The 140,398-nt window shown below is 36.1% G+C and overlaps 16 protein-coding genes across 29 annotated transcripts in view; 7 read left to right on the forward strand and 9 right to left on the reverse strand.

Moving 5' to 3' along the window:
• The first annotated feature begins 2,217 nt into the window (after window positions 1–2,217).
• LOC103950944 (probable LRR receptor-like serine/threonine-protein kinase At3g47570) lies at window positions 2,218–3,297 on the forward strand. Its single transcript, XM_018648332.2, has 2 exons — window positions 2,218–2,755; window positions 2,873–3,297. Exons 1-2 carry the CDS (start codon window positions 2,218–2,220, stop codon window positions 3,238–3,240), a joined length of 906 nt encoding a protein of 301 aa, XP_018503848.2. The 3' UTR covers window positions 3,241–3,297.
• A 3,870-nt stretch (window positions 3,298–7,167) lies between these two features.
• On the reverse strand, window positions 7,168–10,516 carry LOC103953544 (WAT1-related protein At5g40240-like). 6 transcript variants are annotated; one of them, XR_007253711.1, is made up of 9 exons: window positions 10,123–10,516; window positions 9,898–9,960; window positions 9,644–9,757; window positions 8,961–9,204; window positions 8,709–8,867; window positions 8,465–8,616; window positions 8,122–8,328; window positions 7,889–7,986; window positions 7,168–7,432 (listed from the first exon to the last, which is right to left on the reverse strand). XR_007253711.1 is itself a non-coding variant. In XM_048572168.1 (7 exons), the coding sequence occupies exons 1-7, from the start codon at window positions 10,299–10,301 to the stop codon at window positions 8,175–8,177; spliced, it is 1,065 nt and encodes a 354-aa protein (XP_048428125.1). In that variant the 5' UTR covers window positions 10,302–10,516; the 3' UTR covers window positions 7,168–8,174. The 6 variants fall into 6 exon arrangements, 1 of the variants encoding a protein (XP_048428125.1); XR_007253710.1 differs by having other exon boundaries at window positions 7,168–7,986; XR_007253709.1 differs by having other exon boundaries at window positions 7,168–8,025.
• A 1,470-nt stretch (window positions 10,517–11,986) lies between these two features.
• On the reverse strand, window positions 11,987–14,854 carry LOC108867676 (WAT1-related protein At3g28050-like). 4 transcript variants are annotated; one of them, XM_048571555.1, is made up of 7 exons: window positions 14,526–14,854; window positions 14,180–14,245; window positions 13,980–14,093; window positions 13,158–13,395; window positions 12,881–13,039; window positions 12,566–12,717; window positions 11,987–12,347 (listed from the first exon to the last, which is right to left on the reverse strand). In XM_048571555.1, the coding sequence occupies exons 1-7, from the start codon at window positions 14,708–14,710 to the stop codon at window positions 12,260–12,262; spliced, it is 1,002 nt and encodes a 333-aa protein (XP_048427512.1). In that variant the 5' UTR covers window positions 14,711–14,854; the 3' UTR covers window positions 11,987–12,259. The 4 variants fall into 4 exon arrangements, with proteins under 4 accessions (XP_048427512.1, XP_048427511.1, XP_048427510.1 ...); XM_048571554.1 differs by having other exon boundaries at window positions 11,987–12,374; XM_048571553.1 differs by having other exon boundaries at window positions 11,987–12,361; window positions 14,526–14,847.
• A 22,728-nt stretch (window positions 14,855–37,582) lies between these two features.
• Window positions 37,583–39,951, forward strand: LOC103953490 (protein RICE SALT SENSITIVE 3). The gene is made up of 7 exons (XM_048571969.1): window positions 37,583–37,792; window positions 37,931–37,981; window positions 38,068–38,268; window positions 38,440–38,545; window positions 38,757–38,798; window positions 38,907–38,963; window positions 39,164–39,951. Exons 1-7 carry the CDS (start codon window positions 37,656–37,658, stop codon window positions 39,755–39,757), a joined length of 1,188 nt encoding a protein of 395 aa, XP_048427926.1. The 5' UTR covers window positions 37,583–37,655; the 3' UTR covers window positions 39,758–39,951.
• A 260-nt stretch (window positions 39,952–40,211) lies between these two features.
• LOC103953500 (threonine--tRNA ligase, mitochondrial 1-like) lies at window positions 40,212–48,140 on the reverse strand. The gene is made up of 20 exons (XM_009365236.2): window positions 47,854–48,140; window positions 47,538–47,775; window positions 47,397–47,456; window positions 46,833–46,922; window positions 46,549–46,623; window positions 46,297–46,425; window positions 46,110–46,199; window positions 45,763–45,851; window positions 45,578–45,674; window positions 45,414–45,500; window positions 44,963–45,047; window positions 43,393–43,487; window positions 43,083–43,115; window positions 42,882–42,968; window positions 42,680–42,772; window positions 42,013–42,105; window positions 41,682–41,906; window positions 40,975–41,046; window positions 40,691–40,762; window positions 40,212–40,483 (listed from the first exon to the last, which is right to left on the reverse strand). The coding sequence occupies exons 1-20, from the start codon at window positions 48,120–48,122 to the stop codon at window positions 40,388–40,390; spliced, it is 2,175 nt and encodes a 724-aa protein (XP_009363511.2). The 5' UTR covers window positions 48,123–48,140; the 3' UTR covers window positions 40,212–40,387.
• A 10,598-nt stretch (window positions 48,141–58,738) lies between these two features.
• On the forward strand, window positions 58,739–59,461 carry LOC103953501 (transcription factor PAR2). Its single transcript, XM_009365237.3, has 2 exons — window positions 58,739–58,904; window positions 58,997–59,461. Exon 2 carries the CDS (start codon window positions 58,997–58,999, stop codon window positions 59,216–59,218), a length of 222 nt encoding a protein of 73 aa, XP_009363512.3. The 5' UTR covers window positions 58,739–58,904; the 3' UTR covers window positions 59,219–59,461.
• Window positions 59,462–63,372: 3,911 nt separating this feature from the next.
• On the forward strand, window positions 63,373–65,085 carry LOC125467866 (RING-H2 finger protein ATL47-like). Of its 2 annotated transcripts, XM_048571492.1 has the most exons (2): window positions 63,373–63,543; window positions 64,156–65,085. In XM_048571492.1, the coding sequence occupies exon 2, from the start codon at window positions 64,166–64,168 to the stop codon at window positions 65,021–65,023; it is 858 nt and encodes a 285-aa protein (XP_048427449.1). In that variant the 5' UTR covers window positions 63,373–63,543; window positions 64,156–64,165; the 3' UTR covers window positions 65,024–65,085. The 2 variants fall into 2 exon arrangements, with proteins under 2 accessions (XP_048427449.1, XP_048427448.1); XM_048571491.1 differs by having other exon boundaries at window positions 63,375–65,085.
• A 4,555-nt stretch (window positions 65,086–69,640) lies between these two features.
• On the reverse strand, window positions 69,641–80,546 carry LOC103953504 (AP-1 complex subunit gamma-2). The gene is made up of 18 exons (XM_009365239.2): window positions 80,237–80,546; window positions 78,277–78,579; window positions 77,965–78,106; window positions 76,872–77,045; window positions 76,168–76,347; window positions 75,497–75,651; window positions 75,042–75,132; window positions 74,740–74,903; window positions 74,445–74,499; window positions 74,118–74,240; window positions 73,912–74,007; window positions 73,056–73,183; window positions 72,813–72,917; window positions 72,423–72,682; window positions 71,550–71,795; window positions 71,290–71,465; window positions 70,766–70,870; window positions 69,641–70,216 (listed from the first exon to the last, which is right to left on the reverse strand). Exons 1-18 carry the CDS (start codon window positions 80,266–80,268, stop codon window positions 70,121–70,123), a joined length of 2,631 nt encoding a protein of 876 aa, XP_009363514.2. The 5' UTR covers window positions 80,269–80,546; the 3' UTR covers window positions 69,641–70,120.
• A 929-nt stretch (window positions 80,547–81,475) lies between these two features.
• Window positions 81,476–83,400, forward strand: LOC125471509. 2 transcript variants are annotated; one of them, XM_048571962.1, is made up of 6 exons: window positions 81,476–81,635; window positions 81,733–81,909; window positions 82,000–82,161; window positions 82,264–82,461; window positions 82,546–82,643; window positions 82,740–83,400. In XM_048571962.1, the coding sequence occupies exons 1-6, from the start codon at window positions 81,566–81,568 to the stop codon at window positions 83,262–83,264; spliced, it is 1,230 nt and encodes a 409-aa protein (XP_048427919.1). In that variant the 5' UTR covers window positions 81,476–81,565; the 3' UTR covers window positions 83,265–83,400. The 2 variants fall into 2 exon arrangements, with proteins under 2 accessions (XP_048427919.1, XP_048427920.1); XM_048571963.1 differs by having other exon boundaries at window positions 82,736–82,903.
• Window positions 83,401–83,730: 330 nt separating this feature from the next.
• On the reverse strand, window positions 83,731–87,232 carry LOC103953506. Its single transcript, XM_009365243.3, has 7 exons — window positions 86,836–87,232; window positions 86,616–86,696; window positions 86,328–86,504; window positions 85,675–85,845; window positions 85,131–85,343; window positions 84,963–85,051; window positions 83,731–84,616 (listed from the first exon to the last, which is right to left on the reverse strand). Exons 1-7 carry the CDS (start codon window positions 86,966–86,968, stop codon window positions 83,948–83,950), a joined length of 1,533 nt encoding a protein of 510 aa, XP_009363518.2. The 5' UTR covers window positions 86,969–87,232; the 3' UTR covers window positions 83,731–83,947.
• A 3,053-nt stretch (window positions 87,233–90,285) lies between these two features.
• LOC125467872 (probable alpha,alpha-trehalose-phosphate synthase [UDP-forming] 9) lies at window positions 90,286–95,183 on the reverse strand. Of its 2 annotated transcripts, none has more exons than XM_048571955.1 (5): window positions 95,026–95,183; window positions 94,612–94,685; window positions 91,424–93,496; window positions 91,055–91,328; window positions 90,286–90,948 (listed from the first exon to the last, which is right to left on the reverse strand). In XM_048571955.1, exons 3-5 carry the CDS (start codon window positions 93,406–93,408, stop codon window positions 90,625–90,627), a joined length of 2,583 nt encoding a protein of 860 aa, XP_048427912.1. In that variant the 5' UTR covers window positions 93,409–93,496; window positions 94,612–94,685; window positions 95,026–95,183; the 3' UTR covers window positions 90,286–90,624. The 2 variants fall into 2 exon arrangements, with proteins under 2 accessions (XP_048427912.1, XP_048427911.1); XM_048571954.1 differs by having other exon boundaries at window positions 94,777–95,146.
• Window positions 95,184–106,355: 11,172 nt separating this feature from the next.
• LOC103953508 (potassium transporter 6) lies at window positions 106,356–110,907 on the reverse strand. Of its 2 annotated transcripts, XM_048571604.1 has the most exons (9): window positions 110,580–110,907; window positions 110,120–110,196; window positions 109,536–110,025; window positions 109,194–109,247; window positions 108,459–108,719; window positions 108,312–108,364; window positions 108,004–108,127; window positions 107,659–107,913; window positions 106,356–107,490 (listed from the first exon to the last, which is right to left on the reverse strand). In XM_048571604.1, the coding sequence occupies exons 2-9, from the start codon at window positions 110,156–110,158 to the stop codon at window positions 106,439–106,441; spliced, it is 2,328 nt and encodes a 775-aa protein (XP_048427561.1). In that variant the 5' UTR covers window positions 110,159–110,196; window positions 110,580–110,907; the 3' UTR covers window positions 106,356–106,438. The 2 variants fall into 2 exon arrangements, with proteins under 2 accessions (XP_048427561.1, XP_009363523.2); XM_009365248.3 differs by lacking the exon at window positions 110,580–110,907 and having other exon boundaries at window positions 110,120–110,544.
• Window positions 110,908–121,422: 10,515 nt separating this feature from the next.
• LOC103953509 (putative potassium transporter 12) lies at window positions 121,423–126,001 on the reverse strand. Its single transcript, XM_009365249.3, has 9 exons — window positions 125,473–126,001; window positions 124,780–125,008; window positions 124,426–124,674; window positions 124,071–124,121; window positions 123,655–123,915; window positions 123,476–123,528; window positions 123,270–123,384; window positions 122,887–123,141; window positions 121,423–122,613 (listed from the first exon to the last, which is right to left on the reverse strand). The coding sequence occupies exons 1-9, from the start codon at window positions 125,740–125,742 to the stop codon at window positions 121,553–121,555; spliced, it is 2,544 nt and encodes an 847-aa protein (XP_009363524.2). The 5' UTR covers window positions 125,743–126,001; the 3' UTR covers window positions 121,423–121,552.
• A 1,447-nt stretch (window positions 126,002–127,448) lies between these two features.
• LOC103953511 (serine/arginine-rich splicing factor RSZ21) lies at window positions 127,449–129,384 on the forward strand. Of its 2 annotated transcripts, XM_009365250.3 has the most exons (6): window positions 127,449–127,610; window positions 127,769–127,878; window positions 127,993–128,081; window positions 128,248–128,485; window positions 128,799–128,927; window positions 129,103–129,384. In XM_009365250.3, exons 2-6 carry the CDS (start codon window positions 127,790–127,792, stop codon window positions 129,107–129,109), a joined length of 552 nt encoding a protein of 183 aa, XP_009363525.2. In that variant the 5' UTR covers window positions 127,449–127,610; window positions 127,769–127,789; the 3' UTR covers window positions 129,110–129,384. The 2 variants fall into 2 exon arrangements, with proteins under 2 accessions (XP_009363525.2, XP_009363527.2); XM_009365252.3 differs by lacking the exon at window positions 129,103–129,384 and having other exon boundaries at window positions 128,799–128,931.
• Window positions 129,385–130,857: 1,473 nt separating this feature from the next.
• On the forward strand, window positions 130,858–131,847 carry LOC125471371. The gene has a single exon (XM_048571699.1). The coding sequence runs from the start codon at window positions 130,858–130,860 to the stop codon at window positions 131,845–131,847; it is 990 nt and encodes a 329-aa protein (XP_048427656.1).
• A 4,577-nt stretch (window positions 131,848–136,424) lies between these two features.
• Window positions 136,425–140,398, reverse strand: part of LOC103953513 (probable carotenoid cleavage dioxygenase 4, chloroplastic) — a 4,795-nt gene continuing 821 nt past the window's right edge. The window contains exon 2 of the mRNA XM_009365255.3: window positions 136,425–137,572. Coding sequence (XP_009363530.2) covers window positions 136,473–137,572 — 1,100 coding nt within the window. The 3' untranslated portion in view covers window positions 136,425–136,472. The remainder of the gene's footprint in view (window positions 137,573–140,398) is intronic.

Below are 140,398 nucleotides of genomic sequence, written 5' to 3' on the forward strand. Positions count from 1 at the left end.
AAAAAATCGTCAAACAAGTTGGAGATCTTCAAATCATTGTATGTGATGATCGTTATGAAAGTATGACCTTTCGTTGTATTCCATGGTAGTGTAAATGAAAAATTGCCACATTCTCAAGTACAAATGATTGACAGAAGATATCTAATTGTGAGACTTCATATATATTGATGAAGATAAAAGTAAAAGGAGAATGGATATTTTTGGATTTTGATTCACACCTTTTGGATTGAATGATTTGATTCAAACAGGAAGAGATCCCATTCGGATATGTCCCATCAAATTCTAAGGATTCTGAGATCCGGACTCTTGAAATTTGATCAAACAACTACAATTATTATAATTTTTAGAGGGACCTCCTATTTGTAGCCATTGTATTAAATTTTAAGGGCCCGGATCTCTTGATACTTAGGATTTGGTGGGAGAGATCCGGATGGGATCTCTTCTTGATTCAAACAAAGGAGGTGTCTCAACAGCCTTTTTGGCGTCCTTGAAAATTTGACACTTCACTCTATAAGAGGTATGTGTAGATATTCATGAATTGTTAATTGACTTGGCATGTATATACACAGGCCACGAGGATCATGCATTATAATCTAGGCTTATAAAGTTATAATTTATGCATTAATCTAGGATTATAATCCATAATTACAATCATTAAAATAAAAAAAACACTACTAGTATAAATATTGCAACTTTGACGCTACGAAAGGTTCTAATTTGCTCCTTCACGTGTAGAGATATTGATAACACACATTAAGTTAATGGTATTTCATAACTAATCGATTGAGCACCAGCTCGTAGACCACCTAAAAAGGAATATTTATTATTTGACCTGTATCCCAACATAAGAAGTCCAATTGGAACAATACTGGAAATGGCAATCCATAGAAGAAAACACCGATATTGAGATTCGCTAAAACAAGGTGATACCCAAAAGGAACTACTGAATAGCTTATTAAAATTGCCCGATACTGAATAAACGAGTATCCCCTAGATGGAAAAAGATTTTCTTTGAAAAGTAGTTTTATTCCATCTGCTAGAGCTTGAAAAACTCCCAAAGGGCCCGCGTATTCAGGTCCAATACGTTATTGTATCCCTACCGATATTTCTCTTTCTAACCATACAATTACTAGTACACCTATTGTGATTCTCACTACAAGAGTCAAAATAGGAATAAGAACCCTTAAAATTCCATAAACCTATTTCTGTAAAAACATTTGTAATTACATTTGAACATAATTACATTTGACAAGTTGAACATAATTACATTTTGTAATTATGTAATCAGATGTCACAATCGAATCTCTCCATGTAGACTTTAATTTCCAGCCATAATGATATGTTCATAGACTTTGAATTTTCTTTCAAGATGACTTGGCCTTTGTCCACGACATCCTTCACAACGACAAAATTTTCGATGGTGGAGAAGCTACTAGGAAAGTTACTCAGTGTAGGTTGTGGATATGATATTTCTCTACAACTCCTTTGTATTACAGGTTCAAATCTTTTCATGTCTCCTTAGCGTTGAGTGGTAATTTGGGTTGTAATAAAAATAATAATGCATTTACCATACCCGTAAAATTACTTATGATCGGAGACTTTTCATGAGATACCGCATAAAATTCCCACCCCCCATGTATTTGTATTTGTAAGGTTTTTTTCTAGATTTTTTTTGTCAATTTTCTAGAAAAGAAAAGAAACAGGAAGTGAGTCATCGTCGGCGATTATATCCGACTTCTTCATGCCTTGCAGTTCTATAAATATCAAACTGAAACCTTAGGTGAAATGCATACCTACCAATTTCTCAGTCTCTTCATGCACACATACCCAATTCAAACATGGGGGTTTTGGCTGTGAGATTGGTTTTTTTACACACACTTTTTAACCTACTCTGCTGCTTTAGCTCCTCCCTGCATCCGAGACTAGACGGGAGCGAAACAGACAGGATGGCATTGCTAGCCATCAAAGCCCAGATAAAGGAGGATCCCAACCAGTTCATGAGTTCGTGGAACGAATCACATCAGTTCTGCCTATGGCAAGGTGTCACATGCAGCAGGCGACATCGTCAGAGGGTCACTGTGTTAAACCTAGGTAACCAAAGCTCCAAGAAAGAAAGAAAGGGAAAGGAGCAGGTCCAAGTGCTTTGGGGAACTCTACAAGTGTCATATAACACTCTTGAAGGCTACTGACGGGTTCTCCTCAACTAATCTGATTGGCATGGGCAACTTTGGGTCCGTGTATAAAGGAGTTCTTGATGTTGACAATGGAACTCGTCAGCTTGTTGCAGTCAAGGTGTTTAACATGTTACGCCAGGGAGCCTCTAAGAGTTTCATAGCCGAATGTGAGACGATGAGAAATATCAGACATCGGAATCTTGTCAAGGTTGTAACGTCTTGTTCAAGTGTGGACTTTTCTGGTAATGATTTCAAGGCTTTAGTTTATGAGCTCATGGACAATGGGAGCTTAGAGGAGTGGTTGCATCCAACTGCCGGAACACCCAAAAATTTAAGTTTTCTTCAGAGGCTAGACATTGCCATTGATGTTGCTTGTGCATTGGATTATCTTCATAATCATTGCGAGGCACCAATTGTTCATTGTGATCTCAAGCCTAGCAATGTTCTTTTGGCAAACGACTTGACTGGACTTGTTTCTGATTTTGGACTGGCAAGATTTCTCTCAAACCTGACCAGTAACGTTGTGGGAAGTCAAACAAGTTCCATTGGAATACGAGGAACGGTTGGTTATGCTGCTCCAGGTAAACATTTTCATGTGATTCTCTGTTTTCATTTTGATCATTCATTTACTTGGCCGGAAAAATAAAGTTAATTAACTAACGAGTTCATGTTGCTCTTTTGTGATGTTTGAATTGTAGAGTATGGCATGGGAAGCAAGATTGCAACATGTGGGGACATCTACAGCTTTGGTATTCTCTTGTTAGAGATGTTTACAGTGAAGAGACCCACCGACCCTATGTTTAGTGACGGCTTGAGCCTTCACAATTTTGTCAAGATGGATTTGCCACATCGAGTTGCAGAAATTGCAGATTCACTATTCGACCCTATTACTTCCAACCAAAGCAGCATCATGAGTGCTGAAAAAATCCAAGTGTGTTTGAGTTCAATATTCAAAATCGGAATCTCGTGTTTTGATGAATCCCCGAGAGACCGAAAGGATATGAGTGATGTTGCAACTGAGTTGCAATCCATCAGGGACCTTATCCTTGGCCAGAAGCTTTTGTGATGACCCCAAATGATATCAATGATGTTGTAATTGACAGTTGAAGTGTGTTTGAGTAAATGAAGGTATTTTTTACATTTCAATTTGTTCATTTGTGCATTAATGTGCATCTTGGCATCCAAGTTTGTCTCACTTTTTTTTTTTCCCTAACTTTGTGGTGTTTCCCAACTTGTTTTGCAGGTGTAGACCTTTAGGTTTGGTTTTAGAGGGGTTAGGTTTCATGTCCCCCCACTTTTCTTTGTATCTCTCTTATTTTCGTTTCTAGAAGGGTACGGTTTATGTTCTCCCTTCTTTTTTGTGTATTGTTTTTGAATCTCTATTTTATGCGGGGTAAGGTTTATGTCCGCCCTAATTATGTGTAACTTCTTTTTTCGTTATCAATATGTTCTTTCCCCTATAAACCAAACTGCTACGTATGAAATTAAAAGCGTCTTCGAAAAATTCTTTGACACCATAAAACATATACAGTTGATCTTGAATCCCTGCACATCATGCATCAAACGTGAGGAATTTGCTGCGTATCCACGACTGGCCATAGCAGATCCGGCAATTCTAATGTGTAGGAGCCTTCTTTTGTCTCAAGCTTTCTGGTCTTTTCGAGGAGAAGTCCCATGTCACAAGGTGTATACCATTTTGCTCTTTCTCTCTCCTCCAGTAACTTGAGAAGAAAGACACAGAGAAAGAGGTATACATACCTTCTCACATGAGAGGAGAGACATAGAAAAGGATACACCCGGTGCTAGGTAAATTTTCCCGTTTAAGAATAAATATTAATCTATGCATTTTCGAGAGGGACCTTCCTCTCAGAACTAGATTCCAGATTCTCATCAACACATTGTTGATCTTGATCAAGTATTTCATCTTCTCTGATTTATCCCCAGATTATAATAAAGTACCCCATTCCAGTTATCACTGCTCCCATCACACTGCAAGATTACTCCTCTGTTAATTCATAGAATACCAAAACAAAAAAGGAAATTCAAAAGCAACAAAGATTAATTAATTACCTTCCATAACTAAGGCTATTTGCAGATAAACTGACACCAAAAATGGTTGCAAAAACAATCCCAAGTGGCTTAAACAAGGGCACATAATATGGGCCCTTCATGTTCATACACCAATGTTGAACACGGCTTCGAACTAGACCCCCAAAAATTGCCTACCACAAAGAGCCCGAACGATGAAGTTCACGGGGATGATTAATTACAATTTAACTACATATTTTCAGTGCTAATTACTTAATGTTAAAACAATGAGAAGGAGCTCCCTGTTGAGTTTTAATTTCCAAGCACTTGGGTTTCTTTCTAGGAACAAAGATAGTATTGCAGATTGGGTTGTCCCAAGCAAGCTATAAAAAGATACCACTTCCATTACTTCCACTTGTGGATATAGTTTCATAGTCCCCATCTAATCACAACAGAGTAAAAGTAGAACAAGTACTTCAATTGCCAATTCAAAACAAGAATTAAACAGTAAAAAATGAGATTAATATGAAACATATCATGCACTCCTCGCTTTATTTTTTTTTCACGTAAGATGATTTTTTAAAGTTTCAGTAACATCACTTAATTGCCTGAATGATGTTCCATACGGAGACAGATAAAGTCGATGCTGCCAGTAAGAGGCCACCCACAACCCAATGCTCTTTCTCTGAGGAGAAGATTAAGCCTACTTTCTCTACCAGGATGAAGAATATTCCAATGTGAAGAGGAAACTGAAGATTTTCTTATATATTCGCCCCTGTAGAGTTCAACCACTATTGCCCCGATTATTGATATTAATGTGCCACTTACTTTGGCCTGGAAGCTTGAGCTTCTCCAATTTAGCTTTGTCGTCCTGTAATTAGGATAACTGAGTTAATTTTAAAGAGGTGTTATCAACACGTCAACAAGTTTATCAAACATATTTTTTTTATAAAAAATATAAACAAAAAAAAATACGCATGAAGAAGCAAATGAGAACCTTTCGCAGCGTACTCAAAGTTGCAATATTTATACTAGTAGTGTTTTTTCGATTTTAATGATTGTAATTATGGATTAATTACGAGCCTGAGTATGATACAGAGCTGGAAGGAAAAAGATGGGATCATTAGGCCCATGGCAAACACAAGAATTGGAGAGCTGTAACTGAGGCCAAGGAATCCAAGATTCTGAGATAAACAAAATCAAGGATTTTTATTCTTCTTGAAGGTCGGATGGTTCCATAAGAAAGAATTAATTATTGCACATAACTTATATAGACTTTATTTATACAATTATTTTATTTCACGACTTAAATAACAAATATAAGACAACTATATATATGAAGGTTGAGAATGGATGAATATTTATTTTAAAAAGTATCGTATCGCACTAAGATATAGTTATACGGCATAAATAATTTACAAAATAAGAAAAGTTTAAAGTTAAGTGCAAAGGAGAGCACATCGACCTGATCGACTGACTTGATATATCTCTAGATTCACGTTACAGTGTGGTAGATGTTCAAGGTATAATATATAACCACTGTATGTGTTTTGCAACATGTTTGAATTGATTATATATACGTGTCATAGTAATATTTATTCTAAGGCTTGCTGAGGTCAACTGGAGAATCTATGGATTCATGCGTTGAAGAGATGGAAGAATATGAAGTGCATACCCTGTAAGACCCAAGAGGAAGCATCGAACGAAGAGAGCCCAGATGAAGACTGATTGTTGTGTTGAATCTCTTCTGCTCATGCAATAATATAAAGAACATATTGTCAATTAATCTGTCATCGATAATATATCATAACGAACAAGTACTGCCAGATATTACTTGATAGTATGTGTTTGAGAGAGAGAGAGAGAGAGAGAGAGAGAGAGAGAGAGAGAGAGAGAGAGAGAGTTACCGGCATCAGCGAAAGAGGATAGAAGAGAGGAGGAGGAAGAGAGAGGAAAGGGAGTGAGTGTAGACGACAAAAACAAAAGGGCTCATGCCATCATTTGTCATGACAGTTTTTGCCCAAATAGTTAATATTATGGTACAACCTCGGCACAGTTTCCTGCAGTTTGAGGTTACTCATCATCCACATCACTGCTTCTATTACTCCCACTCTCTCTTAATTTTGCACGACCTTAGAAAGCTAGCAAGAAAAAAAGAGGTCTCTCTCTCTCTCTCTCTCTCTCTCTCTCTTTATGTATATGACGACTGGGGGCAACCCTTAATGAAAAGTTGAAGCTACTTGAAAAGGAGAAATAGCTACTCGGATATATACTTATTATCACTATTATTATTAATGCAAGGGAAGCTGACCTATTTTGGACAAAGGATTCCTATAAATATTGACCTATTTTAAGTGCAAACAGGTGAAGTTAATAATTTACTCATATTGTCACATATATATTTATTTTGATTATGACGAGTATACTAACACATGATATTCACGCAATGTCACTAATCTACGTACTATAATATGAGTAGATAACATGATTAATGTTTCTTTTCTTTTTCACTGCTAGCAAAATAGTCCTGGCCTGCACTCCTCCTGGAGATTTTCCTTACAACATTTCAAACAGCCTTGCCAAGAAATGTTGTTAAACTAAAGCTAATAAGTCCACCCAATTACTCAGCTATAAGTTCATAACAAGGATCAATGGTGGTACTTTGTTTTTTCTGATAATATTTTGGATGTGATTTTATGTCAACCTTTAAAGCTCAGCTCAGGCTTCAGGAGGAGTTACTGTGAAAATAGCAGTAACTCTTCCTTGATTCTTTTCTCCTGCATTTTTGTTCTTAAAAGAAAATGGCAGATTCTTGAGCTGAATCCCACACCCCCATTTCAACAGATTAGCAAATTTCCACAACCGAATTCCCGACTGCACGAATACGTTTTTATGTCCAGATAACCCTGCGTTTCAATTTGAACTCACCTAGCAGGCTATCATATTTGAAAGTACAAAAAGTCTATGCACACACTACTAGTCATTAATCAGAGTAATGGTATAAGATTATACAATCTTCATATTTTATTTGATTAACGAGTGTAAACAATCAAATATAGAACTTCAATAACTTTGGCCTTTGCCATACATCCATTCATTTCCAAATAAGGAGCTCCCTTTCACATGCACGTTATGTTGTGGTTATCTTAAGACAGCTTTGACCCTGCAAACTCAATGTTCAACTCCTGCTGCTGATATCTGTGATCATGCTCCCCATGTCCATGATGACCCTACATTATCCATGGAAAATCAACTGTTATTTCCTGTTTAATATCCTCTTCGCAAACCTTTTCCGTCAGATCAGCGCATGTTATGAAGAAGACTTAACAAAACTAACAAGCAAACTTTCTTAAGAATATCTATGCAGGAAAACATCAAACATATCTGCAACTCATTGGAAAATTGTCAAAGTTTAAGTACGATACCAGTGCGTTGACAATAGAAAATACATAGAAACTCTACAAATTATTCACAAACGCTTTAGTAGCTCAAAAGGTTGATCAACGGCCAGGCAAGAAAACTGGCTCCTCATTGCAGGAGGAGACAGCTAATGTAAGATACATGAGTTTGCATTGTCTTTTGAGATTTCTACTCTCTTGGGCAATATATAAACTGAAACAGGGGAGTCATAATATTTCGTTAGTATCAGTGCCAATGGGCATGGCATGCTTCTCATGGCAACTCACCTTTGCAGCGAATTTGCAGCTATGCTCAGTTTACACCAACACACTGTGTTTGAATCAATGCATATATGATTCCAATAACAAATGGATCTTCATTGCACCTGCATTACGTAGGGTGACTTATGCTCACTAGTCACAGCCTGAGCAAACCAATTCCCACAATAACATATCCCAGTTTTCGGGGATCAAGGAAAGGGTAACATTCTAAAAGAACTGACAAAAGCAACAGAGATTACCATTTTGTTTGGCAAGAGAGACCTCACAGGGTGATCAACTGAAAAAAAAACTTCTATATTTCTTCAATGTGGCTTTGCAATAGAGGGACCTGCTGTTTGATTGATGCCAGGCTCTCTTCCCCTGCATCCTCATCCATCTTCTCTTCGTTGGCTTTGCCCCACATCACAGAATAAAATCCAATGACAATAACAATTGCTCCTATCAAACTGCAGCATTTAGTAAATGTAAATTGAGAAGCTAAATTATGTCCTTTTTGCAATTTTCAACACGAACAAAATTGGTGCCTCTCAATCGATGACATATTGATAAGGTAGTTACAGGGAATAAGGATTGAAACCCTACCTCCCAAGGTAGAAAGTATCCCCTAAGAAGGTAACACCAATGAAAACTGTAACGATAATCCCCAAAGGCTTGAACATAGCTACAAAAACAGGCCCTGTCCTTCTAAGGCACCAAGTAGATACACCAACCTGGAATGCAGAGCCAAACACTGCCTGCAATAGTATAACTTAGCAACTTAGGTTCATGTGTTGGAAAATATTACATCCGATAGGTATATCAAGGCTGGGTTTAGTTATCTAATTACCGAGTATAGAACAGCGATCCACCTGATTTTAGGAGTTAATTCCCACGAACGCAGGTCTCTTTCTAAAATTGAAGAGACTACTACAGATTGAATAGCAACAAAGAAGCAATAATAAAAGACCATGATCAGCTCGGCGCGGTATTTCTTTAGGACTGATGCCTGAAACACAGAAAAACGAAATAGGAAGCAGTCTTAGTTTCTAACCAAATTCCACCCTTTCATGAGCGTTTATGTAAATTTTACAGATTTCACCTGTACGATAATCCAAGCTGAGGCCAACACGCAATTAGCCGCTACACACACTCCTCCAAGTACCCAGTTTGACCGTTCTGAGATAAGTTGTTTATGAGACAACACATCAGTCATAACAGTTGAGGATGTCTTCAGAATTGGGGGTCCCTTGTAAAGAGTCACAATGAAAGCCCCTGAAATTGAAACTATTGTTCCCAATGTTTTAGCTAGGCTACTGAAGCTTCTCATGTCAATTCTTTCCATTCTGAAATCACCCAGTTCAACGAATTTAGAAATCAGTGACAGTGTAAGATTACCAGTCTACCACTGTCTTAGAATTTTATTGTATCTTTAATGAGAGAAAGCTCATCAGCTGAAATTCTCATTGGAAACAAACAAGATAATCAAATATTTACACTGGTTCTTCTACAAATACCTCTAAGAACAGAAGATCTACACATTGCTAAGATAAGGACTATTAACAAAATACGACAATTGTGATAAATCAGACTTCAGAATAAAGAAAAGAAAAACAAGGATTCTAAGGTCAGCTGGCCAAAGCAGCGTGCCCTTCCCACTTGCACCCGAGCTCGAATTCCCCTCCCCATGGATTATCATTAGAGTAGTTTAAAATATTGTCTTGTCTAAAGAAAAAACCAGGGTGATCACAATTTGCAGTATGAGTAAAAAGAGGAGGACATAACCTGAAGATAACTGCAAGTACAAAGGTAAAAGCTGGAATGAGGTTGAGCATAGCTGTACTCAGAGTAGGAGAACTATAATTAATCCCAGCATACCCAAGAAACTGCGCCATGAATCTGCAAAACCCCAATATCAAATTATCAATCAAACCCACTAAACAAAATCCCACTATTCACACTCACAAACAAAATAAAAATGCAACCTTCAGTAATTTCTAACATGGGATTTTATCAAACAGATGAAATTATTAACTTACCCAATTAGACCAAGCAAGAAGAACCATCCGATTATCGAGATAGTGAGAGGAGGACGCTCAGATCTAACAAACACACCACAGTGAAAAATCAAATCTTTGGTTTCTGGGTAGTTGAGAAACAGTGAGATTATTTGATTACCTTTGTGATCATAGTAAAAAACCCGACTGAAAAACTACATCTTTGGCTTCTGGGTAGTTGAGTAAGAGTGAAATTTAAGTAATTACCTGTGGAAGACTAGAGAAATTGGGAGGAGGATGAGGGCGGCGAGGGCGTTGGAGTAGCAGAGGAAGATGAGGTTGCTCATGCCATTCGACATGGCTATTTTGCTTATTATAATTAGCCCAGCTTGTGCACACTCAGCCAACACCATCCCAACAATGGGCAGTGCTGCGATCCTCCCCATAACTCTGTTTTTTTCTTCAATTTCAGAACCAAAATTTCTTACAGGAAGTTGCAGACATGGAGTTCGTAGAAGACGAGTCCAGTGGGGGTCAATCAAATCATGTGGAGGGTGAAGACAAACTCAAATTAGAATTTGATTGTTTAAGCACCCAATTGCATGGTCTTGGTGGCGTAGTCAAGTGGGTGGGAAGCCGTCGAAAATGTGAAACGATTCTTTTATTCATTATCTGGTTAGGTTCATTATGAATCTAGCCGAAACATCGTTTGTTTTTTCGTTTAGATTAAAGAAATTATTTATTTTTTAACAAACAATATTATTTACACAATAGGTTAATAATAATATGATTCAAATTAGTATTTGACGAGAATCGAGCCTCTTACTTACAAATGAAAAGGAATATCACTAGATCATAGTATTAAATGACAGAAAAAAGAAATTATTTTAAATGGGAAGAATCAAATTTACGAGCTTCCGAGATATTTTTTTAGGGCTGGTACTATCTACATACCATTTTATCTTTCACATATCTTTTGAAGTTTTAACTGTTGGATCGAATGGATAAAGATGATCAAATGACAAAAACTAACAGAATATGTGAAAAATAAAAAAAATTGTGCGAACACCCTTACTATTTTTATGTAATCACTTTGTCACGTGGATAGGATATTATTTGAACATGTGATGTGATAAACGACATTGACACTGTAACAAAATCTTAATTGTACGAGAGAATCACTTGGTGACACATCGTTATTTGTCTAACTGCGCTCTTTTACTTTGTTACAAAAAATATTCAAATTTTATGTACCTTTTTGAGATTTTCACTGAATTTCATACCTTTTTGAGATTTTCACTGAATTTCATACCTTTTCTTTGATGTCACAATTGTAGAGCCAAAAATATTCATTAGGCGATACGTGGATCTTTGGATAAAGAAGATAAAAATAACCTTGAGGTGTATCAGGATTCCTACGTGCGAGTAGCGGGCGATCATCCTCAACCAAGTCAGAAATACCCAAAAAAGGTAACAATTCAAAAATTCATCTCATCAAATCCTTCTACAAGGTAATTCCTAAAATTTATTTCACCCCATATATCTTTTACCTAATTTCCCTTTTTTAGCTAAATCAATTAGCTAATTATTACATAACCTAATTATCTATTTATTCTAAATATTCTGTAACCACCAAAACATTCCCCTTTTCTTTAATTAGCCAATTAATACCTATTAAAATTGGCTAATTAAACCAAAATTAAACCCAAAAACCCACCTAATGGTCAGCCACTCTTTCTCCAAAAAGGACCGGCCTATCCCTATAAGTAGGCTCCCATTTTCACCAAAAGATGATTCCAACACACTTAAAAAATCTCAAATACTCTTTAAACATTTTTCTCTCTAAATTTTAACTTTGACATCGGATGTTCTTCGGGCAAAGCCCCCCTATTCATCGTGGGCGCGTGAGGCTCTTGGCCTTGACCCTAAGGTGTTAATTGTTTTGTAGGTGCAATTTTGTCCAAGATCAAGGAGGAAGAAATTTGAATCCACAACATGTTGAATTGATAAATGCATCTCATTTCCAATTTTTTATGAGCCATAAAATGCATCCAACTAGAAATTCACACATATTCCTTCATGTTACAATTTTTTAATTAGTTTTCATGTTGCAGATGTAATGGGCTCGATATAGCATAAGTCACAATGTGTAAGTCTTTGATTAAAAGAGCGAGATAATAATTTACACTTTACAAAATAATTTTCACTTGACAAGTTGAAAGTTTATGTCCTAATTGCACAGAAGTTTTATATGATGAAAAGTTCGTTAGACTTTTTACCTAGATGGTTAAGGTGGAGATAATTCCCTGTGAACCAGGAGTTGAGATGTGTGTTTACATAGGACAGTTACGCACCAATACTACTGCTTCTCTTGTCTTGTATCCCGTTTTGTAGCAAAGGGAGCTTATTTTGGTCCAATGATTCTATTTCGATCAGCTTCTCTTCTGTGGCCTTCCCCCACATCATGGCATAAAATCCAGTAACGATTATGGCTGCACCAACCAAACTGCGAAGTTGTTCTATAATCATCATTAATTTGCTAATAAGAATGTATTATTTCTTAATCATAACTCGTGAGCTAGATTTTCTAACAAGCCAAAGATGTTGTCAACAAGCTGTAGCTTTCACCAACTTTCAATGATTAAATATCAAACAAAATCAAACACAAGAGGTTGAAACAAATGATATGAACAACAATATTAATTTATACCTTCCGATGTAGACTGAATCTCCCAAAAATATGGCACCCATGATCAGACCAAAAATGATGCCAATAGGCTTAAACATAGAACAATAAAAAGCTCCAACCTTCTCTACGCACCAGACAATTACACAGAAATAAAGAACCGTCGCAACAATTCCCTGTATGATAATAAAATATATATTTTAACATAATAATCAATCCATATACTCAAATACGCTAGAATATGTGCATACAACTCAAAAAATAATAATTCTAATTAAGGGGTTATGCTAGATCACTTCCAAATATTGAGTAAATGCTACAGCGTAAAAAATTGCTTACAGTGTATAAAGCAGCAATCAACCCCACATCCAGCCTTTTTTCCCAGGCACTTGCATCTCTAACTGCAATTAAAGCAAATATTGCAGACTGAATGGTTGCGAATAAGCATTGGAAAAAGACTGAGAGCAAAATTGCGGGGTACTTCTTAACGACCGTTGCCTGCAATGCAAACATTTGGAATTTTGAAAGAAAAACGAATAGAAGGAAAACTTGTTATAATTATCTTGTTCTTTACTTTCAGCTTTATAAAAGGTAACTGAATATTAGGGGTAGTTACCTGCAGAATGTACCATAAAGAAATTGAGAAGGCGTGAACTGCAAGAAAAAGCCCTCCGAGGATCCAGTTTGATCTCGATGAGGAATTGATTTGATAGAGTGAATTAGGAAGTGATGAAGATAGCCGTATGATCGGTAGACCTTTGTAAAATGTTACAACAAATGCTCCTCCGATTGACATTACGGTTCCAAAAACTTTTGCCTGGCTGCTTGAGCTTCTCCAGTTTACAGTTTCCATCCTAAATACTCATTTGAAGCAATGCATGCTAATTACTTCTACGTAACATAAATGTTAATCTAATTCCATCACTTTCATCTTCTCTTCCAATCAGTATAACAATGGAGCATGCATACCCATACAGTCAGCTGACCCTTCGAAGTTTCAACTAAAATGAAGTAATAAAAACCCTATTTATATAGGAAAAGCTTATAATATAGATGCACATACACATTTTTGAAAAATACTTTACTAACTACTATAAAAGCTGTAGTAATAAGTCTTTTTCCACACTCTACTTTTGAATATGAAATCTATTATAAATTTTTCAAATATAGCCAATTGGAGTCGAGAAGGAGGTACTTAAGCAGTATTTCTCATCACCAACTCCTGTGTTTAGATGGATACACCCGTTCTAATTGGATTTTATAAGAAATCAACTTTGAAGAGAGTTTAATATCTTTAGTCATAGTCGTACAGTAACAGTACTTTCCATCAGTTCAAAAGAACTTAATTACATATTTACTGAGAAGCACTATATATATAGTGCTGGTCCCCCCAAATTCAAACAAATATTATTACTCTCTCACTAAAGAAAATTAGTACCTAAAAATGATGGCAAGTATGAAAGTAAAAGCTGGGATGAGGTTAAGCATGGCCGTGCTAAGCGTGGGAGAGCTGTATTCTATGCCAATATTTCCAAATATTTGCGCTGAACAACTGCATATACGATGATCTCTGATTAAATTTCTAAAAAATTGTAATTAAATTATAATTCACATGTAATTAATTAGAATGTTACCTACCAAAACAGGCCAAGCAAGAAGATTCTGCAAAGTATGGAGAATGTAAGGGGAGGGCGCTCCGATCTGCTAGTAACCAGAACATCAAAGTGAGAAGAAAAAAGAAAAGAAAAGGATGGATGGTTAAAGAAAGTTGGGATTCCTTCATAAAATCAATTGACAATATGAGGAGTATTCCAATTTACTAATTAGCACATGCAAAGTCCCTCAGATTTGGGATTCGTTCTGAACAATAATACTGTCAAGACTTTAGAGAGAGACGGAGCAGAAGTACAGTAAAATAATAAATCAGCTGATTTGATCAAATAATTTGTATGCACGAAAGAAGGAAGGATTATCCACAATTAACCTGTGGAAGATGAGAGCAGAAGGGAGAAGAATGAGGGCGGCGATGGCGTTGCCGTAGACGACGATGATGTATGCATCGGTCCCTGTGGACATCGCTGCTTTGTTTACTACCACACTCCCAGTCTGAGCCATAATCGCCATCACCATTCCAATAAAGGGAAGTAAAATCTTCATGCTCATGTTCATCCTCCCTCTCTCTCTGAGAAACACAGTCACAAACACTGGTACACATGCATATTCTCACATCCCTGTTAATTATTTTGCGATAATCTACTTTATAGTTTTCTTTTTTAGCCCAATTTTATTACTTGTAAATTTGTTCTAGTGGAGGAATGCATGGTTGACATGCAAGGGCATTTTGGCAAAAATCTCTTTCTTTGTCGAACGTGTACGATTGGATAAGAGGTAGATATTCTACGAGCATAACTATTTTTACGATATTTTTGTGACCATAATTATTAAAAATACAAGAGTTTATTGTCACAATGACATCTCGATCATTGTAAGTCTTTTAACTAGCTGATGAAGAGTAAAGTTTTCTTAGACCCATACTTTAAGAAAATTGTGATCACCCCATTTTGATCTTAATTCTACGGCAAAAGAAAAAATACGAAAAAATAAAATAAAATTAAATGACCACTTATTATAAAGTTAAATTTAAATTATGAATAATGTCTGATAATGTGGGGAGAACATATCTGAAAGCTGCTTTGTTCCCACTACATTGTTTATTCTTGAAAAGAAGCTTTGTTGTTTGTTCACCAATTAAAATTTAAAACCAGCCACATACATTTATACTTTTCCAACAAGAAGGGGAACAATCATCCGACTTCATTTCTTATTTTCCAGTTTCCCCATTCAATTTTCTTGTTAGAGAGAAATGGAAATGAAATGTGCCGAACCATAATATAAGGGGAATCTTATTCTTGTACCACGTAGGTTTCTCCCCACGTAAAATAAAAGCTGGACTTGTAAGCATGCAAGTTATTTTGACAACTAATAAGTTGTGTTTTTAGCGTAACTACTATACCACTATTGATGATGATGCACCGACTGAGACATCTCTCCCTCCATAAATGATAGGTTATGGTTCAATCTTGGAGTTATAGATAAATGGAAAAGGAGAGACTTAGAAGTGAACAATTATTAGTATTTTAAAAAGATTACTTTGTACTCTAATTTTAAAGAAAATGATTTTTACACATTTTTTAAAATTTTTTATACACTTTTTTATTTGTAACTATCAGATTAAATAAATTTCACAAAAAACCAATCAATAATGTTGTTACCCATGCTACGGGGAGATTTTTTTAGGGTTGTTTAAATATAAGCCCATACAGCTCATATACCTTGAATAAAAACCCACATATGAATAAACATCTAATAAAAATCCAAAATTTAAATAAATTTCCACATAAGAAAATAAGTAACCTATTAATATAAGTTATTTACAATTTATGCCACAACTTTCTATAACTATTCTCATACAACCATTATTAGCCAACCATTATGGCTAACGTTTTTAACAATTTCCTTTACCAGTCTAATAATGAATTAATATAATGCATTACCATATCTCTTAACTATATAACTTTAGATAAATTATCTTGCGAACACAGAAAACATATATATAATAGTAAAACATAAAATAGAAGATACATTTTTTTTTTAAAAGTTAAATTGTAGGTAAATTATAAGGAAAACTAATGAAAACGGCTTGAAAACTTTGAGTTTTAATGATAAGGACAAAATAAAGGATAAAGTGAATAGTATCATGATTGACTTTTTAGTGAAAAATTGTGGTTTTTCGTTAAAGTGAACAGTACCGTGGGCTTTTCGTTAAAACTCCCTAAATTATATCCATGCAAAAAAAAAATTGTAGATACTGTCACATTCCAGCCCGGGCCCCCACCACATCCTGGGCTTGACTCCGCCGTAGCACGATATTGTCCGCTTTCACATCCTGGGCTTGACTCCGCCGTAGCACGATATTGTCCGCTTTGGGCCCCTACCACACCCTCACGATTTTGTTTCTGGGAACTCACACGATAACTTCCCAGTGGGTCACTCATCCTGGGAATGCTCTCACTCATTTCTCGCTTAACTTCGGAGTTCCGATAGAACCCAAAGCCAGTGAGCTCTCAAAACGCCTCATGCTAGGTAGAGATGAGAGTATACATATAAGGCTTACATGATCCATTCCCCTGGGCGATGTGGGATGTTACAGATACACTATTGTTGTAAAAAAAAAGTAGGTAAATTATATTCATACAAAAATAAAATTGTGGATACATTATTGTTAAATAAGAATAGGTAAATTTTTATCCCAAAATTTAAACAGTAGGTACATCATTAGCTTCGCAAATTATACACAGTAGGTAAATTTTTTTTGCTAAAACTAAACAATAAGTAAATTATTTTTGAAGATACATTAGTTTTGTAAAAATTAAATAATAGGTACATTATTACTCCACAAATTTGATACGATGGATAAATTATGGTATAAATTTATAGTTGGCAATATATATATATATATATATATATATATATATATATATATATAGGTACATTATTTTATTAATAAATATTTTAAAAGATAGACTATTTCACTAAAAAGTTATATTTAAATTGAAAATTGTTGTTAAGATTAAGAAAACTTTCCAAATGAATTCCTACATCAAATTAGAAGCAAATTTTATGGAGTGAGAGAAAAATGAATCAGCCAAATTATTACAAAACGTGAAAATCTTGAATTCTCACATAACATGCATTGCATTTAGAATATTAGTGCTTTTTTTATTTTTTATTTTTGTAAACTCATTAATCCTCCTAAAAATGTGCATATGTTTAATTGTGCACATTAAACATGCAAAAAGGGGTATTTTAGACATTCGAAAATTTTAAAATGTTTAAAGTCAAACATAATTAATGAATTTACTTATGTAGAGTCTAATCATTGGGTTTTATTCGAATAAAAAGGTTATGTCGGGTTTTATATGAAAGAGAGGGGTTAAAGTTATATTTTACCTTATTTATATAATAATTTGTGAGCGTAATTATTAAAGAATACAAGAGTTTATTGTTATGATTATGTCCGGTCATTGTAAGTTTTTTTTCTACTAGTGAATGAGGAGTTTCTTTTTTAAACTCTAAAGTTTAGAAAATTGTGACCACCCCATTTGATATTAATTTTACAACAAAATATAAAATTACAACAACAGAATTAAATAGCCTCCTACTGTAAATTAAAATTAAATAATAAATAATCACGATTTTCTTGAACACTAAATTTAGGAGAACATATATGGGCTGGTGAATAATGTGTGATAATTTCACTTTTTAATGCTAAAAGCTGCTTTGTTCCCACTACATTGTTTGCTCGTGATAAGAATAAGAAGCTTTATATTTTTTTTAATTATTATTAAAAAAAAAAAAAAAGAGGAAGAGGGTTTAAAATTATCACAATAATTTACTGAATGAAAGAGTGTTTCAAATCTAGAACGCATAGATGAAGACCCAACATCCTAATAATGTACTTATTCAACAAATGAAAAGGATACATAAGGACCAATTAATCTTTTGGTTACCTCTTTGATACAGAACCAATTAAAATTTAAAACCAAACATATAGAAGAGGAACAATCATCTGACTTCATTTCTTATTTTCCAGTGTCTTTTTTTTTGGTCCCGTCCAATTTTCTTGTTCGAGAGAGAGGGAAATGAAATATGCCAAAACCATAATAGAAAGGGAATCTTATTCTTGTACCACGTAGCTAGGTTGCTCCCCACTTGAAATAAAGTTGGACTTATTCCAATTTTCATGTTACTTGTAAAGCATACAAATTATTTGACAACTAATAAGATATGTTTTTACTCTTTAGCACAAGCACTATACTACTATTGATGAAGAAGCACCTATAATCACATCTCTCCCTCCATAAATGAAAGGTTATGGTTCAATCTATTTTGGAGTTATAGATAAATGAAAAAAATAGAGAGTTTAGAAGGAAATAATTATTGCTACTTCAAAAAGATTTTTTTGTACTCTAATTTTATAACGGAAAGTGATTTTCATCACTTTTTAGCTTCTCACACACTTCTTTATTTATGTCTATTATTGGATTGAATAAATCCCACGGAATCAACGGCCAAATTAAACAAGGATGTGTAAGAGCCTAAAAAAATATGTAGTTATTTTCCTTCTATAGAACTTCTTTTGTTGGTGTGGGATTCATATTCTCAACATACCCCCTCACAAGTGTGGCGAATTTTCAAGTTTAACACATGGAATAATAAAAAAACGAGTGACGTGGATGACGTGTGGCCGTTGAACTTCACACCTAAGACACCATGCTCTCATAATATGGAGAAATATGACTCATTGTACTAATGTGAGTAAAATATTACAATATATATAATAATATAAATGTCTATTTAGGTAGAAATCATACCAATTACAATCGAAAAATTACATTTTTATAATACACGCAATAATTACGAAGATAACTCCGAATTACTTTCATTTAATCTAACAATCATTATCACTCTTACTGATTCTGAACCCAACATTCTCTTCCTCAAGAACAAAAATGAATTATAAAAATAAAAATAAACTTTCTAAGTACAATAATTCAATTCTATTATTCTGCATTTGTATGTGGCTAACACATATGATAATATCGCTTTGTAGAATAAAAAAGGGTAAATCTCAGTTTAATACCCTCAAGTTTCGTGGTTTTCAATATTTAGTACATCAAGTTTTTTTCGTCCCAGAGTCATACCTAAAGTGTTAATTTTGGGACAGTCTCATACATCTGTTAGTCAAACTGTTAAGTCTGCCATTAACTGATGACGTGGCGCCCATGTGAACAATGATTGGGCGCCACGTGTCATTAAAAAAATTAATTAAATAAAAGTACTTAAAATAAAATAAATAAATAACAGAACCCCCTTTTTTCCTTCCCCCTTCATCTTCCCCACTGGAAAAAGGGAGAGATTCTTTCCCCATTTTTTCCTTCCCCCTTCTTCTTCCCCATTGGTGCGACGGTAAGCCCCTTGCCTTCTTCGCCCGCGCCAGCTTCCATCTCCATTGCTCCCTCCACTTTGTCCTCTTTCATCTCCTCTTTCCTCTTTCCTCTCTCTATCTCATAAGTTTCTCTCTCTCTCTTTCTCTCTATCTCTCAGGTTCTCTCTCCTCTTTCTCTTTCTCGCTAGAAGGGCAAAACCCTAAAGAGTCGTTTACACCCAACTTAGTAAGTTTTCTCTCTCCTTTCTCCTTTCTTCTCTCTCCTCTCTCACTATCTCTCTTTCTCTATCTAAAATTTGAATATATGGGTCCTTGTAGTATTAACCTGCCATTTACATTCTTGTGCATATTTGTATATTTAAAAGCTTTAAACTTTATTATGAATTTGTTATTTTTCTCCTTGTTATACCCAAATCTCAGATCCCAATTTCTCAGATTACGAAACCCTAATTTGTTGTATTTGATTTTGGATGGAAATTCAGATCTGGGTGTTGTCTGTTTACTTGGTTGGGACATATTGACCGGGAAACTTGTAGAGCTTGAAAGAGTGGTCGACGGAGATGGAGGCGAGGTAGGTGGAGTTAGGGCTGAGAATGAGAGCCGTGACTCCGTCATGGTGGTGGCGGAGGAGCTTGGGAGGGTTGGACAGGATAAGAGAGTTGTGGATGGCGATTATGGGGTCGGAGGAGGAGGCCGTCACGACATGGTAGGCCTGCTGGTCCTACAGCACCGAGCAGTACGACGGCCCCCCGCTACTGCTCGTGGGCTTATGGGCCTCTCAGAGCTTCAAAGTTCGGATCTTCATGACTTTACGTGTGGATCAACGAAAACTTGGATTTGGGTTTTGTTGGATTTTCCAGATTTCTTTGTTGTTTGATTTATTTATTTTTCATGGTTTAGGGGGTATTTGGGGCTGAGATTTGATCTGGGTTTTGAAAGTTTTAGCTCAATTTTTGTAGGGTTGTTGATTTTTCTGGATTTTGGAGATGAAGATTGAGATGGGCTTAGGAGAAAGGGTTTGGGATGATGAAGATTAAGCCATGGTTGCTGTAGTTTTAGGAACCACTTTTTTTTTTTTTGAACCCCTTCTAAAAATAAAAAAAAATCCACGTGGACCCCTTAATGACACGTGGCGGCCAGTCATTGTCCACATGGGTGCCACGTCATCAGTTAATGACATATTTAACTGTTTGACTAACGGATGTATGTGACTGTTCCAAAATTAACACTTTAGGTATGACTCTGAGAAGAAAAAAATTTGATGTACTAAATATTCAAAACCACGAAATATAAAGGTAGTAAACTGTGATTTACCTAACCAAAAAAAAATAAGAAGAAGTTGGGGTCCTTTAAAATTGGCCCGTTCAACTCAGAGTGACTTACGAGACAAAGTCCACGAACTTCTTTAACCTTCTTCTTTATCCTAAGCCCACAGATTTACTGCTACTAACAAGGTCACCTATGGACTGAGAGTCCAAGGAAATAAAATTTTTAAACCCCAAGGCCCAAGCCCATAGGCCATAGGTATCTAGCAGCATGCCAGCATATATCATGGCATAGGATGAATGGTGATCAACCTTTCAAGCAGATCAGTTGTTTTATAAGGTTGTCTAATATTATGAATGAGAATTGACCAAGTTTGGGCATCATTGGGCACTTCTGCAACTTTGGGCTGGTTTAGTATCTAGGGTTGGATTAGAATGAATAACTTTCTAATTTTAAGGCATGTTGAGAGAAGAAATAAAAAAAAGGGTAAAGTACAAAAAACTACCTCAACTATTGGTGTCACGACACTTTCATACCTCATCTTTTAAAATTGACAATGTCATACCTCATCTTTAGAATTTGGTCCAATGTTATACCTTCTGTTACTTAGCCATTTACTTTTCAGTTAAATGCTGACGTGGTCGTTTACTTTTCTGTTAAATGCTGACATGACTTGATTCGGGGTCCACTTACTATTAAAAAATCATTAAAATATTATTAAAAACTAAAAAAAATTATTTAATATTATTTAAATATTAAAATAATAATAATAATAATAATAAACCATTAGTTCGTCCCTCCCCTCCCCCTCCCCCCTCCTCTCTCTTCTTCCCATCTTCATTTTCTTCCGCCCACCTGCAAACCCAAAAAAAAAAAAAAAAAAAAAAATATTGAAAACCCAACACCCCCCCATGCGGAAGAACAAGAAAGAGAAGGAGGAGGAGGAGGAAGAAGAAGAAGAAGAAGAAGAAGAGGAAAAAAAGGAGGAAGGAAAAAAAAAATTCCCCCCCCCCCCCGGTTGGCGCGGAAGAAGAATAAGGGAGAAGGAGAAGGAGAAAGAAGAAGAAGAGGAATAAAAGGAGGAGGAATAAGAAGAAGAGGAAGAAAAAAAAATTTAAAAAACCATCAACACCCCCTGCAGAAGAAGGAGAAGGAGAAGGAGAAGAGGAAAAAAAGGAGGAAGGAAAAAAAAAAAAAAAATTTTGAAAACCATCAACTCCCATGCGGAAGAAGAAGAAGGAGAAGGAGAAGGAGGAAGAAGAAGAAGAGGAAAAAAAAAAATTTTGAAAACCCATCAAACCTCAAATCCACCAGTCTTATCCATTCTCCACATCCTCTTCCGCACCCATCCTCCACCTTCTCTGCGCACCCAAGATCGCACCGACGGGATCTGGGTTTTTTTTGTTTTTTGGGATTTGTAGGTGGGGGAAGAAGATGAAGATGGGGGAGAGGAGAGAGGAGGGAGGAGGGGGGAGGGGAGGGACGAAATGAGTGTTTTTTTTTTCCCTACTTTTTATTATTATTTTAATATTTAAAAAATATTAAATAATTATTTTTTAGTTTTTAATAAATTTTTTAATAGAAAGTAGGTCCCGAATCAAGCCACGTTAGCACTTAACAGAAAAATTGACAGAGGTATGACATTGTCACAAATTCGTAAGATGCGGTATGACATTGTCAATTTTAAAAGATGAGATATGAAACTGTCGTGACCCTAATAGTTGAGGTAGTTTTTTGTACTTTACCCTAAAAAAAAATTATGACCTACTAGAGGATGGAAAATAGACTATTCATGAAGAAAACTTATCCATTTCAATCCTATCTAAAATGGTAGGATTAGAAGGAATGTGTTTTCTTAATGTTTAATCCTTTTTTAATGCCCTCTAAATGAAACGATTTTACTTCTACCTTCAATTTGTCTTGAAATTGGAGACTTATCTATTACAATCCAATCCAATCCTACTTTCCAAATGTGGCCTTCATACTTCATTATCCCACGTGAGACAAATCTTGCGGCATAGTTGCAGGGTGTCAATGGCGAGTTGACCATTTGTATTGTGCTCTACTCATATCCTACAATTATTATCATAACGGAGGTAACATGAGGTCATTTTTTTATTACATTGAAGAGTTTCAAACCCTAGACTTAGCCTACTCCTCCTCTCATCTTCCTACCCACCCTCACCACTAGACTAACTCTAATGGCTTAAGGTAACAAGAGGTCATTAAATGCACATGCCCCAACAATCCCGCAAGATTGATAGATTTTGTTCGGGCATCACATTTGGTTGTATCAAGAAATCACAGATCATCTTAGGTACATTGAGGTTTCTAGTGTTCTTTCTATTGATTGATAGATTATGAATGTAAATCTTACAAAGCAAATTTAAAAATTTGGCATCTAGGGCTTTTGGCTCATATATATTCTCTAAGGGCTGGTTTGGTATTGCTATGCTTTGAAAAAAAAATTGCTTCTGCTGTGCTGTGAGAATAAGCTCATTTTTGCTGCTTCACGTTTTTAGCTTTTTTTTCACCCAAAACTGTAAAAATAAGCTATTTTTAAGTGTTTACCAAACACCTTTTTGAGCTCAGTTTTTTTTTTAACCCACTTTTTATAAAAGCACCTCAATACTAAGTACGTTGATTCTTCTGAGGCTTATAGCTAGAGTTCTATTCATGATTATGTGTAAATTCCTGGCTTTGGCATCAAACCATTTCACGCAACAAAAAAAAAAAAAAAAAAAAAACACTTTCTAATTGTTACGTATGTGCGTGCATCTCCATATATTGGATTTTCACAGTTTTACAAGGTGGGGGAGGTAACCATTTGGCAATGATGAGAGGGTGAAGTCAATGCTCATTTTCTTTGGCAGCTTGGCGTAGAGTTTGTCTTATTTCACGTTTTTACGTTATTCTCCAATATTATATATATATATATATATATATATATATATATATATATTTTTTTTTTTTTATCCATTGAGACGTGGTTTTGGTACTGAACTTCAGTTATTATATGGTAAAGTATAATTGGGGCATGTTTTTACTCACTTTGGCAAGCTCAAAATTTAATCTATGTTGAAGGGAAAATGCTTACAGTTGATGAATTGGTTAGTGGCATTCACTCACAAGTTTGTGAGGTGAATTCTTGGGATATGAGTTTTATGTTAAACTCAGTCGATGAGCGTTGCATTCTCAACGTGCTTGTAGTGCATAGAAGGCCTTCAAGGGCGCCTATAATTCATGAGGTTTTTTGGCTTTTTCCTTGCGCTTTCCAAATTAAAGTTAACGCTGATGTTGCAGCTCGCGGTTCACCTGGCATGGCTGGTTTTCGTGGTATTTTCTATGACCACTTAGGTCATTGTCTAGGATGTTTTGGCATTGTTGCTGCCTTGGAGCCGAAACTTAAAGCTATTATTCATGTTGTTTATATGGCTTTGGAGAGGGGTTGGCATTCTATTTGGATTGAGTGGGATTTTGCTTTGGTAGTGCATTTTCTTTGTAATGGATCTTCTCATGTGCCTTGGCGTTTATCAGTTTATTGGACAAATTGTTGTACCATTCTCTCTTCCATGCATATTCGGATTTTATCACGAAGGAATTCAAATGGTGGACTGTTTAGCAAATTTTGGTGTTGATCATGTTGCGGTTCATTGGTGGGATTCTTGTTCGCCGTGTGCAGTTGCAGCTTTTGCTCGTAATATTTTGGGTCTTCCAAAGTTTCGTTTCTCTTAGGAGTTGTCTTAATTAATTGGTGTTTCTAATAGTTTTCTACATCTTGTTAGAGTAATGTTTCATGACCCTACTAACTTATTGTATTCGTGGAAAATCAATCCCACATTGATGGGAGGAGAGATCTTACATGTTCTTAAAAGTAAGTTGGGTTTCTCCCCATATTGCCAATTTTTATGGTTGAACCTCAACTTCCTTTGTTGTATAAGAGCAGGTTGTTCCATGCATGAAGCAAATGGTCACACGTGGTCCACATCACCCAGTTTATGTTGTTAACGTGTTAGACATGAAAATTCGCCACACATGAGGCACGTCTTGAGAATGGGTCCCATATTGATCAGAGAAGGGACTTTGCATGAGCTTATAAATAAGTTGAGCTACTCGTCATAACCAATTGATTTTATGATAGAACCTTAACAATTTTTCAATATCTTTATTTATTTTTTCTTCTTCAATATATTCACAACAGTGTCTTTTCCTTAATAACAATGTTGATTGCTGAGTGAAAGCGACATTACTGTTTTATTTTAAAAAAAAAAAATGCTTACTTGATATAATTGGAGGGAGCATAACTTTGGAGAAGAAAAGCTACATGAATTAATGCCTCAATTTGACTCTAATGTATTAATATTACAAACTAGATAAAGTTGTTGCTGTACTGTTTCCATCAGTGAGGTAGGCCGGGCACTCCCCTTAGAGCAATTAGGACTTCTCAAGCTTATTACTTTCCACCTAGCTGGAATTTATATCAGTCTAATACAAGATTGCCAAACATTCAGTAATTCCTTGATGTTGTTCTTGTCTGCTGAGAATTGGAAAAGAAAATAGACAAGATAATTAAAATGGCAAGAGCACATTTCGGTAGTGCTCACTTGGCTAAGACATACTCTCTTTTATTCAATAAACTTCTGCCTTAGGTAAACTAGAAATAAGATGTCCGCTCTTTAATAAAGACTCAACATATTATTGATATTGTTGACAATGTATCAATAACAAGTTAATACGTTTTGTTATTTACAATAAATGATATCAACTTATTATTGAAGATGTATTGATAAGCAGTTTAATAAAATGATCGACGTACGTTCAGTAACTAGACTAAACAAAAACCTGACAAAAATGCTCTTATTGTATCAGTCATGTTTTCTAACCTAATTACAAAAAATTTACATCTTCAACGATTTTCTAACCCAAATAATGCAATAGATTGAAGATAAACCTTTTGCAATAATTCTTGATCATTTTCAATAGTAAGAATCCACAAGACCATCTTTCTGTTCGCAACGTGCTGCATCAGTTTCGAGTATAGAATTAGAAGAAGCGGGTTGATGTACCACCCGAAAGCACTAGCAGAGAGACGGAGAAGGACAAGTTGGTGCAAGCCATTAGCTGCTAGTACAAAGTACGTTCTCTCTCTTTTCTTAAAAGTAAGTTGGGTTTCTCCCCATATTGCCAATTTTTATGGTTGAACCTCAACTTCCTTTGTTGTATAAGAGCAGGTTGTTCCATGCATGAAGCAAATAGCCACACGTGGTCCACATCACCCAGTTTATGTTGTTAACGTGTTAGACATGAAAATTCGCCACACATGAGGCACGTCTTGAGAATGGGTCCCATATTGATCAGAGAATGGACTTTGCATGAGCTTATAAATAAGTTGAGCTACTCGTCATAACCAATTGATTTTATGATAGAACCTTAACAATTTTTCAATATCTTTATTTATTTTTTCTTCTTCAATATATTCACAACAGTGTCTTTTCCTTAATAACAATGTTGATTGCTGAGTGAAAGCGACATTACTGTTTTATTTTAAAAAAAAAAAAATGCTTACTTGATATAATTGGAGGGAGCATAACTTTGGAGAAGAAAAGCTACATGAATTAATGCCTCAATTTGACTCTAATGTATTAATATTACAAACTAGATAAAGTTGTTGCTGTACTGTTTCCATCAGTGAGGTAGGCCGGGCACTCCCCTTAGAGCAATTAGGACTTCTCAAGCTTATTACTTTCCACCTAGCTGGAATTTATATCAGTCTAATACAAGATTGCCAAACATTCAGTAATTCCTTGATGTTGTTCTTGTCTGCTGAGAATTGGAAAAGAAAATAGACAAGATAATTAAAATGGCAAGAGCACATTTCGGTAGTGCTCACTTGGCTAAGACATACTCTCTTTTATTCAATAAACTTCTGCCTTAGGTAAACTAGAAATAAGATGTCCGCTCTTTAATAAAGACTCAACATATTATTGATATTGTTGACAATGTATCAATAACAAGTTAATACGTTTTGTTATTTACAATAAATGATATCAACTTATTATTGAAGATGTATTGATAAGCCGTTTAATAAAATGATCGACGTACGTTCAGTAACTAGACTAAACAAAAACCTGACAAAAATGCTCTTATTGTATCAGTCATGTTTTCTAACCTAATTACAAAAATTTTACATCTTCAACGATTTTCTAACCCAAATAATGCAATAGATTGAAGATAAACCTTTTGCAATAATTCTTGATCATTTTCAATAGTAAGAATCCACAAGACCATCTTTCTGTTCGCAACGTGCTGCATCAGTTTCGAGTATAGAATTAGAAGAAGCGGGTTGATGTACCACCCGAAAGCACTAGCAGAGAGACAGAGAAGGACAAGTTGGTGCAAGCCATTAGCTGCTAGTACAAAGTACGTTCTCTCTCTTTCCTTCACCGACTGATGCAAATAAAGAAAAAAGGAAAGCTTCTGAGAGAGAGAGAGAGAGAGAGAGAGAGAGAGAGAGAGAGAGAGAGAGAGAGAGAGAGAGAGAGAGAGAGAGAGAGAGACGAGACGAGACGAGGGACCCTTGATAAGAGACTTTGATAGTGGCATATCCACCGGATTTCCATACAAAAACAATCAAAATATTTTGATTAATTTGCGGTAAAATAAAATGACTAATTATTATTTTTTTAATGGACATATTTACCTAGCAATGAGCGTGTGTGTGTGTCTCTCTCTCTCTGAAAAATCATATTATCGCAGGATCGGTCAGAAAATGGGAATTGACTGTTGCCAACCCCATCATTATAAAGTCCAAAGAAACGGGGCCATAGCTTTGGACAATCTTGAATGGGGATTGTTGGGCTTTGAGAGGATGTGGGATCATATTTTAGCTGCTTTGATTGGTCCATGTCCCATAGTACAAAGTTAGCAGCCTAACTAGATATTAGATAAGCATCTGCACGAACCTATCAACATTTGTAACCAACCAACCATTGTCAAACATATGTATCATGTTTTCTTTTTCTGTTTCCAGTTACACGTCATGTATCATGTTTTTCTGTGTTAGTTTGTTAAACTTATATTTGCAAAAATTATGCACATACATGATGCATGTAAGGATACTATAACTTCACCGGTTAACTTGGTTCCGTTCAGCTCCAAATAGATCAAATTGTATAAAAAAAAAACAAATGAACAGAACTAGAAATTCGGTTTGATCCTTCAGTTTGCTGGTACTTTTTCTCAACCCTAACATATGTTACGAGAAAATATATAGTAGTCAGGATACTCTCACAAAGGGTGAGTGCATAATAGAGCCCGTTTCTTTGTGAACATGTATGAAAATCCAACTAATCGTTAGACTGACGTCCTAAATCTTTTTCCTCTAGCACGTACTGAATGTGCAATATGTTATTTATATTTTGCTCTGTGAAAGTAGAGAACAAGGAGCATCTCACTTCACTTCGGCCATACAACTATGTGTGTGTGTGTCATGCCAGCTAGAGAGAGAGAGAGAGAGAGAGATTCAATGAGTCAATAATAATACTAAGAACATAAATCAAGACACCCTAAAAGCAGTCTAGAAGATGAAGAGAGAGGGAAATAGGGTTTTAGTGAACTGTGAAGAAAAGGGATGAGGAGGCAGTTTCTGTGTGATTTGATCATCAAGTCCCCATCTCTCTTTCTCCATGTAACCCCACACATCTCAGTCATATTGTCCTCAACTGCAGAGATATAGATGCCCTAAGCTATTCCATCTCTCTATGATTGTTAGTCCCTTTCAGTCTTCTGTTAGCCAAAGAAGCTCACATCATCCTTCAACCCCACTCAATTGAGTGCAATCATGGTCATTCATATCTATCTCACTTAACCTTAAATCAATTAATGATTAGCATAATCTAATTGTCCACCTAATCCAAAACATTCTGCATGCATGTTTCCATCAGTTAAAGTATACATATTTTTGTAATCTCCAACTTAAGCTCTATGGGGTAACTAAAATGAGTGCAATCATGGCCATCCATGCATCTCACTTAACCTTAATCAGCGATTAATTAGCATATTATAATTGTCAACCTAATTCGAATATTCTGCATGCATGCATGTTATTTTCGTCATTTTTTCTTAAAGGAGACAAATGGTGGTAAGCTACCGTTATCCACCATTTTCAAGGGCTAGGAAGACTCACAGAGGCATTTTAGTCTCCCATAACCACAAGTCTGGCTTCCAAACCAGCAACAGGTTTCGAACTTGAGACCTCCAAATTTCATCAATTAAATTAAGCATATATATATATATATATTCGCGTCATCTCCAACTTAAGCTCTAATGAGTTTTGCTCTCCAAAATCAGTCCATTCTTAGGCTTAATTTTAGTTTTCATTATCAAACAAGTTTTTAGTTTTTAACTAAAAAAAGTGAAAATTGAAATTGAAATGTAAAAATAAAATAATTATCAAACTGCCCCTTAACTAGCTAATCACTGAGGATAATGAAACTAATTAACTACTCCCTTAAGGATGTCACACATTTGATGACAGCTTATAAGTGGACCAGTAGAAATATACACTAGTTGTGTCTTGGTTGTCCCGAGTCACTTTATTCATGATGCTGATGGATGATATGATATGAGATGATGATGACGATGATATTTATAGTGAAAGGGATGGCGATGAAGGAAGGAGATTTTGGATGAATCTCTACAAGGCCCCAAAGATTGATTAAAAATTGTGTAGAACATCTGTATTCACAATAAAGGGTAGGTGGATATCCTCATATGGGTCGTCCACTAGATTGACATGCTTCAAACTTTCACGGTGTGATGAATCATTTTCCATTCTTTCAAAGTACAAAAGCAAACAATGAGTATAATACAAGTGTGTAGCGTGAATACGGTCTAGTATATCAAGTATCATAATACAAGTGTTGAATATTTGAAAAAAAATACCAATCATTTGTAATATGACACTTGATGTACCGGACTGTGTTCCCATTACACTGAAAAATATATCCTTTCTCTGACTTTCACAGCCCCAAAAATGATAATACACACACACTTGCATGTTTTAATTTTTTTCTTCCCTTGTATTTTTTTTCCTTCAATTTGCAAGAACGCTGTGAACCTAAAAGAATGCATTGGGGGAAGTATTAGTCATTTCTTGATATATATAAATGTCTAAATAACATAAGAAAATTTAGAAAACTAACCGTTTTTACTATCGCATTAAAAACTTAGCCTTCTTCAAGGCCGCTCGAGCAATCCCTTTCAAGCAGACTCAGAAATTTTTTGTGAGATGGGCAACCTAATTTTTTCAATAAGGATTTGGGGTTAGAATCTCTTAGTGGACTACTATGTGCGAGTTTAGTAGCCAGGTTTAGCTTGAGTGGGCGAAGTGATTAACACACTTTATCCATGAGTGCTATCTCAACGCCTCTCAAGCAATGGTCGAATCTCCATCCGAGTAGTTAAAATTGTTAAGTCTAAAAAAACAGGCTAAAAATCTTTTTACCATGTCTAAATTTTAACTAGTTTTCAAAATTTTCCCCAATATTCTCATGTATTTCTACACCTTAGATTAATTCGTCCCCTGTGATGGACGGCCAAGAGCGAAAGGGCATCTTCCATTTTGTGATTGCAGGTTTGAATTACAGCCACTTTTTGGTACTATATATGGATGGCTTTTTGCTACATTGATGATATGTGAAAGTTGGCTGTGTGGGGGTGTTGGGGGTGCGTGGGAGCCAAGAATATTTCGTCTTTGAAAGACAGACTCAATTTTACAGCAATGAAAAAGGTTAGAAAAGCTACCAGAAAAGGGATATCTTTCTTTAATCTTCTCCCTTTTCCTTTTCGTTATTGGATGTGTACATAAAAGCTTTCCTGCGCCAAAATTGTGACCAGTTATGCCTTCACGTGGTGCCTTGCAGTTTTTCTTTGTTGAGGGAAAAAATTCCAAGTGTTTTGATGCATTTGACCAACTTCTGTCACACTATATAAAAAAAAAAATTAAAAAAAACCCCTAGTTTTGGACACTTTCTTTCTCGTTGGATTCTACGGCATCTTCTTCCCACATTTTAATCACCCTGCACTATGAATGCATTAACTAAATGAAAGAAATAGTTTCATGTATGTTGATTGGTTGTGCACAAAACAAAAAGAAGCCTTTCGATCTAAAGATCAACCAAGACTAAAAAAATAGATAAAGAAATATATATGACTCACCGTTTAGTTCAGTTTGGAATGTTTCTTGACATGAATAGACTTCGGTTAGGAATTCCAAACTTTCCGTTAAATGCTTAATTGAGGATTATGACTATATAAATAATTAGGGTTAACTGTATTGTACACCACAAGGTTTTGGGGTCATTTGCAAAATAAGCTACAAGATTTCAATTTTTACATTTTTCACCATATGGTTTTTGAATTGCACCCATTTAACCTCTTTGTCAATTTTATCGTCTAATAATTAGACGTTACGTGCTGATATGGCATAGACTTGACTCACATTTTAAGCACTAGTTGACCGTCAATTTCAATGTTTAGTACTTTACTCTTTTACTATTTTAATCCTTTTATGAAATTGACGGTCAACAAGTGCTTAAAATATGTGTTAAGTTTATGTCACATCAGCACATAACTAAACAATAAAATTCACGTAGAGGTTAAAATGGTACCACGTGGGGTTTTATGCAAAAATTTAAAAAAAAAAATGTAACTCATTTTGCAAATGATCCCAAATTTTATGATGTAAAATACAGTTAACCCAAATAATTAAAGGGAAAACTTGATATGAATCCAATTTTGTGAGTCATTTTTGAGATAAGTCCAATTATATTCCATGTCAGTTTTTTTTCATTTTCATACCAATTTACTCCTAAAATTACTTATAAGTAATCAATATTATCCCTTGATTTTAGGATTAGTATTTGTAATCAGTTTTACCTATTTGAGGTTTAAAGAATAAAATTACCTTAATGATAGGATAATTGTTGGAATAAAATTACTTCCTATATATCGCCAAGTGAGGATACGCCTCTTCATTTCTTCTTCATTTATCTATTATTTCTTTTTAGTTTGTTATCTAAAACCTTCTTCTTAGTTAGGATTTATCATTTGCCTTGCGAATCTTCTTCTTCTTTATCATTGTTCAGTTTTCCTCTTCTCTTCTCAGGCTTCCACTATATATGAAATTTGATTCTGTTTGATCAAAGAATGGAGGCCGATTGGCTTCTTTCATCAAATTACTTGTTGTGTTCAAATTAGTTAATTTCATGGTCAAAATTGGATCTTCATTTGAGTTGTATTTTTACTCAAATTAATTGATTCATGGCCAATATTAATCTACCTGTATCACAAGATTTTGTTATATAACCTACCTCTATTATAGGTGGATTATATTTTTATTTTATTTTATTATCTATCCCTATCACAGATTGCTTCTATATGTTTTCCTGTATTACATAGTAATTTATCTTGCTTATAGGTAGGTAAATTGTGTATTTATACCTTTCAGTTCGTTTATCTACCTATTGATTAAATATATTTTCTTCGTTTGATATCTTACTTATAGGTATATGTACATTTATGTATTAGCACCTTTTAATTAGGTTGTATATTTTTGCAACTTAATCTATGATAAAAATATTTTATTTTATTAAGGGGTAAAGAATTGAAACCATTTTTTAAATGTTTAGTAGATTGCAGATGTTTAAATATTCAAATTTTGAAAACAAGGGGTAAAATAGGTTTAAAAATTAGTTAAGTGGACCTAAATCAGAAATTTCAAAAAATTGGACTAAAGCCAATAGTACGTCAATTTTTTTGACCTATATCTTAATGCCCCATAATTAAAAGGGTTTTCTTAAGTTTGTATATTTTAGGGAAATATGTATCGTTCCATCGGAAGCGTATCTCCTTTCAATTGCTCTGAGTAGAAGTGATATAGGTTGTATTAGTAGTCGCAATTCCTAGTGTAGATTGACGCACTTAATCCCTTATGGTATGATGAATTAAGTTTTTTCTCTCAGGGCAGTAATGCTTTTATTTTATGAACGCAATTCATCACTTTCTCTTGGAAAAAAACCACCGAATTGTGACACAAGCATTTTGGGAGTGTGGATTCCATTTTATTAATCAATGTGAAAACAAATCATTTGGTTAAATGGATAAGACATTTCATCACTCCAAGAAACCCTGAAATTTAGATTTTTGGACTTTAACAAATCACAGGGAACCTAAATAACCAAATACCTGAGCCCTAGTTAATGTTTCTGCTATTTTAAGACAAAATAGGCAATCTACCCAATGCAATAACCCATCACCTCTAAAAATAAAATACAATATCAAACATTCCAAACAATATCAAATTAGATTGCTCCCCCACCTCCCATTCTCTGCTCCTATACCAACCTTTCACATAAAGTAATCAATTTAAATATATACTGAAGTTGTGTGGTGGGAGAGGGAGATCATATCCCGCTTTAGTGTATGCATTACTAAGATACTGTCTCTTATTGTCTCATAATCACCATACAAATTAACAAAGCTACACACACGTATATATACAATATCTTCAAAACATTTTACTTTCATACATCATCTATTATTTTATTTGAACAGAATACTTTCGTTATATTTTTCATTCATTGATCCGATAAGAGCTGACGTGACTACCACAGTTGTGTCACGTAACTACCAAATTTATGTCACGTGGTAAAAAAATATTTATTTATTTATTTAAAAATAATTAATTAAAGAAAAGTTATTAAAAAAAATAACCCATAACCCATCTTTTTCCCCGAAACCCCCCCTTCCCTGCAACCTAAACCCCCCATCCCACCCCACCCCCACCCCCCACCCAAAACCCCAAAATCAAAAGGGGGAATTGAATTCCCGAGACGAAATGAGGGAGTAGGGGTTTTGGGAAGGGCAAAGTAAAGGGAATTCTAGAGAGAGAGAGTGAGTGAGTGAGTGAGTGAAGAGAAGTGGACTGAGAAGGAGAAAACAGCTACAAGACCCGACCCGTCTTCTTCTCCTTGTCTCCGTGGGGGCACCTCTGTGTGTCTTCTGCAACTCTCGCTTCCAAAAAACCCAGCTGGGTTTTTTTAGGATTTTCGGTGGGGTGGGTTGCGGTGGAGAGGGGTGGGCTGGGGTGGGGGGGGTTGTGGGGAGGTGGGGATGGGGTGGGGTGGGGGTTGCGGGGGAGGTGGGGGTGGGGGTGGGGTGGGATGGGCGGTTTAGGTTGCAGGGAAGGGGGGTCTGGGGGAATAAGATGGGTTTTGGGGTTTTTTTTTTTTTTCATTTTCTTTAATTAATTATTTTTAAATGAATAAAAAATTATTTTTTGTCATGTGTCATAAATTTGGCAACCACATGACACAACTATAGCAGTCACGTCAGCTTTTAACGGATCAATGGATGTAAAATGTAACGAATGTACTATATTGAAATAAAATAGTAGACGATGTATGAAAGTGAAATGTTTTGAAGATTTTGTATGCAATTGTAATAAATCTCAAACCTGAAATGGTAAAGTGTAATTTACCCAATATATTTTGTGTAGAAACAAAGGATTTTGTATCAATAACGTGGACACTTGCTTTGATACGTTGATTACTAGTATACTTTCTACTAATTGTAAATGTTTTATCAATATTTTTTATCGACAATCTATTTTATAATAAAGAACATATATCCTTTCCAAAAAAAAATTTGTATGCACCAACCAAAAATATAAAATATGTCAAATGGGAGGTGTGGAAAGGATGGGAAGAGCAGAGATTCCACTTCTTAAAATGGGAGAAGGGGATGGGACAATTTATCCTTGACCATGAGGACTCTCACTATCTTGTGCCATTCTTTGCTTCCATACCATCTCTTCTAACCCAAATATCAATTTTTGGAAGAGAGCTATTCAAATATTGAACAGAACAAAAATATATTGTGTAGACAAGAAACCATTACTACCACCAATAAAATCCAAATTCCATTCAATTGTTGCCCTCCTTTTGCTTGCATCACCACCATCAGACATTGTCTCCAAATTATTAATTTACTCGTAAATTCATGCATTATAAGATCCCAAAAATAACAACAAAAGAACCCATTTATGAATTATAATCTTCTTCTCTCTCTCTCTCTCTCTCACTCATAGAGGACAGTACATACATGAGGGGTTGGCTTGGTGACAAGAATCCACAGAGAAAATTATGGAGATGGCAATGTCCGTCACTATCAAATGTTTGGCTATTTGCTGTAACTAAAATTTACACATGACATTTACTGCATGGCGTTAATGAGACGACGGTTTCTACTAAAAAGAAACGGGCGGTCAAAGGGACGGTACAATGTTTCTGTCAAAATTTCCTTTGTGTCAGGGTGGGGAAATAAAACCACTGATAGCTCCTTTTGGTCATCATGTTCTGCACACAAAAACAGTGGAAGAGAGAGAGAGAGAGAGAGAGAGAGAGAGAGAGAGAGCTCGAAGCCTCAAGCACTTCAACTTTGCACTGCGCTTGTTCTTTTAATCTATGATCTGAATTCTCTAACTAACTGAGACTGATCTGATCGAGATACAAAGGGAGGAAGAGGATCCTCTCCGGATCCACATTATGGGGATTTTAGGGATTTTCACATCCTAACTGTTCATCGTACATCGTGCGGTCTGTTTTCATCAGATACTATTTGTATTTAATTTTAAAAAGAAACTTTAACGAAAAACTCTCAATACTAGTTACTTTAACGAAAAACCACATTTTTATACTAAAAGTCAATCCTGGTACTATTCACTTTACCATTTATTTTGTCTTTATTGTTAAAATTCAAAGTTTTCAAACTCTTTTCATTAGTTTTCCTTTTTAAAAATCTAACACTCTTTACTAAAGTTAAAAAATTATAAAGGCTTAATTGGATTAATAGTCCCCGTGGTGATAGGGTAGTTGGAAGATAGCTCATGTGGTAAAAAAATTAGGATTTAAGCCCCTGTGGTAAAGTTTGTTATGATTTATGCCTAAAATTGAAAGTTCCGTCAACTTTCTGTTAATTATTAGCACGTGAGCTAACCCCACACGTTAACAATTAATGGAGAAGTCCGTTTTAGCCTAATATGTGTATGGAGAGTTTTGTTTTAGCCTAATATGTGCGGCTCACGTGCTACTAATTAACAAAAATTTGACGGAATTTTTAATTTAGTGCATAAATTCTAACAGACTTTACCACATTGACTTAAATCCTAGTTTTTTTCACCACATGAGTTATCTTCTAACTACCCTATCACCACGGAAACTATTAATCCAATTAGACCAATTATAAAATATTCAATTTGAAACGTTGAAAGCGTCAAACTCAAAAGTGCGAAAATTGTTACCGTCAACATTTTTATGTAACATGGTTCGTCTCAGCGATGAGATCGAGTACTGTTCTTAAACTGGTTCCAACTTTTCCACCTTATCTGCAAAGCTTGGTAATGGCCATCCCTCTAATAATTGTAAAAGTGACATTATGAAGTAACGGAAGGTAAGTACTGTTACAAGCTGCAACTCTGTACGTGTATTATGGACTAAGGTTTCTCGAACGGAAAAGGATCCTCTGTGGATCCTCTTTGCGGGGATCCGGGGGATCCATCAATCACAACCGTTCATCATATATCATGCGGTTAGTTTTCATTATATACTATTTATATTCAATTTTAAAATTTAAATTTAAAATAATTTATGACCGCACGATGTACGATAAACTGTCATGATTGATTGATCTTTCGGATCCCTACAAAGAAGATCCGAAGAGGATCCTTATCCTACTCAAACCCTAATAGCTCTTGCGTCCACTGTTTTGACTACATGTACAATATCTCTATCGGACTCTAGCAGCTATAATATATATAAATATATAGCACACTAGCTACAAGTCAGCATGCATATTGTACCTAATGAGTGTGAATCCCACGTCGGAAAAGTAAAAAACTTTGTATGTGCCTATAAAGAGTTGGATCACTCCCTACTCGTTGGTTATTGTAGAATTTCAACTTCCTTAATAGTTAAAGAAGGTTAACTCATGTGTTGAGCCAAATGGCCTATGTGCTCTCACACCACCTAATATATATATGTATTGTTCATGTGTTTGACTTAAATGATTGCACATTTGATGAGGTCATTGTTGAGAGTGTGAATCCCATATCAATTAACTAAAAGACCTTGCATGTGCTTATAAATAGCTAATTTACGTACTACTCATATGACCAGTTTATTTTACAACAAGGGGTGTGATATTCACACACATTTTTTTACTTCTCACAAAACCTTCTAATTTTGGTCGTTGAATCAGATGAATTGAAGAAAATCAAATGACAAAAATTAACAAGAGTTTTGTGAGAAGTAAAAATAGAATGTGTAGATATCACACCCTTTACGATAAAATGCAAACTTCCTTCAGCTTCACATTTCGAAATAAGTGTGTCAGAAGTCAGATAAACGATACTGAAACTACTCATGATGTAGTTTGATGAGAATAATAAGGTTTGGTCGTTTCTCTAATAGTTCATCATAATTTGAATGAGGTAATAATTAATACTGCTCATGAGATGGGATGGTAGTTTTTGAATCAAGGGGTAGAAATCAAGACCGTCGGGAACCGGGAAGAAATACAAGGTGGGGCCTCAGGGAAACATTTTGGTAAAAGTAACCAAAGAAAAAATTATTTCACTTCAGTCTTTCACACTACTCAGAGAGAGAGAGAAGAGTATATAAAGGGGGATAGGACGTTGGGGTTTTGCTTCTCTTGAAGATAGGTAAAGATTGGAAGAGAGAGAGAAAGGAAGAAGGTAATTAAGGAAAACATTTGAGAGATATGGACGAACATCTGAACCCCTTCGCTGTGACTCATCTGCTTCAACACACCCTGAGAAGCTTGTGCAATCACGAAAACTCTCAGTGGATTTATGCAGTCTTCTGGAGGATCCTCCCTAGAAACTATCCACCGCCCAAGTAAGCAGACCAAAATACTGAAAATGTTTCCAAAATAATTACAGAAAAATGGTTTTTTTTCGTACTTTTTCTTACAGTTCCCACTTAGTTAGTATATTAAAATTGATATTTTAGTTAATAATTTTGGTTTTATAACAGATGGGAAGGTCATGGAGCTTATGATAGGTCAAGAGGAAACAGAAGGAACTGGTATATATTAATTTAATCAAATTTTTTAATTTAGTTTGATAGTATAAAATAGACTCATAGCTAGGTTTATATATGTGTACATGCAGGATATTGGTTTGGGAAGATGGATTCTGCAACTTTGGTGCCTCCTCACCGGCTCATGATCAGATCAACTCCAGTTCTGATCAGTGCCCTGCGGGACCTTCATCAATGTATAGCAACTTAAGCGATCAATTTCAACAATACAATGGCCTGCAACCTGATCTTTTCTTCAAGATGTCCCATGAGATCTACAACTATGGAGAAGGGTAATTAACCTAGTTATGAAGAAACATATATATATATATATATATATATATATGATTAATTAATTAACCAATTAAATATTGGACTAGTTTTAATTTTGTTTTTCTCTGGGTGTACCTGATTACTGATCTCTGACAATACTAATTAATCAACTGGTGATTGTTGTTATATAGGTTGATCGGGAAAGTGGCGGCAGATCATGGTCATAAGTGGATACACAAAGAACCAAATGATCAAGAAATCAACTTCTTATCAGGATGGCATAACTCAGCAGACATGGTATATAAATATAATACGAAATTTATTAATTAATTTAACTGCTCCTGATCAATGGTTCTATGTATGATTCAGTTTGTCATTTCATGCGGCATATACTAATTAATTACATCCAAAATTTTTATATAACTACACCCTCGATCCCCAGTTTTGCTTCAATACAATTTGTCTGTACATGTCATTAGGTTTTTAATTTTTACTTTTTTTGCCTCAGCACCCTAGAACATGGGAAGCCCAATTCCAGTCTGGCATAAAGGTACTTAATTAAGCATTTTTAAACCCCACATCACAAAAATTCCAAAATCTTTTTATAATAATTTTGTTTCTAAATGTTTGATTTGATTTTGATTAAAATATCCTGCAGACCATAGCCCTGATAGCAGTTAGAGAAGGTGTCGTTCAGTTAGGAGCTGTTCACAAGGTGAGGCTCTGGACTCTCTCTCTCTCTCTCTCTCAAGTACTATTGAATGCTATTGAATGTTTGTTTTTTTATAGGAAACGATATTCTCTCTCTAAACTAAAGCAACTGTACATAAATTGATTCAAAACGACATCATGAGATATACTTTAACCGTACATCAAAGACTGCAAAATATTATTGCATGTTTGCAAATCCTGCAGGTGATTGAAGACTTGAGCTATGTAGTTCTGCTAAGAAAGAAGTTCAGCTACATCGAAAGCATCCCCGGAGTGCTTCTCCCTCACCCATCATCTCCATCCTTCCCCTTCAAGCCTGATCGTCATCATGGCTATGCATACGGTCCCACCCCAGATTATCATCATCATCCTCAACATGCATGGCATTTCCAAGGTGGCACAAACCCTCTTGCACCACCTCCAACTCATGACTTCATGTATGATCATCCCCAATATCTCGACCCTAGTCAAGTAGTTCCACTGAAAAACATAACCCCCTCTATGAGCAGCCTTGAAGCCCTCCTCTCTAAGCTTCCCTCCGTCGTGCCGACGAATGACGATCATCATCATCATCATCTACAGCCGCACGATCAATCCCAGTTTGTGTTATCTCATGGACCTGTGGACTTCATGGCAATGACCAAGCAGAAAGCGGCCAAGCAGGAGACTACTGATCATGATGACGGTCATGACCGTAACGAAGAATATAGGCCGTCGGATTACCAAAACGTCGGTGAAACCAGCAATTCTATGTCTGCTTATTCTCGTCAACAGCAACAGCATTTCCATCACGACTAATTATTAATTAAGCAAGTACTAGTAGTTTTTAATTGCTTTTATTTGGTCGTCAGCATAATTTATATATAGGAATGCAGATTGATTATTTCTAACATTGTTAATTAGCAAGCTCTCATATATATATAATCCTATTATTACACTATAATGTAAGGGTGATCTTGATCTTATGAATAAGGGAGTATTTCAGTTCGCCACCCTACTTTACACCGTTAGATGAGTTTAAATTTTGAGATCAGTATAAGAGATAGCCACAAATCTCAAAACTTAAACACATCCAATGTTACAATTAGAGTAGTAAGCATTATCGCCACTTGAGGAGATGAGCAAAAATGCACCCAATGAATAATGCACTTGTTTAATTACTTCGTCTGTGGACGAGTCAAAGGCTCGCAGAAAATAGGACAACTGCAAACGGCAAGAGGATGTATACATTTGATGAAGAGAGCTGAGTTGTGGGAACAGAAACTTTATAAATAAATAAAAATTGAAAACAAATATGGGCAGTACAGCTGATGGAAAGGATCGTTAGAACAATGGTAAAACAACAAACGCATTCATAGTATTCTAAATTCCTGAAGTCACCCACCATCAATCTTAATCTTAAATAAGAAAATTAAAAAGCAAATCTTTCTAATGGAACGCTTCAACTTCGGCCTTGAAGTGCTGGAGTAGATTGTCCATGGTCATTACGGTGACATCTCCCTTGTCTCTCACCCGTAAGCTCACCTGGAACAATGCGAATCAAAGATTAGCTTCTCAACAGAATAGCAGAAGTTCAGCATAACTAACACCAGATAATGAGGTGACCCGTGACCCGTGTTGTTTGATGCTCTCGAAGTAAATTTTTTCAGTTCTGTTTATCATGTAAATTAACCAAAACAGACCGGTCGAAGGATAACTTAAATAATCTAGAGAAATAGAAATGAAGAGAACCTGTCCACTCTTGACTTCTTCCTCGCCCACAACTAAAATGTAGTTGTACTGTGCTATCTGAGCTTCTCGTACCTGCAGAGACAAACAGTCAGGCAACAAAAAACAATCCATTGAACCAATCCTGTTTTCACCAGAGTTGGCCGAGTTTATGAGATGTGAGAGAGCCAGCTCCCACTACGGAACTACTAATAAGCCCAACGGACGTCCAATAACCCGTAAAAATACAAACAAAACGAGACCAAAAAAGTCAAGCTTGGTGCAGAGGACAACAGTATGAATTCTACCTTTTTCTGAATGGTTCTATCAGTAGTGTCAACATCAACATAATAACCAGCTTGATGGATACGATCCCGAACCTACAAAATTGCAACAGTTTTTATACGCAATATAATATAAAATAATTTAAACCGCCGTGAATCTCACTCGAGCATTTTATACTACCCATAGCATGATGCATTTAAAGATAAATTGAACTTAAAAACTGAGCAGTATACCCAGGCCTGGTTTGGTACTGAGGTGATTCTGAAAAAAGCTGGTATAAAAAAAAGCTGAGAGTTGTTTTTGTGTTTGGTAAACATTCAGCTTCAGTTTTTTTTCACAGTTTTGGGTGAAAAAAAACAAAAAACAAGAAGCTGCAAAACCCAGCTTTGAAAAACCGGTTTTTTTTCACATCTGTTTTACATAAAAGTTTACCAAACACTATAATACTGCCTTTTTTTTTTTTTTCAAAAGCACTTTTACAAAAAAATTTACCAAACACTCTGCTGTTTTATTTCACAGCTGCTTATTCTCACAGCACAGCAGAAACAACTTTTTTTCAAAGCACAGCAATACCAAACCAGCCCTCAGTTTCATCAACTATCAAAACCAGCAAGTGTATGTACATCATCAACTGCATTTATATAGATCTAAGATCCAGAAGGGGAACAGAAAAAAGTTCATAGAACCTTATAGTGGTCAACCAATAACCAGAAAAGCACTAACATACTACCTCCAGAGCATAAGGTTGGGATTTGTCCGAGACAGGGCAAACAATTGCCTGACGTGGACTAAGCCAGAAGGGCCATTTCCCTTTGTAGTTCTCCAACAGTATAGCAAACATACGCTCAACGGAGCCTAAAACAGCTCTGTGTATCATAACAGGTCTCTCCAACTTGCCTTCTTCCCCCTCTGCAGAGTAATTCAGCTCGAATTTTTGTGGAAGCTGAAAATCAAGCTGCAACGAGAATATTGTTTCAATGATAGCTAGATAGTTACATAGGAGGAACAACAAGAAGAAAAACTGAAAGCGGTGTAACCATCAAAGAATTGATCATTAGTACCTGTAGTGTTGCGCACTGGTATTTTCTGCTCAGTGCATCAGATACACTGATATCTATTTTTGGTCCATAAAATGCACCATCCCCTTCATTTATCTGTGTAGCAAGACTAACAATGTAAGCATTCAGACAAAGGCAAGAAATTCAGGGGCCCCTAACACACAGCTAAAGAAAACAAAGCACAGATAATGGACCAGATTGGCAACTAAGCAATAACAGAAAGAACTCAGTTCAATTTATGTCAATGGTAAAATGGTGGAGTAGAAAATGGCTTAATGAGTCAAATCTATCCATTCAATACAACGTTCCAGCGAAACAAATTTTGCTTTATTAAAATATGCTGCTCAGCTGCAATGAGGTTTGAACTAGGTTCGACTGCACTAAAAAAGAAATATAACCACCCTGGCTCCACCTACAATGAAGATTGTATAAACTTTATGTTCATACTGCATAAGGTGCCAAAGGAGGAGTTCACTATATGTTTGAGGGAGTAAAATTCTCTCCCCTCCTCTCATAGTTTTTTTTTTTTTTTTTTTTTTTTTTTTTCTCTGAAAAAAATCAATACAAGATGTTGACGTGACTTAATCGTAACTGTTTAAATAGGAGGGGAGGGAAAGGGAGAGAATCCTCCACCATGTTTGAGAGCGACTAAAGCACAAGGTAAAAGTACCTGCCAAGGCTTGCCAAACTCATTTAATGCATCTGCAAGAGCAGCCTCAGCTTTCTCCCATGTTGCCAGATCTCCCATGTGTTTTTCTGGCATCTGCAACATAAGTACAAGATGTTGTACAACACAACAAATTTGAATCTGCATCCTTAAGTGATGAAGTCAAGAGGTTTGAAGCTTTAAGCACAGGTAATAAGAATCTTACTGTTGATAGCTTCAGGTCGAAAGAAAAGCCAAAAATGTTATAAGTATACTGGATGAAATCTAGGACACGCTTTACTTCATCTTTCACCTGACAACAGAAGCACCAAAAACCAAAAGTCTTAAGAACGAAACAAAACAAAAAAATAAAAAAAAAAAGGTCAAGTTGTAAACAGTAGGTACAATTTAATTAAGCTCAACTCACTTGGGACTCCCTGCAAAAGATATGGGCATCATCCTGTTGGATATTACTAAAACATGTCAGAAGAGTATATATAATCAGAAAATTAATAGAAGAGAACTGACGAAAAATATAAATCTTCCGATAATAAAGTGCATCATTAGGGGCACTGGCAAGCATAAAAGAAATATGAACTCCTATTCCTAATGAACTAACAAATCTGAAGCCAGGATAATCTAAAATGTTTATTTGTTTACAAAGCAGGTTCAGGATGAACATGAGACACCTAAATTAACAGCTAGGTTAAGCTAAAACCAAGGCATTGAAAGTATACCTGCTGGAATCTCCGTACGCGTGTTAATCCAGTCAGTGCACCACTGGCCTCATTGCGATGCAAAACACCAAAATCAGCCAGTCTAAGTGGAAGTTCTGTCATCAAGGTTTAAAAAAAAGACAGATGAAAATGCGTATGGTGCAAAAATGTCACATAAAGTAGCAAATTCTAGTACTCAGAAGCAAAGCATGGGCTATCACAACTTTAACAAGGTAAAAAAATACCAAGCACCCGCATCCCAATAAAAACTTTAATAGTCATGTTACATTAAGAAATAACCAGAAAAATGCAACATAGAAACAACTCATACCGAGAGACTCAAGCCAAAAGTAACAACTCAAAATTATACTGAACTCAATCATGTAAACTAATGACTTTCTTGCTGAACTGGAAATATTTTAGAGACTAAAAAAGCGTACAACACAAAATGTACAAGAGATCTGTCCAAATAAAGAAAGACAAGAACATCCAAAAAGAAACAAGAAAACTGCTCAAGAAGCCAACAAGGCCCAAACTACAGGGCCGTTTGATAACCATTTCGTTTTCAGTTTTTAGTTTTTGGTTTTTGGTTTTCAGTTTTCACTTTATTGAAAACTGAAAACTGAAATCTTGAAACTCAAGTAGTTTTCCGTTTTCATTTTTTTTTAAATGAAATCTGAAAATAGTTACCAAACAAGATTTCAATTTTCAAAAAAAGTGAAAACTGAAAACGAAATGGTTATCAAACGGCCCCCAAACTACACCAAAGAGAAACAAGAAAACTGCTAAGAGCATCTCCAAAGGAAACATCAAATTTCAATTTGATGGATGACTTGGCAATTTGACGTATTGTCAAGATTTTTCTTCCACCCAATATGCCAAAATTTATTGCTTTATTTATGTTTTTTTAAACAAAATTAATAATAGTTGGGTTGTTATCGGTTTAAAAATAATAATAAAATACTAAAAAAATGCTAGCATTTAAGGTAAGGAAAGTGGAATGCCTTTGGAAATAGCAAAATCAAACTTGAAGGCAGCTTCAAATTTGACATCTCTTTGTCCATGTCATCTTTGACATCTTGGTTGGAGTAAATGGTATGTTAATTGTTACTGTTATACGTCTATGTGGCATTTTTGACATCTCCTTAGGAGATGGTCCAAGCCAACAAGGCCAAACTAAGGGGCTGTTTGATAACCATTTCATTTTCAGTTTTTAGATTTTGGTTTTCAGTTTTCACTTGTTGGGCAACTACTTTCAGTTTCAGTTTTCAGTAAAAAAAAAAAAGAAAAGTGAAAACTCAAGGCCAAATTTTGAAACTCAAGTAGTTTTCAGTTTTTTTTTTTTTTTTTTAAATGAAATCAGAAAGTAGTTACCAAACAAGATTTCAGTTTAAAAAAAATGAATACAAAAACTGAAAACTGAAAACGAAATGGTTATCAAACGGCCCCTAAACTACATCCTTAGAGAAAAAGAAGACAAATCCAAGTAAAAGATCAGGCAGGCATCCATAAAATGACCTCCTTATACAGGGGACTTTCTTATCAAGCAATTCGAAAGAAAAGGTAAAGAAAATTTTGTTAAAAAGCATACCTCTATATGAGCGAACCCTATGCTGAAACATCAAACAATGCCCTGGGCAATTCATTGGCTTCAATCCAAATTCTTGTTTCTCAATCTGCAAGAGAAAATGCAATATCCAGCAGTTTAAACATATTGCGCATTTCCACAGCAAATATTGTAATGGTCTGGTAGTTAAACATAGTCCTGCTCAGCCACACAGAATAACTACTCAATGAAAATCTCAATCATATGTAAGAGACCCCTTCATGACATCAGGTATACAAAGTTCCCGTAAACAATCAGACAAGTTTTGGTGGCACAGGATTAGCTATCATCAGATTAAGATGTATGTAGCCAAAATTTGGTATTCACTCTTTAGTCATATCCAGAAAAAATAAAATATGTCATCGTAAGTTCAGTTCTTTTAAGTTAAGCATAAAGATGATATAACTGATCACAATACTATAATGTCAAAACTCACCTCAAATACAAACATATTCTCTTTGTAATTAGCAGCATGACCAGATGTTTCCCAAAGTTGCATATTGTACATGTTTGGTGATATAACCTACCAAAGAATAGCAAATTAGGTTAAAATTATTTAAGATTACTAGGATGATGTAAAAACCGAACATTAATTGTCACCTCTTTATAGCCTCGTTCTCTATATTGATTTTTTATAAACTCCATTAGTTTGTTATAAATCCGAGTTCCATTAGGGAGGAAGAACCAACTTCCTGGGCTGAGTTTGACAAGAAGAAAAAATCAAATGGAACTCATGGGGAATCTTGATCACTTATAGAATGAGGAAGTATTAGCTCCATACATACCTAAGTGGGTGACAAAAAAAGAGCTCCTGCTTTGTACCCAACAGTCTGTGGTCATACTTTTTTGCTTCTTCCAGCTTCTGGATATATAGCTGCAGATAAAGTTGATGATGGTAAGTAAAATAATCCAAGACCAATATCCAATAGAAGATATTGGCATAGGTTCTAGTCCTATCCAATACAGTTCATAACCTGACTACTTCTCAATTTCTATGAATATCATCAGACCTGCCACATCTTTTGATATGGTATTTGTTACTTCAATATAAGGTGAACATGACGAGAAAAGATTTCAGATACTGCTAAGAAAATCCAAAACCCCATAAAAGGTTAAAAAAATAAAATATCACCTGCAAACTTTTCTTATCAGGATATGATATTCCATAGACTCTCTGTAAACTTTCACGATCTTTATTTCCCCTCCAGTAGGCTGAAGAAGCCTAAAGTTACACATTCATAAGTTAAACATACACATACAATGCATGCATACAAGAATAAACATATTCTACAGCTCTAAAATGTCATGAGAACACATACCTTCAAACATGCAAATGCTTTGACAAAAGAAGTATTTGGTATATGGGGCCCACGACACAAGTCAACCAAGGGGCCACATCTATATACTGTTATAGTTTTGTCTGCCGGAAGATCATTGATGATTTCAACCTGATTAAAATTAGTGAAGAAAAAATCACATCTGATATTGCTATTTGAGAGTATGGAATGCAGATAAGAAGAGTAGATAACAATCAGTTACTGATGAGAAACAAACTGAGCAGCTTCACTTACCTTGAATTGATTATCAGAGAAAAGCTCAAGGGCTTGTTCTCTTGTGACCTCAATACGCTCAAAAGGTTGTTTACCCTGGGGATAAAGATGCAACAAACCAGTCAAAGGAGTTTCAACAAACCAGATAAAAATACTGAAGCAACAATCTGCAATCAATCAAGGAATCTCAACAAGAAAGACAAAAATGTTGAAACAACTTATTGATTTTGCTACCCGTAAAGGAGCAAGCAATTCCTCCATAAGAAAGGTGTACATTAACTTTTCTACAAGAGTGCAAACAATACCTTAACAGCCTTGTCTGCCGCTGAGGCAATGTCCTTGAAGTGTTCGTCATTCAAGCCCAAATCACCGTAGAACGCATCGTAATAGAAACCCTGTTATTGAATTTCACAAGCAACCCAAATGAGTAATCCAGAAACTGATAGCAGTGAAGGAACTCTATACAAATTCATTTCCAAGAGTGGGAGCACAAAAGTTCAATATCCATGTGATAAAATTGCAAATGAAAAGAACAACACAAGCACATAGAATTTCATCCAAACAGCAATGTCAACCACAGAGTAGACAAGTACAGAAGCATGTACAGACAACAGAAAACAACTATTATATCACGGTTAGACGTGTTGCATGGTAAATTTGAAAATAAAAAGTTTTAATGAAATCGTCTCCAAGACTAGATTACTTTTCACGAGAAAATTTACACAGTATTTGAAGAACCAGAACTGGCATAATCCAAAAGTCATACAAATGAAAACACATGATAACATAGCATAAACAAACTAATAACTCAAAAACTCAAAGTCAATCAGTATGGTAATATATCCAAGGCTAAAGGTACATAATCAAACCTCTCCTCTAGTAGTGCACGGACCAATGCAGAGCTTGCATCCATACTCAACCTCAAGTGCCTGCAACGTATCGAAAGTCAAAAACACTATAAAACCCTCAAAATGCAATCCAACAAACCATAAATTCGACAACTTTCATACCTGTCCGAGAATGTGAGCACTAGAATGCCAGAAAGTATCACGCCCTTCATCGTCTTCAAACTTGAAGAGCTTAAGCTCACAGTCCCCTTCCAGAGGACGGCTCATGTCCCACAGGTCCCCATTGACCTTTGCAATCACAGCGCTGGAAGCCAAGCTCTTGGAAATATCCTTGGCAATGTCAAATGGCGAAGTCACCCACCTCTTCCCTTCCTTCTCCTGTCCGCCCGGCAAAGTAATCCTACAAAACCCCAAACAAAAAATCAAAATTCAAATACCCAAAACCCGGAAGAGTTAGGGCTTAGGGTTTAGTGCTTACTTGATTGGATCGGAGGGAAGGGACTGGCGGTGGGCGAGCTGCTGAGCCTGGATGGCCTCGAAGAGCTTGATGCGCTTCGGGATTACGGCCTCGAGATACGCGTCGTCTTTCGGGCGGGGCGCCATGGCGGCGCTGTCCGTAGGTAGCTGGGGAAGAAGAGGAGGATGAGAAGTGGACAGTGAGGAGAATGGGGAGTAGGAGTTACGGCGGAGAAAGAAAGAGAAAACTGCTGCTGCTGGCCAGGTTTTAGAAAGGGAGACCAGCTGCATAGGGATGGATGTGTAGTTTGGGCCTCACGGGATTGGTCCTTTTGGAATATGTTCTCCTACTCGGGGGAAAAATTTTTTATTGTAAGGGGAACACAGATGATACATATATATTTTTAAATAAGTGATGGAAAATTTTATTTTTTAAGTTAATAATTTTTTAACACACATATCTTATTATTTTTATAATAACAAATGATGTATCATCCGTATGTTGGCCACACTAAAAAATCTCTCCAAACGGAGGATTTGAAATTGGAAGGGGCAGCGTGGACATCAAGCAATTCGTTGCCGAGTGTTTTGACCTTTCCCTTGTTTTCTTTCTTTGTCCACTGATTGGGGAAATGGATTGGCTGTGCTGAACTGAGTCCAGGTCAGTCCAGTCCCATCCCGATTCCATGTAATGGGCTGAAAAGTTGTGTGACTTAACTAGGCCTGATTTTTCCACACTAGTTTTTGGTCGTTTCTGGGTAGGGGTGGACACCGGCCGTGCGAGGTCTAAATTTGGAGGAACTGGACCGGATCCATTTGGAAATGAAGTGGACAGGACGGGTCGTTAATTTTTAAAAATAAAACTGGACCTAACCCGATCTTAAAGAAATAAACAGTGCATATTTAATCTCCATATGATGGAGATGGACGGGGAAAACAATCCCGTTTTGAGTTTACAAACTTCAATCCTATCCCGTACCTGCCCAACGGATCCTAGACCCATCTGCCCACCCCTATTTTTGGGTGGCAATAGGTTGTGTAATTTTCGAGATTTTTATTTGCCATAAACTCATTGTAGACTCTGGCGATCTTTGAGTCTGGAATGACACTTCATAGGGTAATTCAACACACGAACAAAATATATGCATGCAGATGACAAGATGCAATAGAAACACGTGCGTACCTTCAAACATGCAAATGCTTTGACGAAAGAAGTATATGATACATGGGGTCTTTCGCATTTTGGTTCAAGCGCATCCCTAAGACGGGGTAGCACGATCATACACCCAGATCTTTGCAGTATCGCTACGCATATAATCCTGCACTGTAGTGAAGAACGGTATGCTATAGTGCACTGGTTTATCCAATACTGAACAAAACCACCCAATTAGGTTAATCAAATTCATTAAATTGACTATGTCAGGATATTTATTTTTCCAAAATTCTAAGCAAAGCTTACCCATTTGATCGGAATCCTGATAACTTAGCAATGAACCACAAACCTCACGAATATCATGAATCATGGTTCTAATAGTCTTACCATATATTAACGGCATGAATAGCGCTTTGACGAGCTTTCTCGTCAACAGAGATTCTACAATGATATACTTATTATGTTCCAATCTTGAACGCAAGAACACCAGAAGTTCGTCTTTCAAATTCAAATACAAATCTTGTATTTTAAGAGATTCTTCATTTTGAGAAGGAGGAAGAAGATTTGTTAGAATAGCTATTTCTTTGTTAACTAATAAGAAACTTATGATTTGATAAGCACCAGCAGCAGCATCTTTTGTCACTGGAATCATATTTAATCCTTTAATTCTTTCGGTATAACTAACTCTCTCGTTACAAAGCAACTTAGCTATGAACTGAAATGGATCACTAGCTTGTAGTGCAGAGTTAATTAAACACTCGTCCGATTCACTGATTTTTTTCATAGTTCTTTAGATACCAATCAAGAGCAGCACCTTCCGAATCGAATTTTTTATACTTAAATGCCACAGCCGTTGCTAAATTCATTCTTAGAGTATATTGTTCCTTTTCGCTTAGTTTATTTTCAGGTGATTTTGCTGTTGGCAATATCCACGTGCCGAAAGGTTGTTAGAGTTGTTATCGAATTAGTTAGTTAAATAACTTAGGCTGCAAGCTAGTTATGATGGCTATATAAACTGTATTCTCATAGTTGTAAACATTAATTCAATATCGATGTAATCAATTACTTTCTCTCTCTCTCTTATTCCCTTCTCTCTTTTCTTCTTTGATACATGCTCTTTCTACATTTCTGTGTTTTTCTGCATTTCTGTTAATATTTGCATCACTCGAAAATACAATTAAACTTTTTGACAAGTCACGTTCATGAAAATGCAATACAACCGCATGGTAGATGCTACCACGGGAGTCCACGAATGCGGGTAGATAAAATTTATAACCCGAGTATGCACTCGAAAGAGTTATTACGAAGTCTTCACACCTAGCTTGCTGCAACCACTTAATAAAATCCATTAATAAAACTTGAAGGTCACGCACTTCTTGGCTTTGTCTTTAGTAACAATTCCTCAATATGTCTAAAGCGTTTTTTATATTCAACTCAGCTAGCTTTCTATTCATAAGAAGACCTTTTTTTTCTAAGGCATCACGATTTTTCAAAATAAATAACAATACCTTACTGTTTATCTCAAAGGGTTGAGACTGAAGCTTATTCAAAACATTGCACACACTTACTGAATCCTTCAACTTAATATAGAAGTTATTATAGTCACGTGAAGTTAATAGACGAAACTTATTATATAAGAATCCCGTAATTCCACTTAAGTACCCCCCCTTGCATATCAGCTAACGTTGAAGGTGAAACAACTTAGATTCCAAGGTAACGGCATAGAAATCATGGGTATATTTAATTTAAGAGGGAGTTGGGATAAGTCGAAATTGAACGACGCATAACAATATGCCGTTTTATAACAATTCTTACCTTTTATCTTTGGTGCTTCATCAATTTTCATATTTTCATAAGAGATCAAACCTCTCGTACACAATAAGTTTAACAAGTGTTTAGCAATAACATAATTTCTTTTTATCGTATTATTAACATCTTCTTTATAAACTTTGTTGTATCTAGTTTCTATCTGTACAGCTGATTGGATCTGTTCAAGCATAGTAGCAACCTTAACAACCGAAAAAATGATCAAAACTGTTGAACACTTTCCCTAGTACATTCAGAAGTACTGCTTCTAGTGTATATTGACCTAAGTCATTAATCAAAATAAATTCGTTTTCGGATAGATTTTGACTCTTTAGATATTCCTTAGCAGTTTGCTTTTCCTTATCAATTAATTTACGCATCAACTCAGGATAGTGCTTATAAAGACTTTGATAATCGCAATTTAAAGTAATATTTTCAATTTCAGTCTGTAATTTTACCAAAGTATCAGGCTGTATATGATCACAATAATTACATTTCAATAAATTAATTATATTACTATGAATATTGCTAGATTTGTTTTCAGTTTTGATTTCTTTGTATACATTATTCCAAAATATTTCAAGAATATCCTCCTTATTATACGTAGAATACTTACAAATCAATCTAAAAAATTTCCCTTGTCGAAGTTGACTTTTTCAGACTGTAATGCGGTAAACAATTTCATTTTGGGGATTGAAATAGATTCCACCGGTTGCTAGACCATCCACTAGCAGAGCCGACCACCGGACATGCTCGACCTCGGTAATCTCTAGATGGGATTTGGTACCTAGATACACCGACGCTGAATTATTCAGATTTCATAATCTTGAATATCCTTCGCTGGGCTTACCGTGACCCAGAATCAACAAACAGACCCCGTCTTAGGTATGCGCTTGAGATTGTTTACCAATTGCTTTCTCCGTGGGCACACGAAGCTGAACGCCAACAAAAATATCGATAAAAAGTACAAACCGGGAGTCTGCACTGGCCTTCAGTTTGATTTTATATAATGCGTTGATCTCCGAGGGCTTTTGTACTGAGTTCCTAAATTTCGGTATCTCCCGTTGCCGTACCCAGGATCTTTATAGATCACTCTCTAACACCATGAGTTAGGATCGCATCAACTTTCTCATTGTAAAGAGAACAGGCTATGGGAATTTTCGGGGAGAATAGCCTACATATAAGGATGTGCTTCTCGGAGCTTTTTGAGAAAATTATATATATCTAAAGGGGGAGTATCTGGTATTTGGAACCGCAGCTATATACGCTGATAGTTTCGTCTGCTGCCGAAAGTATTTTTTTTATTTTTCGAGGTGCTCTTCGATCAGCTCTGCTGTCTGTTCTACATCGACTAGTGTTACCAATCTCCTCAAGTGTCCTTTGTGCAATTATAAGGCTAAAACCTAAATGGAGTTGTGGAATTAGGACAAACAAATGCATGCTAAAATTTGAAGTGGGGCATCGTACAAAGTAACTTTGGGAATGCAGGTTAGTAGTAAGAAATAAGTCATGCATTGGAATTGCCTGCACCAAATAAAAAAACCAAGTTGTCTTGTCGTGGGTCTACTACGGGGTTTCATCACAACGGAGTCCATCAATATGGACACAAGTACAACCATGTGCGTTCCGTTCCCACCACAAAGGCTACTCCAGCTAAGTACCAAATTGCAACGGCGCCCACTGTACTACTGCTAGTTATAGCTTCTCGTTTGGTGGACAAGACAAGTAGTAGCCTAGTGGTTGGATACGTTTAAGGACAAATACTTCTTAGGTTTATGACCTCGATCATTCATTTTTCAATCACGATGTGTCATCGTTTCAAGGTATAAACACCAGAATTGAATAATAAAGATAATGAACAATCTCGCAGAAGTTTAATGACGTACATTTTCTGTTTGATCAATTATGGATGACCTAACCCCACCATTCAACCATACATGAGATTCAAGTACAGGATTCAGCTCGAGAACCCTAAAACCTTTGATTCAACTCGAGAACCCTAAAACCTATGATTCAACTCGAGAACCCTAAAGCCTATGATTCAGCTCAAGAAACTTTGTACGCCGAAGCCACCATATACACATGAAAGTCAAACTCAATCTATCCTCTTAGTCATGTGTAACACAAAATATAGGATTCGATCAATCTTATCTTCTCCAGTCAAATGTAATCCATGGCATTACAAAGTTACAGTCCTATCTAATCAAATTCATTACACTTGTGAGTTTTGGGTACCTTTCAACCAGCTTAGAGGCACCAACTTCGCTAAGATAAGCTAAGCTTAGATATAGCTAGACAGGTGGACAAAGAGACTCCTTTGAATCCCTCAACCACTAGATCTCGAAAAGCTACTAGCTTGATCGATCTACCACTACTACTATTGGGTACCCTACTAGACTCAAGTCTCATATGGGTTTGTAATTCATATTATATGAGGTCCCCCACCACATTGCGTCTGTGCATGTGACTTTGTTTTTGGTTTTTATTCCTGACGATCTGTAGCTCGTGTACCTCGATCTCTCTATTTCCATAACGTTGTCTCGATGGAACGTGGTGTGTCTACAGTTGTTCATTACAGTAGGATTATAATTATATCTAACCACACAGTTAGTCCTTATGAATTGACATTGTCTTCGGATCTCTGTACTCAGAGTCCGCGGACTTCGAGATCTGGACAACTCATTTTAAATCTTGTGCCCTCCTCTACCCCCTTAGCCCATCCTACTGGCCAACCTCACGCAAATTAAGAGTCCGAATCTCTATCTCCCCTTGAACGCCCAAATCTCTAAGTCTACTGGCTCCAAACTTCGAGTTCCAGAGAGAATCTCGGTCCAGTCTTTATGTTATACCAAACCATCACTAATAGCTGCTTAATAAGCAGAGAAATATAATAGAATGTTGTCAGGTGTTATATGTATTTATTCATTTTTACGTGTAAATTACAATCTAGTGTGTGTGTGTGTCTGTAATTAATTCATAAAATCATAAAAGTAAATTGGTATGATAATTTAGATACACGAAAAACTTGCTCTCTGTGTATAAGAAGTCAAATGATTTCTATATATTATATTCCCTTGGTTTTCACCTGATCAATTAATTATATTGACTCGATGGAATGTTCGCAACAACTTGTCGCGAAATTTCTAAAACAAATATGATGTCAATGATCATAGTTTTAGGTTTAGTGTTGACAACTTCTTTTGTGGCCATAATATGGAATCAATAGTGACAACAGATCAGTTGACATGCCACGTGCATGTATATGGAATGCAGGGAACCGGATCCTATCCGAATTCCAATAATCTAAGCTTAAAAATCAAATAATCTGAACTGTTAAAATTTGATCCAATGACTATAAATAAAGGGCTTTAGTCCTTGAATCAAATTTTAACAGTTCGGATCAAATAATTATTGGACTCAAATTATTGGGATTCAGAAAGGATCCGGTTCCGGAATCCAGAATGTAAGTGGCCACCAATTTGACCTCCAAAAAATCATGTCAAAGCTTTAAGTCGTGCATTATGTAGATATATATATTCCAAGTATTATGTAGATATATGAAGTTATTTATAGAGAGTTTTAACAAAAAGCTCACGGTACTGTTTATTTTAATGAAAAATCACATTGTTACACTAAAAAGTTAATCATGGTACTATTCACTTTACCCTTTATTTTGTCCTTATCGTTAAAACTCAAAGTTTTCAAGTCATTTTCATTAGTTTTCCTTTATTTATATTCATTTTTCATTTCTAAGAAAAATTAGAATATGGTCCTTATTTACTAATGTTTATTGACTGAGACATTATTAGTTTTTAGATTTTAATCGAAGTTCCTAGCATGAATGTGTTGATGAATTTACATGCATGTAAGTTACATAATTTTTTTAAAATAAAAATTAGTAATTGATTTAGAGTTTTAATACTCACGCTCTTATTAATCTTCTAATTAAATTTCAACTCCAAATATTTTCAAAATAAAAACATAAATTAGAATAAGTTTGTACACATTAATTTTTTAATAAAAAGATTTTTAATTTTTTAATCTTAAATGTACATTCATATAACTTTTTTAATTTAATCTTCAATGTATCCATTCTTAAATATATCAATTTATTATATGTAAAATGTATCATTTTTTAATATTAAAATGTACTCATTTTTTAATATAAAATGTACTCATTTTTTTAATATAAAATGTACCCATTTTTTTAAATAAAATCCATTCAATATTTTTCTATCCATTTTTTAGACTTATATGGGTACATTCTATTTTCTTGATTAATTTGAAAATGTATCCATGTCAATTTTAATCAAAGAAATTTAATGATCTTAAGCCTAATATATGTTTTCTTTTTTGTGGTTAGTTACATCAGCAATGCCAGCTCAGCTATTAGTTTGTTAATAGTTTTGGTACAATAATTTTTTTGTTAATTTTGATGAATGCACCTATGTTTATACATATAATATATTGGAGAGTATAATTTATCCTTTAGTAATTTTAATCCCACAAATTATGTGTTTTATTTAAAATCTCATTAATATAAACAACTTCAGATTTCAATTTTTAATTTGAAAAATATAACAACTCACAGAGAAATACATCATTACATTAATGTCAGGGACTTCGATAAAAAACTGAAAGTCAACAAGGTTTCAATCAATGAACATTGATAGCTAGAGACTGCATTAAAAGTCTCCCATTTTTTCTAACTACATTGTAGCAAGTGGTGCATTGCCTCAGTAGATAATAATTTTTTCTAATCTACTGTGTTTTAGGTTTTTTTTTTTTTTCTTCTGTATTATAACTTAGAATTGTTATATCTCTTGTAATATATAAAATTTTGTGTTTAAAAAAGCAAATTCTTGTATTGCAAAGAGTAATTTTCACACTCTTTTTAGCTTCTCACACATCCATCTTTATTTCGGCAATCAGAACGAATAAATCAAACGAAATCAACTACCCAAATTAAACATGGATGTGTAAGAGGCTAAAAAGAGGGTGCATATCATCTCTCAATTTCTGTTCTTGCTCAACTAAACATGATCAAATTGCCACAATACATATGTCGCCTGCAATATGCTTCATTCAACATCAAATGGCTATCGCAACCAGATGGAAGGTGACATGACATGCCTACCGGATCCGTTCCTTAGTCGGTTCAGACTAAAAGTCAAGTAATGTCAATGCGATCAAACATCTATTTTCGAACGCTGTATTTGATATAAATCCAGATTATTGCCAGCAAGCATGCTTCTTAATGTTAAATAATAATTGGCTTCTCTCTGCGACAATGCATATGATTTCTTCAATCCCATCCTTTTCTTCAACCCCCGGCCGACTTGTTTGCGTTAACTCAACCCACGAGCCACATGTGTGTATATATATACAAACAACAACAACAACAATCAAGTTTTATCTCACTAAGTGGAGTTGGCTGTATGGATTTTAAAACCCCACGCATTCATGAAGTGTATATATACATATGTCATCATCATACCTCACATGCTTGTGTTCAATGTCGCTCTTAAGCCCTGGAAAATTTTCCGATCGGCCTGGGGACCGCTAGGGCATACATATATATATACACACACACTAAAATAGCTGGTGTGCTAATTCATCTTTTCACCGAGATTTGTTTTTATGCAGTCCATAGGCTAGCTGGAGGGGTGCAATGATATATGTAGCTAGATAATATTCAATAAGATATGTTTATTAATTGATATGCATTTACACATAATAAAGTAGTAAAATGTGGTATAAAATTGTTATGTAATACTATAGCGTTAGGGTTTAGGTCACGTTGTGTTCTTTCATAACTAAACATACTGCATTTTTGTGTCATATTTTAATACCACGTGATGAAGCAAGTGGTGTATATATACGATCAAGATCTAATAAGATAATGTACAAATCACTGATCAAATCATGTGATACGAAAATGTGATATGTTGAAACATTATTGTTTGCTATAATTATTCATCGATGATTATGGACATTGGACAAGTTGGCAAAGATCGTGCCCATACTACCTTCTTTCCATTCATACATATTTCTGATTTCAATCATCGTTTACCTAAATAAGAAAAATATTGTTCATCACATAACACATGTTTTCTCATCTGCCATAATATATTTGGAAAGAAAAATGTTAGGGAGACTAAATTAGCAAACCAAATGAAATGTTATCAATACAAAATTATAAACACATTTATCAACAATTAAGTAATAATTCAATCACCAACTTTCATGTTATTTAATTTACAAATTAAGTCTTCCTAGTATTACTCATTTGAAAAAGAAGGTGGATATTTGAACACAATGAGGAGGAAACATGCCCTATTGGGTCAAACCACGTTACAAAACCCACTTGATAAATTATCCGTTCACATTGGTTACGTTTCAATTCAAATTTTCGCCAGCCAACACATTATGGCACAAATTAATTAATTAATTTAGAATAGTGCAATTCATAAGTCTATTTTTACTTCTCATAATTTTATTAATTTTTAATCATTAATTTTATTTAATTCGTTCGATCCAATTGTCAAAACTTGAAAAAAAGATGTGAAATTAAAAATAAGTTTATAGATAGCACTACCCTTAATTTATTATTCTAAATCTTCACATCCCGTGTATACCTAAGATCTCTCCTGGAACCTAGTTTGGACAACGAACTAAAGAAAATGCTAAGAAGATTATATTTTTTAATCATATTTTGTTAATCATATAATATGACGGTTGATGTTGATTTATATATTTAATAATTAAACAAAAAATTTAACAACCAACTATCACATCATATAATTTAAAAAAACAAAATTTAAATAAAAAATCTGTCTAACATTACCTCCAAACTAAATACTAAATTTCTAGTGTGCTGGATTATGAGCCCCAAGATATGGGTGTTCGAGAAATGGGTGACGTGGAGGATTACATCTGGACACGTGTGGGGATGCCAACCGTCGGGATTCGGGGACGAGTACAAGTTTAGAAATCAAAAGGTTATACGTAGTACCTAGAGTGGTGCGGCGAGAGAGATTCTCAAATTCCCTCGTATCACTAATTACATGCAAGTATGTCTAAATTTCTAGCAGCGTAAGGCTTTTTATCACTATACGAGCGTTGTCTGAGAATTTTATGTCCGAGTGAACAAAAGAAATTTTTTCGAGTGTGATCGACATTGGTCTAACTTAATTAGTATTATTAATTTATATGTTATAAGATGACATTGTTGATATACTAACCTAACAAAAAATCTAATCTAGAGTATGGAAAACATCATACGTTCTTCCTTGATGAGTACCAAAAAAGAAATGAAGGGCAAATTTTTTTTTCGGAGTTCCAACCACATGATTCACAATTCTCTTAATACTAAATCAATCCATTTTAGTCTTGGGTAGGATAACTAATGCTACATGATGTCAAAATTTTGATAGATGAACCAACGACTCTTTACTAATTACACTTATATTGTTTTCAACTTAATTACATGTGCAATGAACTAGGCGTGAAATCTTATTACAAAAAACCTTAGTACATCTAAAAATTTAAAAGTTGAATCAAATATTTGTTTTCAACTTTTTTTTCTTTAAAAAATGAACTAACTGGTGGCTTCGTCACTACAGTCCATATTTCTGGAGACCAAAAAGACTTACATAGGTGTGTAAATTTTACTAAGCGTGAAATTTTATGACGAACATTCTTGATGCAATTAAAAGTTGAATATAAACCACTATAAAAAAATTTGTATTCTTCCACACGGTATAGTAGTCATATCGAAAACCTAGCTAGAGAGGGTGGCAGACACGTGTATGGGTCTCTTTGGAGGTAAAGTCTAAAGGGGGTCCCCCCATACTGCAAACGACAACAAAATTGTGTTCGTGAGAGAAAATTCGAAGGTCTCCCTCGGCCCACACACGTCCAAAAAAAGGCATGAATTGCTCGGCTCACATGGCCCCGTCGTCCTATTTAGTGTTGCCTTCATTTATAGAGCATAGCCTTCAGCCCTCTCCCATCATTCATCATCTCTCTCAATTCTGGTAGCAGACTTTCAACGAATCATTCTTTCTCTGGGTTTCTTTGGCAATTTTTGTGTTGCCTTTGCCTTTGTACAGGTAACATTATTTGTACTTGCTAGCAAGATTGGAAACTACCATACATTATGAATAATTTTCATGGCCTGAGAGGTTATTCTTCTTCATCTAAGATGAAGACGATGAAGATGAGGAGGCGGAGGCAGGCGGTGGGAGGTCGTGGCAGAGGAGGCATGTCGATGGTGCAAGTGAAGGTGAAGAAGCTACAAATGTTGATTCCAGGAGGGAGAGGGTTGAAGGCGGACCGGCTTTTTCTTCAAACCGCGGATTATATACTTCAGCTGAGGTTGCAACTTAATGTTTTGCAAGCGCTTTCCAAGATTTACAAGCTATGAGATGAGTCTACTTGTGAATTTGTGATGCCATGCATTTCGATCTTAATCGGTTTTATTAAATTATGTATGATGGTAATTAAATTTGTGTTCTTTCTCCTAATCCTTATAACTATATATTAATTTTCCTCCATGCCTGTTATATATATGTATGGTCTTGATCGAATGCCATTTGGTTCCATATATTGATTTTTTGAAGTAGCTAGGATATTTTCTAGATAATTATCGAATTTCGTTTCTTCTGTTCTATTGCTGGCCGCAGCTTGTAACATTTCTAGCTAGGGTTTTTCTTTTTAAGATCCTGAGACTTTATTCTAATTACCACGAACTGATGATCCACCTCGCTTCGAATTTAACATAGATTTCCCTGCACGCAATGCTGCAGGTTTGATGTTTAGGCCAATTAAATCAAAATTTGGAGAGATATATAATTTTCTCATTAAGGGAGGGAGTCTAGCTACCCCAGCTTATTTACTGCGTAATCTCTCGTATGCAACGTACACTAGTGGAAAAATTGGCAAAGCCTGCAGAATTCAACATTTCAATATACACTGTGTTTGTTGCTCAATAGGCATAGATATCATACATGTTAGAATATTCCGATTGTATTGTATCCTGAATAATACGTCTGATACCACCAAAGAGGAACCCACAGATAATCTGCAGCGATTTAATAAGTATAAGCCATAGGTAATCTATGTCTGCGGCGAATAAGGCTGAACTGAATCCGAGTTGAATTCCAGTAGATTGAAACCCACGATTTTGGAATATTTGTTTTCATCCTTTTCGTAGCTCTCTTTCAAAAATAATATGGGAACCCCAAATCAACTTAATAATTTACATGCTTGGAAGGCTTAAATGATACTGCACTATCATTGCTGCTATGAAGAGTTTGAGCAATTTTTTGAGTGGAACTCGATGGGCGTTTTGAGCGCTTGGATAAGTGAAAATTTAGTGTTACATGTAAGATTTTTTATTTACTACGATTTGGCTAACCTGGACAAGTTTGAGGTTAAATCACAACAACAACGCAATGAAAAGACAGAGAGATGTTGAGGCTATTTTTTGTTCCCTAGACAACAAGTCACTTAGAAGAGTAAACGAACCCAGCATTATATTTATGAATCTTATGAAAGAAACTTCTAAAGCAGTTGGGAAGTTAGTGTCTCTATTTTGGTTGTAATATCCACCACAATTCCTACATTAATTCCTAACTTGGCTTCCATAAGATCAATTATTTTTTGGAACATCGGCTGAAATGATTGGAGATCAAATCTCAATTGTTGAACTGATTAAAATCAAACATAGACGACGTATTCATCGCATATCAACGAGCTGGTTGTAAAAAATTGATGACATTGCGAACAAATTTTGACGACAGATTGAACTCTAATCATTTTCAGCAAGTAGGATGGGAAAATTGATCATGTGGCCAATTAATTCCCATTATTTTCTATTAACACAACATTCTTAATGAAATTTATAAGGAGGGGCTTCAAGCTTTGGATGCAAGAGGCCAAATATACTGCAACTAACCTAATCTACATGTATTTTTAACTGATCGACGCAAATTAATTTAAAGTATGTTAGGGTGGAAAATAAAACATTCCTAAAGTGGCCAGCCATGTCTGTAAGGAGCTTTACTTCTACACCATTTGGTGTGTATCTAATCTCTTCATGCAGAATATGTGCTCTACAAAATCTGTGTAACAAAGTAACTCAAGATGAAAAGAAAAAAGTTCCAGTAGGTCACATAAAGTACTCAGTTTCATGGTTTGTACCAGTTAAACAAGTGCTTGGCAGAAAAGATACAACTGCCAGACCAAAGAACGTGGTATTCCATGGCCTACCATCCGAGCTTCGTCATTAACTTCCAGCAATATGTGTACAGAACTGAATTCATTGGTTTTCAGATATATACAAGCAACTTCATCTTTCAGTTAGACATAAAACGTAGACCAGGCTTGAGCTTTTGTACATGATTCTAATAATTGGCATGAGGTCCACATGGAGAATTTTTTTTTGGCGTGACGGTCGAATCACTATGTGATTTTACTAATGCACGTGTTATAATATGAATGAGTGAATCAACATATGGCTAAAGGAGGATCAAAATCAATCAATTGGAGAGTGGAGATAACACTCAAATAATCACTTTCCAATCAAAGATAATACCAACTCCGTTGATATGCAATCTCTACGCCAATAATAATTGGTGATAATTCTGCAAAAAAAGAGAGTTGTGAACACCAATGCATTGGCGAAAGCCACTAAAAAACTAACCATGGCAATCCCTGAAAACTCCTCCACATGCAACAGAACCAAGATTTCCTTTAGACAAACCATCTATATTAAGTTAAAATCCAAGTAAACCAAGGAGGAGACCAAATCACATGAAGAATAGTAGGCGCCTTACGAGGAATAGGTCGGATTCTCGGAGAAGAAATGATACAAGTGTCGAAACCTTGAAAGTAACCAAAAACAAACTCGATGTACATTTAATAACACAAGTGATTTTCTAATACTACATAAATCATACTTAAAAACTGTCATTTCATCAATGAAGAGGAATCATTTGCGCCTCTCTATATCTCTCTACATTTACATGTGAGATATCATCAAGCACTCAAATGTATGGGTTTTAATTTTGCGTCTATTTGATTAATTAGTGCGCAGATGCTAATTTCGACAGCACAGAAAATGGAAAATAGGGCAAATATATACATGCAAAAACAATATTAGGTGTCAATTGAAGAAGATGGAGCCGGTTGAAATATCAAGAGATCTTTGACTTACAACACCCATTGGCCATTTTATCAAGTGTCTGCAACAGCTGGCTTCTCTGCTTGTTTTATCCCGTCAGTTTTGGAGGTATATATAGGGAGGACAGTGATTGTGATTTAGCAGCCAGGTCCTATAGACTCTTGTTTGATTTCTTCGGAATAATACTTCAGAATTTATTAGTGAGTACTTACTTTTTTTATTTTGTTCAATAATATTAACGAAATTTTATTTGAATTCATATGCTTTCTTCTTTATCCAACTTAAATTTTAAACGTTAATTATATTTTTTTACTCTATTGTATAATTATCATAAAATATAAGATGAAATTAAAAATAAAAATAAAAATTATAATTAAACCCACACCCTATAATTAAAACTTACTGTCACTCCTTGTTTATCTCATATATATTACAGCTAAAACTCTAATAGCTCTTATAGAGGAAAAACAAGCTTTACGAAAAAGATCAAATAAGGAAATCTTCCATCAGCATTGGCCTCTGCTACGTTGGGTCTTCGAAAACCCATTTGGAAATTTGAAACTTTACGAAAAAGATCAAATAAAGATGCATTGAAACAATTGATGGAAAAAAAAAAAAAAAAAAAAAAACATAAAACTCTATTTCTAGAGAGCAAAAAATTCACTAATTAGTACCTAAATATTATCTTTCAGACAGTTTATTTATTGCTTGGTTTTGTACAATAAGCACTGATTTGTTAGATGCATGATTTTGCTCATTTCAAATTGAAAAAGCTATTAATTAGAAAGATACCTAGTTACGTCTTTCTAGTTGATCTGATACTTGATTGTTCGATTACTAATTTTAATTTGTCACCCACTAATGTCTTTTGTTTCTTTACGTGTTTTAATGTGCAGGGAAGTCGAAAATCAGAATAATATCAATTCATTGTATACCTCCATCATAATAGAAGTATAAACTAAAGTCACACAATGTGATTTACATTCAACTAGCATAGATAACGAATTTGACATAAATTTATTCGAATCAAATCAGACAATAGGCAGGTGCATCTAGTGATTGGGCTTTTGAGCCCCATTTCAACTTGCAAGATCTTCAAATTGGACTATCAAAAGTCCATTGACCAAATAATTTTGGACCCACAAAGAAATGGGCACCATCCAATCACAATGGTTGGTAAAAAAGCCAACACAGAGGCAGGGATGCCAAACTTGCACAGTAAAATCGGCAACAAAATCCAAATATCATGTACCAGAAAATTGGCAAAAATCTAAAGAAAACTGGGTCCTTCCATGATTGACACGTACGAGGTCACTGTTCTTATATTTCCAACTGACAATTTTACCCTCGGACTGGCTCCTTTTGTTGCCGCTAACCACACTACCTTCCAACATAAATAAATTAAAACCCCTCCTCAAATCTCAATGTACCCCCCCCCAAATCATATTATTTAGGGTTTTTTATTTTATTTTTCATCACCTGCAACACTGTCCAAGTCCAAGACAAGAAGCACATGTCAAAGACTCAAATGGGCTCCGTTAATGGCAGATTTTCCAGTTTTTCAGGTCGGTAAACTGCAAACTGGACAGCTCCTGGCTTCTTTTTTATTTTTAATTTTATGTTCTTCAACTTCAACTCCAGTATTTTGGTTGCATTTCTGAACTGAAAATTGAGAAAACACAGAGGTGGTGGTGGTTCTAGAACCAGTGGCAGTAGGTAGACTTCTGAATGGGTCAAAGTTTTTATTTTTCTGCACATTGTTGACTAAATCTGAATTGGGTTTGTTGATATTACAAGAAATAGTGTGCCAGTTGCTTGTTGTGTTGCTTACTTCGAAGTATGAGTTGGGTTTGATCTGAATGCAAGCAAGGAATCTGATTCTCTTGGTTTTTACAAAAAGGTGAGAAAGTGTAGGGTGTTTGGTTTCTGAGAAAATCCTAGAATTTGATGGTGAATTTAGTATGCCACTACCCTAAAATGTCTTGGAATCAAGCTCAAATCAGAGAAAGGACTTTGCTTTCCTCTCCAACGTCATCATCCTCTGGGGGTAAAATTAGCCCATCGGTTCTTTTTATCATAATTGTTCTAGCTGTTATATTTTTCGTATCCGGAATCATCCACCTGCTTGTTAGATTTCTCACAAAGCATAGATCTTCATCCATATCTGAATCCAACAGATACCCAGAAATGCCTGGCTCTGAAGATTTCCAGAGACAATTACAGCAGCTCTTCCACCTTCACGATTCCGGCTTAGATCAAGCTTTCATTGATGCTCTCCCTGTGTTCCTTTACAAAGAGATAAAGGGTTTGAAAGAACCATTTGATTGTCCAGTTTGTCTCTGTGAGTTTTGTGAGAAGGATCAGCTGAGATTGCTCCCAGCTTGCAGTCATGCTTTTCACATTGATTGCATCGACACATGGTTGCTGTCTAATTCGACTTGCCCTCTTTGTAGAGGAACCCTCTACACGCCAGGGGTTGCTATCGAAAATCCGGTTTTCGATTTTGATGATCTGATCGAACAAGATGGTTCTTTGGGAAATGGAGGAAATGGGGTTGGTCAAAAGTCTGCAGAGAATGAGATTGCTGGTGAGAAGAAGTTGTTTTCTGTGAGACTAGGGAAATTTAGAAGCACAAATGAGGAGGGAGGTGGTGGTGGAGGAGGAGGAGGAGGAGGAGAGAGAGTAGAGGGAGAAACCAGCAGCAGCAATTTGGATGCAAGGAGATGTTACTCCATGGGATCGTACCAATATGTGGTTGCAGATTTGGAGTTGCAGGTGGCTTTGAGGCCCAAAAGGGCAGGTGATAGTGTGAGGCTTGTGAGAGGGAGAGGTGGACAAAATGGGAATTCTACTAATTACAGTGTTGGAGGTGGAGATGCTGAAGGGAAGAAAATTAACAGTGCAAGTAAAGGTGAAAGCTTTTCTGTGTCTAAGATTTGGATGTGGCCCAAGAAGGGTAAATTTCCAAATTCTGCAGAAACCCATGTGGGTAATTCCTCTGTTACTGTGGGTTTGCCATGGAGTGATAGGTCTCAGGGTGCATGATGAACTTTCTCACTGTAATATGTATTTTTCTTTTCCATATATCAATAATATCTACTTTTACATTTTTTTTGTTCAAAAAAGGAGTCTTGGCTTTTGCTTTTCTTCCAAAATTTCATGCCTTCACTGCCGTGCTGCTGCAGAAGCACTTTATCTTTTCAGTAAAATTCGATGCAGATGTGAGACTTTGAGAAATTCTTTTACTTTACCTTAAACTTTAGCCTTATGCTGGGGTTCATTTTAGCATTTTCTTGTAGCACTCGTTGCATGGAAAGATGGGGATGTATACTCTCATCATGTGACCGCTGGAAGGGATATATTCCTATCACAGCCAGGTATTTCTCGTAACGTTGATAATGCATTGTAAAAATGTGAAACCCTACCTTCCAAGTTCCATGCATTTGAAACGGATAAGTATTGTCTGCTCTTGCACTTTCGGTGTCTTTCTGTTTTATATGGTCACGGTTAAGTCATGTCAATATTTTATATTGTTTTTTTTATAGAACTAATAAGACAAAAATGAATAGTAATATAAAATGTTGACATGGCTTAACTGTGATCACACAAACAAGAGGGCACGAGAGGACACCGAAAGTGGGAGGGCTGAGAATCCTTGTCTATTTGAAACAGTCATTTCTTCCAAAGTATGGGGTCTTATCAAACCATGCGATGTCTCTATACACAGAAAAAGAAAAAGGGAAAAGAAGAAGCCGAAGCCTTTTTACATGCATTACTTGGTTTGTAGGAAATATAAAGGGAATTCATATCAAAAGTGTTGGTTTTTGGCTGCTTTGGGTGTCTCTAGAATATATTTCTTTTTCCTTCTTTTATGGAAAATTCCATTCTTTTCTCTTCTTTAGATCCAGCTGTGAAATCTTTTTGTAAGAAGGATATATGGTTTGTTTAGAAGTGTTTTTATAGTAACTGAAACTGCTTTTATAAATAAATTTAAAAAAAAAAAAGGATTCTAAAAGCACTTGAACTACTTTTTCAAAAATCACTTGTATTTCTATTAAGAATTGATTCAAAAGATATTTTTATTAATAATTTTAAAAACACTTTCAAACGAGATGATAGATATAATAGTGATGATAGTGGTGGTGGGATCGTGAAAAAGGGGTATGAGGGACTCTTGTGGTTTTGATGACCGATGAAGGTGTGCCTGCTAGGATTGAAACGTTGACAAGAACAAGTGAAGGGTGGGGTCATAAACCATAATGTGCTAAGACGAAGTTCACACTTATTCGTGGGTTGATCTTGGCCGTTCTTGGTTTTCGTTTTTTACAAATATGAACGGTTAAGATCAACTCACACAGTTGCGATTGATCTTAATATTTTCTTGTGCCCTTCTACGAATCTAACAATGCGACCATCCTTAGGGAAGTCTTGTACCATTAAACAATGGGAACTTTAATGAAAAATTTCATGTACTGTTCAGTTTAACGAAAAACTATATTTTTATATTGAAAAGTCAATCTTGGTACTATTCGTTTTACCCTTTATTTTGTCTTTATCGTTAAAACTCAAAATTTTTAAACATTTTTCATTAGTTTTCCTTTCAACAATTTAGGCTTAACCATTGCTTGTTTTTTCCTAGGAAATACTTAATCTTTTTAAAATGTACATAGGATGAATTAGATAACTAAATGACTAGCACAATTCCTCTGCCTCCTTACTCTTAAAAGTAGGGGTGGTTCGTTATGGGATACCGAACCGAAACTAGTATCCCGAATCCCAAACCGAAAATTTTCAAAACGGGAATTTGAATACCAATCCCAAACCAAATTTTCGGGAATCCCAAATTTTGGGAATCCCGAAATATTTTTGGGATTTCGAGACAAATCGGGAATCCCAAATTAAAATGTGAAATTATGATTTATTCTTCAAATATATAATTCAAGAACACATTCATGAACTAGGAATGTCATTTCATTCACACTACCATTTAATCGAACATTGGCATGACTGACTGTTTTTATCAGTGTCAAAATTCAAATTAATTAAACCCTTTTGGCAATCTGTTGAGAGACAAAAGAATCAAGCCTTCTGAAATCATCAGCCATGACAACAACAATAATAAAATCCAAATGAATATCAAACAAAAAATGAAAAATATGCAAGGTGTAGGGCATTCCAGGTTGTAGAGCATGAATTAGAAACTACTAGCATCAATTATAAAAGAATAATATATATAATATATATGTATAAATATACATATATAATAATTAATAATATGTATTTTCAGTTTGGTATGGGATTCCCAAAATATCGAGAAGCCAATCCCGAATCCCGTACCGAAATTTCGGGATCGGTTCGGGATAGCATCCCGAAAATTTCAGGAATTTCGGTTTGGGAAATTTTTGGTTTGGGATCGGGAATTTTTCGGTTCGATTTGGGATTTTCGGGAATTTTTTCCACCCCTACTTAAAAGTCTTAAATTTGAAACCCCATAAATTAGAATAATCTTAAATATCGTATTGTCGAAAAATGAGCCGAGTTTTTTTTTTTTTTTTTTTTTTTTGTCAAACGAAAGATTTTGTTAGATTAGCAACCGACGGAGTTCGAATTCACGTCGTTATGTAAGAGCTCAACTCCTTTTCACCACCGTGGTAAAGAGCCACTTGCGGAAAATGAGCTGAGTTGGGTGAAAAGGAAAGAACTTATGATTTTCTATTATTTTGGTAAACAAAGAGCTTGGGATTAATAAAATAGAATGCCCGATATTAAGAGAAACTCTTTCGTCGGAACATCAGACAAGACCAAAAGAGAGAGATGAGTCAAATAATGGCGCATGGGTGAGCCTCAATTTTGGAGGGGTGAGTCATGTGAGTTTTCTGAAGTGTGTACGTTAAGAAACCGATGATCTAGACAGCAGATACTAGAATTTCTCTGATATTAATAAAGGGTAGAGCCCTTGAAGTGAGAGGGAACCACTGGATGTGAAGGTGGGTTTGGTTAGAGATGATGATATTGTAGCCCCAAGTTCATGATTTTGATTTGCATACTTTGTGATGTTGCAAAGCGCCACGAAACGGGCATAAAAAATGGAATATGATGGCGTCGGTTGTCGGTGATAATCTTTCTTGTGATGCCGATAATAACAACTCCACGAGATACAAAGTCAACAGACATGAACAGATAAATATCGTCATCAGTTCAGTGAGGGAATAGGTAATAGGTAATAGGTAACAGGTCATAGGTGGCGTTTGAAATTTATGGGGATTTGAAAGAATCCAAGGGATTAAGGCCCTTCCACTTCCATGTGTTTGGTTCTAAATATATGATTGAATAATTGCTATGATTGCAATTTTGCTACGTACCAAATATCTATTAATTTGACCAAGTAGTATTCAACTAAAAGTAAGAGATGATCTTCGTAGAATTCTCATTGTGAATAAGAATTTTAGGAATCTTTTAATTAAATCTGTTTATCATATGTTATGTAATAATTTTCGTCAGATACTGTTTATATTTAATTTTAAATAAAAAATTTATAATAATTTATGACCGCATAATATATGATGATCCGAAGTAATATGAGGATTCTAGAAATCCTCACAAAAGGATCCGGCGAGTTTCCTTACTATTCAAAAGTTATGATTACCAGGATTGAGTAAACAATGACACGTGCCCGATGCAAAGTGGGTCAATGGGATCAACCAGCAGCTGCAAGTCTAGGAGAAAGATATATATGAGGAGAGGAGAATATTTGGCTTTTTATATTTAAGGTCTTTTCTGTTTTACCCGCCCAACGTCATTTTTTCAATAGGTTGAATCGTTCAAAACTCAGAATTTCAACACTTGATCACATCGGTAGTTAAGACCGAACTTTCGTCTTCAAACGACTTAACATGCCAACACCTCGAAACTCTGTTTTCGAAAGGTTGTTAAAACCTAAGAAACAAAGCTACTTGTACCAGAAGTCATAACCTGCATCTAATCACACTTCATTTTCAAGTAATATTTTTGTTCGCCATTATAATTATAGTGTATGTTCATCATGCATCTAATCATCGTGTTTTTTTACTTGACTCTAGTTAACTTTCCTATTAAATGTTATTTTTTGGATTTTGAAAAAATTTAACTAAAATTAAATGAAATGACACGTAACAAATGATAAGTGTATTATAAACATACAACATAGTTTATGATTATGAGTAAAAATGCTCCCTTTTCTTCTGCACAAGCTAAAAGCACCATTAGAACACCAAAAACATGTTTGGTAAACATAGACAGAAGCACTTTTGAGATAAAAAGCTTTTATTATTTTATTATTTTAAAAGCACTTCTACACACAGACCATTTCAATATCACTGCGGTATGTAACCCTGCATTTATCTCTAGTTACATAGCTTTACTAGCCAACTTAGGAAATCAACCGAAGAATGGTAATTATTCCTCTTGACAATTTAAATATAAATGAAATAAAAGGATTAAATTAACAAATGGTACTGCTATTCACACGTCTCTTTTTTACCTTCCAACACCTTTGTTAATTTATGTCTATTGAATCATCTTCAATTCAATCAACCCGACAGCCGAAAATTAAGAATAATGTGTGAGAAGTAAAAACAAGTACGTAGACAACACCGACCTTAACAAATGGAGTACAATAGAAAAGAAACAAGAAGCAAAATCAGCTTTCATTAATGACACTCTTTAAGATTGTTACATTTAAAGCGATATATAGAATATATAAACTGATTTTGTTGTTAAAAAGCAACATATGATCTCAAACAATAACGCTAATCGAGAGCAAATCCAAACTAACAAAAAAAAAAATATAAGCAGGAACAGCACCTCAAGATCTCGACGTAAGATACCATAGCTCCCTCCTCTCGTGCATCAAAAGCAAAATTTAATTCCCACAATTTCGTACAAGAATAATTTGTACTAATGTACATAAAACCTCCTACAAGGGGATGGGAACGGGCGACGTACCGAGCCACTTGATAAAACCCCGCTCCGAAGAAAAATCATTCCCGATTGCCACAGAAAATGTCACCCCAAACAGAGCAAATGAACAAAAGGGAAACACTGCACCGACATCACGGTCTGTTTGAATCTCTGTCTTTACCCATCTGTGCAAACTACTCAACCTCATAAACCCGGGGGAAATTTACTGATTTGTCCTTCCTCCAAGACATCTTTGTTGTTCATCTTGTAAGCTATCCGTATGCGCATGACAAGGGATTTCTGAAAAGATGTGAATTTTCTTAACATCCACCAAACAATGAAGGGGATAAAAAGAAATAAACCGTAGCTCTTACGTTAAGGATCTACGTCCCCAACTCAGTGTCGTTGGACTAAACTTGTTGGGTTGAGGTTACTAAAATACAGCACGGGTTCCAAACATACATATAAACCATACAACATTGTGTTCTAGATATCAAAATATAGGGAGGTGATCCAACGGGGCCTAACGTAAGCAAAGGATTAACTCAATGATTGCATCTCAACCATTAATGTCAAAACAGCTCCATGATCCCTACAATTTTTACTATATGTCATGCTGTACTACATTCACAGCTCCTACGGATGACTGGCTCTATCTGGTACATGCATCTCATAATACAAGGAATGGAAGGGGATGGATGGAACAAAGGAAAAAGCACAACTAAACAACAACAAAATTTTGGGTAGCCGCTGGTAACTCTCAAAAGGTGGAAAGGAATGAAAAGAATTAACATGAAATGAATTGCTTTCGCTTTCTCATGACATGCAGCAGTCAAATTCAGAACATACCTTTCCATGTTGGCTGTTGGTAACTCTCAAAGTTTGTGTGACGGACCCATTACCACTTGCGGGCAAAGTATTGCTACTAGCTGGTTCTAAGTGCAATTGAAGAAACTGCAAATTGGAAGCACATAAAAAAAAAAATCAGAACAGCAAGTTGAAATTAACAACAAATAAACAGAATCCATGAGAACATTAAAGGCTTCAACTAAAAATCGTGTGCAAACTTTCAATGGTTACCATACCATCAGAGGAGTACAACAACAAAGCACAAAAGAATTTTGTGCGTACAATGTGGGAATCCATACAGGACCACTCGGGTTTCATTCATGACTGAATTTACTAGCACACAGAGCTTCTCTTTTTTTCTTTTCGGATACACTTAAAGCAAGGTTCAAGTTTTCAAGTTCTGTGAATTCTAGAAGAGACATTCAACTTTGCATCTAAACTACATGAGAATGGGAAATCCCATTGAAAACAGACAACCTAAAAGAAAGAACAGTTACAGCATAGATTTAAGTAACCAAAATCACCTTTGGAACAGCTGCCTGAAAAATAAAATCTGTATAGACATTAGCGGACAAATTCGTGAATGTAGCCTCAATCACTGTTGTTTGTGGATTTCCAGGCTGCTTTGAGAAGTTGAAAACCATCCTTAAGTTGCTGCTTTCAAATGCCACTACAGATGGATAAGCTGTGCCATTGTTTTCTGCTTATTTAAAAAATAAGACTATCACGAAATAAACCCAATCATATCTAAAAAATAAACTTTTCCGGGTTGATAAAATTTTACCATGTTTTGGGGTGCTAGCAGCAAAGCCATCCAACAAATCAATCACAGGGGCAGCTCCCGCAGAAGAAGTGGCTTGTATTGAATTTGAAGACGGAGATGCTAGTCCTAATGGTGAAACAGGTGTTTTGTTTCCTTGACTGGAGGATAACATGTCTGGCAGAGATGAGCTGCTTTGTGTAGGCGAACCAATAGACAAGAGATCCAGTAGAACATCGGTGCCATTATTATTTGGAGAATGATTTACACCTAACAGAATAACAAGCAATACATGGATTGAGAATTGAGAAAAGAGACATAATGCAAATACTTTTTCTTCTTTCCCTTTTGTCTATAGGTATATATATAACGCAACACCAAAACAATTGAAGTCCCATATAAATTATTCCTTGTATCACCACGGCAAGAAACAGATTCAATTTAAGACGAAGAATATTACAGTTAACTATGGGTTGCTGGGAGGCACTACCCTTCATAAGTTCATAAGGTTTTCTTACATCATTCATAGGACTAAATCAAAATTTCAAAGACAAGCACGGACTAGAGAGAGGTTTGGTAGAATTAAGTATTTCATTTCAATGCACTACGATGCTCAAAAATAAAATAACTAGTTATGGGATATATTCAAAGTAGAGAGTTGAAAGCACTACCTAACCCATGCCCACAAAACTAGTTATGGGATATTATATCAGATTAAATTTAGGTTTTACATATACCCCAACTTAGCCGATGTACCAAAACCTTTTATATTTTACCACTTGCTAACATTTTGGCTAAACATAATATAAGATGCTCCATGTAATGATGACGAATCAGGATAGTGGTTCAGTTAAATACTTCTGGCCCATAAAGTGACATTATCTTTTCCAAACTAACCAGATTGTTTAGAAGCTGGTGCCAAATCAACACCAAGAAGATCATGAAGCAAATCACCACCAGAGGAGCTAGGTGCTGGCACATCATCTGAAACTAGATCAAGTAGATCCACAAGAGGAGCTGCAGAAGGTTTGGCAACTCCATTTGGTAGATTGATTGAAGCACCAACAGGAGAAGAAACAGTAGATTGCATTGAACCAGCCTTCTTTCCGATGAAAGTTGCCTCATCCAAAACTGGCATCCTTTCAACAAGTGTAGATCTGCACAAACTCATTGTCAGATTTCATGTTTAACGGAAGGGCTGCTGGAGCATGGTGAGAAGAGGGAGAAAGAGCAGAACATAGATTATGCTGTTACAAAAAATAGTTCTAACTTCTTAAACCTGGATACCTAATGTTCTGATGCTTTGCAATAATAGAGTTCAATTCAATGGATCTTTGCTGCAATTCAAGGACAAGGCTTCCTTTGTATTGAACAACTATATCCTTGATCCTCCTACATAAGTCATTCAGATAACAATCATGCTTTGTGTCATAAAGGAAAATAAGATTAAAATATTAAACGCCATGTCACATCATTTGGGAAATTTGATAAACAGTTGAACATAATTTTTTATAAAGAAAAAAAACATACTCTGAACAAGATGGGAAACGCGAAGATAGTTTCAACAGAGCAATCAAACCCATTGATTTGGTAGTTAGATCCGAGGTATGATGCTTGATTGCAACTTCTATGACATCCACAGCATCAGACTCTGTAACCTGTTTAACAGATAAAGTAATTTGTCAGGAAACTTTGTTAAAAATTCCAAGAATTATAAAACATTTCTTTTGCAATTTAAATTTTTTTTTTCAGTTCTTTAAAAATTGGTTCAAAAAATGAAAGTTTTTTTTCTGGGAGAACCAAAAGGGCATTTCCCATTTTTATAGGAACTTCTGTACCGGAAACAATGGTATCTCCAATTGGAAGAAACATAAAAGCATGCAAACTAATAGGACCCCAATTCCCTACCACCAACATTTACTACCAACTAAAAATTTGAGTCTTCAATCAAATATGAAGTGTTTCACTATGCCATAACTTCAAATCAGAAAATGGCTAATATTCATTTAGATATTTTAATGTTCTAGCCTTGAAAAGATAAACAAACACTTTGCAGAAAATATCTAAATGAATAGCCATTTTCTGATTTGAAGTGATGGCTAGAACATTAAATATAATCATAAATCTTGAACCACTGTTCCAACTTATGAAAACAGCGCAGTCTTTGATTAATTTTATGCTAATGCAAGAAAGATGACTTCAGAAAAGTTTTAAATAAATAAAAGACAGCTCCGCTACTAAAAGCTCATATATTGGGCATACAAGGGCATGCACAGATTCTTTATGCTTTTCATGTTAAAATAAATAACAATTGCTAAATGCAGGTGCTGCATGTAACTTTATACAATTAAAAGATGAATGAAACACATGGAAAGGGTGCACTCACTGTTATTGGGTCCTCTATATCGAGCATGCCAACATTGTTAACCAACATGTCACCATATTCTCCAATGCACCAAATTGCTACTCGAACAAGACTTTCCTGTATAAAATATTATACTCAAAAACATCAATGACATGCAACCTGGATACTCGAGATAATAGGGATTTTAAAATTGATAATTAATCCTATCAAAGCAAGACAATGATCACCTGTTCAGCTGATAATTGGAATGCTCGGTATAATGCCCTAACTGTATATCCATGGAGATCAGAAGCATTGCTAATCACAACAATAAGTGCGTGCCATACTTCATCTTTTACAAAATTTCCAGCCTACTAAGCACAACATAAAGATCAGTACTTCTTTGAAACAAATTCCCAGTTCAGTATTTAAAGAAATAAAAGTAGAAACGACCATCAAGTAAATGAAGAAATTCAACAAGCAGACATTAGGTATAACATGCCAAAAACATGTGCAAGATACAAGACCAGCACAAATACAACTTAATACTGACAACACTTCATTTGGATTTATACCTCAGAGAGAACCTTGAGCATCTGGTCAATGTACCAAATCTTCTCAGGGGAAAACCTAAATCATGAGAGGTGAATGTACATTAAATAATAGTTGCTAAAATAAAAATGCGATGAAATGCTGAACCTTGTCGTTGTAAAATAATCTTACAATACGGAGCAGCATCACGACCCTACCCTTCCCCCAATAGTCAATGAGCTCTTTCGCTAAATTTAAAAAGAAAAAACAACCCACTCTAAATTTAAACTGCATAAGTTTTTCTTTTATGATTTTGTCTGACTAAAGTGCATATCTTACTTTGTAACAATGGAGCAAATTTTCGCAGTAAGATCTCCCTTGAATTCTTCATCACTGACTTCCAAATAGTCAATAAGCTCTTTTGTTAGAGGTTTCACATTGCTCTCATTCACAAGCACATAAACAAGCTCAAGGGCCCTTTTCCGAATTGAGGCATCTGAATCCTGAAGGAACATTCAAGTCACAAGATTTTCAAGTTGTACATTAGTCCTAAAGAAAAGTTGAAAAATAAGGCATTTGAGTCAACATTTATTGGAAAAAGAGGCCTTCTTAATTCTGTAAAACATGAGCAAACAATATACCTTTACACATTCCAAGATAGTTGCCCGATGCCTCTGCACAGCTTGTGCATCAACTGTAATAGCCTTCATCAGCATGTTTAATGCAACATATCTGGAAGGAATAAAATAAAATTTCAATGAAATAACAAAACAGGAAAACAGCTAAGCAAGAACATAATAAAGTCAAATGATCACAAAGCTTCAGTATTGGTTTGTCACATTTATCTGAAACAGTAAGCAATTCAGGGTTAATTGGACAAACCAAGTTGAGAACCCCAATGCACTAAAGTATAATGTCTAAACAATTGCCAAAGTTGGAAAAATTCAACACTGATATGGTAGCAGACAATAAAACATTGTCCAAGGTGAAGTATCACAAAAGACCTGATATTGTTGTCATGATTTGATAAGAAGGGTAAAAACTGATATGGTGACAGAACTAAAGCTTTGCATAAGTTAAGGTATCATAAAAGGACCTGATATTGTTGTCACGATTTGATAAGAATCTTCCCAAGATATTGATGGCAAGCACACGTAAGCCACCACTATCTTCAATGCTCATGATAGTTTCAACACATTCATATAGGATTGCATTTCCTGCATTCTTGTTTGACTCGGTTTTTGTTGCCACCTAGGAAAAAATGAGAGTCAACTTTAGAAAGAAAATCACAGAATAATTCAAATTACGAAACGCAATGGTAACAAAGTTAATAGTTTTGGGAATATTCTTGTTGGAGTTTTTCTTTCGTAGGTAATGTCGAAGTTGAAATATTTTTACAACATTAATAACTACAGATTAATAGTTACACAATGGAAAAGATATTGCAGAAACATCAGCTTATTATATGGCAATAGATATTGCAGAAACATGGACTAAATGCATGTGATAGTATTTCCTCAGTTCTCACAGCCCGAATTCAATACTGAAAAATTAGCTACGATATGCTAGTTGTGACTAGTGAGGGTTTTTTTTTTTTTTCCCCCTTTTCCTCTTGCTTTCCTTTAATCCTTTATTATCATCAACACAAGAGGTTGAAAATTTTCTTTTGAAGGTACGAAATCTTTTTACAGCAGTAATAACTAAAGATTAATAGCTTGCAATGGCTAATAGCAAAGATGGCATGAAATAAACTCTGTAGCAACTTACCTGGGCAAGTATGTCATTCATACATTCACTAGCATCTGCATCTCCTTGGCCCAACACACGTAAAAGCTTTAGCAATCTAATATGTAGGAAAGGATCCGCGATCCCAGCAATGTCATACTCAGGGGCATATGGACTATTCACTACATCCTTAAGTGTCTTAACCAAGCCCTCGGTGCACTTCTGCATTAACAATTAGTTCAAGTTATTAGAAAACAACACATTTTTCCCCTTTTCAGGTTAACTTTTCAAAAGTTCCTTAAAACAACACTTTCAAATTAAAATAATAAACTCTATATAGGAGCATCCATTACACATAACTGCTAAGTGCTAGAGTCCATATGTTCTAGATTAACCATAGTTCATCATACAAAATTTAGATCTGCTACAATAATCCTGAAAGTAGAACCAGTACTGTAGCGCAATAAGAACTGGTCAATTGTAAAGCTAAATTATCTTGCTCAAGGAATCAACATGATAACAATATTTGTAGTTGTATGCATACTAGCCAATACGAACACTGTACAACTTACAATAAGGCATGAGAAACAGCCTATTAGTTAACATAGCAAAATTAATCCCAATTATAACAATTATATTGCATAAGAACACCATTTCTGAGTTGTCTCTTTTTAAGTTGTATAGAAGATCCATTATAGGCCATAGTCAAGTTACCTTTCTGAAATATTCAAGGGTAGTCAAGTTACCTTTCTGAAATATTCAAGGGCTTCTTCACTGACTTTACAAAGATCTGTACAAAGTTGAACCCCTGTTATTAAAACACCATGATGCTTTTCTTTAAGTAACGTAGCAGCAGGATTAATGAAATTTTCCGCCAGCTCAGGGACTTTCTTTATAATTCTTATAGAGCACAATGCTGCCTACATTTAACAGGAGGGTAGTCAGTTCAAAATAAGAGAAAAAACTGATAAATGAAACATAAGGAATCCAGGAAAGAAATAAGAAGAAAAAATGCCAAATTACCAAACACAATTTGAGGGAAAAAAAACAAGTGTAATTTTTCCCCAACAAGATCAAATGTCAAATTTCAACACTTTTGACGGTTTTTGCTCTTCACAAAGAAAGGGAAGCCACCAGAAAAAGATGATATGTACAACAAATTTAACATTGGCAATTAGGAATCAAACTGCATGAGAAATTCTAACTTACATATAAGTATTAATACAGCTTCAGACAATTCCATTTTAGGTGCAAAGAGACGGACCAAAAATTTGTCAAAACATGTTCCAAAAGCAGACCAATGCAACAAAAAGGTTGGTTTGCGCAGAAACTCAATGACCAGATAGCTCAAGTGTTTGCGGACCATAACAACTACTATAAGACATTAACTAAATATGTAGCAGATATTCATAAGAGGACATTTAGTTTTATTCCTGAACAAAACAATATGTAAGAAATTCAGCCATGTGTATAATAAACAGTGCAGAATCTTGGCATTGTTCAAGGAATGAACTTTGAAGATTAAATCATATGATATATTTTTTGCGTCTAGTTATGAAATAATTTGATAAGGAAACCATGTCATGGTTTCCAGGCCAGTGCCCATTAACTATACATTTTTATAAAAGAAAGTTTAATAAAAAGGACACTCAAAGAAGGTCATTGTCAACACTTTCCGGAATGGTAAAATTAATCTCAACTCTCAAGGCTTAAAATAATTATAGCTCTTCCTTCTCCCTTCCATATTTTCCAATCTTGTGAGATTAACATATGATGCCATACGCAAGTTCCAAAAACAACAAAATCTTGGCCAGATGAAAATATATTAGTAAAACTCACCTTTTTTCGGATATTTGGATCTCGAAATTGCAGCAACCTTTCCACTTCTGGTGCAAGATCACGAGCCATTTCGGCTGAACAAATATTTCCCAGAGCACAAAGAGCAAGTCCCACAATATATTGATTGGTGTGATTGAGATCTCTGCATATAAGTTAAGGTTGCTACAAGGAAACATAAATTTACACTATCTTGTGTGCTTGTGAAAGTATTGTATCTTTGACAAACTTATTAATTGATATTAAAGCAGGGGAAAAGCAGATCAGAGTGAGCAATGCTTTTTCTAATGAAATAGTCATCTAAGAGGTGGATACTGTTTCAATGAGTTTGTGACCAACATCAGAACTTCTTGTCTTTCATCAAGAAGCAGCATGAGGCCAAGATACCCTATTCTCTTCTCAGGAAAACCAACAGATGCAATCAATTTCAGGCACTCCATTTGACCAAAATGTGTGGGATAACCCAGCATGTGGATGAACATGAGTTTAGCAAGGTTACGATGTCTGTAGTCATGATCATTTTCGTTTATGGATGCACGAATAGCAGCACACTCTTTTCTTACAACAGCACGTTCCTCTGCCGCAGTTTTGCAAGCACGTATAGCCCGAATCATGTCCCTGCATTTAAACAATACATAACATATTACACGTGTGATTAGGTCAACAATTATGCATGTCAATCATCTTGGGTGAAAGAAAATATACTAACAAGGTGATAACTATTTAGAATTTACTCAGGTACATCATTCCTAACAATATGAAGTGCCTTTAACAAAATTCATGGAAAAATATTCAAAACTAGAAAAATAAATGCTATGATTTGGAAACTATATAGGTTGTGAAATCCCAAAAGTGACTTGAATATTTGAAATCACTTCATTTTCCACCCAATCCCAGTTTCTAAGAGGAATGAGAAGATTTGACACATTGTAAATTACAAACTTCAACATTGTGCCTTCATGGCCTAAGGGACATTAACTTCAGCTGACTGTTAGGTTCCAATTCTTTCAAGCTTTCTATTGAACTATTCTATAATGAAAGTAAGATCATAATGACTATTGTTTAGTAAAGAAAGATAAGATGGAATCTGACATACGTTTGAACTCTGACATCGCAATTTGTCATTTTTTTTCCCTAGAATCTTTCAAAGATCATGTAGAAACTTCAACGGCTAATATGTGCCAACTTGCTTAGCTAATACTATTGACATTACTTTAGGATTGCAAACCTAATTCAGAACAGTAAATAGTTCCCTAGTGGCAGCTAATCACCCTTCCAAGCACTTGGCAAGCATTCAAAATCACAAACCCACTATGGTGACACTAAATTGAACCATCAGAATACCAGGGAATCCCTCTATCAAGGTACATCATGCTTCATGAGTCTCTGACCATGTTAAGAGGTACCACAGTTTGCTAATAATGTGAACTTCCAACATAAAAATCAGGTTCACTCTTTCTAAGCGGCAGAAATGACAAAAAGGTAAAAGTCTTAGAACTTAGCTGAGCTGTGAAATGTTCAAGATTGTCTCAAAATACAAAAACCTTGATCTGCCCGATGTATCCTTTTACTCAAAAGTCATATCTATGCACTGACAAAGCAGAGAGCCAAAACACACCACTCCACAAGAAGAACCTACCGCCACAATGCCAAACACCTTGAATGTACATATATCCCAATCATACTCAAGAGTGGAACTATGCTTCCCTGACATAGAGTTTTCACTAAACCAACTCAGACAATCGCCTTGTCAACACCTTTGCTCCTTTCTAAGAATCTTGACAAGAACAAACCCGACACTTCTACACCTTCTGAGGAATTTTTAAGAACTATAGATCAGGTATTCTCATTCCATAGAAGCAAACACCAGCCTATGATGCCGCAAACCAATTACACACCTAAAGAACAATGCAATTAGCTACGTAGTGTACAAGCCCACACATTCCAACATTTACTTAGGTAAATTAAACTACCACCCCCTAATGAAGCAACGAAACCCGACACGCATTTCGCAATAAAAGCAGCTCCAACTACTTGGACCAAACGTACTAAAACTGATAGATCATAGAATCGAATCATAAACCAGTAATTTCAACTACAATGCACTCCTAACTACACAATTACACTGCGGCGACGGAAAATCTTCCCGAATCTCAAAAAATAGCAATGAAAACAAACCAAATTTTACAAAATTAAAATACGTACGTATTCACATATGAATTTCAACAAGTAATCTGACAATTGGGAAATGAGCAAGGGTTTTGTGGATTGTTACCTCAGGCGCGTACCGGACGAGAAGGGATTCATGATTGGGTCCGTGGTTGAAGCTCCGCGAAAGCTCAATCGGATCCGCAAATGGGAGGCAAACCTAGCAGCAGCGGCGATCAATCAACTGATTCGGGCGGCAAATTGGATGGTTCGAATTCGGAATCCGAGATCCGAATACGTTACCGGAGAGATCTGGGTTAGAAAGTGTAGAGAGAGAGAGAGAGAGAGGAGAGATTTGGATCTGAGAGAGAGTATTGTGTTTTGAGTTTCTCTCTTTTCTTTTGTTTCAGGGTCCCTTCCTTCCATTTACGATGAAAATGCTCCTTTTTGGTCTTTGCAAAACAGAAAAATAATAAAATAAAATAAAAAATATGCACCCAAAAAAATTAATATATTACAAAATCAAAGGCAAATTGTCTTTCCTCCTGATGCCCTTTACATCCCTTTTTATTTGTGCAGTCACGGTTAAGCCATATCAACATTTTATATTCTTATTATTTTTTGTCTTATTATCTCTATAAAAAAATTAATATAAAAAATTAATATAACTTAACTGTAATCACATAAAATATGAGAAGATGAAAATGACACCTAAACACGAGCGCACTGCCTCCTACAAAATCTGCACATAAATTCTCTGTGAGTGGTGATGGAGTTACCCGCTGTTGTGAGTTGGATGGGTCCACCCTTGCCATTGGTATATTCTTTAATCCTTTATATTTTTTTGGGTAAATTTCATTACAGGTAGTTTAAAGTCTACATTAGTTTGGTTGGTTGAGCATTTTAGCAGAGCTTGTGATCACTCGTTCCTCGTTTTTCTTAGGAGGGATATTACATTCACTTTGCAATTGCATCATCACGTGAGCCTCATTGTAGTTTTTCCCAATTCCTACCTCTATTTCGAACTTGAATTATCACGTAATTATTTCAACAAGTTAAATTTCACACGACCCTAATAAAGCCAAAAGATCCTCCCCTCACGATGGAAAGGCTCCTCAACATGATAGAGAGTAATTCATGTAGCATTAAATAATTTGAACATCTCAACAAATTAACAACTTTGCAAATTTAGAAAGGTGGTTTTCGCTAAGTTTTGAAAAACATGGATCAAATTGTTACTAGATTCAAAACCAAGGGGGCGCAAAGTATAATTATCCCTTTTCTCAGTGGATTCGATTGGCGCGAATTAACTGTGGAACCCGTGGTGACGTGGCGCGAATCCGTGCCTAATCATCCGACGGTCCAGATGAGAAGTTGCCCTCTATTCACCTGCCTGGTTCAGTAAAGTTTCTCAATAGAAAGTTTCTGCTTCCACTGCCGTCGCTGTCACGATTCAATGGCGTTGCGCTTCCAGTCCTCCGCCGTTGCTATCTTCGTCTTCCTCCTCAGCGTCGCCCCACCTCGAGGTAAAACCGTAATTTTCTCAAATAAAACGCCCTGAAATGACATGGACATATTTATATTTGCGTTTCACTCCCTCGGTTTCCTTTTATTTCCGTTCAGTCTCCGCCGACGTGGTGCTGGAAGACGGGTACACATTCACGACGGTGATCGCCGGCCACAAACTCGGCGTGAACCCCTACGCGGTGCTCGCTCCCCCTGGATCGTCCGATCTGCTCGTCCTCGACTCTTCCGGTAGCGCCTTCTACGCCGTACCATTTCCCACGCCCGGATCCCAAGGTAAATTCCAAAACAGTAAAACTATCTTACTTCTGAGTTGCGAAGTCCGAACCGTACTTTTACGCTTAGCTACGAGTCGTAACGTTTCAGAGAGTGTGATTAAACGGTTATCCGGCAACGGCGACGGATATTCGGATGGGGAGTCGGGTTCGGCCCGGTTCAAGAAGCCCCGGAGCTTCGCCGTGAGTCCGAAAGGAAACGTCTTCGTAGCCGATAAGGGCAATAACGTCATTCGGAAGATAAGCGCTTCAGGTGACCTGAGAGACTCTCTTTCTTCTAGGGTTTTAGCTAGCGTGGCATAATCGTAAATAGTCACTCACTCATCTCTGTGTTTTTGCTGCATTGGATGGATAGGTGTGAGCACGATTGCCGGAGGGTACTCGGTGAAGCCTGGGCGCGAGGACGGCCCTGCTCAAAACGCAACGTTTTCACCGGACATTGAGCTTGCTTTTGCTGCCGATCAGTGCGCGCTGCTTGTCTCCGATCGCGGGAATCAGTTGGTCCGGTTGATTAATCTCAAGCCGGAGGACTGCGCCAGGAGTTATCCGTCCAGTGAGTTTTTCCTGCAAATGCAATAGTTTCGTGCAATTTAGTTGTGAAATTCAATTTTTGCATCATGCAATATGCAATTTGCAGAATTTGGAGCAGCTTCGATTTGGATTTTGGGTCTCGGCTTGTCGTGTGTTTTCGGATTTGTTGTTGGATTTGTGATGCGGCCTTACATATTCCCCAATGTAAGTGTTTGATTGATGTTTGTGATGCTTTTGAGTGCCAAGATCACAACTTTAACGCAATGTGTCTAATGTTGTTAACTGGGATTTGTTAGACAGGAGGGCTGCAAGCGGCTCGTCTCCCGCGCGACATGGAAGCGCTGCCGAATCATTCTGGGGAAGCAAGTAGTACAGACACTTTGCTTCGCCGTCAGAGGCTCAACTGCTAGCTATGGCCCTGTTTTGTCGTTGTTGAGGCAGCTGTATCTGTTGGGCATCTCTCATATTTCTCTTATGTTTAGGATTAACTACGTAGAGGATTCCCAGATTCCGCCCAAGGAGTGTGTGTCTTTGCTTGATTCCGATGTTGATAACAGGAGTAGTAGTTGTTTTGAGATAACAGAGTCGTCGTCCAAGTATGTGGATCAGCTTAAGGATTTGGCGGGTTTCGATGGAAGCCTGGAACTGTGCAGCATGAAGGAAGGAGACGGTAGTGATGGGACGAGCGATGTGTTATCTAGCTCCCATGGAAGAATAGAGGGTCTGATAGACAGTAATATTATGGGATTTGTGGAGGGAGCTATAGAAACGAGTCTGGTGGATGGGGTTTTGGGCGGTAATTCGGGTTTAGTTAAAAGGAGATGAAGTGAAAGAACAAGAAGACGTCTGTTGTATATATAGTTTATTTCCAGTTGTGAGGATTGTGAACTTTTTGAATATGTTTTGTCAGTTATAAATATGTTGATACCACGCTCAGGTGAATGGTATCTGTCATCTTGAATTCAATTTTTATAACACCACTAGTGTGAGTTCAATATATTGATACCACACTAATAAGTTTGATATATCGAACTCATGAACTCGTGAGTTCAATAAATTGGCATCACACTCAAATGTTCCAACCCACTATAAAGTACGATTTCTATATGAGTTCAGTTTATTTGTATCATACTTTTTTCGACGTACTGTGGAAGGCCTTAGTAAAGCATCAAAGAGTATCACTTTTAAAAGTGCAGCCAAGTTTATTAGAGCAGTGTCTTGCTCTTCTGCACCTAAGTTTAAATCTTCCTCCCACTCAAAATAAATAAATAAAAAAAGAACACCACATTCCTTGAACAAAGAAAGAAATCATATTAGGGGACCAATATTACTGAACAAAAACCTTGTATATTTTGACCAGAGTGAGATACCTCACATTGCAAAAGGGCTGAAAACCTTCCACATACAACTTACCAGGAATGGTTGCTACTGCCTATAACCTAAAATTTGAAGGATTTATATGAAGGATATAATAAGGTCAAAACTATGCATCTTTATTACGTGTATGATCAATAATATCCATGGGTATAACTATAGCCGTTCGGATTGATTCGGGACCTGAAACTGTGGTGATTGAACAATGGAGCTCCATAATCAATAGGCTTAATGACCACAGCTTCACCCTTCCCATCCTGCTCCTGAACTGCACCAAACACAACCTCAGTGGTATTTTCGCTACTCTGCTGATAGATAGTATTTGGGGTTGATGATTGGTACCGATGATAATGCTGCTGCGGTTGTTTTTGCTGCTGCTGCTGAAGATTATCCCACCCATTAGAGAAAACTCGACTTTGCCGCAACTGATGGATTGTTTCAGCATCCTTGGCCATGAATGGGTAGGTTTTGCGAGGGGTGGGAGTTCGGGTTTCAATGGAAGGTGGCTCATCTTCATCTGGTATCACATAGCTATCTTGCACAGGCCAGGAATTTGAGTACTTCTGTTGCTGCTGACTTTGGTATTGATAGTTCAGATGCTTTTTCCTGAAACCGGGAAATATTGCCCCAAGAATTTCCATACCAGATGCCCCGGCATTGACCAAAAGCTTCCCGAGGGATCCAAAGAAGCCTTCTTCATGCTTCTCCTGCTCATCTTCAGTTGGAATCAAAGGTGGCCTGAGTGGTTTCAGAGGCTTCTGGTATGAACTTGGAGGAATGCTCGTCTTCATTGGCTCTTGATCCTTCAAAAATGCAATATAAAAGGCATAAGAATGCTTCATGCTATCATATAAGATACTACAAATCTTGATTTATGATTTGAGGTTGCAATGTCAGAAAGGTAGTGCATAATATTTAATCAAGGTACTTTTTCATAAAGAGTTTTCTCTCGGGTATCAATACTACACAATTACAAAATCTGAAGTCAGCGTACATTTACGGGATCCACTCGTCCTATTCACAAACCAAAGGCAAAAGCAACTTCAAATAGTTCCTGCGAGAACAACGGGCGCAAACCTCACAGAAGCCAACATCTACCCCACAAACAGATGTCGATAAAGTAGGCAGAAGAAAAAACTGAGTACTCACATTTTGTGAAGAGACAATTGTACCAACTCTACATTGTAGCAATGCTAACATATAACCAAAGAAGCCAGCCCCAACAAGCATTGCAATTCCTGCAATGATGAAAATCAGTATCTATGTATTTCTAAATATTTACACCATTCAAAAGAAAACAGGGGTAAAATAAGTTACCAAGAGGGAAACCACTTCTATATTGATAAGCACAGTCATCGAAATGTAGTTGGATCTCCCTGATTGCTTGATTTCCTCTGTCTATAACAAGTAAAGAGCAGCTGCTTCCAATGTAAACCACATCAAAATCGTCCGAAAACTTTGCATCTTCACTTGGTCCATCCACATGGCTTCCCCCACGGCCCAATTTCCCTCCTGCTATTGTTGTAACCCCTAACAGTACAAATTTCAATGACATCAAAATTAAACGCCTTCCTACCAACTTAATTGGAAAAAATCTTATAATGTTGGTGGTGGCAGGTACTAAATAACAAACTATTGTAATGATTCTTGACAGAACAAGCGTAAATGTGTATATTCATATATACACACATACAAATATACAGTGGGATATGCTACACATACAAATATATAGTGGGATATGCTACATACTAGTACGTGTCAAAGTGAAACAATGAAGAAAGAAGAAGCAAATTTGCTTCATTGATATGCTGAACATCAATAAATAAACCAATTCTTCAAAGAAATCTAATAAAGCAATTACCAGCATCGCTTATCTTCCTGATTGCCATATTCATTGTGTCTGCAACATAAATATTTCCACTGTCATCAACTGTAAGCCCCTTTGGGTGGTTCATTCTTGCCTCTCTGGTCCTCCCATCTACATGTCCCGGGTATCCATCAGAAGATCCTGCAACCAGCTTTGGTCTGCTGTCTGCAGTGTTCCAATAAAATTAGATTAAAAATATTGGAGATATGCAAGCTCTAAGAAGTTCAATGTATCCAAAACAAGAATACAAGAGTCAATTTTCTAGTAGTGTTTGTATCACGCAGTAGACTGAAGACATCAACACAATATAGCATGCTTCTAATGAAGATAAAGGCAATTTCCAGTTTAGGGAATACGAGATTCATTGCACAAATAGTATTGCACATGGAAGCACAACCAGGAATTTTGAAGAAAAATCCAAACATAACAAAGAAAAACCGCATTCGAACTACAAGCAAAAACTTGCTAATCAAGACATCTGGCTCGAAAGATCGACTAAATTATATATACAAAACTCAAGAAAACGTGAGTCCCTCAGTAACTTGGCCAAGCAGCACATTGCGAAAATCATACTTCATAGATTGCAAGTTCAATTAAAACCAAAAAACCAACTTACCAAGGCATTGCACAAAACAAAAGCAACTTACAGAGAGATAGAGAGGAAGAGATCCTATAGAGGTTGCTATTAGCAGAATCCAAAATCAGAAGCTCCCCACTTGGCAAAACCTCCACAGAGTAAGGCTCAACACCAAGCTTGCTTCCATCAAACACCGTCTCCACATTGAACCCACTCTCAAACTTCATCACCGGACGGCCCGAAACCGCTGCACACAGAAATTTCATAAATCCCCAACATTCCAGATTACAACACAACAAACCCTCAAAAATTCAGAAGAAAATAACAATAAAATGTGGGTGGCTTCAGAGATCTAGACCTGTTTTGGTAGTTGCTTTGAGCGACCACAGCCATTTCATGAATGCAGACGCAGCATTTGAGAAAAACCCACCAACAATCTCTGAAAAAAAAAAAAAGCTATTTTTTAATAATAAAAAAAACCAAAATTCCACAACCAAAAGCAGATCATGCAGAAGCTGAGCTCAGTCACATATATACATATATATAAACAACTATACATAAATTCAAGAGTCACTCACTTGCTGGGGCAGTAGGGGCAGCTGACGAGACGCCGCCAAACATAACCAAAACGATGAGAGCCGCCGCCCAGAAACTCCGACCCATTACTCCTTTTCTTCCAATGGAGGCCACAACACCAAAAAGCTGAAACATTCAAGCTGCCAGCATTGAGAGAACCCCTAAATCCTATATGGGTTTTTGCAAAATGTGGGTGGTAAGAAGCGAGAGATGCTTTTTTCCTCAAATAATTTCTGGGTTTGGAAAAAAACACAGTGTGCTCCTCCCGAGTGCAAAAGCCACTCTGTGTGAAAAGATGAAAGAGACAAAGGATGAAAAAGGAGAGAGGAAAAAGGCAAAGAGGGAAGAAGAGATGAAAAAGCAGAGAGCTCAAATGCCTCGGTGGGGACTCGAGAGTGAATGGCGAGTGTGTGAAAGAATCATATTCTCTGTAAGAGTGATTGTGTCATGAAATTTTATTTACTAGATTATTTTTTCATAATATATTTTAAATTACTTTAATTTATATGACAGTAGGAGAGATATTATCGTAAAAACTCAAATGAAACGAAAGTGTCGAGAGGTGTCCTCAACATATTACGCATATTTTCTATTAAAAAAAACATATTACGTATAATTTTCTTATATACTAACGTTTGATTATTTTAAAATACCGTTATTTTAACATCCATAATTCACGTGTAAGTAATTTTTTTTCTTTGTATGAATCCAACCTAGCATGCAACAGTTATTCTCCACCCAAATTCTCAGCACGTTCCCTTTTTGGAATAAATTTTTTATTAATCCGATCCAACTTTCAACATGCTGTTGTCGTTGTTTGTTTTTTACTTGTTATTATTAATGTTTGTTTATGGTTGTAATTATAGATAAAATTATTTCAATGATCCTTCAATTTTAACTCAATTAAAGTAATGGTCTCTCAACTTTAACTTAATTGGAATAATAATCTCTTACTTTAAATTCTATGACTAGTGGTCCTTTTAATTCATCAAAACATGCAACTATGATCCTTTTCGTTAATTCCGTTAAAATTTTCGACAAAATAAGTCACATGTCACGTACATGAGACTGAATCAAGAGACAAATATGGAAAACCAAATGAAAAAAATTGTAGCAACAGTCCCTCAAAATTTAACCCAATTGGAGCAATTGTTCTTTAACTTTAACCTATTTGTAGCAATAGTCATTCTAACATGAGTCTTTTTTATGGAATTCTGACGGAATTAACAAAAAGAACAATAGCTACACATTTTGATGATTTAAGAGAATAATAGTCATGGAGTTTTAGTTGATGAGTTAGTACTCCAATTGAATTAAAGCTTAAGAACAATTTTTTCTCACTTAAAATAGATGTGTAACTAGTATTATTGGGATTTGGGTCCGATTATTGGGATTCGAATTTCATTCTGATCCAAATTATGAGAATCCTCACATCCTAACTATTTATCGTACATCGTAAGGTTAAAAATCATTTTGAATTTTTTATTTAAAATTAAATATAAATAATATCTAACGAAAACTGAACATACAATATACGATAAATTGTTAGAATATAAGGATCTCTAAAATCTCTAAGAATCCGAAGATAATCCTCATCTGTATTATTGTCCCAGTCGATCAGCTGCCCTCTTGTCCAATACAACGGTATTTTATTGTAGAATCCAGCTCATTTTTGTCAACTTTGTTTCAACAGTTTGACCGTACTAGAGCTACCATTTTGACGGGTTGCAATTCCGATGCAAATTGCAACCTATTAAAGTGAAAGAGACAATTTGAGGATGAAGCTGTTACCCATAACGTAAAAGTGTCATATCTAACACGAAGGTATACAATTGACAACTTAATTCAATATCAAATTCGTTATTTACGGAATTCAAAATTAAGATCTCTCACTTTTAAGTAAAGAGGAATATCATCAGACCGTATAACTGAGTGACTTTAGTTCTTGAGATTTAAAATTGATAAAATAGTCATTGAGTTTGTCTACTAGCAATTATTTTAGTTATTTCATAAAAAATCTTTGTTAAATAAGAATCAAAATAACAAAAATACCTCAAATTGACAAACAATGGACAAAAATGATTTGACAAAATTTAAGAATATTCTAATTATTTTGGTCTTATTTAACGGAGATTGTTCATAAAGTGACAAAAATGATTGACGGTAGATAAACTCATAAAGCATTTCTATCGATTTTAAATCCTAAGAACCAAAATAAAAAGTTATACCAATATCATAAATTATTTTGGCTGAAAACACCTAACATGAATCACTAACTTTATTTTAGAGCAGTGAAATTATCGTGGTACAAATTCACAAGCGTCCAACTTTAAGATAATAAAATAAAACATATCAAACTCAAATGCACTAAATAATAGAATATTTCCTCTGACGAACTTGTAAGGAGCTGTTAATTTCTCTTATGAACTTCTATTTTAGCCAATTTCTCCCATGAGCTTTACTTTTAGTCGGTTGCCACCTAAACTTTTATAATTGGACAGTTTATGATAATGAATTTATTGAGAAGAGTAATTACTTTTCTAATTTAAATTTGCGTCTTGATTTGAAATAGGTGAATCGAGACGGTCATTTAAATGAAGTCACAAGAAAGACTAATGAAATAGCATCACAACCCAACTTGTTGCTTAAAAGCAAGCCCATGGAAAACATTTATAGTTGTTGACATTAGAGACAAAATTTAAACAAAAAGTGTAGGAAATGATAAGTGAGTTATGGCCTTGGCCCAGTCAAGAAACATGAGGCCCATTTCCAGGCCCAACGATGTTAGATTGGCAAATGTCAATCTTCACCTACCCAGGCTAGTGCTTGCATCCTACAGTCCCACTACCATTGGGAGGTCCAGGACTAGGCAGCCCACCAAACGTAGGGTTAAAAATTTAAAGATTTATAGTTTAAATATTTAGTAACATTGATCTTAGTATTTGAATTTGAAGTTCGATGTGTCTTTGAGAAAACAAAAGACTGTGATAGACTGTTAAGGAGGTCTTGTGTTCGACTCTTAAAAAATGAAGGTTGGGTTGGATCGTCAGAGACATCTCCAGCCATTCTAGTCTCTCAAGGTTGGGTGTTCGAATCTTAAATAATGTCTCACGTGATCTTACTAATTCCAGTCGATCTAGAAAGTTCCGAACCCTAAGCTTCTCTTAAAGTCACCGTGGACCACCTAACTTTTCCACCATTGACTTTGAATATTGGCAGATACCTTCATGACGGATACAGGCTGGATTGTCCTCTTCCTCTCTTTAGAGTTTGTCACTGTTTGAGAACCTAACTACGTCCAACGCGTGTTCCATTTTATATACAAATTGCACTTAGGTGGCTCCGATTGACCTTTAAATCTCTCTAAATTCTTGAACGTACACTTTACCGAGTCAACAAATTCATAAATTCTTGAGCGTATATTCAACCGGTTCACCAATATACACACACCATACAAAAACGTTGACATTTTGACATACCTGAAACTGAAGTTAACAATTAGGATGGATCGAACCAGACATAACCTATTGCGACAAAGAGCATTGTATTTATGCAAGTTAAATGGTGCCCGCGAACGATAAAAAAAAACAGTAAACATCTGGTTACTCTTTTTTACCTGGGCACCGATAAATACCATATTGATGTCCCCATGTACAAAACAAGAATGGTAAGTCCGCGGTCCCGACACGTACTGAAAAGTTACCTTCTTCACGTTCGCATCGAACCACTTCTGAGGTTAAAGAGAATCCCAAACTTCCTCCTGGACTTCAAGTATACAGTGACTGTTCAAATCAATAGACGCTTTCGAAAGAAACCTGGACATGGGGGAGATGCCTTGGCTTTGGACTCGAAGCAGTAGCAAGGCCTTGAAGTAGTTTCACCACGTCACTGGCATCATCGAGATAGTACTTGGCCTTGCTTGGCTTTCTTCCGACTGTGCAGGCAAATATCTCGGGAGGAGAAGGCAAAGATGGACAAGAAACTGTTCTTAATATGCTCTCAAACATGTCCTCATCAGATCTGTCATCCCCAATGCACATCACAAAATCGGGTGCCTTTCCATCGTTGACCATTCTCGAAAGAATTTTTTCAGTAACCAATCCTTTGCTTACTCCCTGCATGTATCAGAGGCATTAGTGAAACAAATTACACAACTGAGATTGTGTTTGTGTAAGTGTACATGCACATGCGAGGAGAGGGACTGTGTGAAAGCAGTTTTACCTGTGGCTTAACTTCAACAATATGCTGGCCCCTCTTAACAACTGCTGGTTCGTTCGAAAGAACATTTTCCAGATGATCCAACAATTCCTTGGCTTGACAGGATCCAAAGTCGGGGTCTGCATCTTGGTGATGCCATACCAAAGCGCTCTCTTTACTTTCTATGTTGGAGCCATCCGTTGCCTCTGTATACAATCTCATCACAGGCTCCACAATTTCTTTCCAATCCAGATCGGCACCAACAGGACTGGTTTCCCACTCGGAACTTCTATTCCACCTACACCAAAGAACAGAACAAGATACCTTAGTTCAGTTTTAAAAAATACATCAAAAGGGCTAACTGAACATTCAAAACATATATTACAAACATACCTTAAGAAGTACCCATGTTCAGCAGCAATTCCAAGCGTCTCACATGAGGCAAACCAATCGCTCAAAGAAGTCCGTCCCCTCCCACTAACAATGAAAACAGTGTTCTTCGGATCCTTACACAGGGAATTCATAAGAGCAAGGACTTCTGGGCTAGGGGCCTTAATAATGGAAGCTTCAGGAATAACAGTCCCATCATAGTCCAGAAATATGGCCCTTCTGCTTGTTCTTTTGTATGCTGAAACAATATGATCTATAGACAACTTTCTAAAGTTTGGCGAAAGGGAAACCACTCTAAACCTCAAGCCCAATCCAATGCCCCAGCATCGTTTACTATAATGATCTTGGCATGCTCTATCCAAATCCTGTGCAAAGCTTCGCGCCCAATAAGCCACATCATGAGAACTAACATAACGATAGTGTTTCTCATGACGTAACTCTTTCTCTGATTTAGACATGGTGATTGCCGAGTTCAAGGCATCAGCCACAGCATCAATGTCCCAAGGGTTAACCCTGATTGCTCCACTTAAAGAAGGTGAGCAACCAATAAATTCAGACACGACAAGCATGCTTGTCTGAGGAGAATCTGCTGTCACGCCTAAAGCTTCATTCATGGGCGGTGTTCCCTGCCTGCAAACAATATACTTGTAAGGAACTAAGTTCATTCCATCCCTCACAGCATTCACTATACAACATTCTGCTACAGCATAATACGCTGTCTTCTCGTACTGAGGAACATGACGATCAATCAGAACCACTGGCTCATAATTAGGTGAACCATAAGCCTCATTTATCCTTCTGGCAGTCAAGTATGTCTCACTCTTTGCTTCCTGTACATCTTTCCCTGATCCCCTTGCGGGATTTATAATTTGAACAAGTACTATGTTGCCCTGCAACTCCCGATTCTGCTGTAAGAGTTGTTCCAAAGCTAGAAACTTTAAGCTGATTCCTTTAAATATATCCATGTCATCAATGCCAAGAATCAGTTTTTTCCCCTTATACTGCTCTTGAATCTCTTTAATTTTGGCAGTTGTATCAGGAAGATTCAACACAAATTCAAGCCGACCCATATGAACACCTACAGGCAGAATTTTAATGTACACTGTGCGGCCAAAATAATCAAGCCCAATATGCCCTCGCTTTGATTCATAGTCCAGCCCCAGCATTCTACTGCAGCATGAGAGGAAGTGACGCGCATAATCAAATGTATGAAACCCAATTAGATCACAATTTAGCAAACCCCTCAAAATTTCATCTCGGACAGGCAAAGTTCGATAAATTTCTGAAGATGGAAACGGGCTGTGAAGGAAGAACCCAAGCTTTACTCGGTAGTACCGCTTCCTCAAAAATGTTGGGAGAACCATTAAGTGATAATCATGAACCCAGACACAATCGTCCTCAGGATTAATAACTTCCATCACCTTGTCCGCAAATATTTTGTTGGCAGATACATAGGCCTGCCACAGTGAGCGGTCAAAGCGATCTCCGTGGTCTGGACACATGGGCAGCATGTAATGAAAAAGGGGCCACAATTGCTGCTTACAGAACCCCAAATAAAACTTCTTCTGGAGATCACTAGGCAGAAAAGTTGGCACGCAATTGAATTCCTCCAGCAGTTTCTGCGCAACTTCTTCTTGTTCGCTGGCATCTATTTCAGCCTTGAGAGACCCCACATAAACAACCTCACTTTCAGATGAAAACCCATCCTTTAACTGTAACAAAATTGAATCCTCATCCAAACTGAAACACCATTTCTTTGTTTCTGGATCCCTTTTAGCATGTAATGGTAACATATTTGCCACAACAATTTTCCTCTCACGACATGCGGATGAATTAGAATCCGAATCATCATCATTGCTATAACTATCCACATCTGATATAATACCAGGAACAGTCATAACCCTTGGAAGAGCCCTTGGAGTACAAGGAATATCCAAAAGGCCTCCAGATGCCCAATCAAAAAGGTTTTTGCAAGATCTTGACGCCATGACTGCTAGAATTTCTTTTTACTTGAATCATACAGAACAACACAGTACAGGAAAAGATTTTGGACTACGGTCAGAGAAGTCTACAAACCTACGCAAAACAAAAATGAAAGAGTGATCATATCAGTAAATAGCTGCCACTGAACAAATCCATTTTCACGCTTATAACAGTTAAAAGCATTAAAACTAGTCATACTCCAGTTTTATTGCTGGTTAACAGAATCAAAATAATGATGATCCATAAAGCATGCTTAGGCTCACTAATTCTCACATTTTATGTTGCGACATAAGAAATACAGAAATTTTATTCACTAGAAAACATACTAAAAATGGAAGTCAACTAACAAGCATGGTCAATTTACTTCCATGTTCGAATATCTATCTCATGCTATGAAAATTGAAACCCATGTTTGTATACACCAGTTTCGATTCTTTCTTTATCTTAAAATAAAAAGTACCGACGCAAACAGGTAGAACATAACTATGTAACCAAGCATCCAATGCACAAATGCCTTTTCGGCATAAATAAGGCGAGAGGAAGTTGCAACAGCTGGCACATTAGCATCCCGATATAGCAAAAAAGAAATTTACACCGCAAAGATTTTTTTTTCTAATAAAGCAAAGAGAGTTATACAGACATACAAAAAGTATAATTATAGGCCTATACAATGCCCCTTGTACCATCAGACACTGTCCATTGTCCTACCCTGAATTCTTTCTCCACGTATTACTTGAATCTGATGCCGAAAATTGACCAACGATAAACAAAACACACGAGTATACAAGAAGAAATTTCTTTCTTCGTTCCTTTTCGGAGTGGCAGCAACATCCAACCAAGTCAATTTATTCCATATTACAAAAGTAAACAATACGCATCCAAAATTTTATCACTATTATCAACTTTGGCGACCGAAAAGAAGATCAATGATCAATCATAGTTCACAAATCTAACAGATAAAACCCCGGCCTTCGAATTCAGCAACGCCAGTAACCTACCTATATTCTAAATCCCTAAAATGAGCTTTTCTACCAAAATAAACACCAATGCTTCAAATTCTAATCTTTCTTGTTTTCGAAGCCAGAAAATGCTAATTTATTAACCAAAAATAACACATACAGTACGCTGTGAAAGCTATATGCTACAGTAACAAGTAAACGAAGATGGCAGTGAAAAAAAAAATATAAAAAAAAAAAGGTGAGCATTACCCGAATCCAATGAAATTTACACGTGAAATTAAGAGTCCCGTAAGAAGCTTCAATCAACAACTTCCTCCCGAAATCTGTAAAAATCACACAGAAAAATGCAAAATTTCAATAAACCAAACGGCCGGAAGAAAAAAAAAAAAACGTTTCGGATTAAAGCCTTTATACCGTCTGTTTGGTTCCCGAGAAAATAAAACTGTTAGAGAAAATAAAAAGCTCGTGCGTAACGGGAAACGGCCGCTAGTAGTGGTGTGAAGACGAGTGAAGAGCGAGAATTCAGGAAACTGAGATCAAGACTCGTACTTGTCATGGTTTTCTCACACAAATTCTCGGGAACCGAACAGACCGCAAGGAAAATTCAAGACGCCGACTCGTAATGAGAGAGCGGGAGATCAGAGAGGGAAGGCGAGAGCTCACCTTTCCGGTGAGAGTCCGGCGACGGGGGTCCGTTGGATATCGGAGAACGGCGAAATGGTTTTAAACGTTGGGAGGAGAGAGAGGCTGCGCTGGGTGTTACAAACTTGCAATAAAGAATGAGATAAAGATCGGAATGTTATATAAACAAGGTAAGAAAGTTTTTAGAGAGAGAAAGAGAGAGATGATGGAGAGGAGAGGGAGAGAGGGAGAGTGGGGATTGGGGTCCATGTGAGTTTTTTTATTTTTTTATTTATTTATTTTTACCGCGGTTAGATTATTTTAACTATTGGGTTGGGTTGGATTTTTAATTTGGATAGCGTTGAGAATTAAAACTCTTAAATGACCATAATGCCCCTGGATACTGGTTACTACTGTTTCAGATTGTGTTGGTTTTGGTTTTCTTCTTCTGATTGCGGGAAGGTATTCGGTAGGACTTCCTGCGAATAAAGCATTTCTTAAATTTGAATAAAAACTGAAAAAGTTCGTGAGGAGTGCGTTACGAATGATATACTAGTTTTTACAAAAGTTTTATGCTAGTAAGAAGAAGCTAATTGGCGTTTTTCTTTTTTGAAAAAAAAAGGACAAAATTGTGGCTTGACCATGACGGTCCATTCTTAGTAGGATAGGAAGATTTATAGAAGTATTTTAGCTTCCTTTAACTCTCATTTTGTGGTTTATCAACACCCAAAGTCAAAGTTTAAGATGTATCATGCTGAATACGAGACTTATTTATCGCAATTATTAGACATTTCTTGTATTTTATTGAGACGTTTCATTTTGTACAGGAAAGGTCACATGTTTTAATGTTGTGGATAAGGATATATACACTTTTCAATCTACAATTTATTATGAACAGAATAAATCACACAACATTTAAAGCACAAAAATCCTCCATATCTTATCTTCATTTTATTTTCGTTATGGGATTTGTACCTTGTTGAAAATGAGAGTGGAGCCACACGACTCCACCCATTATACAATCGAGCTAAATAAGGAAAAATATAGAATTGGAACATAATTTTAATTAGCATTCGTAATAATTAATTTATCTACTTATTATTTTCAAACCTTTTTCGCACATTTTTTTGTATGTTCATAAATGACTTGTAAGTTTAAAAACATTGCCTCTTCCCCTTAGATCTTATGATCGATTCTCTCCTCATTAATTTTACTTGTATATATAAGAAATTTGTCACATTTGTCTGACTCATTATGTAACTATGACAACTACCAGGCTACGTGTGACATCTCACATCATCCAGGGGAGTGATCCTTATATGTATATTCTCATCCCTACCTAGCACGAGGCATTTTGGGAGCTCACTGGCTTCGGGTTCCATGGGAACTCCGAAGTTAAGCGAGTAGCGCGCAAGAGCACTCCCATGATGGGTGACCCCACTGGGAAGTTGCTTGTGAGTTCCCAAAAACAAAACCATGAGGGAACGATAAGCCCAAAGCGGACAATATCGTGCTACGGTGGTGGAGCGGGCTCGGGAAGTGATCCGTCCCGGGTAGGGATGTGACACTACGACTTTAGTAAAGACAAAATAAAATTTGAAAAATAAAATGTGGAACAAATAAAATGAATGAATTGATCAAAAGTTTTTATTTTATCCAAAATAGTAAACAGAGAACTATATTTTAATTCTTAAATAAAATGAAGTTTAGAAAAATATATATCTTAGACAAGATTAAAAATTGATTTTAGTCCCAAAACTCTATTTAATGCCAGCATCTATATTCAATTTCTCTCCTTTTTATTTATAATTTTATGGTGTTCATAAATTAAATTTTATGAAGATATTGTAAATTTTAATTCTCATCATGGTAAGTATCTTATATAAGAAAATATTTTCATAGAGGTTTTTTGGTACATTTATATTTTTCAATATTTCTTATGCACCACTAATTCATTACAATATATTTAGGTAAGAACATTTTGGTACACTAGATTAGTATAATATGTTTAGGTAAAGACATTTCGATACACTAGATTAGTATAATATGTTTAGGTACAGACATTTCGGTACACTAGTTTAGTATAATATATTTAGGTACCAACATTTCAGTACACTAGTTTAGTATCATATATTTAGGTGCATAATTTTTGGTACACTTACGTTTTTACATATTTCTTATGTGCCACTAATTCACTACAATATATTTAGGTATGGACATATCGGTACACTAATTTAGTAAGGATATTGTTATTGGCACTCCAAATTCCTCATTCTACACTCCAAACTTTCTATATTTATGAACAAAAATACACATGTGAGGAGTGTAGAATGAGATTTTTTAAGTGGCAGTAACACTTCCCTTTAGTAAAATACATTTTGATACGGACGTTTAGGTACACTAATTAGAGGAAGTTAAATAAAATTAATGAATAAAAATGTGTATAAGAATAAATTTAAAATTTAATGTAATGATATTAAATAAGATATCTATTTTTGTTTTATAATATAAATTTGAATTAAGTACGCATTAAAAGATTAAAATCAATATTTAATCTAACATCAAGTTTTTATTAAATTTTAATATTCTTCCAGCATTAAGATTCAAAAGCCCCAATAGCAAATTCATTAGAAAAACTCCAACAATAAACCTAATAAACCAAAACAAACAAAATCCGTACAAAAATTGAAAGTCCATGTCACCGAAACTCAATGAACCAAATCCTAAGAGTCTTGAAGCAATGCCGTCGTTAAACTTGTCGCACTTAGCCCGTAAATAATAAGATTTAATGTTGTCACTTGTTGATTTGTTGGTTGCCCTCCTTCAAATTCAAGCCAATATACCACTAGTCCTATTAAAATGTATAGATCATAGATGTAGATTGGTTTCACGTTTTCACTAGGGTTTAATTTTAACGAAAACTAATGAAAATGGTTTGAATTTGAGTTTTAACGATAAGGACATAATAAAGCGTAAAGTAAATAGTACCAGGATTAACTTTTTAGTGTAAAAATATAGTTTTTCGTTAAAATAAACAGTACCGAAAGCTTTTCGTTAAAATTCTCTTAATTTTATGTAGTCAAATTTGTCTTCCATAATAATAAATGACCAATCCAAGGCAACCTTAATTTACCCAAAGTTAAAATATTTGGTGAGTGTCGCGGGGTAGGTAAGGCAAAATATTATTATTCATTGAAAGAAAGTGTGCGGAAATTGTATTGCTCTCGAAGTTATCAAAACCTAAAGGGGTATCTTAATTAACCTAAACACCTACGATTAAGCCTCTTTTTAGAGTGAAAAGCAGTTCCACAATGTATTAATTAACATTATCCTCCAATAGCGTAATTAATCTTTTTCTAATCACGTGCTAATTTTTTATGCTAATTGTTTAGATTTAATCGAGTATTAAGTTTAGGTCAAATGTCCTTTACTTGTGTATTAAATTGACGGCTTCATCCAATTGTATCGTTATCTTCAAAAATGTAATAAACATTTAAAATTATTAAGATATTGAATTAGTAATTAATTAAGACACGAACCCACGACTCTGTATTTTCTTTGTTCTGTGGACGCCACCAGTGACTGAATCGTGATAATCTAAACTTTTTGCAATGTGTCAATTAACCTTGACAGATTCATGTACTTTATCCTAACAACCTAACAAATTAACTAACAACATAATGATTTATGTAACTTGTACTACCGTTTAGTGGTATAATTTTTAAGGCAAAATAATAGTATTTTATTAAATTAGGGACAAGTGGAAATAGGGACCAAGGTGGTCCCAGGACCATCCAAATCTGAAAAACATACATGTGAAGATCTTTCGATGATCCTTCGAATGTTTGGTACGAGTCTTTTTTGTGCCTACTAAATATTGATGTAATATATGATAGGTAGATCTTGACATGTTGCATTGACAACACTCAACAAGTTTTCTCTATATGACTCATAAGATTGGTTTGGTATATGCCGATATCTGTTGATATGTGCACAATAAGCCCACCAAGTAAATAAACTGATTTTTTTTGCTCACTTTGCGCTCTGTTTATATATAAAAAAAACTTGTATTTAACACTAAGGCCCCAAGGTTTAAACATTAAAATATTTGACCTAAACATCTTGAATAATATCGAGGAAAGTGAGAGGTCTTAAATTGAATATGAAGAATGATGAGTTCGCAATCAATTGATTTCTCCATATTTCTTAGTGTAAATATATCGTTGTATATAAAAAAAATTCAACAAAAAACAACCAAACAATAGCATCCTCAATATTATGCAATAGTATTTTACCACAATGACGTTAAGCAACCATGCATATATACATAATGCGAGTTTGATTCAAACCGATTCCCCTCTATATGACAATTAATTATTTAACTCACTAGCGTTATTATTCTACACTTTACTAATAAAATACAAAATATTATGATAATAAGAAGGTTTCCAAGCCAAAATGATCCACGAGATCAACATACATCCTGGCTTTGGTCTCTGACAATGAAAATCGATAGAAGTGGTCCATCAGTTTATCCACTGTAAATCATTTTGGTCATTCCGTGAGAATCAGTCAATATCTTCGTTAAATTGTCACATAAATAACCACATGACTAACTTTTTAAGTTTTTTTTTTTTTTTTTTTGTCAAATCAACCACTCCACTTAACTAGAATATTGACAAATTTTTACAAAAAGACTAAACTAATATCACGGTCCACAACTGAAACACCAATTATCCTGGTTTTCATTACCGGGGATTAAAATGAAGAGTTTTGCCGATGTGAGAGAACATTTGTCTAATGGAAATCCAAATAAACAAAAACAAATTAAACATTATTTTTAACTTTTTTTATAACGGGAAACAAATAGGAATATCCTAAGTTGCCAAAGAGATGCGATTTTTGCTACAGGACAATTGGGGAACAAATATAACCTTCCGGATAGATACGACCAATAATTAATTAACAAATAAAATAAAATGTTAAAATGTAGACCGAACAATGAGCTGTACGTTAATAAATGACAGCTGGGTCTGCTAAGGTTCGCTACTTCGCGTTGCGGTTCCCCAAAAAAATGCGAAAACCCTCGACTCTGAGACATCAAGTCGTTTTTACAAATATATTTTTTTGTTTGTTTTTATTTTAACTTTATATGCTTTTTGCGTTTTTATGTTTGAAAAGCTTATCGACAAATCGAGGTTGGAAAGGATTTTTAAATGAGTCGGGAAGCGGATCTCTGGTGGCGGATGTTGAAAAAATTAATTAAAGGGTTACATATAAAAGTTAATAAGTACTTTTTAATATATAATAATCTTAAAAAATAAATTGTAGTTTTACATTTATAATTGGGGTTTTTTAATTTTAATCATTCGAGAATATTGAAATTTAAAATAAACCTAGCGTTAGGTTACATATTGATTATAATTTCTTGATGTGTCCTTAATTCAAAATAATTAATGTCATTTTATTTATTGTCTATAAATATTTATTAATATACAAATTTTAAATTTTTTTGACCAAAAAAGAGTTTTTTTATTTATTAATTTTATTTAACATTTTTCAAACTTGAAAGACTCAATTAATGTACCTAAATTGTGACATCCCACATCGCCCAGGGGAGTGATCCTTATATGTATATTCTCATCCCTACCTAGCACGAGGCATTTTGAGAGCTCACTGGCTTCGGGTTCAATGGGAACTCCGAAGTTAAGCGAGTAGCGCGTGAGAGCAATCCCATGATGGGTGACCCACTGGGAAGTTGCTCGTGAGTTCCCAAAAACAAAACCGTGAGGGAATGGTAAGCCCAAAGCAGGCAATATCGTGCTACGGTGGTGGAGCGGGCCGGGAAAGGGATCCGCCCCGAGTCGGGATGTGACATAAATGTTAGTACCAAAATATATTATATTAAATTAATGTACCTAAATGTGTGTACTAAAATGTATGCATTGAAATGTTAGTACCAAAATGTATTATATTGAATTAATATACCTAAATGTTTGTATCAAAATGTATGTACCGAAATATATGCACTGAAATCTATTATAATGAATTTGATGTACCTGAATGAAGAAGACAAAGTACATCAAAATATATTGTATAACAAAATTTAGTTTATCTAAATGTTTACAATAAAATATATTAGGATAAATGAAATGAAAATGAAATTTATAATTAAATAAAATTAATACATTAAAATTTAGGAAGAAAAAGATAAATAATTAATAAATCAAAATATAATTAATAAACGAGATTATTAATGTATTAAGGGATTAAAATTAAATTTTAATCTTACTCATGATTTTAATCTAAAAATCATCTTTGCCAAAGATTAAAATTAAGTTTTCTATTCATAATTTATAAAATAAATAATAATACAAATTACAATTGGCCACAATGCGTTTTTCATATTTTGAAAATGCAGCATTATAACTTCATTTTCAATGGAAGAAAAAACATTGCTCTCAATATAAATCATCATAATATCACTCAACCATTGATTTCTCATTCGGTTACAATGAATTTTCACAATGTTCATAGCGAAAAATGCTATCTTTGCTGAAGCAGTAGCAATCAGTAGAATCAAAGTCAATATATTAGCAATACACATAATATACTCTATTCCTCCCTGTATCAACCATTGTTTTTGCAAGACTACCGATTTCTTTCAATTAAGAAAATTCACTATTTAAACGCTTATCAAGAATATAATGCTTAAGTTGATTTAAAAAAAAAAAAAAAAATATTGAGAACGAGAACTCCTGTTTGAGACAATTTATCAAACAGTTGGATGTCATGCGTGAAAGACAACTCTAACATTCAAAAGATAACACTCAAGTCATCTATAGAGATCATCAAAATTCGTAGGTCAACTAAACCCACTTGCTCCATAATGGATCCGCCTATGAGCGGCTGATATATCAAATATCATAATATAAATAATTTAATATGATTATTTTTTTTTTAACTATTTATATTATAATAGTTTGTATGACGAGCCTTTTTTTCGACATGCTTGAAAATTTATGTGAGGCTGGGCCAGCTCGATAAAAGCCTGACTCGGCGAGCGTGACCCGATGCGCGCCACTTTCATAGCTGGCATTTAGGATAAGTTTAAATGGGACACTTGATCCACTCTTTTACCAAATTACCATAACCCTTTTCACTTTTTATCAATATTGCCTTTTTTATAGGGTTTTTTTTTTTTTTTTTAATTGATTGTATGCAAAGTATTGACATTTTATTCCCTCAATCTCTAATTCAGATGCTCAATAGGGAAGTTACCTAAGATGATACCTTGGATTGTTTTTATTCGATATTAATACCTTAGTTTCTCAACCAGGGGAGATGAAGTTTTTGTTTATTCAGTGGAGTGCAACATTGTTACGCATGCAGTGATTTCACATGGTGGCTTGCATGATGGTTCTTTCTTATGGAATGCTCTTGACCCATAATTTGTTTTTAATATTCTCGCATCAGATGTAAATATTCCAATTATAATTTAGTAAAGTCTATCCTTTAACAACCAAAAAAAAAAAAAAAAAAAAGGAAAGATTATGTATCATTTTTTTAATTTAAAGTAAACATCATAACATGGGAGATTTTGCATGCAATGAGATACCATAAATATTCATATAATAAGTAATTACATACTGCCGTTGAGATGCTAATCGCACTGACAATATTTGAATTATTGTCTTTCTAATATAATTAGTTTTATGTTATATATACAGCAATAAATGTTTTATTTATTTATTCATTTATTTTTATGTTTGCATTTAGAAGATAGAAAAGGACTGATGCGCATGCGCTTGTATTTTTGTATGGACAAACATACAGTACCGTTGAATAACATAAGCTAAAATTTAGAAACTTGTTTAAAATGATGATTTGGGAATGGGCACGCGTGTTATATCACTTTTGATATTAATAATATTTTTCTCTCTGTACTCAGATTCATTTTGCTTTTTAATTACAAAAGTTTCTTACATGAAAAACACGTAATAGAATGAATGATATAGATAGATAAAGACGCCCGATCTTTACCTGTAATTGCAACACATCATCAAATTCTAGAGTCTTAAAAGGCTACCAAATACTTCCCTTTCAGGGTAATTTTGGAAAAGAAAATGTTCTAGAATATCGTTTCGGACGTCGCTTCACACAATTTTAACTACTTTTGGTAAAATTACCCCCAAAAACAATCGCATGCATGTAATTGTACTCAAGACGAGGTGCTGTTGTTTTAGTGGCCTAGCCCCGTTGTTCAAAATCAAAAGTGGACAAAATCAGGGAAGGGAAGGGATCCTATCTGGATCCCTTCTATGATAGGATCCCTTCTACCAAGTCTAGGGTTTCTTTCAATCATCTGGGTCTTTGAAATTTGATTAAATGGTTAAGGTTATTATAACTTTTAAATGAATTTCCTGTTTGTGATCGTTGAATCAAATTTTAAAATTTTAAATGAGTATATTTGATGAACTTGATGGAAGAGATTTGAAAATAATTATTTTCCTAAAATCAAGCGGACAAGGTTTCCTCCAATTCCCCCCCTCATTGCCCGAGTACGGACCCATCGACACGTGGAGCACTAAAAAACTATCCCCAGCTGGGGCCACCATAACGCCCTAACCCCGCGCGGGACCCGCGGCCACCACCATCCGAAGGCAGCCGTCCACGTCGGCCAACCTCCCCCGAACCGACAAGGAGCACAGGCATGTTTCACGTGATCTCTAAGTCAAACAAGTGGAGGTCTCCGTGGTCCCAGGTTTATCCAAACGCCGCGTTTCGTGGGGAGTTTAAAAGAACGGGGTTCGGCTTAGTGGGGGCCCGGAGCTTCTCTCCTAACCACAATGGGCCGTGGGACCCACGGGCCAGGTCTACCTCCCCGATGTTGAATGTTCCACACGTGTCTTTCACGCTATCGGATTCCAAAACCCTTAGGCCTGTTTGGCACACCATATAAGGCACCAAATAATACTAATAATATGGAATACGATGTTTGGTTTCCGTTTGAGTTAAATAGTCACCGGATTAAATTATCCGAGCCCACCTTTTTTTATACTGTCTTTACCCGCTTGCTGATACCGTCCAAAACCACGGTACAATTTATTCGGGCTAAAATCTCTCGCTTTCTCCTTCCTCTCCAAACGCACTCTTGCTCTCTCGTCTGAATCCCAAGTTCATCTTCTCAAATTCTTCTTCGTTTGAATCCCAGTTCGTTTTTTCATTTTTCTTCTTCTTCCTAGGTTCTGCCCCTCCCTCTGTTCTTCACCATTGGCTAAATCACCATTGATCCAAAATAGCAGCACTAATTCACCAATCGTGGGGTTGTATTTATTGCAATTCTATATGTTACAAAGTACCCCATCTGAATCTGCAGCAAAGAGGAGATAAAAAAAAAACATTCACCAATCGTGCGTCAAACCGTTGACCCTCCCTCTATTCTTGTTTTTCTGACGAACGGGAATCGATTGCAATGATTCTTCTAGTAGTTTGTGGATTTTGGTTTAGTTAATATGTTTCTGGGCTTCTTTTGCAACTAGGTCTTGCAAAGAAACATGGTGTATTTACAAAGACGTTCTTGACTGAAATTGCAGTGAAGGAAAACTGAGTCTGTGGGTGTTAATTGCAGAGCTTCGGAGTCGGAAATCAGTCGGGGAAGAAGAAGAAGGGAGAAAGAGGGAGGGAGTTTGGGGGGGTGCGACGGAGAGATTTGGGGAACAAAAGAGATGATTTCAGTTTTTTATTTTAAGTTTAATTCTTCCTAGTATAATACTAAACACAATATAAATAATATGGTCATTAGTTCAATACTGCACCAAACATCTGATTAATTTAGTCAGTTTTATCCCATGACTATTTATCCTATCCGATAGAAATAGTCAGTACAGTCCGAACTATCAAACGAGGTCTTAAACAAATAATTCCCTTTTTCCTTTTTTTTTATTTTATTTATTTTATTAATTTACAAATACTATTTTTTTATACTTAAAAAAAAAATATTTGTATTCTCTTGGCGTGGATGGTAGAGAGAGAAGTTGCGTCCAGGCTCTTGTTTTTTTATTGTCTATCGTGAGTTGTGAGTTGTGTGATTGGTTTATCCACAACGGTTTTTCTATTTTCTTTGATTAATTTTTCTTTTCTGTGAAGTATTTAATGTGTATTTGAAGCATGGTGTAAAAATGTAATAATAACATTTATCCCGACAGAGTGATTAACCCGTGATGGAAGTTAAGGTGATTCACCATGTTGAGGAGAAGTTTTTAGTTATGACAGGAACACGGATGATATATCATGTATTTTTATGTAAGTGGTGAGAAATTTTATTTTTTAAGTTATCAACTTTTTAACACGTATATTCCACAATTTATATAACAACACGTGGTGTACCATCCTATGTGACGGGCATATTGAAAAATCTTTCCATGTTGAGGGACATGTTTAAACAAACGAGTTAAAAGGTCGGGGACGTTAGGAAATCCAACGGCTTTGCATTCGCCACGTGTCCATGCCGTTGAAAAGCAACGGGTGCTTTGCTGCAGCGGGGCCACCATTGCTGGCCATTCTCCCTTCGTCGGGCTTGTATTACACACGCCTGATAGAAAAATAATAAAATAGTGGCTCACGTCAATCTACCGCTGGCACATGCACGGACTTGAGATGTATGGGCTTTTGAGCGGAATGTTGGAGAGGGTTTTTATGGGCTAAACGAAAAACATTGTTGCCCTTACCCTTGCCTTTAACATTATATATATTTGATTTTATCAATATTTGATGTGTTGTATTCTTCAAAAACTTCCATACAACTCTCCAAAAGAGAGCACAGACCCACCTACAATGTCAAATGCTTTGGTTTTTATTTGGCCCAACTGAAAAGAAATACCCTTAAAAAATAGTTTCCAAGGGCTTCTAGCCAACATCAGCAACTGGCACTTAAAAGTGCAATGTGAACAGGCCCAATTATTGGCCCAACACATGCATTGTTGAGTGTCATCAGTTGTAGACTAACTAGCCATGCAATAAAGAGATGTAGACACAGTTGTGCAACGGATTTTGCAGTTGAAACACAACCACCTAAATTCAGCATCCCGCATATCTGGGTGTAGCCAAATTGACTAGAACAATATGCTCTCCACTCTACACCCCAGTTCGAACCCCTATTTTACTAGTTCGAATTAGATTAGAATCTCACTCGAACAAAACAAAAGAGATTATGGTGTGGGAAATTTGGGTTATCTATATTATATATGACACTATTCACATTGCCTGCTGAACAATTTCTTTATGTGACACCCCAAAAAAAGCACCAGTTCATCCTCTCACGTCACAAAACCAAAATGGAGGATGATGACCAAGACCCTGCACCAAGAAAATGACTGAATTTCTGGATATCCTTTGCAACCTGTCGTGTTACAATATGTACAATTTGCCCTATAAATTCGTCGTGTAATCCGAATCATACATGGTAAATCATCCCTACCTCCAGCGCGGACGCGTGCGGTACACTGAGTGCATAACTGGATTTCCTGCTATTCCTTCTCAAGAATTCATATCCGTAGTTGATTGCAAACCTTCTCATGAAACTAGATCCTTTCTTTGCATTCGTGTATGTGTTCCCAACTATGTATACTATTCCAGCTTCCCGAGCTTCCATTAGCTCCTGCAGTTCCTCCCTTGTGCCCGTGTTGATCTTTGGACTCTCCGGAACAATGAATCTTACCTTCTTCCTTCGTTGAGCCACTGGCGGAGATCTTATTTCTATCTGCCCTGATGGGCTCATTTCCACGTTGATGCCCTCGCTCATCTGAATCCCATCCGCATGAGTGGAGCGTGTGCCAACTACCGTCATTTTATCATCTTCCTTGCCCGCATCTTCAACTGCAACTGTGAATTCAGTGCCTCCTGAGCGTATGAACTCTGCTATGCTACACATAAGATCATTCTCAAACTCCATGTCATCTTTGTGAACATCGCGATATCCATATCTCACAATGCACCTATAGAGCCGATACTCTTTTGGGCCAATTTGACCCACTAGAAACCGTTCCTCGGGTCTAACATGGGGGACTGGGACAGATTTGATGCAGAGGAAAACTAGGACCTGGTGGAAGGCCGGAAGGTTGGTGACAAAGTGGGAGAAGATTGCCGGAATTCCAGATACAAGATCGGTGTGAATGAGGCCAATCCCACGGACTCGTACAATGCCAAGGCTGGGACCAAGGCTAAGCAGCCAGTTAATGGAGACCTTGTTTTGGACTTCAAACTCGTACTTTTTAATTGTGCCGTAGTGCCAAACGTACATGACGAAGAAAAAACAGAGAGCAAGAGCAACGGGAACCCAGGCTCCTTCAGGAAACTTTACAAGAGAAGCTGAGAAGTAAAGAGCTTCAATTGTGCCGAAAAAGACCACAAAGCCAATTGCAACAAAGACACTCTGCTGCCAGCATAGGACAATAACTAGGGACATTAAGCACGTGGTGACCAGCATCACTGAGATAACTGCAAAACCTGTTCGACATGAAGCTTTAGGTTAAGTAACTTCCACACGAAAGCATCAACATATAGGGATAGCTAAAAGTTAAAATCCAGCCGATAGATGCAGAAGTATTAGGGTTTAGGGTTCACTAATTTCTAAAATGGAATATCAAACATTCAAATTTGTAAACGATGTCATACCTGAAGCATTACCCATGCGCTTTGTGTCTCTAAAACCAATAGTAACAGCCAAGCACAACACCATCAAGATCCAATTGATTTCCGGGATATAAACTTGACCATGGATTTTGGATGATGTATGGACTATTTTGACTCTTGGGAAGCAATCCAGGGCAGAACATTGCTTGATGATTGAGAAAGTTCCAGTGATGATAGCTTGGCTTCCTACTACGGCAGCAAGTACAGCTATTACCAGAACGGGCCATCTCAATTTTTCTGAGGAGCGGCGGGGTTTGCTAGATTAGCTAAGAAGTTGCATATTTTTCAAATCTAGAAACTTCCTGCTAAACAAATGAAGGTGTCTACCTGGTACAGATGGGTAAAATCCAATCTGAGAATTTTTCCCAACATTGTGATGTGAAGATATATAGGCAGCTTGTCCCATATATGCTAGAACCAAAGCTGGATAAACCAAAGAGGTGAATGCAATCTACAAAAACGTGAATATTTATCAGGAAAGTAATCATTTTGCGAATTGTACCAGGCTGAATAAGTGCGGACTGTGTGCTAAAGTTTTACTATTGAAGTGCCGAACCACATTTATACAATCATTATCAATACTGCCATATCAACTCTTTTCGGATAGTATAACAAGCCGTGCAAAAATAATATACCTGAATGGACAATTGTGTAAAGTGTCCAAGATCAGCAAACATGGCTTCTGAACCTGGAAAAGTTAAGTTGTGCATTAGAGAAACAGGTAAACCACTTTGCTTCCGAGGAAATATATACGTTAGTCAATCCTATACATGCTTACTTACCTGTTATACACAACAGAATTCCGCCAAGGGACATCCAGCCCCCTTTCTGAGTTTTCTTTAAAAATTTGTACATATAGTATGGAGAAAGTGCTTTGTACACACTCGGATTGAAGTGAAGTATATTATAAACACCGATCGCACTGATGCATAGAAGCCATATCAGAACTATAGGAGCAAACAAGAACCCGACCCTGTGAGTTCCATAATGTTGAAGTGCAAACAGGCCTATCAAAATGACGCATGCAATTGGAACTTCTACATCTGCATAAAGATTATCAAAATTTCAGGAGGAAGTATAAGGCAAAGCATTGATCTTTATACACCAGAGTGAAATCAAACTGTCCACTCAATTACACAACGAGATTTATGGAGGCCGACAATTAAGGAAAAAAAGCCTTATCACGTTAAGGATCAACAATACCAGACAACTAAAGTAAGGATAAGGCACAATTAACTTGAAGTACAAGGAAATTATGATTGGTAAAAGATGAGATGCACCGTGGAATTCCGGAAAGAGGAAAACAGCTGGTGTATTAAGGTGCAAAACTCGGTTATTCAATTTCACTCTTATGAATCCGACGAAACTAGTTGGAAAAAACTGGACCTATTTATGGCTTCGATTCCAAAAACTCCGAAGTAAAAAAGTTCACTAAATAAGAAATCTCTACTTATATCGAAGCTCACAAAAAACTGCTTAAGCTCCAAAAGTGATTGTGCTATAATAAGTTCTCTTACATTTGTGATGCTTTTCGGACATGGAAAGCTCAAGCCCTGAAACCGCAGAAAAAACTGCACCAATTTAAAGCAAAATTCCAGTTAGCCTCTAAATAAAAACACACAAAATTCCAACTTTCATTCCAAAAAACCCAAAAGCAATAAACTAAAAGGGGAACTGGCTAGAAATGATCAGAAGTCAAATCCTAATGTAGAATTGATCAAAATTAAACATCCACGACATATCAATTGACGTTACAGCGATCAGATATCGATGACATTCTGTAAAGCTGATCATTTTAGCAATTTGTATTTGAAAAAAGATCATTTTGGCCAATTTTCCAAATTAAAACCCAAAATTACCAGAAATAGCCGGCGTGAGAACACCGTCACCAATCACCATGCAAGTTCCAATCAAAGCAAGAACAAGCAAAAATCTCTGCAGCACCTTGTGCCTCTCCAGAGTCGACTTCAACCTCGACCCGAAGCTCGACTGCAGCGCCGTCCCGGCTTTTTCCTTCTTGTAATCGGAGAGCTCCTCGTCGGCAGACTGGCTGTTGGGCAGCGAGCTGACTCGGGCGTGTCGACACAGCAGCGAGTACAAGGCGAATGTTCCTCCTTCGCCATTGTCGTCTGCTTTGAGCACAATAAACACGTACTTGAGAAGGGGGATGAGGGTGAGAGTCCAGAATACGAAGGACAAGACGCCGAAAATTTCTTCGTTGGTCTCTGAGTACTCGATATCTTCAGCAAATGTGCTTTTGTAAACGTACAGAGGCGAAGTGCTCAAATCGCCATAGACGACGCCGAGGCTCTGGTAAGCCAGAGTCAGAATTGTCCTCCATGATTGTTTCTGCAACACAAGAAAGCAGCAATTTGATCACAAAACTCAATTGGGTTTTCATCATTGCGAAGAAAAAGTATGAAATCAAAGAAAAATACTGCACCTTTATATGGTTCTGACAAACCCCAGTTTCCTGATCCATGGCGGGTGGACTCAGTGATCGAGCAGAGCCATTTTTTGCTTCAGATTGAAGAGAGAAAACGAAAACCATTTAGCAAAAACAGCCTCCCCAAGTTATATGCAGTGAAAAGTCACATTCTTTTGGTGTTCATTAAATTGCAAAAAGATGAAATGGATTGTTTAACTTATTTACTCAGCGACTTTCTGAATCTCTGACAAAGAAACGCACAAAAAACAGAAGAAAAACTCAGCAGAAAAACAAAGTTTCTGCAGAAAACGCCTTCCCAGAAAAGGCTTTCGGAAAAACTGAAAACAAAAGGAGCGTTACAGGAACACGAAATTGGTTTGTGATAAACCTGCACGGCGAGAGAAAAAGATTGTTTCTTTTGATAAAATAATAGTTTACAGATTTAAGAGGGAAATGTAGACAGCAGATGAACAACCAGAAAATGGAGAACAAAAACACGAAATGCCAAAAGGCAGTGGTGCCTTCCTTCTACTCAGTAGTCACTTCTGTAAAAAAAATATTAGAATATCTGGCTTTAAGCTTCTCTCTGAGAGAGAGAGAGAGAGAGAGAGAGAGAGAGAGATTTGTTTTGTATTATTTGTTGTTGTATTGTAGTGGGTGGAATTTTTGCGTTGGGGCTTTTATATGGATTAACCGGAAAGTGGAGAGTAAATTAAAGACCACTCGGTGGCTGTTGAGAATGAGAGAGCGGTGAAGTGAGTTTCTTCCGATTTCCAGCAGCCAAATTAGGAGTTGCGATGGAGGTTATTTTTTTCTTCCAAATCTAATGCTTTTTTTTCTTCTAAATTTTAGGTGGTTCGACTCAGAAATAACATTGTGATCGTTATTGAATACAATTAAAATTTGATATGTGTCTATTTACTTTACAAATTTTAAAAATTAAATTCATTCAACACTAAAAAAGAAGGTTGTAACTTGTAAATATCACCATTGTTTATGATAGCGAGCAAAAATATACAATTAAGTTCGAATATGATTTTTTTATATATGTTATTTTAAAAGTAACATTCATTAAAGAGAAGCAAAGGTTATAATGGGACCAATATAGAGGAAGGCAAACAACCCAGAACACATTGGGAGAATAGAATACATAAAGGTCTCGTTCAATAAGCAAAAAGAGAAAAATAAAGGAAACTCTCTAATTTCATCATTCTAACGCAAAGAACATTTGTTGCCGCCACCAACGTCTTGACAACAACCACCAATGCAAGTACATTGGAGAAAACAACTGAGTGGTGAATTTGATCAAGGCATCGCAACACAAAAGGGACGACAAGAAGATAGGAAATGTGGAAAACTAAGGAAATTAAGGCATAAAAAACCGACGATAAACGACGGAGAAGTGGCGAAGAACGTTGGAAATTAATGCCACCGACTCTGAAACCGCCAGCCGACGGAGATGATTGAGGGCGGAGCACGGAAGGGTGAGAGCTTTTTAGAGAGAATGAGGGCTGGATGAGGCAGGAGGGAGGGAGAGGGGCAGAGTCACATTTGGATATTCTTATTTTCGGGTTATTTGCGAATATTTAGATATTCTTATTTAACTTTATCAGTTCTCCCTTTTATTTTGTTGCATTGTTGCATGGTGATTATTTGATCAACTTTTAAAGATTATTTATGCAAAAGTTAACTAATTAAATATGAACGCCTTTAATTATCTAACCATTATCTATGACAGATGAATCATGTTTATTTAAACACTGAAATTTTGACAACGTTAATCAAACGATGAGATTTATAATTTAATTGGTTTTTTGCATGATTAATCTTTAAAAAATGCGACTTAGAAATTAGAGAGTTTTTGTTTATCACCAAACAACATTGCATGATAAAACAAAAATAAAATAAAAAAAGCTGAGAAAATGAAACAAGAAAGTTCATGTGAGAATTGTTAGCAAACCCCTTTCATAAATTAAACTTAACAATGACTGATATTGGTTAAGGTAGATAGTCAAACTAATGTATTCGCTACTTTGCTCTTTAAGTTTGAATGGATAAGAATTCTTTTTGTAGAAAAAGAACTATACGAACCAAATCTTTTAGAAGCTTTATGAGAATAAACAAAAATAAAGAAGAATAAATTCTTATTTTCCATTTCTGAGAAGAGCCAAATGTTTCAGTATTTGTTAATTGTTAATATTTGGTGTGACCTTTGTGTGAATTCCAAGCTCAGTAGTTACTTCTGGAATATAATTTGGCTAGTTTTTGGCAGCCACCGAACATGAATCTTGACTTTCTTGAAATTTTAGTTGAAAAGATTTATAGTTCGCTCATGATTTTGGAGTTTTATTCATATCTAATTCTCATATAATTTAAATCTGGACCCAATCTTTTTTGGTGGTGGGTTCAAAAAGCAAAAGCTCAATAACAAATTGGTAATGGTTTTTTTTTTTTGATTTTTTTTTATTTTTTTTTAATATTCAAAATGGTATTTGAGAGTGATATAACTCCTCACTTTCACTTTTGTTTGACAAATAAAAATCGATATAAACGGTATTGAGTTTGTCCACTGCAAATCATTTTGGTCATTTCGTGAAAATCTGTCAATATCTTTGTTAAATTGTCACCTAAATGACCATACGACCATCTTTTGAGGGTACTTTTATCAAACTAACTCCTCCACTTAACGAGGATATTGACAGCTTTTTCATAAAAATAACAAAATAATTTACAATGGATTAATTCATAGACTAATTTTATTGATTTTTATTATCAGAGATCACAATAAAGAGTTAATATCAGAAACCATCTTAATTAAAAACCAAATAAATATCGATAAATAATACAAAGAGCAGGCAGCTTTTGAGGCTTTGGTAGTGTGATTATTTGAAAAGCCAACAAATTTAAAGTTGGATTTTGACTAAAAATCAACACGTACGTGTAGTGTTTGATAGGCTATCACCAGTAATAAGCAAAGGCAAAGTGTGATAGGGATCGTTGAAGCCAAAAAAGAAAAACCCTACCATTCGGAAGCTTTAGACAGGATAATTCTGCCTCCATTTGATAAGGTGTTTTAAATGTCTTTCCCTTCCCACCACAAAAACAATATTTATATTACGATTGACTTACTTGTTCATAAAACTCAAATAAATATAAGAAAAACTAATAAAAAGAACTTGAAAACTTTGAGTTTTAATGATAAGAACAAAATAAAGGATAAAGTGAATAGTACCATAATTGACTTTTTAATATAAAAATGTGGTTTTTTATTAAAGTGAATAGTACCGGGAATTTTTCTGTTAAAGTTCCCATAAATATAAGGGGTTGCTATCACTAATATTAGGTCATCTCCAACTGAAGGGTCCAGAGGGCCAGAGGGCCTAAAATAGCTCGAAAATCGTCTTCAACCGAGTGCTAGGCTAGAGGGATTGTGGGCCCCATGAAATCTGAAAGGGCCAAAGGGCTGGCCGCATGCTAACTAGAAAATCAGAGCAATCCTGTCGAATATAACTGACATGATTGCTTAAAGAAAATTTTGAATCCAACAGCTAGCTGATGCCAGTTACCGTTGGATTAATTTTTTTTTTTTAATTCTTAAAAATTCTAATTTTTTTTCCTATAAATACCTAAACCATTCATTCACCATTCCTCACAAAATTTTCACCATTCCTACTCCATTTCAATTCTCATATTTTCTTTCCTCTTTCAAAAATCTATCCTTCAATTTTTTCAATAATTTTCAAATGACTTCGTCTGCAATGAAAGGTAGGGCTTGGAACCGAAAAGAAGATGAAGCTCTTTGCAAGGCTTATAGATGGTTGTCATAAGATAGTGTAAGGGGGAATTTTCAAACAAATGACAATGTTTGGACTCATGTATCCAAAAAATACTTCGAGTTCTATGAAGGCACCACTTCACTGAATATCTGAAACCACGAGAGTTGTTATTCAAGATGGGAAGTAAATGTTTTCACAATTTATTTTAAATATTTAATTATATTACATTTAATTTCATAAATTAATTTTCTCTAATTTTTGTAATTATATTTTCTAGGTACGCCAAGCGGAGGAATTGTATATGGAGAGCAGCACGAAACCCTTTCAGTTTCACAGTTGTTGGGAAATTTGTAAAGGGTGGGTGTTATTTGAAGATCCACCTCAACATAGAGCTCTTTCGCCGGTGTTTGGAACTGCATCCTTAGTTGCAGATATGGATGAAGATGGATCTCCTACCATTCAACAAACAAGGGTAGAAAATCCATCTTCAGGTGAAGGTTCCATACCTAGGGCTATGGGACGAAACAAGGCGCGAAGGTTGAAGGAAAATGGCAAGGCAAATGATGATTACGCCGCTCAACATGAAGTGGTGGTCTCATTGCGATTAATGGTGGATCAAAATGCCCTTGAGGCGGAAGAAAGGAAGTGTAGGCATGAAGAACGGGCCAAACAAATACAGGAAAAGATGGATGATAAGAATATGAAAATGAACACTTCGAATTACACTCCAATGAGTAAGGCCTATTTTGATAGGGGGAAAAAAATGAAATTATGACTCGGCGGCAGTTGTTTACCTACTATACTTCTATAATGGCGGATGATGAAGATGATGTTGATTATAGATATTAAATTTAAGTTGTTGTAGTTTTTAAATTTAAGTTAATGTTGAATTTAATTTGTAGTTTTTAAATTTAAGTTGTAGTTTTTAAATAAAAAATTATGTTTGGCTCTATATGACAGGGCTAAAATGAGCCTTATGACTCTTTGACCCTTGGTTGGAGACGTTTTGTTGGAACTTTATGGCTTATTTGCCCAAGTGGCTTTTTTAGGGTAGCTCTGAGCTTGGAAAGAAATTTCGGCGATGTGGTGACGTGACCCTAACAACTGTTGATCAATAATCTTTTAAGAATTTGACATAAGTAATTAATAAGTACTCGAAAATTGCTCTACGTTGTATATTATTTTAATTTTACCTCATTATGTCAGTTCAAAGAACTTATTTTAATTTTACTTCATTATCCAATTAATTTGTAAGAAACGGACTTACGCCCCGACAGATGAAAATGGACTTCAATTTCAATTATCCAGAAGTCTTTTTAGGGTCAATTATGTTGAAGGTAAGACGATATTTGTTAAAGAGGGAAAATGGAATTGTAAACATAAGAATATGATGCACAAGCGAATGCTTCATTAAAATTTTGTCGGAACTCGAATGAATAAAATTACCATGCAACCAAGAGAGAAAACAATATATAACTTGATTTGTAGGATTGTGGGCGAGGAGGATTTAGAGAGTGGAGTTATCTCTAGCTATATATGCAAATAATTTAATTTTGTCTTCCCCTTCGTCTAGTTAAAAGAAAGGGATTTAGAGCTAATAGACTAAGGACTAGTTTGATATTTCAATGCTTTTTAAAAAAAATTGTTTTTGTTGTGCTGTAAAATAAACAGTTGTAAAATAAAATTGTTGATGTTTGGTACTTTTTTTTTGGTAAAAGTGCTTTCAACAAATCTGAGTGTTTGGTAAACTTTTATACAATTTTTTTTATGTGAATATGTTAAATGACTAAAGAAATTAATACAGGGTAAAGATTATAATTTTGTAAAATATGCAGAAGTATACATTTTAAAATTTCATTAAATAGGCATTGTTCACTATGCTTTGAAAAAAAAAAAAACAAACATGTTTTTTTAGAAGCATGGTAGACCTTACTTCTACTTTTCTATGCTTCTCCGTTGTCAATGACAACTTTTTAAAAAGTAATTTTATTTTTATCTTATCAAACATATTTAATGTTCCAAATTTTTTTAATAACATGTTTTCATTTTTTTTTTTCTTAAGAACCATACACCCAAACTGTCACATCTCGGCCTGGGAGGGATCACTTCCCGGGCCCGCTCTACCACCGTAGCATGATATTGTCCGCTTTGGACCCCGACCACACCCTCATGGTTTTGTTTCTGGGAACTCACACGAGAACTTCCCAATGGGTCACCCATCCTGGGAGTGCTCTCGTGTGCTACTCGCTTAACTTCGGAGTTTCCATGGAACTCGAAGCCAGTGAGCTCCCAAAAGGCCTCGTGCTAGGTAGGGATAAAAATATACATATAAAAATCATTCCCTGGGACGATGTGGGATGTCACACAAACCAACCCTAATATGATATCCTTGATGTCTAGAAATCAAATTAATTAACCCAGGATAGGAAATAATATGATACACATTTCGAGAGGGTTCCTTTGAAATCCACATATCCAAATGCATGGCTAGACTTTCCATACAAATTATTATTTTTTTGTCAAAATAAAGATTTTATTAAATTAAATATTAGATTAGCAAATGACAGAGTTTGAACTCACGTCACCATGTAAGGGTTTAACTTATTTTCATACAAAATTTAATCCTTATTAAAGCACCAAGTTTAGTAGTCAATTACCATTCTTTATATATAAGCACGATTATAAATTGTTGATTGACGAAAATGTAATTTCATTTTATATGGTATATAGTCGTATACAGACGTACATCATTAGTGGATTGTCAATAGCACATTTTCTTAAGAAAAATAGTTTGTAACTAGTGTTTACCAATAACCCTAAACTAAGTGAACAAATATGGTTCTTTTGAAGGATGGTTGGTGACGATGAATTATATTGGATTTTTAGTTGGGTAATGCTAAGGAGATTATTCATTTAAATTATATTTTTATATATGAAGTGGTTTTTGATGATCAAATTATCACGTGTCATTTTCTATCATACGGTATATAGATTTAATTTAAAAAGTTAATCTATTTAGCATTACTTTTTGTAGTCACTTAATCCCCAAGCTAACTATGCCTTATGGATTATGCACACTATTATTAGGAAGAGGATCCTCTCCAGATCCATTTTGTAGGGATCCCTTTATTAGGAAGAGGATCCTCTCCGGATCCACTTTGTGGGGATTCTAGGGATCCTTACATCCTAATCGTTCATTGTACATCGTGCGGTCAATTTTCGCCAGATACTATTTGTGTTTAATTTTAAATAAAAAAAGTCAAATAATTTTTTATTACACAATATATGATGAATGATTAAGATGTGAAAGATTTATAAGATCCCCACAAAGTAAATCCAAATCAAATCCAATTTCCTATTATTATTCAAGCGAGTGAATTCTTACATTCTTCTTTTTACTTTTTGCAAACTGATCCTGGTAATTTTGTCCCTTGATTTATTAATGATATTAAATAGTTGAAAAGAAAGAAAGAACTGCAAAAGGTAAAAAGAAGATTGCAAAATCACTCTCCTTCTTCGGAGTTGAAACAATGTAAGCACTGGTTATGAGAGTTGGTCTTGAACTGGTGGTTGAATGAGGTTTAATTAAGATTGATATTAAGAGTGATGCGCTTAGCAAACTCAATCGCTAACCCATCATCTGGCCCGTTTTACCCTCCACTCTTGAGGGAGACGAATTGTACTTGGTTAAATGAACCTCCTCTTACTAATCTTCTTGCTGAGGATGTTTCTTTATCTTGTACCAATTAGCCTGACTGACTTTATGAAATATATGCCGTCCTATCTCAAAATAAAAAAGATAAAAAAGAAACAATGTATTTCTTAATGGACGTACACGTTCAATTCATGCAGCACATCAGCTCGGTTTTACCTAACTCTTTGCCTTTCTAAGAAAAGAAAGAAACTTCTAGGATGCACGAATCAAACACGTGTCGTACTCCTATCGGCTCAACAACAATACGTGTCCCTCATGCATGGCTGGAATTTGGAGAATGCATGCATGGCTCACGTTTTGATATATATATATATTATCAAATTAACGTGAGGGATGAAAACAGAAACACATTTTCTACTGTTGTTAGCGCATTTGCTAAGACATATACGACGAGGCAGCCATAAAGGTTGAGGGTTTATTTGAAACTTCAGCGTAAAAAATCATTTCATGCACTGAATTTCGTACAATAAATAGTCCTTTCTGGTTTTAGGGTTAGGGTTTAGGCTAATATTTTGGGAGGTGGATTGTCCGCCTTCTTATTTTCATACTTTTTCTACGCTCTCCTATGATGTGTGGTTATAATTAAACCACGTCAATATTTTATATTAATTTTTATAAAAATAATAAAACAAAAAGTAATATGAATATAAAATGTTGACGTGACTTAACCGTGACCACACAAACATAGGGCATGGAGGGAGTATGGAAATGGGAGGGCTGACAATTGTACTTTGTACATACAGAGAAGCGACCAAGGTGTGGATCCTAGGAATCCCGTAATTGTGACTGTTTATCGTACATCGTATGGTCAGAAATAATTAGGTACTATTTATATTTAATTTTAAATTATGAAATAATTTCTAACCACACAATGTACAATAAACGGTCACAATCACAGGATCTCAAGGATCAAGCGAGGACCCTTTTCCCCTTGCAGCCAACCTTCACAGGTAACATGTGTCAAATCAAAGTTGTATGCATTTTACATCAATGGCTCGAATATTTTTCGATAATTTAGGGCTAAAAATTTTACAGGTTCAATCAAACTATGCAAATACTCATATTTTGACAAAAATCAAAATTTATAAATTAGCATACATTAATTTTTTTTATTTGAATTCATAAAATATAAAATTTGATGCATCCAAACACAGTGTAACTGAAAACTCATTTTTGTATGCAAGTTATGAGAGTAGTATATTTGTTATCGTACCTAATCGGTTATCCAAATTACTTTATTAGGTAACAATTTATAATAGTTTATGTCAAGGAATTTTGAAGTTAGGAGTTTGCATGCATGGGAGGAGAGAGGCATTAAAAAATGAGAGTCGGTATCAAAACCAGAATTCAAGCTATGCAGCACGTATGCATGAATCAAATTAATTAAATGATTACAATTCAGCATGGGGGATTAGGTAGCTAGATTTAACCTGCACCAAGAGCATGTGTATATAATAAATTAAGTAACATATTTTTGTCTAATTTCAACGATGTTAGGTCAAGAAGCACCGGATCACACAAATTAATTAATTAATACGTAGTTGTTTAATTAACTAGTTCCAGCTCTTATAAACCATAGGGTTTGTAAATGTTTGTGGTCCATGGATAGCGATGGATCCAGTAGCCTGTTGGCTCTCAAATAAATTAGCTATAGGATTAGTCATGATTTAATCTCATTTAATTGTATTGGGATCATTGTTTAAATATCGATATAGCAGGAAATATCAATATGCAAATTTATGAAAATATCGATATTAGTTACCTTTGACAAAAATACTCACAAAAATTCAAAATCAGCAATGAGTCTGAAAATTGAAATAATAGTATACGGATGATATTTTTAGCTATTATCAATGAAGGTAATATAATATATTTTCTAAGAATTGATTGGGTTACAAATAAAAAACCTCTCATTACTAGAGCAAGTAAAATACTATCCCAGGCCTGCCTGACTGTGAGACCTATTGGTCGAACAGAGACGAAAGTCGGCTATAGTGATCCGGGAGTCCTGTGTGGAAGGGCTCTCGCTTGACGGTTCTCTGGCAAATTTTTTGTACATTGTCGATATTCATCGATTTTCCAATATCTCGCCGATACACGATGAAGTTTATATTTCATCCCCCTCCAACGATTCTTGATTTTAGATATTTCAACAGAAATATCGACAATTTCATAGGTATTTTAAACCCTGATTGGGATCCAATAGATAAGAACTGTCAGCATTAGTCTGTGCAGCCAGTAATTGTTTATTATAGAAGGAAAAGCAATACAATCCTTCACATGTAGATGACTTTAGGTCGTTGGTGTACTCATCTGTGTCACGACTCAAGAAGAAACCTAAAGATCAATGGTTCTCAGTGGTCTTAGCAAAGCTCACTCGTAGAAAATTTGATTAAAAACTATATGATTGGTTTATGGTTGGACTCTAATGGCCCTTTAAAGCTTAACAGGACCGTTTACACCCGTTGATTATCGAAATAATGCTGGATTAAAATGCCATTAATTATTCAATTATTCTGAGACACATGGGTCACTTAATTATCTTATACAGTCTTAATTATTAACTAACATCTGACTTTTCACTATTTAGAAGAAGTTTTCAGCTTCCACGGATCTCAGTCCAGAAAAATTAGTTTTCATGAATTTCTTATGAAAATTCAACGAACAAAAAGCAAATTTTAAGTATCTAAACTCTCAAGCGTGCTTTCTTTCCCCACGTTTTAGGAGTCATGACACGTGGTGGATCTAGCAGTTGACTGGGAATGAGTCTGAGAGCTCCCCAATCCAATTGATGATGCAAAGTGCAAACCCTACTCATCTTCCTCTTTTGTTCATCTACGACATCCTCTCCACTTCCATTCTTTTTCAAAGTGTAATCCAACTTCCCGCACACGCAAACTCCACTAAGAGTCCTTGTTGTTCAGGGTGCTTTTAAAATGGCTTATGACAAGGTATGAATGAGATTGCTTTTAGAAAAACTAAACGTGTTTTCCGACGCTCAAAAACGCTTATGACTGTGTTTGACAAAAAAATTTAGAAGTGATTGTAGAAGTGTTTTCGAGATAAGCACATGAATGCTACTTCATGAAGCACTTCATAAAACACTTGAAGCGACCCCAAACACGTAGTCTTATACATAGTGCTTTTTTGAAGGTGACCTTTCTAAAGCGTTTTTAACAAAATTCTTATAAACATAAATGCTTTTTATAAGGGAATGGAATCTTCTCCGGATCCTTCAATCGTGTCCGTTCATTGTACATCGTGTGACCAGTTTTCATTAGGTACTATTTATATTGAATTTTAAATTAAAAATTTTAAATAATTTCTAATCATACCATGTATGATAAGTGGACACAATTGATTAATCATCCTGATCCCCACAAAGAGGATCCCGAGAGGATCCTATTCCTTCTATAAGAACCCTCAAGCACGCACTTGCATGAGTTGGCCTTCTTATTAAAACCCACTGCGTGAGAAATGTGGCTCGATTATATTTGTACATAAAAATATTCTTTAGGGTTTATTCTAAATGTCGACACTTTTCCACCAAGAAAAATAGGTTGCCACTTTTACCTAAAGCCCGACAAGAAAAATTGACCCAACAGAGCTTCTTGTACGCAAGAATTACTTTGGTTGGTGTTGAAAAATGGACCAAAACAAAGACAAGGAAACACAAAGAGACCAACAGAAGAACTCACATTCAACTGACCCGTTAAGGAGGCGGTATCGCAAACAAATCACGAGATACCACATATGGTATGATCAGTCGGTTTGAGATACCGTCACCAGAGCGTCCTAGTTGCATGTTTTTCTGAAGGTTGGAGAAATATGAAAGTGGCAGCAGGTAGCCAATTTATGATGCAATAATTGTCTTACAGTGTCTCACATAGAGGTTGCAATAAGCAGCAGATAAATATCCATAAAATGAGATAAATTCTGCAAGTAAAAATAAATAAATCAGACCATGTAAGTCATTCCGACTTGTATGATGTTCATGTGAGGCACACTCATATTGGCAGGACCTGCTCTGCAGTTCCTCCTCATGAATGCATAGAAGTAGTTTATGACTAGCTTCTTGAAGAAAAACGAGTTCTTCTTTGCCCTCACATCTCCGTGCGCTAGCAAATACGTAAATCCTGAATCCATTGCTTCTCGCAGTGCTGAGAGCTCATACTCCAGACTCGGGTCTTCATTCGATGACATCACACTAGATGGCAACGTTTCAGCAACAGCAGTTTCTTCTGAGGTTGAAGCTCCTCCTACCTCCAGTGATCTTCCATTGTGCATCAATGGAATCCTGAGATCCTCAATCTCATCGCCTCCTGGGACTCCCAAATCCCTTGACCTGGGAGAATCATTGTCAAAGTCCGAGTCATTTAAATTGCTCTCCAAGGCAATATCTTGAGCTTCCTTCCTCAGAAACTTCTCCAGGCTTTCAACTAGAAGTTGTTCAAATGAATTGTGATCTTCCTTCCGGATATCTTTGTAACCGTATCGGGCTACACAGCGGAACATATGGTAGTCTTTTGGGCAAACTCTTCGAAACAGAAACCTTTCTTCCTGAGGAACCACTGGGACAGGGACATACTTAATGCAGACGAAAACTACAGTGGAGTGGATAGCTGGAAGACTTAGAAGGAACTGCACAAAAATGGATGGGATGCCTTGGACAAGCTCACTATACAGCAATCCAATTCCTGGGACTCTAACAGTCCCTAGTGTGGAGCCAAGATCAGTCATGGAGTCCATGGATATCTTCTCCCTTACCTCGCTTCGGTACTTCAGCACACTCCCATAGTTCCAAGTGTACATCACACAGAGGAAGCAAGAGGCGAAAGCAAGAGGCAGCCAGCCACCCTCTTTGATTTTTGATAAAACCGCACACAAGTAGACAAACTCTATCGATCCAAATACAAGTGGAAAACACAAAGCTAGAAACAAGTTGGTTTGCCAAATGAGAAGCATTACAAGTGTCACCAAGGTTGTGCTCACCATCATGACACCAACTTCAGCTATTCCTGCGTGAATAGATATAATTGGATTAGCAAAATTATCATTACACATTAATAGTTGGTATAGCTTGACTCATGTTCGACTAATAAAACTCATGTATATTGTTGTGAGGAATATAAGCTCAATAGTCCTGCCTAGCGGCATTTAAAATTGTAACATATAGAATTTCATGTGATAACATTAGAATATGAATGTTAAACCAACTTCATTTCAAATATACAAATATCTTTTCCTTTGGACCAAATTCTTATAGGAAGGAGAGGAAAAGGATAATTCACCATATGCATTGGCAATCTCTGTGGTGCTTTGAAAGATGGAAACCACAACTATGCACATGATCATTAAAAACCAATTGATAATAGGGATATAAATTTGGCCCATTCGCCTCTTTGAGGTGTGAATTATCTTTAGCCTTGGGAAGCATCCAAGAGCCATTGATTGCTTAACACATGAAAATGTAGCAGATATCATCGCTTGGCTGGCAATCATTGCAGCAAGGGTAGCTACCACAAAGACCGGCCAGAAAAGACTATCTGTTTGTTCACAAGATTGGAGAACCATAAGTGTCAAACTGAGGAACCAAATACAGAGATATGCCCCTTTATGAGACAGTTAGAGTGGAGTTGAAAAGAATGGTAGCCAAGATGTTGGAAAGTGTCACCTGGCACAGAATCATAGAATATTCTAGCCGAGGAATCAGGGTGTTTCATCAGATAAGCAGCTTGGCCCATGTAAGCTAAGAGAAGGCAGGGGAACACCACCAAACTGAAGGCAACCTGCATAAGATGTATAGATTATATGATGCTCTTCGATAAATAAAATGTATGAAGCTATTTCAAGGGAGAGAAAGGGTATGCATTGGCCAACCTGAATGGCTCGCACAGAGAAATGTCCTAGATCAGCAAACATAGCTTCAGCTCCTGAAACAGCATAACCGCTAATGCATTTGGGAAGTTTCTTTACTATAAATCCATAGGAGACATTGAAAAAGGAAAAACAAATGGCTCTCATTAGAAACCTAACGGGGAGTTAAAGGTGAAATATACCTGTAATGCACAGAACACAACCACCAAGAGCGAACCACGCTTCCTTATTGTTCTTCTTGAAGAAAAAATAAATATAAGCAGGATTGAATGCCCTCAGGACGGTAATGTCATACTTCACTAAATTGTAGATTCCAATAGAAGCCAGGCTGAAGAACCACAAAGCAAGTATTGGAGAAAACATGACACCCACTTTTCCAGTCCCAAACCGCTGTATGCTGAACAGCACTAGGAGAATTACAATCGAAACAATAACCACAGCATCTGCAATTAAAATCAATCAGATTATGGGCCATATTGTCCGCAACTTATAAGTTATTATTTGTGTTTCCCCTTCCAATTCTATCCCAGGTAAAAAATATAGTTAAGTAAACAAATGAACCACAGATTCTCAATCAGACTAAGAAAAAGATACTCACTTGTACCAAAACCTGGCACTTCACCTTGCAGGCCACTCACAGCAGACATCACTATGACGACCAAAAAGAAGAAAGTACATCAGTATACTCTCCTACACAGATACAACGGAAAACATTTGTATAATGTATGAAAATGACTGCACAATTTTGCAGTTTCAGCCAGGTTTAACAAAAGTCCTACTTCCTAATTGTGGTTTCCTGTCTAAGGAAGAGGAACTTGAAAATGATGCAAGAACAATCTGTGGCTGTTATTGGTAATGTGATTTCATGTCAGTAGCTACAGCTTAAACATATTTTGTTGGCTGAGTACATGATATCAAGAGTTTTCCACCTCAAGCCCAGTCAAGTAATGCACCTGATATAGCTGGGGTTAGAATACCATCTCCTATAACCATTGAAGTTCCCATCAAAACGAACAACAAGAGGATAGTTTTCAAGAATGGTCTCTTTTCTAAAGTGTCTTTTATACGCAAGGCCCTTTTCAACTCTGGAGTGGGCAATTTGAGCTTATAACTTGAGATGTGTTCATCAGCTGGCTGACGATTTGGCAGCAGATTAACATTTGCATATCTGCATACCAGTGAGTACAATGCAAATGTTCCTCCTACAATTGGAAACATAAATAGTGTACAGGTTAACAAGTACTCACATGACCATATACTACCAAGCAACTAAGGACAAAATAATTGTGACACGAAAAAGTGCCCACCTTCTCCATTATCATTGGCTTTGAGAACTACGAAAACATATTTTGCTAAAGGTATAAGCGCAACTGTGTACATCACTAGTGATAAAGCTCCCAAGACATCAACATCTGATTCGATGCTCACCCTGCTGAACACATCAGCAAAGACATATAAAGGGCTCGTTCCCATGTCACCGTAGACCACGCCAAGAGTTTGGAATCCTAAAGCAAGAGTGCCCCAAACAGAATGATCCTGATTGATTAAATAAAGTTAGTAAGTCATGGATAGTATCATAGTAGCATTTTCAAACTTTTTACATCATAGAATTGAGAAAAGGTAATTTTGTCTGCCAATAGGGATGGCAAATCATGATTCTGCTGATGTACAATTTCTTAATAAAAGGTTCACATGATGTAACAAACATACCATATTACAAAGATTATTTTTTAATACAAACGATACTCTACTCCAAGTTAATCTAAATCGCGGGGATGAGGATTCAAACTCGGGTGCACATGGAAGCACGTCAGCTCTAGCCATTGTGGCTACACCCACGTCTGCAAAGTAACCTTTATTCCAAATAACCAAATTTAAAATTTTAAAACATATAATGAATTTAAAATTAACCAACACGTAAAGAAAAACCACTAATACCACATAAAAATCATTTATTTCACAAAAAAACCGAAGAAAAATGTAATGAACTGTGTTATTACCTTCAAGTGATGGCTACCAGCACCAGCAATCGCCATGGCTTCCACATCAAGAGAATCAACTCTCCTGGGCTTCTTCACAAGCCTCCTCCTGAGAGATCCTCCATACCCTTCTCCTCTGCCGCGTCCTCCATTCTCAGACTGCAACGACCACGGCGGCGATTCCGAGTCCACCTCGCTCCCATCCACCCACCTCGAGTCGCTCCCAACCCCACTCCCACTTCTTCCCGCCCATCTCTCACTCCTCTCCACAATCCCATCTTCTTCTGCCATTTTTGCACAAATCCTTCAGAACCCACATGCAAAAATCCAATCTTTTTCTTCGAGCTTCAGTAATTGGTCATGAAATTGAATGATTTGTTGTGGGTTATATATCGTGCCTGCTGAGATGATGTTTGAGCCTGGCAGATGAGTGGAGTGAGGACGGCGACAGCGTTTTCGAATAACGACACGGACATTATTGACATGATAACAAAAAACCATCCATTTATCTTCCTTCGGCTTTTCTGCTATTGGTCCATAACCATACTTTCACGCACCTTTTTCTTGTTTTATAGTATATCTTGCTTCTTTCTATAAGATTATTTCAGTATATCCTTTCGGAATTCTTTTTATATTACGTAATATTAAATGTTACGAATATTAGTTTGGATTATTTAGTTTTACGAATTCAGATTATTCAATGATTGTATATTTAATAAATAGATTATCTTTTGTAGACAGTGAATTACTCTGATAATTTGAGTAGAAGACGATATGATGTTTGAAAGCATTTCTCTTATTTTATTTTTATGTTGGTCCAAACTCTTCACTATAAATTTAGAATTTGTTTATAATTTGCTTTCATACGAGGAAAAACACTTTTATGAAAAAAAAATAATGCTTTTAAATGTGTTTCACTTAATAAAACTTGGAAGTTTTAACACTGAACTTTTATTAAATTTCTAAAGTGTTTATAACAACATCACTTCCACTAGAAAAGTTTTCCAAGTACGTCATTAGTCTTGTTTGATGAGAAATATCAAACGCTTGCACGCCATTTTGTAGAGAGTATGTTTCTTAAGATATTTCTAGACAATAACCAATAACTTTCAAATGGAGTAAGCAGAATCATTGGAAATATGACATGGATTAATAAAGGGGGTGAAATAATGTGAAGAAGTAAAAATTTATCCTACGAAAATGATTTGAAAAACATAGGGCTCGTTTGAAAGTTCTTTTAAAATGATTGAAAATACTTTTGGTGAAAATATTTTTGGCTTTTTACCTAAAATAGTCACTGATAATTGCATAACTCCTCATTTTGATCCCTGAGATTTGAAATCAATCAAAGTTGTCCATGAGATTGTCCATCATCAATCATTTTGTTCATTCCATGAAAAATATCCATTAAATAAGATAAAATAACAAAAATACCTTCAATTCTTTGTCAAATCATTTTGGTCTATTGCTTGTTAAATTGAGGGCATTTTTGTCATTTTGATTCTCAGTTAACATAATTTTTTTGCGGAATGATCAAAATGATTGATGGTGGACAATCTCAAGAACCATTTCTATTGATTTCAAATCTCAAGGACCAAATTGGTGAGTTATGCAAATCTCAAGGACCATTTTGGCTATAAAACCAAAATTTTTAAACCAATCTTTAGTAGAAATCCAAGTGAATTATAGAAAATCATTTTAAGTGTTTACTGCAAGAAAAACATATATGATACTTCTTTAGGCACTTATAGTGCTTATAGAAACCCAAAATTAATTTTACCAAAAATATTTTCGATCATTTTAAAAGTGTTTTTCAAACGTGCCCGAAGGCATATGTTAGCAATGACGATGGCTTTGGATATTAAAAACTTCATGCCGTTCAGACACCATTAGAAGGCTGGGCCTTGAGAACAGATAACTTTACATATAAGCCCAATAGCGGGCCAGTTGGGCTCCCGAAACTCACAGACAAGGTTAAAAGAGGAGATTCACCATAAGGGCTAAAAGGGGAATGTACAATCCATCGAAGAACACGCGGGGAAATTGGTTCTGGTTTCTAGGGTTTAATCGAGCTCTCCGATTCCACCCGCAGAGCACCCAATCCGTTTCCCCGTCGCTCTGATCAATCAAAGTTCACAAATTCTAGGGTTTTTTTCAAGGTAATATTCAATGCTATTTTTCCCTCTTTTCGATTCGTTAATCATTGAACGTTCGATTTGTTCTAATTTTTCCTTGAAAAGTTCGATTCTTTCTGGAATTTATATGAGAATTTTTTTTATTGGATAAATTTGTGTTAAATATATTTGTATTTTGCTAGGTTGAAGGTGGTATTGCGACGATGACTCGGGTTTATGTTGGGAATTTGGACCCTCGAGTGAACGAGAGGGATCTGGAAGATGAATTTCGGATGTTCGGCGTTCTTCGCAAGTATTTTCTGCTACATTCCTCTTGTTTTTTCGTTGTCTTAGCGAGTTGTGATCAATTTTCATAGGTTTGAAGGATTCGTGTTGCTAACCGATATTTTTATGAAATTGATGACAGTGTATGGGTTGCACGAAGACCGCCAGGATATGCATTTATTGAATTTGATGATCGCAGGGATGCTCTAGACGCGGTTCAAGCTTTGAATGGTTTGCCCAACTATCCCACTCTAACTGTATTTGTGTGTGTTAATTTGTTTTGTTTTGACCTTTGCAACTATAAGTGATAAGTTGGTGTCTTATTTTATAGTCCACACTATCTATTGCATCATATCTTCATTTATTCTTCCTATCTCCCGTTTTTTTGTGTCTACAGGTAAAAATGGATGGCGTGTGGAGCTTTCTCACAATTCTACGGGTAGTGGAGGCCGTGGTGGTGGTGGACGTGGGCGTGGTGGAGGAGAGGACTTAAAGTGTTATGAGTGTGGTGAACCTGGTCATTTTGCTCGAGAATGTCGCACGCGCGTTGGTTCACGAGGAGTGAGTAGTGGAAGGCGTCGAAGTCCATCCCCTCGACGCCGCAGAAGTCCTAGTTACGATGGCTATGGGCGCAGGTGTGGCCATCTTTTTTTTTTAACTCACTCTGTTAAAATTGTGATTCTGTATTTTGATGACCCGTTGTCTTTCCATTTTATGCTATTGTTGCGTTGAGTGTTTGAATGGTTATGAGAATTGTTTGTACCCTGATTAACCGCATCCTTCTTGACATACTTGTCTCAGCTCACTTAGAATTTGCCTTGTGCTTGCCAAGTTTTTTTTATTTGGAACACAATATTCCTAATGTTTGTCTACTTTTGAATTGAAAATATTTTGTTCTTGATGAGGAGAATTAAAATTATTACACTTAAATGATATCTTTTTTGGCAGGAGTTATAGTCCGCGTAGGAGAAGATCACCTCCACGACGCCGTAGTGTTACACCTCCTCGACGTGGACGGAGCTATAGCAGGTCTCCTCCACATCGCCATGCTCACCGTGCTTCACCTTATGCCAATGGGTAAGTCATGGCTATACAACGTTTTTACAAAATGGTGAAAGATATAAGCTCGAACAAGTAAAGTGTATTTGGAATGGGACAACTTGTCGAAAGTGTTAGGGCTTTGTGTTTTGGGACTTCTTTTCTTGTAGATATTATCGAGTAGCTGAGTGCATCTGCTTGTTTGCCTCTACAGGGACTAAGCTGGAATTGGAGCAACTGCTGGATGACTTGGAAGGATGATATCTCTGCTATATGGTAGTTCTAGTAGGATTGACGAGAATCATGTTAGTTATGTCGATGTCGTGACAATGGGTTTTATTAGAAACTTGGATTGGATGACTTGGACATCATTTGCCTCGGCTTTCTCACTTCTGCGTGCTAAAAATTTGAGGTTGCTTTCCTACTTTGAAGGTGCTATATTATATCTGTTTATATATGATTTTATGTGAACTCTTTCTTTGTGGTTGGATTTTCATTGTTTGCATTAGATGTTCCTAAAGTTTGTTTGTTTTGATTTGAGGTGTATTTTCGGCTAAAACGGCTTCGTTTCAACACTTACTGCATCTTAGCGCTCACAATTTCTATCTCTGCTCTGCATCCATCAAAGTCTTCTTCTTGTAGTTGCTCCTGCGTATTCTTCAGTGAAACTGGAATATCCACGAACTTTGGTACTTTGGTTGCACGCGACACCTTTTTATTGCATTCTTCTCCAGCAGAGCTTCATGAACACCCTTTTTTGTTGGTTCAAGAAGATGAAGTTGTATCCACGAACTTTGATACGTTGGATGTCTACGCGTAAGTCTGCTTCTCTTTCCTTGAGAAACTTGGAAGCAACTGGCCATATTAGAGTGTCGTCATCATCTAGCGTGTATCACAGTAAGACTCCACTTCTTAGTTCTCCGCTTGCTGATCGAAGAAGGAGAGTTTGGTTCTCAGTGGTTGAGAATTGAGCATTTATGGTAGTAGTCTTTGAGCGTAGTAGTATGGTTGGTTAATCTACTGACTAAGTGCCAATGAGCTGACGATCTTTTTTGCTTGTGGAGTCCATCTCACCCCATCATTAGTCACAAAGACTTGGTTTTTGACATCTTCTGGTTGCGGTACTCTTATTTGTGCAGCATAGTTCAAACCTACCACATACTATACAAGACTAACCATTCTTTTTTGGTTGTATGTTCTTTGTTTGACCATTGTAATTAATGATCCAATTAGTGGATGTTGCGAACAGTTGAGAATCGAAAACCATATTCTGAACAAGATCTTGTGCGTAATCGTGCGTCTTTAGCGGATGTTGCAAATAATTAAGAATCGAATACCATATTTTGTAATTTACTTCGGGAATCAAGTCAAATGTTGATCGAACAAAGCATGTGGAGGTTAATCGATACTTTGTCAAAGAAAATCCTGTAAGGAAGATTGTGTTTATACCGTTTGTGAATTCTGAGGACCAGCAGGTTCATGTTCTTACTTAGGTAGTATCTAGTAAAGTTTTTTAGGATCCAATTATCAAATTGGGCATGTATGATATCTATGCACCAACTTGAGAGGAGTGTTGATTTGAGTCTTAACATGTAAATATTCTAGGAGTCCTATTTTAGATAGGACTAAGATTTGTTTGATTGTAATCTCTCTTGTATTTAGTTTTCATATCCTTGTAATTATATTCCTTATAGAATAAGGCAAACATACGTATATATTGTAAACTTAAATAATAAATAAAGTAACGAAGTATTTTAACGTATTTCTTCTCTTTGTACGCGTTTTGTCGTAAATCACCTAGGTCTAATCTACATGGAGGGAGTCTTGACTTGGGTGCAACGGGACGTGCACGCAGCCTTTGACCTAACCATGAAAAAGAATTAAAACTGCTCAAATGATTTATTAAATGATGTGCTTTGGATAATCAGAAACTTTCAAGTGTGAGTGGATCGAGCTTGGAAGCGAAGCCATGGAGATGGAAAGCAATCTTGTGATGAAGAATCAGAAGCTGGAAGCCTCCGGTATTCTCAGGAAAGCTCTTATAATCCCTGCCAGAAACATCAAATTCTTAACTTTCACAATCCTCACCTCCCTTCCTCTCTTCTGTTTCTTGATTTACTATGAATCCCATCTCCAGAAAATCATGGTTGAAACCTTGAAAACCCTAAACCTGCCTCCGCGTGAGGCCGGCATGAATCGCTACTTGACTTCCTTCAGGTTGAGTTGGTCCATTCCAGTTGAGGTATCCAGAAAATTGAACCAAGATTTTCCCAATGAGTTATTTTATCTGGGGTTTCTCTTTGTGGTGCCTCTTCATCTCCTCCATTTTGTAACCGCGATTCCGATCGTTTACTTGGGATCTAAGATACACACAGAAGAGAGTCCAGTGATGACTCTAAGAGAAATGGTGAAAAAAACCTTTGACAAAACAAGGCTGAAGGGAACTTTTGTAACATTTTCTTATGTCCTTGTGTTGTCAAGTTATACTCTGCTAGGGCTGACATGGCTAGGAATAACCTACTATGCTGTCTTCCGAAACTTCAATGATTTCGATGCTTTGTTGTATGCTGTACTGTGTTGGCCGGCATTTGGGCTTCTGGTAATGTATTTGGCATGGAGTGCTGTGTGGAATGTGAGCGTTGTGATTTCGATACTGGATGGGGCGGGCGGCATCAAGTCGTTTGGTCAGGCGATATATTTTAGCAGCGGATGTGAGTGGAGAGGGTTTAGTTTGATGCTCATTTTCTTTTTCTGGGAAATAAGTTTGAGGTTGCCTTGCCTCTATTCCGGCTGCTACAAAAGCAGGAATTATTTTGGTGGTATTATTGCACAGGTTTGCTTGTTCTGCTTTGGGAATGTGCTGAAGTGGATTGTCTGCATGATATATTTCTACGATTGCAAGAATCGCGCGGTGGAGAAGAAATTGAAGATGCAGGCTAAGAAGAGAGGCAGTGGATGAATATTCTGTTTTCTTGTAGCTCAATTTGTAACTTTTATTTTGGTAGTTTTAATTAATGTGTTACTTGGAAATGAAATTGTGAAGATGTTGCAACCCTTCATGTAATACTATTGCAGTTTGGATGCATTCTTCCATCAAATTATATGTCTTTCTCTTTTACTATATTGATAAGAATTTGACATTTTGCAGCACCATTGCTAGGGCAACTGTATTATCTCATCGGAATTTCAAAGCGTCCAACAATCTACAGAAACAAAACCAGTAACTACATTGCTGTTACACTGAATTATGTATTACTGCATTGTTGTTGCACAGGGTAAGAATTGGTCAATTTTGGTCCTTCCACAAAGTAGGCCAACCTTTTTTCGTTATCTTTTGTGAGCCAAGAGACAAGGTCAAGAATATAACAAACCAATGGCCCCCTCTACATGTGAAAATTAACAACTTTGGGCCATGATAGTAATGTTGTAATTAGTCGAGAAACAAATGGGGTTGTTTCAAGAAGAGTTAAAAGTGCTTTCTGACAATCAAAAGCACTGCGAAATTTGGCAGAAAAACTTACATAAAAATATTTTTGGGAAACAGAGTGCTTCCGAGTGCCCTTTTTTAGGAAGCACTTGAATTTTTAATAAAAATCTCAACGTATTTGCATCAAAAGCACTTTTAGAAAGAAAAAAAAAAAAAAAAAAAAGTTTATGAACATAAGCAATTCCGGACGAGACTTAAAGTTTAAGTCAAGTCTACCCTTGGCTCTCCAAGTATTCAATAGGCTGAAATCATCAAGAAAGACTTTTTCTGTTGATGGTGGTTGGGGTGGACTTGAGTATTGACTTGGACTTTTCCGCATTGCTAATTGCATCAAGAAAGACTTCAAAGACTTCATGTTCATTTAGAAATTCACGGTTGTATATGAAACCGTGTGGATTGAGCTTGGAAGTGAAAGCGATGGAAAGCAACCTTACGGTGAAAAATACTTAGCTTCTTGCCTTCGGATTTCTCCCCCCTCTCTTCTGTTTTTTTCCCCTAAAAGTTCATGGTTGAAATCTCAGAAATTGTAAAACAAATCCCTGATGATCTCCACTTCAATTGGCTCATACCATTTGACATAGCCAGAAAAATGAAAGACTATTCAGCTGGATTCATTCATCTCGGTCTTCTCTATCTGGTGCCTCTCCATATCCTAGAGCTCAGCACCATGCTTTTGATCGTTGATTTGGCCTCAAAGATCTATGAAGAGGGATCGACGATGACTCTCAAGGCAATGCTACATATACCCTTTTGAGAAAACTGTTGTGATTGGCTCATATTATGAGTTGGCAACAATTTCATCTCAACCATGTGGAGTGCTAGCTACTTTCGGCTAAAGAAAGGGACAAAGAAAAAGGGGGACATCATTATGATGTCTAGCCCTTGATTTGTGGCTTTTACAAAGGCAAAGAATTGGCCTTGTGTGATGAGCCGAAAGAGAGAAGAGGAGAGAGAGAAGGCGGGGCCTTTTGTTTATATTAAGGCATTTGGTTATGCCTTTGTGAAGTCTGAAAGAGAGCGTCCAAGGGGGAGAGCATTCGGCTCTCCCATGGAAAAGGTTGAACATGGTTTGAGAGAAAATCAAGAGAGCTAGAATGAAAAGTATTCTAGTGAAAGAACTCTTGGGGTAGAGTGAGGCTCTTGGGAAAATTCTGTGAGTGGGTGTACAAGGGATATGGGATTGGGTTATGTCGATTTAACTCATGTATATTTGTACTGTTATTCTCATAGTGAAGAGCAATATCTCTCCGGGGACGTAGGCAGTTTTTTGCCGAACCTCGCAAATTTCTTTGTGTCTTTATTTCTTGTATTTTATTTTGTTCAACTGTGTGTGATTTTGGTGAGGTTGTAATCTGAATCTCGGTTCCGCACTAACGAACGGGCCAAGGCACAACAATTGGTATCAGAGCATCGTTGGGGGCTTTGGTTCGTTGGAGGTCCAGATTTGTTGTTCACCATGGAATTTTCAGTTGAGCAGTTTAAAGGGAGAGGCGGTTTTGCTCTTGGTAAAGGAGAGTAATGGAAGCCTGAAGAAATGGAAGCCGTGTTTAGGGATGCTTGGATCAACTGCGAAAGTTGATATTGAGGAAGAAGACAAAGGCCTCTTTCTTCTTACCTCACTTTCAGATTTGTACGAGAACCTTGTGAAACTTTACTGCAAGGAAAGAAACAGTAAGTTTGGAGCAGGTGCAAGCTTCTTTGGTGTGGAATGATACACACAAGAGACCATGGATGATGGTGGGCACAAGACTGCTTAAGCTATTCAAGGTTGAAATCGTGGAAGAAAATTGGAAAGAGGATCTGAGAGAGACAGCAGGTTCGGATCCGGTTCCGAAGGCAAGGGTCCACAGTGCTACGGGTGCAAGGCCGGGTTAGCAAGTTTGTGGTGGAAGACTTTGAGTATGCCCTCTAGGTACTGGAAGCAACACTTCTCCTGGTGATGTTTAGTCTCAAGTGTTGCAGGGGTTTTGCAGCAGGTGGAGCTATGGGATTCACAGGTGATGAGAAGGTCCTGAGGTAGGAGGAAGTGTGGGAATTTTGTCTGGCTCGATGGGTTGTTGCTGGAAATAGGCGCGCTGACGAGTTTCCAGGTTGCAGACAATGAAGAGGAGGAAAACCTGCTGGAGGAGACGAGGATGTGTTGAGATCCTGTCTGAAGCTAAATGGTGATTTTTAGCTTGCAGCAGCTGCACATGCATTGGCAGTAACTAAATCGGAACAGGACCAACGAGGTGGATTCAGAGTGTGCATGCTGGTAAGATATTTTACTTGGTGTTTGAGGACCAAAATAAATCGTGCATGCAACAACGTACAAGGTGACAGTCGGCGCGGCAACTCCCAAAGATAAGTAAACGTGGGTCTTAACTCTTAATCACCATGCTCGAGTATACTCAACTCAAACTAGCAATTGGCAAACACCAATACGTGTGCAATTAAATTTGCTTCTTAATTTTCTACGTTTCGTCACATCCACAAAACTGTAAGAAAAAGTTGCCTGCTTTTTAGGAATATTTGTCAATAGACTGCCGAACATAGCCACCAAACCAGCAAAGACAATCCTTTCATTTATATTTCATCAATTTTTGAAGAGAAGAGAAATACAGATCAAACCTTATAGATTAATCCTTGTTTCATTTATCTTGCAATTTTGAACATTAAACAAATTTTTAAGAATTAATATGGAATGGGGATTTTAATATTTTGAAAGATTTGTTTTTGTAACTTGTGGGAGTTCGGGAAAAGACAAATTATAGTGTTGTTGGGTGGTTCTGAAGAAAGTAGATCAGTTAAGAGGAGAACGTGGGAGAAGAGCGATTGAGGATTTTTTTGGCGACAGAGTGCAAAGAGAGGAAGAGGAGAGAGCTAGGGTTTTTTTATTTAATTTTTAATTTTGAATAGGGCTGCTATGTTTGTGTGGATATAAGGTTCACGTAAAAAAAAGTAAAATTCATGTTCGTGTAATTACTAAATTGTTCATAGTTTTTATTTATGTTCAGTTTTGTCTAGAAAGTTAGAATGATAATTTTACGAAGTTTTGGTTAAGAATCAGAATTCTATTAATATGTATAGATTATTGTTTTATCAGGTGTATGATTGAAAACTGAAAAGAACAAAATCAAACGGTCCTTTAATCATCAGAAAATACTCTGCGTATTTTCGATTGTGACTGGGATGAACGCGCAAGTGAAGGCAGTGGACATGGAAGCAACCTTGTGATGAAGAATTATGAGAAGCTGGAAGCCTCCACTATTCGTTACAACAGATATTGGTATTGTTGCTCAATGTTGGAACCATATTGGACTATAAACTTATCTCATTCGGGTTTTGAGTTTAGTGGAAACTGAGAATGGTTAGAGTTAATAGGTGAATAAACCTCTTTCCTTTAAAGTAGGACATTAAGGGTTAAACATGTTGGTGAGTGGATATCCCACGTTGGAGCACTATAGACGTGTGTTTTGAACAAACCGTTTTCCTTGATAGGAGGAAATGGTTATGGTTGCACATTTATAAAAGTATAAGTCCCTGCTCAAGAGGAACATGTTTGTATATCAGAAAATCTAGCCCTATTCTAGAAAGAACATAAGGTCCTCCTTGAGTAGAATATTTCCTTTTCATTTCCCAGCGATCAATGGCTTCACAAAGTCTGAACTCAAATCACAGTACTTGATGCATGTTCGTAATCTATGTTTGCAGCTGTATTAAATTCCAACACTCAATGCTTAGATCAATTAGCTTGTTCTGCTTTGGGGAATTAGTATGGTGAAGTGCGATCACCTACATGATTTATTTATGCGATATAGAATTTAATATAATTTTGATATTATCTTTAACTTAATCATCAGTCCAACAAAATGTGGTTCGTACACACCAGATAGGCCCAATAAACCATCTAATTGTAGATTATTGTCGTACTTCTCCGATACATGTTTATAAACACCAATTAATGGTAAATTTTTTTATTTTTTTATATTTGAGCAAAATTAATTGTATTTTAAACTTTTATTTTTTATTGGAAGCTTTATTGTAAAATATAAATATGTGCAATATATTTTTGTTTGTGTAACGTTTGCTATGTTGCTTCATGGGGACATATGAAACTACAACTTGTTGAGATCACTTTCCCTCACAAAGAGTCCGTGGAAGCCATAAGGCACCCGCCGGGGCATCCTCACAGCAGCCACAATGTCAAGCTGAGGAGACTTTGCATCCATCACCAAGAACCTCGATTCCCCAGCCTTCTCATCGTGAACATACGACACCAAAAACCCGTCGTCCTCGTCCGCCTCAGGATTCTCGGGCTCTCTGGCTACGAAAAACGGCTCGCCCCCGTAGCACCCCGGCCCAAACATCCTGCTGGCCACAATACACTCCTTGTGCTCCGCATTGGACACATCCAATTTTACAACTCCTGATATCTTAGGCATGGGATCACCCACAGCTACATACACATACTTATTCTTCCTCCCGAGGTAAGCCGGATTGATCACGGCGAAATCCAGATTTCTGGTCGAAATCAGCTGCCTCGTCACAATCCCCGTTTTGAGATCAATCCGAACCTTCTCAACCAAGGAATGAACAAGATCCATCCTCTCCATTGTGTGCTCTGCTGACAAAACGTTTGGTGCCACCATCACAATAGCATCGTCCTCATCCCATGCATTGGTGGCGTGTACGCTGTTGAAACCCGGCACCTCAAACCACCTCATCTCCGACTCGTCCTTTGCGTACCGCGGAATCACTCCAATTCTCGGCACTTTCGAGGGGTCCAAACCAACGGGGGAGGCTCGTTTAGTGATCATGTCAATAAGGTTCAACCCAATTTGTATGTCAGCAAATATGGCATGTTTTTTGGTGATTGCGAAGTCATGGAGGAACGTTGGAGTGACCATGGAGAATATCGGAACGTCCGGCTGCTTCACGCCATTCGAATCAAAGTGGAAGTAGGTTAGAAACGGCCGTATAAAGCCATAGCGGAAGGCGAAGGCCTCCCCCGTGTCAGGGTCTATCTTGGGATGAGCTGTCATGTTCATGGAGAGCTTGCCATCGAAATCATGGCGTCCCAGAGTTTCGATATCTCCGTTGGACGTCAGGCGGATGGAGTAAGGGAGATCGGACTCGCCGAGAGCATAAAGTCGGTCGCCAAAGAAGGCCAAACTTGTGTTTGCAAGACCAATGCCATTTGCAGGATTGTATTGGCCTATAAACAAAGTAACGGTGAATATTTGAATATTACATCGATCATTTGATAGTAATACTGAATGAAAGATTAGAATAAAAATATAATTAATTTAATTTTGTTATGACAGTTATGTACTTGCTAATGTTGTACTAAGTATCAGAAATTACTCCTTTTTCTTTTGTGCTCATCCTTTAACTTTTGGATGGAATAGACCAAAGAAAAATTGAGGAAGAAAAAGGAGATGTGGAGTAACAAAAAAGATCATTACTACAATTATCATGTATTTGTACTATTTATTTGGGCCCACAAATGTATATGGATCCCATTTTTATTAAAGAGATAATAAATAATGATATAAATAGATAGTAAGAACAACAGTTTTGAACAAAAAATAAAGGGTTAATTACAAAATACTATTTCAACTATTGGTGCCACGACACTTTCATACCTCATCTTTTAAAATTGACAATTTCATACCTCATCTTACGAATTTGTACCAATGTCAGACCTCCGTCAGTTTTCTGTTAAGTTTGACCGTTAAGTTATGAGCTGGTAGGTGTGGGAACCACATCCTTACCCAACTAAATTAAAAAATTAATTAAATACAAATAAATATATTTCAACAAAAAAAAAAAACTAATAAATATAGAAAATCATTTAAAAATTTATTAAGAAAATGTGGGACCCACCCCATCCCCCACCTCCCACCTTTTCCCTTCCCCTACCTTTGTCCCTTCGAAGATCTTCGACCCAAACAGAGGCCCAAGACCTTTCCTCCTCCAACACCCCATCCAAACCCCCACCCACTCCTCTTCTGATCGCTGCCAATCCCAAGACTCTGACCACCGCCGCTCCCCGCCATCCTAAACCACATCCCACCTCTGACGCCAACGTCATCCACATCCTTAGCTATTCCAGCTAGTTCTCGCCGGACCACATCCACCACTGAGTTCTTCGATTCTCGATCCCCTTCGAAAAACCCTACCCTCTACAAGTACTATCGCAACACCATCATCGCCAAATCTAGGGCCATTAACCTTTCTCGAAAGCTCACCTTCATGGACCCCCACAAGTCTCTAGTTGACGACATCGGCTCCGTTCAGAGGATTTTCGATTTCCTCGAGGCGTGGGGTTTGATCAATTACATTCATTCCGCGCTCAACAAACCCCTCAAGTGGGAAGACAACAGCAAGGCCGTCGATGCTTCTTCTAACGGAGGCAGTGAATCCCCCGCCTACGGTGCCAAGGAGAGCCCCAAGAAGATGACCTGCAATGGTTGTAAGTCTGTTTGCAGCATTGCCTCAACTATGGAGATTTGAAATTTAGGGTTAAGGTTTGGGGGAATTAGGGTTTTCTGTTTGAAATTGGGGAATTAGGGTTAGGGTTTGGGTTGAAGAAGGGAGGGGGTTCTAAAACAGAAATAAGGACAAAGGTAGGGGATGGGACGAGTGTGAGTGGGGATAGGGACGGAGGAGGGAGACCGCATCCCAAAGAGAGGAGAGAGAGAAAAGAGAGAGAGGGTGGTGAAGGAAGGTTGGGGGGACAAGGAAGGGTTTGGTGGCTGTCGAAAAGAAGAAGAAAAAGGGTTGGTGCGGGTGGAGGAAAAAGAAGGGCGGATCCCTTAGGCCACTTTTTATTCTTTTTTTAGTTTTTTAATTTTTGAATATTTTATTATTAAAAATATATTTTATTATTTTTTTAATCTAATAGGATTAGTGAGTGGGTCCTGTCTTTGGCTACGTCAGGATTTAACAGATAAAACAACAGAAAAACTGACGGAGGTCTGACATTAGCACAAATTCGTAAGATGGGGTATGACATTGTCAATTTTAAAAGATAAGTTATGAAAGTGTCGTAAAACCAATAGCTGAGGTAATTTTTTGTCATTTACCCAAAAATAAAACTATAATAGTTTTTTTTTTTCAATAGTCAGGACAATTTATAATAAGAAAAATGAACAATAATGATTAAATTGAAGAAAAACTATTTTGTTTCTTTATCAATTTAGTAGCCATAAAGCCGACATGTTTTGTAGTCCGGATCGCTAAAGATTATGTTATCCAATTTTTTTAGGCTTAAATGTCAAAATAGTTTCTGTGTTATAGCCATATGGCCAATTTAGTTCCCGTATTTCGATTTTGACTACTTTAATTCTCATGTTTGTCTCTATTAACCAATTAAGGACATTTCATTCAATCTCTTTTAAAAATTTCATATGAGAAATAATTACTCTTTCTCTTTTGAGAAAAATGCAAATCAACAAGAAATAACACATATAAGAAATAAAACTTCTAATCTGAAAAATGATTAAGGTTGTGACATAGAAAAAAGAGGGAGCAATGTTAGGGAGGAGGTCAGAGAGTTGGGAGGAAAATAATTTTTAATTTTATTTCATTTTAAATATTTTAAATCAAATAAATTATAATTTTATAATAATATATATATTTTTTATAAAAATTAGATAAAAATGTCTTTAATTAGCGAACGAAAAGAAAGACAATAACTAAATTGGCCAAATTAGAAACACAAAGATTACATTGATCCTTTGATTAAAGGGAACTTTAACGAAAAACTCCCGGTACAGTTCACTTTAACGAAAAACCATATTTTTACACTAAAAAGTCAATCATGATACTATTCACTTTACCATTTATTTTTTCCTTATTGTTAAAACTAAAAGTTTTCAAACCATTTTCATTAATTTCTCTTTAATTTTAAAACATAGAAATCATTTTAACATTTAAGTCAATTTTTTTAAAGGAAAACTAATAAAAATGGTTTGAAAACTTGAGTTTGAATGATAAGGACAAAATAAAGGGTAAAATGAATAATACCAGAATTGAT

This window comes from the organism of the source record quoted next, unplaced genomic scaffold (genome assembly GCF_019419815.1).
Source record: "Pyrus x bretschneideri cultivar Hongxiangsu unplaced genomic scaffold, Pyrus_bretschneideri_v1 Contig6, whole genome shotgun sequence".
Lineage (NCBI taxonomy): Eukaryota > Viridiplantae > Streptophyta > Magnoliopsida > Rosales > Rosaceae > Pyrus > Pyrus x bretschneideri.

Bases quoted from the DNA above. Each gene is read 5' to 3' on its own strand.
- LOC103953501 (XM_009365237.3), top strand. From the start codon at position 58,997: ATGAAGACGATGAAGATGAGGAGGCGGAGGCAGGCGGTGGGAGGTCGT.
- LOC108867676 (XM_048571553.1), bottom strand. From the start codon at position 14,710: ATGAACATGAGCATGAAGATTTTACTTCCCTTTATTGGAATGGTGATG. The intron at 14,094-14,179 runs GTAGGTAACATT...TCGTATATGCAG, and splicing joins TTCTTGCTTGGCCTGTTTTG to TTGTTCAGCGCAAATATTTG. The intron at 12,362-12,565 runs GTATAAATTAAT...ACAACTTCGCAG, and splicing joins GATTCAGTCTACATCGGAAG to TTTGGTTGGTGCAGCCATAA.
- LOC103950944 (XM_018648332.2), top strand. From the start codon at position 2,218: ATGGGCAACTTTGGGTCCGTGTATAAAGGAGTTCTTGATGTTGACAAT. The intron at 2,756-2,872 runs GTAAACATTTTC...TTTGAATTGTAG, and splicing joins GGTTGGTTATGCTGCTCCAG to AGTATGGCATGGGAAGCAAG.
- LOC103953504 (XM_009365239.2), bottom strand. From the start codon at position 80,268: ATGAATCCCTTCTCGTCCGGTACGCGCCTGAG. The intron at 72,683-72,812 runs GTATCCAGGTTT...GAGTTTGTGCAG, and splicing joins GCAAAGCATCAGAACATTAG to ATCTACACTTGTTGAAAGGA. The intron at 71,466-71,549 runs GTAAAATTTTAT...TTAAATAAGCAG, and splicing joins TGCTAGCACCCCAAAACATG to AAAACAATGGCACAGCTTAT.
- LOC103953508 (XM_009365248.3), bottom strand. From the start codon at position 110,227: ATGGTTTTCGTTTTCTCTCTTCAATCTGAAGCAAAAAATGGCTCTGCT. The intron at 110,026-110,119 runs GTGCAGTATTTT...CTTGTGTTGCAG, and splicing joins TTTGTCAGAACCATATAAAG to AAACAATCATGGAGGACAAT. The intron at 108,365-108,458 runs GTAAGTAAGCAT...TAACTTTTCCAG, and splicing joins AATTCTGTTGTGTATAACAG to GTTCAGAAGCCATGTTTGCT.
- LOC125471509 (XM_048571962.1), top strand. From the start codon at position 81,566: ATGGCGTTGCGCTTCCAGTCCTCCGCCGTTGCTATCTTCGTCTTCCTC. The intron at 82,162-82,263 runs GTGACCTGAGAG...TTGGATGGATAG, and splicing joins TCGGAAGATAAGCGCTTCAG to GTGTGAGCACGATTGCCGGA. The intron at 82,644-82,739 runs GTAAGTGTTTGA...TTTGTTAGACAG, and splicing joins GGCCTTACATATTCCCCAAT to GAGGGCTGCAAGCGGCTCGT.
- LOC103953511 (XM_009365250.3), top strand. From the start codon at position 127,790: ATGACTCGGGTTTATGTTGGGAATTTGGACCCTCGAGTGAACGAGAGG. The intron at 127,879-127,992 runs GTATTTTCTGCT...AATTGATGACAG, and splicing joins ATGTTCGGCGTTCTTCGCAA to TGTATGGGTTGCACGAAGAC. The intron at 128,486-128,798 runs GTGTGGCCATCT...CTTTTTTGGCAG, and splicing joins TACGATGGCTATGGGCGCAG to GAGTTATAGTCCGCGTAGGA.
- LOC103953490 (XM_048571969.1), top strand. From the start codon at position 37,656: ATGGACGAACATCTGAACCCCTTCGCTGTGACTCATCTGCTTCAACAC. The intron at 37,793-37,930 runs GTAAGCAGACCA...GTTTTATAACAG, and splicing joins AGAAACTATCCACCGCCCAA to ATGGGAAGGTCATGGAGCTT. The intron at 37,982-38,067 runs GTATATATTAAT...GTGTACATGCAG, and splicing joins AGAGGAAACAGAAGGAACTG to GATATTGGTTTGGGAAGATG.
- LOC125467866 (XM_048571491.1), top strand. From the start codon at position 63,926: ATGGTGAATTTAGTATGCCACTACCCTAAAATGTCTTGGAATCAAGCT.
- LOC103953544 (XM_048572168.1), bottom strand. From the start codon at position 10,301: ATGGGGAGGATCGCAGCACTGCCCATTGTTGGGATGGTGTTGGCTGAG. The intron at 9,961-10,122 runs GTAATTACTTAA...TGTGTTTGTTAG, and splicing joins ATTTCTCTAGTCTTCCACAG to ATCTGAGCGTCCTCCTCTCA. The intron at 8,868-8,960 runs GTGAAATCTGTA...TCTGTGTTTCAG, and splicing joins CAGCTTGGATTATCGTACAG to GCATCAGTCCTAAAGAAATA.
- LOC103953500 (XM_009365236.2), bottom strand. From the start codon at position 48,122: ATGCAGCTGGTCTCCCTTTCTAAAACCTGGCCAGCAGCAGCAGTTTTC. The intron at 43,488-44,962 runs GTATGCTTTTTA...CCTTGATGACAG, and splicing joins TAGGGTTCGCTCATATAGAG to AACTTCCACTTAGACTGGCT. The intron at 41,907-42,012 runs GTACTAATGATC...TTCTCGTTGCAG, and splicing joins ACCAGTGCGCAACACTACAG to CTTGATTTTCAGCTTCCACA.
- LOC103953509 (XM_009365249.3), bottom strand. From the start codon at position 125,742: ATGGCAGAAGAAGATGGGATTGTGGAGAGGAGTGAGAGATGGGCGGGA. The intron at 125,009-125,472 runs GTAATAACACAG...TTAATCAATCAG, and splicing joins CTGGTAGCCATCACTTGAAG to GATCATTCTGTTTGGGGCAC. The intron at 123,916-124,070 runs GTGAGTATCTTT...TTTTAATTGCAG, and splicing joins AGTGCCAGGTTTTGGTACAA to ATGCTGTGGTTATTGTTTCG.
- LOC125471371 (XM_048571699.1), top strand. From the start codon at position 130,858: ATGGAGATGGAAAGCAATCTTGTGATGAAGAATCAGAAGCTGGAAGCC.
- LOC125467872 (XM_048571955.1), bottom strand. From the start codon at position 93,408: ATGGCGTCAAGATCTTGCAAAAACCTTTTTGATTGGGCATCTGGAGGC. The intron at 91,329-91,423 runs GTATGTTTGTAA...TCTTTGGTGTAG, and splicing joins GAACATGGGTACTTCTTAAG to GTGGAATAGAAGTTCCGAGT. The intron at 90,949-91,054 runs GTAAAACTGCTT...TGATACATGCAG, and splicing joins TTGTTGAAGTTAAGCCACAG to GGAGTAAGCAAAGGATTGGT.
- LOC103953506 (XM_009365243.3), bottom strand. From the start codon at position 86,968: ATGTTTCAGCTTTTTGGTGTTGTGGCCTCCATTGGAAGAAAAGGAGTA. The intron at 86,697-86,835 runs GTGAGTGACTCT...TTTTTTTTTCAG, and splicing joins TGCCCCTACTGCCCCAGCAA to AGATTGTTGGTGGGTTTTTC. The intron at 86,505-86,615 runs GTCTAGATCTCT...TTCTGTGTGCAG, and splicing joins CAAAGCAACTACCAAAACAG to CGGTTTCGGGCCGTCCGGTG.